At 38.7% G+C, this 144,179-nt stretch overlaps 1 protein-coding gene across 1 annotated transcript; it reads left to right on the top strand.

Annotated features, from left to right (window-relative positions):
* The first annotated feature begins 36,098 nt into the window (after positions 1-36,098).
* Positions 36,099-114,884, top strand: LOC134639959 (contactin-associated protein-like 4). The gene is made up of 24 exons (XM_063491488.1): positions 36,099-36,379; positions 54,314-54,424; positions 63,396-63,589; positions 68,570-68,717; positions 70,219-70,422; positions 80,333-80,508; positions 80,644-80,769; positions 82,532-82,799; positions 83,445-83,594; positions 83,831-84,002; positions 88,117-88,223; positions 90,174-90,293; positions 90,483-90,683; positions 91,512-91,674; positions 91,942-92,069; positions 92,208-92,378; positions 96,284-96,502; positions 98,315-98,554; positions 100,774-101,013; positions 107,058-107,191; positions 107,431-107,518; positions 108,915-109,133; positions 111,157-111,228; positions 112,746-114,884. Exons 1-24 carry the CDS (start codon positions 36,145-36,147, stop codon positions 112,940-112,942), a joined length of 4,083 nt encoding a protein of 1,360 aa, XP_063347558.1. The 5' UTR covers positions 36,099-36,144; the 3' UTR covers positions 112,943-114,884.
* Positions 114,885-144,179: the final 29,295 nt, after the last annotated feature.

A 144,179-nucleotide genomic window follows, 5' to 3' on the forward strand; every position in this document is an offset into this window, starting at 1 on the left:
TATGTGGCCATAATACTCCATTGTAGGCTTTCATTACTGGGAGCAAGTTTTTTATTTACGCTTTATTAGTGTCATGGGTTTCAGGCTAATTAATTGATCCCAGTTTTCCTTTTCAGTTTAACTTATTAACTACAGTAAATAATATGCACATGTTTACACCCACTCTTATAAAAGACACTGTTTCCAGCCAATTTGGACAGGGTGGTTTTCCACGCTGAAACCAGTGAGGCGAGGGACCGCTGTCTGATACAGTAGAGAAAGTCAGTTTCAAGGAGCTTCTCACAGCAGGAACAGCCACACTTGGACAAGCCAATTGTGCAGCAAACCCCAGAGACCCTTTTAAAAAACTGCTGTTTAAGTTGAAATTTTATATTTAACTCCTAAAGATTTTATGTCATTCAGGATTCGGTCCTGTGCAAGGTGAATCCTGCCTTTTACCCTGTGAGAAGATGAAGCTCTAGCCACCTCATCATCCTGAATTGGATATATGGTTAATAAAATGGAAGGACAGTAGGATGTTTTGGGGATTTTATTTTAATTGTGATTAAATACTTCTGGACCCTCTGTATTTATTGGTTCACATTCTTTGTTGTCATCGTCCAAATCATTTTTAAACTCATTGCACTTTAAGCTCTTTTCCCCCCACCTTAGTTATACAAGGAGAAAAACAATGAAAAAAGGGAAAGAAATATTCAAGAAATATTCAAAGAATATCATTCACAGATCACATTCTGACAGGGAAAACAATCACAAAATAAGAGCAAGAAGTGGAGGATCTAAACAAGAATAACTGAATAAAACAGGAATGGTAAGAAATATTAGAGAGCATAGAGAAGAGGATGGGACCATACAGGTTTGCAGCAAAGTCTGCAGTTTACAGAAAAATATGTGTCCAAAAAATAACTGTCAGCTTTGGATACTGACTCAGTTAAAAGTATTTTGTTTAGAGTCCAGTCTGAGTTTTGAGAGATCTGAGGATTTGCATTGCTTGGTACACTCACAGACATACACATTTGTAGGCTACTCGACTTGTGCATTCAAATTTTAACTTAACAGTATCCCAAAGAGCTAATATTTGATATTGCAGCCCATAAATACTTTGAAAATTTCCTCCCAAACTCAGTTTTTTTGAAGAACGGACAAAGTGTTAACAATGTGTCTATTTTTTTGACGCATTTTTTAGTTCATCAGTACTGTGACTTGAAATGCACATGCTACCTTACATTATTTGATTTTTATGTCTGCATGGAGATTAGCCGTATATATTCTCTGCTATCTGTGTGCAATCAAGGAAATCTGATTAACAGTTCCAAAGCATTTTTTTCAATTTAAGATAAGGTAGAGCCTTGTTTGAGGGCTGCAAGTCATCTGTGCCTTTAATTTACATTACCAGGCTTTTAAATTACTCTGATTACAGATCGTGCAACTTATTCAATAAACACCACTGATATTTTGGGGTATTGGTGGATTTTGGAAACCTCAGCCTACGCTGCTGAGCATTAATCATTATCTGATCAGCAGCACATGTTTTTCCCCTTCAGCCTACAGGTAGTAACTCTTAAGCATCTTTTGTTTTCAGGTGGCATTCACTGCCAGATTGATGAGATTCCATGGGTTCAGTCTGAGAGGGGAGATCTCTATTAAGATAGGCTGAGACTGCAGGCTTTAGGAGATGAGGAGCCTCTCTCTGTCCTCAATTATGGAAAGCAATTCAAACCAGGCTGAAGCAGGGCAGAGAGGAAGACGAGCACAACACCAGCTGAATATAACCCCTGAGAGACTGTTCTGCTTCACAGAGCACTGTTCTGTATTTATGGCCTCTTTTGTCCTATTTATGGACTCTATTAGAACAAAGGGCCGGCTGTTTTGTTTTATTTATTTTGTCTGTGTTTACGAGGGAGGTTTGCCATGCTTGCATCCTTCTTTTCAAGACCAGCAATTTAAAATCCCACAGCATAGAAATAATATTGTGATAACAATGTGTGTAAACTGATATACATTTGCTGTGTTGTTTGGCATTGCTTGTATGTCTCAGAACAACAACAGATGCTTTTGGAATTAGAGTTTAGCTTAAATTCTGAAGTGTAAACACTCCTCTTCCTGTCATACCTATTCAACTGCTTGTTAACACAAATATGTAATCATCAATTCACATGGCAGCAACTCTGTACATTTAATCATGTAGATAACCTGCTGAAGTTCAAACCGAGCATCAGAATGGATAAGGTAGTTCTGAGTATTATTAAAACTTCTGATTTACTTGGATTGTTCCACAAAGCTTTTTCTAGATTTTACAGAGAATGGTCCTATAAACAGAAATTTCCCAATCCAGTTCTCTGGCTCAAATTGCCATGTTTATGTCAGAAGTCAGAGGAGAATGGCCACACTGCTTTAAACTGATGGAAGGCAACAGTGACTCAAATAATCACTCCTCACAACCAAGGAATGCAGAAGAGCATCTCTGAATGCACAACATCAAAGCAGATCGGCTAGAGCAGCAGAAGGCCACACTAGGTACATACTAGCCGTACATACAGTTAGGTCCATACATTTTTATAATTTTGGTTCTGTATGTATGAATTTTAAATGAGACAACTCAAATGCAGTTGAAGTGTAGACTTTCAGCTTTAATTCAGTGGGTTGAACAAAAAGATTGCAAAAAAACACGAGAAACCAAAGCATTTTTTAACACAATCCCTTCATTTCGCGGCCTCAAAAGTGGTCGGACAAATTAAATTACGGAAAATAAATTGTTAATTTCAAATACTTTCTGGCAATGAAGTCTTGTTCTGTTTTTCTTCTTTTTTTTTTTTTTTGCAGCTTAAGGATAAGCATAATCAAACTCTGAGTACTTTAAATAATAAAAAATAGCTGCTGGTTAAGTTTCACAGTGATGTCTGTTAGTTACAATTTCTACCTGTTGTATGTTGCAACTTTTTCCACTCAACCAGAGGGTAGGGATGCTCTTTTCATAGAAAACCTTTGAAGTGCATTGTACGCACAGCTGTGGTGAATTCATAAAGATAGAATAGATTTGCACGTTTGTGGCAAGAAGTCACAAACAAGAACTGTTGAGAATTGTTCTCTTTTTTTCTACTCAAAAGAGCATATGATCATTTCGTTAGTCAGAGTAATAAAACATGTTAAACTGACGTATTCACAGTCTAACCAGGATGGATGTATCTGGTCTAAACAGTCAGTCTCACTCCATCATCATGGCCCTGATGGTGTAATAGTTCTGGGAGTGATGCAGGTTTGAGCTTACATAGTTGTTAGTCAAAGAAAACCATTTTTGAGCAGCAGTGTCATTCTTATCCCACTATACCACACACACACACACACACACACACACACACACACACACACACACACACACACACACACACACACACACACACACACACTCTCTCTTACTATCCACTATCCCATACACTTAGAAATGATCAATGTTGTTTTTGGCCTTGTTCTGGAAATTTTCAAAACTTTTGTGTAAAACATTTCTTCCTTGGCTAAAAGACAAAAACATAAAAATACTGGGATCTTACTGTCATGTTTGTTTTATCTCTCTTTTTTTTTTTTAATTAATAATATAACCAATTTTTTTTCCAACTGACTGAAACAGGCTATTTAAAGGGCCTTTACTCTGCCAACTCTTTAGCTAAAAAGGTAATTTTCCAGAGTTCAGAGTGAATGAGTGTGCTTCAATGAACAGAGTACTTCCAATCGTGGGAAAACATCCAGGCATTTCCTGTTGTGTGTGAGACAGCTGCTCCAGACCTGATCCTTGCAACATTATCCAGAGTTCACGGGACTGACCTTTTCATGAGTTTTGGCCAATGAAGAGAGAATTCTCTTTGGTTGCAGAGAGAATTTTTTTTTTTTTTTTTAGTTTTAAACTTGAACAAAAAAGCAGACCTGCTTTCATTATCTTTGCAAATCTTTAGAGCAGGGGTGGGGAACTCCAGGCCTCAAGGGCCAGTGTCCTGCAGGTTATAGATTTCACCCCAGGTCAACACACCTGAATCAAATGATTAGCTCATTACCACGCCTCTGGAGATCTTCAAGACATGTTGAAGAGGTCATTTAGATCAAGGACATGTCTAAAACTTGCAGGACACCGGCCGTTAAGGCCTGGAGTCCCCTGCTTTAGATCATGTGCCCAGCATTTTTCATTCCTTGATCAGTTCTTCACTTCATTTTGCGATTATGACAGTTTAGTTGGAATTAACAAGATATCATTCACCAATTATTCATAACACAGAGATAAATTGTATATAATGCCATCCACAATATGGTGAAGCAGTAATTTACTTCAGACATCATTTATACAAAGGGTGAAAAGACAATTTGTAACACATCAATGTGAAACCTGGGTTGCATATAATGTTATGTAAGTGTTAAGTGTTTCATACTGAAGCTCTGCAATAACCTATGCACGGATGTTCTGGATATTCAGGATTGAAAATAAGAGCTTGATTTAGGAACTGTCAAGGCCGAGTGGCAGGTGAGTTTGTGGAGCAGACCCAAAAGCAGACACACGAGAGGCTGAACTGGGTTAAACTAAAAGTGAGCCGTTTATTCAAGCTGTTAGGAAAAACTACAAACAAAAGGCAAGGGTGAAACTACCAGTAACCTAGACTGGGAGAACTAAACTAGATATGAAAAACCATAACAAATAAATGAACAGGAGCATGACAAAACTGAGACTCAAGAAACCTGAAATCTATGGACATGTGACGAGGACAACAGACAACATGAACAAAGGAAGACAGAGGCCTTAGATACACAGAAGGGTACAAGGGAAGTGGAAACACATAGGGAACACAGGTGATACAAATGAACATGATGCCAAAGGGGAAGCAAAATAAACACACTGAACATGGAACACGAGGCTACCAAAATAAAACAGGAAACACGTAACTAAGACACAGAAAATAGAAAACCCAAATATTACAACACAAAAAAACACCATAAACTCAAAAGGCTTGGTCAAATGACCCAGCACCATGACAGGAACCGTATTTTTTGAGAAAAAAAAAATACTTAAAAAAAAAAAAAAACCCCAATTAGATGACTTTTTTTTCTATTTTTGTGAATCAACTGAAACCTCTGGTATAGCAAAATAATTCCCAGGAAATAAACAAGTAACTTTTATTTTTTGTACACAGAAGCTGATGCAAGAACAAATCCAATAATGCCTTAAAAATAACAGATCACCATGAAGATAGATAGTCAGGGGTAGTGGAAACAAAACTAGACACAGGTGAAGGCAATAAAGATAATCATACAGGGGAAGAAGTATAATTAAACACAAGACACAAGAAACACTTGACTACTAAGTAAAGCATGAAATGACTAACAATAATTTAAAATAAATAGAAAAATTAACTTAAACTCTATAAATACAGGAAAGAAACTAGAACTACAATACAACCATGGGAAAAAAAAACTCATGACACTGAGTAAAACTACACAATTAGGAAAACTAAGACAAAAAAATCACAAAGCAACAGAACCTGAAAATAAACAAGAACTTCTCTAGTCTTGATTAGACTTTCCATGTCTGTGAATCTGCTCAGGTTCACTTGAATCTGAGTGACATACATTTCATCAGACATGCATGAGGGTCCACGTTGTGCGGAGAATTTGCATTACAATACACCAACCATACATGTGCCAAATGCGATGGACTTCCAGCAGACTAAGTGGACCAAAAGAAGTATAGCAATAATCACTATCCTGCCATTGGGTCTCCAAATACTCTGTCTCAGCGACAGAGTATAATCAAGGCTTAAAAAGAACATGGCAGCACACCTTAGGTTTGCACTATTGTATCTGAAAAAACTACAAGACCTCTGGAACAGAATAGATAAAATTGAGTGGGGTGCTAAAGGTGAGTCTACAAGCTGCTGAACACAGGGTGTACTTTGTCACAGGACTGCATAGAGTTATGTGAAAACTTTGTTGAGACAGTTTCTCAACTTTTTGCAGATGTTCATGCAACTGCAACATCATATTTATGTTGGATAGTAAAAAGTGCAGTGACTTACACAGGTGCACACACCTACTGTCCTCATCTGCAAATTCAGCAAACCACATGTGTGGAACAAAGAAGTCAAGCGTACAAAACAGCCACCATGCATGTGAGAGCCTCTGCTTTCTGAGGGCTGTAGGGCATACACACACTCTCACAGGCAACTGCACTCTTGGAGTTTTATTCTATTCACACAAATTGAAGTGATGTCTCCTTTGGTTTCGGAGCAAGTTGGCCCTCACTTAAACAGTAATGAATCAAGTAGTCACAAACTTTTTAGTTTACTCTTCAGTTAACAGTACTGGATTAGGTTTAAATAACATGCCTTACAGTGTAAGTATAAATATTTATTTCGTTTTTGCTTTGATGTTGCAAAATCATCAGTGAATCAACTTTGTAAACAAATATTTCCTTTACTGTATACCAAAGGAACCCCTGACCACTATCACTGGTTTATTTTAAAACTGAAAACAAAAGGCTCCCAGAGAATGTCTGAAGTGTCCACAACCCATTATTATATTATCCAGGAAAATCACTGTAACCAAGTAAGCATTATGCAGAGGAAAGTTGATAATATGCTTCACAATTGCACACACATAGTACAGTGCAATGCTCCAACAAAATGCACGTTCACGTTCAGTGTTTATTTGTGATCTTTTTAATCATGCTCAGAAAATATAAAATGTCAAATATATAGCAAGTTAAAAGTCTTTCAGGCACATTTCCAAGCTCTTCCTGTCTTATTCACTTAAAAGCATGTGTGCTATATAACGATACTTTTCTTCAGTATTCAAATGGGAAATTGATCCAGAACACTTTGTTGAACCAGTTAAAGCTGAGAAGAGTGTTCAGTGGAAAAAAAGAAGACCCAGACGTGCAAAGCGGTGCAGTGGAGGCTGAACATTTCATGGGGTCATATGAATTCTCTGTGCACCCGGAGCAAAGGTGCCAATTTTCTGTGACATTTTGGCTTGACGAGTGACGAGGGAATGGCATGTTCCTGAGTTAATGAGATTTATCCAGAAAGGCCAATCTGCTGATCGAATGGCATTTCATCCCCTTTTAGACTGATCATTTAGTGGCCAGAACAGCAGACTTTCCCCACAGGCTAAACAAGAGGACAAAACTCTAACTTCACACCATTAAATCCATTACTGGGGTCCTTAAAGAATGAGGGTTATTCATTTGAAAGCCACAGTAAACAGCTGGTTCCTCCGAGTAGTGAAAAGAGGCATGGTTAGATATGCATCACTTTACCTCGGGTAAATATGATAAAAAGTACAGACAACAACAGATAAAAACAGCATAACCAATTAAAAGACAGAGATCCAACAGCAACATCTTGTGCCACAGGAAATCTACTTATTCAATCTGGTTCTGTAATAGGAATTATAAATAATTATAATATAAATGGCACTAAAAACATCCACTCAAAGTTGAGGATGTTGATGTCCATGTAGGTGTTCAACATATTGTATGAAATGTAATGAATAGTTTTCAAATATGCCGACTAACTAAATATGCACCATCATTCATTTCCAACTGAAGAAGGAAAATAGGAAAAAAACAAACTGCTAAACGAGGAAACTTTACAAAAAAAATAAAACAAGGAAGTATCTGAACGATGAACGTCAGTGTTCTCTGGTCTTTTAGAAATGGATGTGTTAAACCTACAAAACATGCCAGTCAATAAATATCACAAAACTCTACAGTGTGCCATCTGTAACTATTTGTACCCTTTAATGTTTCTGAGGTTAAGGGCTGATGATTTTGCACCCTCAGAAGATCATTCACACTCCCATACCATCACAGACTTTCTGCCACATCTGGTGGTCAAGTTCACTTTCATCAGTCTCAGCAAGGTTCACCACAAGTAAGTGACACGTCCTCTTCATTGCGATGATTATTTCTTTTATTCCTTCTCTTTCTTTGAATTTCAATTAGGTTACAGTAAATGTAATTCTTTTCTGTAAGTTTAAACATGTGAAAGTTTACATACAATGTGACAGAGTCACGCATTTTGATTCCATGTGTGGGTGCTACGGCGAGGTTTCTGTAAGAGTTCACTAACCATCAGTTACTGGCTGACTTTTGACATAATAAAAAACAAAGAACACAATACACCAAAGTGGAGAGAAGGTTTTTTTTTTAAGAAGATTGAAAACCTTTTCTTTGAAGGTAAAGATTCCATGCTCCCTTCTACTAATCTGTGTTTAAATGAAGTGTCTGCCAACACAACAAGCCGAGCAATCACAGCCTCCAGAATCAGTCTGGGAAATCACTGTCAGTCAACAGCACCAATCACAGGGAGGGCAAGTTTAATCAGGCCAGAAAAATCAATTTGCTCCATGTAAGGCATGTTAACGGCTTCAAGGATAGGCAGCTCTGCTAACGTGAAAGTCTTTCAGCGTGGATTACTTTAGGACTGATTAGTTGGTTCTGCTTTACCACACTGCTGCTGCCATGCAGAAATCACCCAGCTGCTGGTGGTGATTTAAATGCGGTTTGGGTGTTTCAGGTGAAACTCGTTTTATTTTTCCGAGCCAAGGGTGAAACTATGATTTTGGAAAAAAAGAAGGGAAAAAGATCAGGTTTTAGAAATATATAGTTTTTCTTGTCTTTCATTTTCCCTTCACTTCCCTTTTCACTTCCCGCTTTTAATTTGCAATTATTCTTGACAAAACCCACTGGATTAAATAGGGAAACTGTGTCTTCCATCAACAGCAACAACAGCAGAATGAAGATTTCTGATGTGTCGACACAAAGGACAAGAAACTTGATCAATTAAATGAAACGTATTAGGTATTTGTAATCAAAGGCTGCAAAAGACAAACATAACTACTGTGATGTGTCACCTGCTGGTTTGTAGATTACTGTTCTGAAGCCCCAAGTTAAACGTTTTCATCATATTTTTTTATGACCCACAAGTCACAAGAGGACACTACACGCTCAAGTAGTAAACATAAATCATTAACCCTAAAGCAAATACTGATTAATTGAAACTAGCAGTGTTTTCTTCTGCAGAAAATAAACAAATTTTTAAATGCACTGAATGAGGATGTAAATTGAGGGATGTATATACAATCTGAGTTAACCTCTGCTGGCTCCAAAATCTATTTATGTGCAGTCCATGCTTGGCAAAAAAATCTAGGTAATGCATGCATATATATAATTTATTTATTTTTTGAGTTCCAATGTCAGCATTCAGATTTACTCCATGATTCTACCTTAACTTAGCTCAGGGGTGCCCAACTACAGTCCCCAAGGTTACCATCGTGCAGCTTTTAGACGCATCCTTGTTCCGACACACCTTAATCAAATTAATCGCTTGTTATCAGGCCTTTGCCAAACTTGACGGCATGCTGATTCAGCCGTGTTGGAGTAGGGATGCATCTAAAAGCTGCAGGACAGTAGCTCTTGAGGACTGGAGTTGGAAACCCCTGACTTAGATTTTTGCTGTGAGGTCTTTAGAAAAGAGTTTTCTTGAATCTGGTTACAGAGAAGACACTCTATATAATGCTAATCTTTTTAAATCACCACTTGCTTTGCAACTACTGAAAAAGTGAAATCTGTGCTGGCTTTACCCACACATGGTTGCATCCAGAATTCTGATCTTTCTGTCTTGAGGATCCAGACAGTAAGAGCTCATTAAGAATTGGAAAAAATGTAATTACTCTCATGGATGTCAAATGGTGACACTTAACAAGTTCTGATGCTTGGTCAGGGCATTCTCATTCTGAGAGCACAAAATACAGTTGTTTCCAAAGCTTCTGGTGTCTCACTTACACACCACAGATGTCCTGTGGTGGCTGTGCCTGAAAATCCACCTTATGGGATTAGTATAACAGGCCTGTGTTTCCCAACCCATCATTTATCAGTGCAAAGAATTTAAAGGCCAGGTTATCAGCCAATCTTTTTCTTTACCTAAGTGCTTTAAAGCAAGCACCCTTTAATGCTTAAAACTAAAAAGCAGGAAAAAGCTAAATTTAAAAAGGCAGTTAAAAAAAATAAATAAACAGAAGCACCCTTTTGTAGGTGCATCTTTGCAGGTGGTGTCTTGATGCTCCTGCAAAGATGCACCTACAATTCCACTGATGAAAAACGGGCAACATCAGACCAAACAGCACCGTGTGGCACCGTGTAAACGGTAGATTAACAATCCCCCAGACCACTAGAAAGTCCAATATCACAAAATTGCTTAGAGAGAGAGGGAGACAAAGAGTTTTAAACATGCAACAAACGTCTCAGTCTGGATTCAGTCCTTGGACTTTGTAGTTATTTAGCCACCAACATGCCCTTAGATGTTCTGTTTAAATTAAAAAGACTAGTTTTGGAAAATGTGCGCACTTATATCAATAACATTCGCTGATGATCAAAATTGCAAACTCACCTCATGGTCCTCGTGATTGACTCCTCTTGACTAAATTATTACAAAATATAGCTTCTTCCTAAGGATTTAAAGGGGGAGACACTGTTCTGGGTAGCTTCCATTCTGAATATTTGGGCCTGTTGTGGAAGACAGAGTTGTTGGTTCGTGGCTTTTTTGAATGTAAGCAGCTCAGAAAAAAAAGGGAAAAAAAATCATAATTACCTGTGAAAGGTTTTCAATGACCCAAAGCACAATAACCTTTTATGGAGTTACTGTTCAAGCCGAGGGCAAGATGATTAGATAAAACCTGGCACTTCTGCAAAACACAGGGTGCTATAATGGAGAGCCTGTTAAAACTACAATTAGGGAAATAAATGGCAGCTAATGAAGCCACAGTGGTACTCAAATACTGAGTAATATACACAGAATTTTAAAGGTTATCCAAGAGGAAATTATGGAGTTACCAGGGCAGAACAAAGTGCTCTATTAAATTATGTACATTAAACAGCAAATGCTTCTACCAACCAATTTTTTTAACATCATTTTTAGTAAAATGCCTCTGGAATTCAGATGGACAGGACTATTTGAAAGCTGCTGTGCTCCAGTTTCAGTTAAGTAACATGGATCACAGACGCTAAGATTTAGATTCTGCTCATTAACTTCACTTGCTATAAAAGCCAGTTGTTTTCAGTTGAGTTTCAGTTCAGTTCAGATTATAAGTATGAAAATAAACCAAAGACTCTTAGCAATGGGAGGTTAATATAAACATTTTCAGCAGAATCTCTCTCATTTGCCTCCACTCAACGTGGCTTGTAGCTCTGCATCAGCTGCATGCAGGCTCAAGAAGCTAGCTCTAGATTACTCGGATGCATTGAGGGAAATTAGCAGAATGATCACCTTACATGAGATCATATTGGCCTGGTCTTCTGGGATTATGACCGAGCTTGACTCTGTGGCCTGTCTAAGCTGAAGAGTTTGGAAAAAAGGGAAGTAAAATCCTTGTCATGACATGTTAAAAGTTTCCTTCTTGCACCAGCGGTTGGTTCTAACACGAGCTGCATCTCAGATTTGTCAAACACAGCAGTTTCTGCAAAACTTTGTGGTCAGTTTACTTTCATCAGAAAGATGTGACAGTCTGTCACCTTCTGTATATAAAATAAAAATATCAACATATGCTGCTTTATCTGGATAATTTGTTTTTAACTTAATGTGCTTTCATAGCACTTTAATGCAAGTTTATATTTATAGTGATTCTTTGACAGCAAGCAATGCCAAAATGTGCTCATGCAGTAAACAGCAGGCAAAGCGCTGTCACATGTTGGTATTTCTGTAAACAAACTCAGTATTGTTCCATCCAGGTCTCTCTGTATCCAGGTATCTCTCTCTAAGTTTATGCACCGTTAACTTAATTAAATAATGAGATCATCTAGGAGAAATCAGTGCTTGTGCCAAAGCATCATTTTAATGAGGTATGGTACTCTTTATTTTACATATACAGCAGGTTTCTTAATTCCCTCCTGAGACTCAGAGATGGTGGCCCACCAGTGGAGTCTGTCTAAATAAAGATGGTGTGATTCTTTGATCATATTGGAGTTTGGAAACTGGACATCCAGTTTTTGCTGATGTTGTTAAATAAGCAATATATACCAACTCACTGTCAAGTGGTGTTTTGCTGGTGCAACTATTGCTAACAAATAGGACTGTGTCTGGGCATAAATATACTCTATGTCATTTTCCCCACATAAAAAAAAAAAAGAAAAGAATGTGACTTTAAAAGCATACTTTTGTCTTCTTATATATATATTTTTTGGTGGTCGTTAAAATGTCTGAGAGCAAAAAGAGTTTTGTTTTCTAGCTAATAGGATGAGGAGATTGAAGTAGCCTTCATCAGAGTCATTTTCTTTGGACTAGCAACAAAACTATTTTACAGTGAGTGTCTAAGTTTTCAGGCTTCTGCTTTTCTACCATTTTCTGATGAATGTTCTTTTTGTCATTTGTTAAGCCACTTAAGACCAAGTGATTAATTATTCAAGTTTTAAAAAATACACCTAACTCAAGGGATGATCCAGCGTCTATATGTAATAGAAATCCAGCAAAGACCTGACACACGCAAAACACCTGACAGATTCATCTGGTCCTTCAGTTGATCAACTAGTGTTTGCTAAAGTCGGAAATGGTATTTGTGGGAGGGTGGCTGGCATGAAGGAGGGGAAGGGAAACAAAGGTTTAAGGCTAAAGTATGCACATTACACAACCACTGGAAGTGGCAATAGGTTTAATGGAGTGTTGAATCCAAATTGGAAATGTTTGGTTTAAATCATCATTAATTTGTACGGGGAGAGGTCAGGAAAGAGGAACAACAATGACATCTGCAGACATCTGTAAAACATGGTCGAGGCTCTGTCGAAATTGATGGAATTCTGAAAACAGAAAAGTGCACCATGCAAAAAAATCTGAAAAGTTGTCTGATTAGTTATCTTCAGTTTTCAGCATTTAAATGATTTAAACCACAACGCCAATTTAGTAAAAGCATACCTGAACTTAAGTAACAGTGTTCCACACAATGGACTGGCCTCCTCATAGCCTGGACCTTAAGATTAGTGAAGTAGTGTTGTGACATGGTGACAGAAAACAGAAAAAAAGGCAGCCAACATCCAGACAACCTTGAAACCTCAAGTATCATTGAGAGCTTTTCCTAAAGACTTCTTCAAGAAATTATAAGAAAGCTTTCCTAAGAGAATTCAGCCTGTTAAATAATAAAGGTGGCCATACCAAATATTGATTATCAAGCTCATTAGAATTGTACAAACTCTGCTTTTGCCTTATATACTGTATTTCCATACATATTCAACAAATCTAACCTGAAAATCTGGGCAAGCAATGATTGTGAAACATGTGGCGCTTTCAGATTTCAAAGATCAGAAAAAAAAGCATAAGCACAGGGGATGTTTTATTTCTAACAACAAAGAGACAGCCAAAGGATGAGCTTTCCTCCCAAACAGATGGCTCCTCTTTGCACACTGCCAACCACAGAGAAAAAAGACACAGATGAGGGCAAAGTGGAGAGAATGCCAAGCCAAAATGTCCAGCATCTAGACTGACACTTGCGATGAGGATGTTTGTGGTTTTATGGGTTTTTTTTTTTAACTTTATGGAAGTAATTCCATATGTGTCATCCTCTTACTCTCTGAAATATAAACTCAGAACCTGTTTCGCAGCTGACTAGATGGTGTGATGGAAACATGTACCAGTGAACCCTTTTCTGTGCATATATAATCAAACAGAATATGAAATATTGAACATAATGAGGAAGCCAAGCCAGAACTGAAGCAAGTGCCTCTCTATTGGCAGTCCAGTTAGTTCAAGCAGGCAGAGTACAACACTACACAATGCAAATTCAGGAATTTTAATAACTAATCATCCTAAGCTGGAGAGTTTTCTCTTTTTCTTTTGTTATTGTGCAGCTGCCACCTCTACATTTCTGGCATGCAGGTTTTTGCATACAGAATTTGTTCTTGTTTTTGCCAAATAGTTTATTCTAAATAACCCTTGCTATGAAGTGCATTTAAAGTGGTTTATACTGACATGATACATACCATAATGTACAGCTGTAACTAATGTAATGATTAGCATTGCAATTCACTGAGAATAGGTGTAATTCATTTCATGTACAATTAGGGCCTTAATTTGTTTGGCCTCTTCACAGTACGACAGAGGATTTTAAGGGGATGGAGATAATATGAAGTGCAGACTTTCAGCTTTAATTCTATGAGTATTTTATTGTTGAAACCTTAGCACACCAAAAGCAGCCTCAGTGTGTCCTACTCTGTCCAAGTTCCATCCCTTTCCTGATATATTCTAGTTTGGATTGTGGTTTGGTTTGGAATTTTTGTGCCTTGTTTGGAAATCCATCCATCAATCCATCAGTCAGTTCATCCATACATCCCTTATGTATGGATCAGGCATCCCCTCGAATCCACTGGTAAAAACTGATGCCAACATACCACCAACATGCCGCTTTTTCTGAATGCAACGCAGACTGGAATAAAGATCACCTCCTCTCCAGGAGACTGGTTCCAGAGCCCAAGCACAGCATTGAGGTGAGCTTGACTATGTCTAGCCTCACGCACTAGTTTAGGCTCCATCCTCACCAGACAGGTGATGTTCCATCTCCCGGTAGTTTGGGAAGTAATGAAAAGGAAGGGTGCATTTAAAGTATTGATTCCTCAAAGTTCCTGTGTAGACACCGGCAATTTGGTTACAAGAAGTAATTTACAATAAATAGGCTTCTAAGTATTTTTTCTTTAAAATTTGTCATTGGTTTCATACAATTCAATATTTAGATTGTTTAATAATAAAAGAAGAAATTGAACTAATGAAAAAACTTTTGAACCTCAAGTCATACATGATCAGTTGCAGGAAACAAATAAAATGAAGCACTGCCTTTCAGATTTACCTGGTGGAAATGAATCTATTAATGAATAATCGACGTTAACAAGCAAATCTCAAGAAGGTCAGCATTAATTTTTCAAGAAGGAAAAAAAAGCTTAAGCTGGCATGATGATCCCAGTTGGGATTTCTGTATTTCAAAATCTGAAGTTGGGGAGTAAGTTGGGAACGACTGACTTAACAAATGGGCCCATCTACAGTTAAACTGTAAACAATAATACATACACATTTATTTATCACAGGTGTTCAGAAGATTTCATTTTAATTCAAGGTCTAAATATGAATCAGCCCTGTTAATTAAGCTTTAAAGTTATTCAGTTATGTGACAATTTTACCATTTATAGAGTTAGATTTGAACTGTGCTCAGAATATATAATGTTACACTTATATATGCATTCCCAGCTAATACACTGTTATCACCTCCAACGGTGAAAAACACACATTCCTCCTTTTACTGTTGCACACACTAGCACACTGATAAGGTCCGATAGAACAGATACAGCCCCACAGTTGGTAATCATGTGTTACTCTCACTGTGCAGAGCTGTTTATTCATCCAAGTTGACTCCCAGATAGTATCACTGATGCACTGTTGACACTGTCCTGATACAAGTGGAACCACGGCTGTTTTTTAATGAGACAAAATAACACACTCTTCTCACTGCATCCTTTTAGCTCCGACACCAAAGTGTCTGCAAGGCTCTTCGCAGATTTCCTACACAGTTTCATACCTCCTGCTGCTTGAGGCGTGTGTCTGTGAGTGTGTTAAAAACAGAGCGATAAACTGGCTAGCAGGAGGTACATTGAATGAAACAGTGAGACAGATGGAAAACAGAGAAGGCAGGACAGCGACAGAGAGGGTAAACACAACAAGATGCAGAGCATATGGAGAAGCAGGTGGAAAGAAATCCCGCTTAGCCATGCTCCCACTCCTCAGTGGTATTTCATGCCTTCATCCTTCTTAATGCCTCGATAGTTATCAAATCATTAATTAAACTTCATCAGATCTCCATGGCTCAGTGTGGAATGGGAGGCAGAAGATATCAAAAACAATAAACCACCTGCTCCCCACGCATAGTTAGCATGGTTTCAGAAGTGGGATGTGATGCACCAAACGTGGGCAAAAAACATCTAGGTGATAGGGGTTCTCTTACTTTACTAATCATCACATGTCTTTAGTTTTGGTGTTGTAATTTGGGTTAGTAAAGCAATCTGTGAATTAATTCATCATTAAAGTCCATAATAACCAAATCAGCAGTCATCACAAGTCACTGGTGGAACTTATCCAGGTTTTGTGGCTAGGATGTTCTTGGAGGACCATGACCTTCTCAAAGGCAAGTCATAATATCAATATAATATTACAGCAAGACAAAGACACTTGCCTGTGCAAGTGTGGGCAACAAACTATCTCATCTGACAGCAGGTGTGGTCCCTTGAAAACCTTTTGTAAGTACAAGTATCATCCATTTACAATCAAGCTTGGTATTTAAGCTCAAACTTCTCCACTACTCATTTGCAGTTTGTTAACCTCATCTAATTGTATTGTGTTGCTCAGGTTATAACATCTGCTGGTGCCAAGTAATCTATGAAACACTCGTGCTCCTTTCTTCTCCTTTGCACAGGATCGTCTTTGGAAAACCATCCCATTATCAATGTGTCTGTTTGTTTTTCCCACTCTTTTCTGTGTGCAGGAAAATAAGTTGCTTCACGAGGGCCAAACACTGTCACTGGTATCCAGCAAGGAGAAGGGAGGTTGGTCGTTACTGTGGAATTTACCTACCTTCTCAAGAAACAGATCCCAGGTTGCAGAGTGCAGATTATGAGTCTTTTTGCATAACTAACCATTTCAGCACTTAGTGGCGTTCCTGCTTGCTCGTAAACCTGAGAATACTTGTCTAAGTGCATATGTTACTGGTCTGCTTGCACACCTTAAAATCCACCTGTACCCTGCTGAATTAACTCCTGATTTATTTATATTAAAGTATTAAAACTTTTTATCATGTCCTGGGCCAAAATCAATATAAGTACCATTGCTAAATCAAGTCTCTTAAAACAAAAGGCAATGTTTCCGGTTATGCTTGCACTTTCCTAACCAAGCAGACAAAACAAATAAAGTTATTTAATTTATGCTTTTATCACAGATGTTTTGTGTCTCCAATAATGTAACTTGCATAGTTTACATAGTTTACATAGCTTACATAGTTAAACATAATGCATTTTTATTTCAGCCCTGAAGGCTGAAGTCCCCCGAAACCGTCAGACTTTTATGTCTATTTTACATTTGAAAACGCTTTCAGTATAGATCTAAAGGATGATGAAAGTTCTGCAATATACACTTGGGGAAAATCCAGTTATTTATTCAGCAGCAAGGACTCAAACCTTAAAGTCAACCAGATTCAGCTGGAGGCCAGTAGAGGACAGCCAGTGCAACGAAGATGTTTGCTGATCAGGGGGTCTGGGCTTTTTTGGAAAGCATATCCACTGCTCGAGTGTCCTTGACTGTGAATTTCTTGCAGTTGTGCTGCTGTAACTGCCCTTGACCTTTACACTCCCTGAAGGAGGACAAATATAAAGATAAATTCACCACAGAAAGAAATCAAAGCACATTATTATGATTAAAACTACTTTATGCAGCTTTTTTGCCTTGCACCATTGAAAGCGTGACTCCCATTACACTTGACCTCAGTGGCTCACATCCCCTCATGTCACTCAACATGATGAGCTGTCTGCCTTGAAACGGCATCAGACTGAAGCTAAAATGACAAGTGTCTAGGAGCTGAAGAAAGCAGGCAGCGAACATAGACTCTGTAATTTCTTGCTGATGGTAAGACTATATCTGAACACCTCATGCCTGCAGTGAATGTGTGCTTGTGTAAGATGCATATACTTGTTGGTACCGTGTAATTTATGACATTTTATTACCTTTAAAGTAAAACAGATTCTGGTGGGACTAGAGCTGGTTCACAAGCTTTAGGATGACATTATTTAACCTTCTATACAGGAACAGGATTGAATTTCAGATGTGGCTCATCAGCATCCTCGTAGAAGTTAGGTAAAGTTAGGCTGACAGTAGTTGTGATTCTGCAGTCCAACCACAGTTGGCTTCTTCGGGCAATATTTCACTGAGCCGGTGTCTCAACTTCCATTTCATTCTGTTAATGGAGCAATGCAGAGGCTGTTCCAACTGCTGATTACTCTAAGATTATATATGTATGAGGCGGTGATGACAGGTAAACCTCACAATCCCAGATTTATCTGGACAAACAAAGAACCCAAATCACAATAAGGCAGGCAGACCCCACTGCCGGTTTGACAGAAAACTGTAATGTTTGTTTTTAAGATGTAATCACAGCTTTCGGATTGGCTTTGATTGTGCAGAGCAGTGAAAATGACACAGTTTCTGATTCCACAGTCATAAACAGAATACTAAATGGCAGCGTTGGAGCAGCTGCACTCTAAAAGTGAAAAGGCTTTGAAGAACATTTAGAGGATTTTTTTTCTGACTGCAACGCAGAGGAAATCGCAGAAGCTTTCTTTAGAGGTTTTACTCTGACTGTGATGACATGATTATATTTGAGTTCGTGTACATTTAAGCTCTGCTCCTTTTGAAAAAATGCATTGATCAGTCATGTTGTGGTATGTAAGCTTGCATCACTGCTGATATATTTCAAAAGGAGTCTTCACTGCACACATTCTGCTTTATATGTTTTCTACCTTTTTACAAATATTTTCACCAGGTGAGCAAGTCTAGGGAGAAGGGAAATTCAGTCTATATTTAGCTTCCTGACAAAGTAGCTTCCACTGATAAACCCTTTGTTGGAGCTGTGTTGGAGCTTCTTTGATTGCTCTAGAAAGTGAAAGTGTAGCCATCAGTTGCTTGGATATTATTCAAAATTTTTGTATGATTTACAAAGGCTCAGCAGTAATACAAATAATTCATGACATGTACTGGACCTTCAAAGAATCTCAGATAAAGTACATTTTTTAGAGCATGCAAGACCTTCTCAAATGAAGAACAACGAAAGGGAAAAATAATTTTTAAAAACTGGGAGGAGATCCAAGCCTCCTTTTTCCATTTCCCTTATCAGTGCATGCACACAACAAAATGAAATGCAAGAAGTGACAAATTTACAAAGGGACAAGAATGCATTAAACAGGCTGTTCACTGTGTGTCCCAAAGTGAATACAGTCCTTTCATCTGGCTGGGTTTTGTCACCACTTCTTGATAATCATTTAATGCACATGAAGGACCCAATTTCAGCTTTTTGTTGCAATTTAACACGTTAATGTCGCCCCTGTTTGGAAGCAATTTTCAGTGATTTGAGTTTGTCTCTTCCTACATCTTTCAAGTACATGTTGGCTTTTTGCAGGGACTAAATTTACTAAAAATCCTGCTGCCTAAAACAAGTACAAGAATATCACAACACAGAAAACCCACAGTGGACTGTATTTGCACTGAATTACATAATTTCCTGTACATTTAACCATAATTCCAGAGGTGGGAATTAACGAAGTACAAATACTTTGTTACTGTACTTAAGTACAATTTTCAGGTATCTATACTTTACTTTGGTAGGTTTTTTTTTTCTGAATACTTTTTATTATTACTGCTTACATTTTTAAACAAATATTTGTACATTTACATTTAAAAAAAGGCTCGTTGCTTTTGCTTTAACGCATTTGGGAGGAGTTATTATTTCGTCACTTCAAGCCTTTGAACATCAAGCGATTTGAGCCCAAACAGAAACACGTGAATGGCACTCGTGTTCGTTTATTAATCACCAGAAGATGTCGCATAAAGAGAGATGATGTGTGTCAAAGTCAGGGGTTATAGTGGGATGGTGTTTTTTGTTTTGTTTTTCCTGTTTTTTTTGCCACAGCACCTGAACAACTCAGCATCTAGCTAGCTCTATAAAAGAAGAGCAAACATAAAGGGAGTGACTTTTTCAAAGTGTCAGGTAATTTAAAATGCAACATTTCTATCAGCTCAACAAAGAGTTTGTCTCACACTGTGTTGCTAGCTAAAGATCCAATTGCTGTATTTCACAGGGAGAGAAAAGAAAGAGAGCTAGCTTCACTTAGAGATGGAGAAATTTAGAAAGACAGGACAGGAGACCAAGAAGAGAGGTTAGATTTAACGGTAAGGACTGCTCAGTGGTGTTTAATAAACTGGAAATTTAAAGTCCTCATGTTTTTAAATCAGATACTGGGTTTGTACATGTGACATTGTGTTTTTTCATAGGGTGAAACATGCAAAACAAACTGAAGTAGACTAAATGTTATTTAAAGACAGCATGAAAATACTCTGTTCTTTACTTTAAGTCCATCACAGTAGACTAAACTAATCTAATCTGTTTATCCTGCACTAAGCTGCAGTGTGTGACTGGTGCATTGGTTTCATGGTTGGAGGTAGATTACATCAAGTGTAGCAGAGATTCATATGAATTTTAGCTGATGATGCTTAGATTCATCAACTGAATTCCACCTTTATACCATCTAGAAAAAAGACAGCATAAACAGTTTACTGTCAGTGTAGAGGATGGAAATCAGCCAGGACAGCTCATGAAACATCTGCTGACATCTGGTTAAATTCAGTTGTGTACATCCACAAAGAGCAGCAGGTCAGCTGATCACAGCCTGTGCACTAAGAAAATCTACTCGAGCTCTCAATAGAAATTATTGTGAGTTGTGATTCTTTTCCTCAAACTGAGCCATTACAACCAATTTTAGGGTTCCCCCATCTGCTGAATCCCACTCACCGCTGTTCAGAGGCAAAGTCACCCTCTACAGTGTAAGCAACATAAAATAGATATTTTTTATTTTTCTTCTTTTTCTTCAGATTCAAGCTGATTATAAATAGAATAAAAAAAAGTTAGACTGAAGTTTGTATTCTTATCTACTGATATTTTCTTATTATAATGTTTTAATGGCAAAAGGTTCTGTTAGCTTTGCACAAAGATAGAAACATCCTCCAAAGAGCTACCCTTTAGTTTGTTACTTTGAGTATATTTCAGAGACGGTACATTTTTACTTTTACTTGAGTAAAGAAGTTAAATCAGTACTTTTACTGGAGTATTTATTAACAGTAGTGCTTGTACTTCTACTTAAAGTATAGAATGTCTATACTTTCGCCAAGTGTGAATAATTCCCACCAATCCTAACCTTCCCACCATGATATCCTTTATCTATTGTACCACCCTCTGTTACACCATGAGTAATAACTTGACAATACACACACATGAACACCAGTATGAACGATGTATGTAGTCACAGTTATGTTCTGTAGATTTATTCATAAACCATATGTGTAAAATGCACAGGCACACATTGACTCATTAGTGCTTTGTGGACCATTAAAATGCTCCAAAGGGCACCATCAGCAGGTTTAATGACTCAAAGTAGTGAATGAGGCCTAAAAGACTGGCTCCAGCTGCCTGTGTTAGGAGAGAGTATTAGTGTGGTAATACTCCTTATTCAATTATAGAGATTGATTTTTTTTTTTTTTAGATCAGTTGTTATAATGGGCGAAACTATCAATAGAGGCCAAAACTATAACAGGCTGTCAGTTTTTTTTATAATAGTAATAATTTTTTATGCTATAAAGTTGGGCATTTTAGCTTGGGAGTCTGTGGTGATTGATTGGAACCAGCCTTTAGTGTTTGCCACTTTGTTGGCTTCATTTTTCAGATACGGAGGTGGCCTTGTGATACACAGACCGAACCGTGCAGGGAATGCAAGTTTAACAAGTCTCTCTTACACGTAAGCCCAGTTTGTTCTTGTTGTTGTCACTCTCATGGACCGTGGCCAAAAGTCCTGGTGCACACCAGGCTTTGGTATCATTTTGGCTTTCATGAACTGCAGATTGCGACAGCTTGATAGGCGATGCTCTGGAACAGATGTTCAAGAGCAAATTGGGAAAAAAAACCCCAACTTGATATCTTTTCTTTCTGTTTCTACTTCTCCTACTTCTATACCACTGCTGATGAACTGCACTGTAAGAAAAAGTCCTAATATAAAAGTATTTTACTGTGTATTTTACAGTTTTGTTCTGTTCTTCTAGAATATCATTAAATTTACATAAATAGACTGTGATTTCACATTTCAAATGTATATTAAATCACTGTTATGTAATAAAACATAATTTTCTTGTTTTTTAAATGTATTTGTCTGTACATATGCATATTTAGATTGTTAAAATACATTCACAAATGTATCATGATTTCACAAATATTTGTCCGTTATTTGAAAGATTGAACTGTTAAATTCAAATGTAATGCTATGGAAAAATATATGAAATGATTCTTATAAACTTTTTTAACATCAAATAATTATTACTATTATTGCTATTTAGGGCGATCGTGGCTCAAGAGTTGGCAGTTTGCCTTGTAATCAGAAGGTTGCCGGTTCGAGACCCGGCTCGGACACTCTCGGTCGTTGTGTCCTTGGTCAAGACTCTTCACCTACCGCCTACTGGTGATGGCCAGAGGGGCCAATGGTGCGATATGGCAGCCTCGACTCTGTCAGTCTGTCTGTCCCAGGGCATGCAATCCATTATTATTTAAACCAACTGTTAACTGTATATTTCTGTACATTTAAGTATTATTATTCATATTGCCACATTCATTGACCTTGTTTATAGGTAATTTCATTGTTTAATCACATTAAAATGTTCCTAATTTAATGTTTAAAAGCACTTGAAAAAGGCAAAATCCCATGTGAAATTAGGGCAACAAACTGTATTGTCATTACTGAAAATAACCGTATTTTTATGAGAAAGTTATTTTCTGTTATTTGATGGTATTATTTTGGCGCCCCAGCTGCCGGAATATTACTGTTTTTCTAGTTGTTTTTTTTTAACAGTGTGCCTTTTTTGTGGTGTTGTCGCAGCCAATATGACCATAAATTTATCTTCACTCTTGAAACCCTGTCTATGTATAAAATTGCTCTCTAGCAGACAGCTGGCCTCTATTTAACATTCCATGCTGTCATTGCTCAGGTAACATATTTTCAATTAACAGTATCCTTCGCTCCCATTGCTGGCCTCAAACCTGAAGCTCACAGTTCAGATTAATTTAACCTATTACCGATCCACTTTACTCCAGTATTAATTTGCTTCCCGTCACTTCAAGTTGCCGAATTTCATTGACGTTCAGTGATCTCTGTTTATCATGTAGCTTCTTGTCTCTTCCGTGTGCACATCTCTCACATGTCCTCAGCAGTTTATTAGCGTTTCAGGTTAATCCTTTTCAAAGAAAATCAAAAAGCGCCAACCTCAAAATGCCTTTATTCCATTTTTATAATGGTAAAATAGTTTTAAAAACATTTATCATCACTCATCACTGATGGGGACGACAAGGAGTACAGAGGACTGACTCAGGACTTTGTGGACTGGTGCCAGCTGAACTACCTCCAGATCAATGCCAGTAAAACAAAGGAGCTGGTGGTAGACTTCCGCAGGCACAAACATCCTCCACTGCAACCACTGAACATCCAAGGTATGGGCATTGAGGCTGTGGACAGCTACAGGTACCTTGGTGTTCATCTGAACAACAAACTGGACTGGACTCATAACTCAGACGCCCTCTACAGGAAAGGGCAGAGCAGACTGTACCTGCTGCGGAGACTCAGGTCGTTTGGAGTGGAGGGCCCACTCCTGAAGACCTTCTATGACTCTGTGGTGGCCTCAGCCATCTTTTATGGTGTGGTCTGCTGGGGCGGCAGCATCTCTGCTGGGGACAGGAAGAGACTGAACAGGCTGATCCGAAGGGCCAGCTCTGTTCTAGGATGCCCTCTGGACCCAGTGGAGGTGGTGAGTGACAGGAGAATGGTGGCTAAGCTGTCATCCCTGTTAGACAACATCTCCCACCCCATGCATGAGACTGTGACAGCACTGAGCAGCTCCTTCAGTGGGAGACTGCGGCACCCACGGTGTGGGACGGAGAGATTTCGCAGGTCTTTCCTCCCCACTGCTGTCAGACTGCACAACAAAGACTCCAACTGATCAACACACACATTCACACATGTGCAATAACACTAATGTGCAATAATCTTTTCTGGCATCGTTGTATTTTTACTGAGTTGTATATAGCACTTGTATTCTATTTTTATCTTATTGTATATTTTATTCTATTTTATTCTACTGTATATAGTATTTTATTCTATTCTATTCTGTACAGCTGTGTACTGTATTTATTCTTATTTTATTTTATTCTAATTTTTGCTTCATAACTTTTGCACTGTCCACTTCCTGCTGTGACAAAACAAATTTCCCACGTGTGGGACTAATAAAGGTTATCTTATCTTATCTTATCTTATTTAACATTGGAGGTCTCAGTCTTAACTAACCCTAACTCTATGTTTTTGAAAAAAAAAAGCATTTATTTAGAATAAATAAAAAATGCTTTTTTTCTTGTTTGTGTGTTGCCAAGATTTGGTAGAACAATTCTAAAATAATAAAATAAAATGATATGTTCCGATAGCAGACTTTGTCATAGTTGTGAAACATTGCCTATGCTAAGACTGTCAACCAAAGTGCTAACTCCAGAGCTATTAACAAAACAATCCAACCTGCAAAAACTAAACAACAATTCAGCGTAACTGATGACACAGCACTAAAATAAGTTACAGTCTTACTTCAGCAAAAATGAAGTTTTTTGTTTATTTATTTAATTTTTTTTATTATTACCACTGCAAGTGTCTTTGCCCCCACAGACAAAAGGAAAAGTTTAGTTATCTGATTTATCATCCTCTTCCTCCAAACAGACAGAGAGAGACAGAGGTAGAGGCAGGCGGCTAAAATTAATTTTAGCACAGATGAAAAATTGCCCACATGACGACCTTCAGTGCAACAGTGAGCAGAAACACAACAAAAAGACAATGCAAAGTACAAAACTGCCACACAAGTAAAACAACTGAAGAGTGTATAGTGTAATCAAATGGTAGCAGTACCTAAATTGTGGTTAAAACAAACAGGTTAAGGCTCTGCCTAAGTTACGAGGTGCTTTTATGGTAAGGGATTCTTTACTCTAATATCCACGCTGATATTCGGAGTGTGACACTGAATAACACGTATTTTAATATTGAAACTTGAAATATATGAATATCTACAGAAAATGAAAATGTCTGAAATATTTTGTCTTTGACATTACGCAGAACATATTAATTTTGTGTGTAATTTGTCTCAGACCAGAACCAAGATGAACAAAATAGATTTTTGTAACTGAGCAATCATTCCTGTCATTTGGCCCTCCAGTCTAACAGCTACTACAGTCTAATAGTGAGATATTTATAATTAGAGCTATTTTGTTACATTTGGTAACTTTTGAATGTGTTGTATTGTTTAATATAGTTTAGTTTAGAATACCTGTGAGCCTTTCTGAAATGATATATAGGTGCATTTCCACTAGTGAGAATCAATAAAATCTGTCTTATATATGAAGCAAGGGAGCAAGAAGCAGGACACACACACAGCTTTTGGCCACTAGAAAGGTCTTTGAGTCTTTTCCATAGCAGTTCATTCTTCTCAGTATAAATGATAGACAGGCTGCTGACATGTGAATACCTGACTTTTCTTTGCTCCTCTGGATACACACCACAAGAACTCAACATTGTGCACTTTGTAAAGAGCATGGATACACTTGACCTATCAGGAAGGTTTAGCAAAGTCTCTTTTGGACGGTTCACAGCTTTCTAGGTCTGTTCTGTGTGCCATGCACAGGCTGCAAAGTCACCTGCTCTCCGAGTCATTCTGCCCCACCTTTCTTCCTGGTGCTGAACTAGAAACCAAACCTCTGTCTCTTACAATTGCTTTTTGCTTTTGTTTTCACTCAAAGTACGACATTAAAAAATGTCAGAAAGCTTTATCCTCTGCATTTTCAAGGTTTCAGGTTTCACCCCGTCTAAAGGGGCTAGATTCATTTTCTGAAGTAGAATAGTCACCCCCAACCCACTCACTGTGTAACTAAACATGTAGGTAAACAAATATAAAGACAGAAGGTCTGGCGGTCACCACCTTGCATCATCCTGCCAGACCACAGAGTATGTTCAGTTTGAAAGTAGTGTGGAGCATTTGGTTTTGTTTCCATGAAGGTCATCACACTATTTCACTCATTTAGTTTAATATTCCACACAACCAGATCCTTAACCTTCTACTTTGGGTTTATATTGCAATGGATCAACGGCAATGAGTAGCTGACTGCAATTAAAACCAAACATCAGTGTCATCAAAAGTTATCTATACTTATGAGAAGTGAGAACAGAAACAGTATCCAGATAATGCTTCAGTCTCATTTCCTCTGTTTTCCCTTCTTACTTCTGCATTTCTTCACCCTCCTATTGTCTCCTACATGCTTCATCCTGTCCTTCTCACATCTCTCTATAGCGCATTACTTGTCATCACTGTCTTAAACAAGTAATACCCCATTAGCCTGGTGAACCTGGAACCACTGATGCACAAAAAAGCTCCATTACCATCCTGTAATGCCGTTAGGCTCTCCATTAATTCGTCACCTCCATACACTGCTGGTTTACCACAATAAACTGCCAGCAGCAGGCAGTTCAATCAGCCAAGTGATTAAATGTGCACAGATTCAGTGACTGATATGGATTTGAGATGAAAATGTATTCATAACACTCCACAAAGCTATGTAAATTTTAGAAGATGAAGATGCAGAGTTACCTACTGAGATTATGTCATTTGTTGGCTGACAAGAAGAAGCTTAAAGTTCATTTAATTAAAAGAAGAGCTACTTTAGGAAGCTGTGTATGTAATAAGACACAGTTACATTTGCCTTACTGCTTAAGAATTACTTATGAGCAGCTCTCATTTAATGACATTACTGTAGCAAAATACATGATTAATTGCAAACTTTCACTGAGGAAAGGAATATAAATCACAAATCAGTATCTCTCCTAGATTCATATTGTTATTTTCAGTATTATTTGATCAATCATTCCTTTTTGGCAATGATGTTGAAAACAATAGCTGAATATAATTTAGAATGTATGAAAATATAAAGTAGGATGGACTAATAGGATCTTTGCAGGTAATATAAAAAAGTAAAATAAGAGAAACTGCAATCGGAATTTATGGTGCACTGCACAAACAATTGCAAATCAAGACACGTGGAAAGGCAATGAATTCAAAGTTTCATTCTTCAAATGACGAAAACGTCCTATCCTAAATATGAGATCACTGAAGGTCCTTCTAAATTTAAAAATGTGTTTTTATTGTCAAGTTTGAATGAAAAATTAAGGATTTCACTTGTCTTTAATGACACTGAAATAATGTAAACAGCAAAAATAAAACCCAGAACTTAACCATCCAGTCATCCATATATAGAAACATTGGATCGGCATATCTTGACTTGAAAAGTAATGTAGCTAACCCAAGTGATGGAGCTGTTTCCTCAAGTAAAAGTTAGGAGATTATCACTGTGAGCACGACTGAACCTGAACAGAGAAACCCCATTGAAATAGTTGGTTTTAAAAGAAAGAAATGAATAAATATATGTTACTCTACACTTCAGAGTTACTTGCAACTTGCAGAGTTACAAAAATAACAAAAAGGAAGCCATGCTGTACCTTACCTCCTGTAAGAGTGAAAATCAGTTTACTCAGATTAACACAGCTCTTGTCAGCAGGAGATTGTCTGAGAGGAAATTGGTGTTGGCAGTGACAGACAAAAAGGACGTCAGAGACACAAATGAAGAGACGACAAAGAGCTGAGGTAGACAGAGAGAGAATTGTTAGCTTGGATGTGGATGGTGAGTGGGTAGGAAACCAGAGGTTATCGTTGTCCCTGGTCTTGATCACAGCATCATAAACCAGGATTGAGAAATCTGCCGAGCCGTTTCAGAGAGATTTTTGTCGCCTACATAAATTTTAGTGGAGCACTCGCTGAGAAATGAAATGGCAGCCTCATATGTGGGATATTTACTTTATAGTGCTCCTGTGCCTAACGGTGGGGGAAGAAAGAATTCAACTTTATGAACAGATTATACACTAAACAAACCCACTATAAGGGTCAGAGGTCACCACAGTGACAGATTCACTGACTGAATGCTCTTAACAGCAATGCAGGTCAGACAGAGTGAGAAATCCTTAAACCAATTTTGCTGGTTATTGGTGAGATTTATCCACATTTGTTCGAGTATATTTTTGCCTTGCTGGAAACTTCCTTTTATAAACGATGAAGGTAAAGCTAAAGCTGATGTGCATTTTCTCCCCAGAGTTGCACATTGAACTGAGGTCTTTCCTATCATCAAACCCTCTGACTCAACTCCATATCATCTCAGCACCAGTTCTGGCTGCAAGATCCTCATCTCGCTGGATAATGACAGAGTAAATAAAGGGTGAATGTAGCCTCAGCAGGTACAGGCACATCTTATTTGCAAGAAATGTGCTTGTTCTAAAGTGGTTTGCATACAACAAAAGGAACCGTATGCTGAATTGATTTAAATTCATGTTATAATAAATGTTGCATGGTTTAGTACGTCCTCTCTGTCCCAAGCAAATTTACCCTCTGGCACTTATCCTGTTCTCTAGCTAGTAAAAGTCACACCCCCAAAGTGGTGTTTTCTTCCAGCTGAGCGGCTCCTGTCAGTCACTGCAGATGGGTAAGCATTGCTCCGAAATCGTTAAGGCTCTGAGGCATCTTGGCTCAAAGACTTGCAGCTAATATCACGCTTCACAAACCAGTCAATACCCAGCAGCTCCGTGAAAAAGCCCAGCCTGAGCCTAAATGCCCCCAGAACACCAGAGGACATGCTTTCATTCACCCCACTGCTCACTGAGGTCGGAGCCACCAAGAACAAATCAGCTGTCATATGTCTGGGAAGTGTAAGAGCAGTCACTCAATCAGCAAGACAGCCAGACATTAAATATGAAAGTAAGTTTTTCAGCTAAAGATCACAGCTCGCATGATTGACTGCAGATTTTTGTTTGTTTGTTTGATGTCACAAGATTTAAAATCATTAATCAGTAGTGACTGGCTGATTCTGCTTATAATCTTATCCAATTGAAAGTTAACATATTAACGTAATAGGGACTTTTTTGCAAAAAGCCCAGCTTAGACATTCTTGCCAAATGAACACGCAGGGACACATTAGTGAGATTTATAGAGAATATTTTGTGTGGCCTGAAGCATGCGAAGTAAAGATTATTTTAATGCTTTTGAACCTTCATTCACTAAGGACAGAAATCAGCAATTGTGGGAGACTATCAATCCATTTTCTTCTGCTTATCCAACTAAAGGACACAGGAGCCTATCCCAGCTGTTTTAGGACACACTCTGAACAGGTGCCCAGTCTGTCATTGGATTAACACAGACACACATGCAAAAGCACATACACACATGTGCACAGGGACACACAAACACACACAAAACCACTCTAAAACCATCAATTGTCTTTGGATTGTGGGAAGATTTGGACTGTGGGTAACAGAAACGCACCCCATAAACCGAAACAAAGTGGTGGAAAAATATTGTTTCAAATCTCATAAAAACTTAAATGTGTCTAAAAATTTAATTTAAAGTGAAGAAGACAAAAAAATGCTAACAGGAGGTGAAATGGTCTGCTTCCAGGTGTTTGTAGCAGTTTTTCTTCTGAATGTATTAAATCTCTGCAGGATCAGTGTGAGCATCTCTGAAGTAAGAGAGCTGTGCTGATTTATGCATATGTCTCTGCAGAGACGCAGCTTGGGTTTTATCCACAGCTGTCTAACATTGTGACAGGTAAGCTGTCAAACATGGAGGTTTCAAATAGCTTTTTGTTGTTACACAGTGACCGTCCTCAGGATGAGCCCTGGGTTTCATCACAGGCATTTTATCTTATATCTGAATATTTTTTTATCACGCCAAATTATTATTATTTTTTTTTATTATCCAGTCTCACAGTGGGCTGTGTGTTTGTAGCAGTTATTATATTATTATGCATACTTTGACATTAAAGCGTACACCAAAATATGGCCATACGTAGACTAGTAACAAGGAGTGCACAATGCTGATTGGATAAATTTCTATAACATAGAGAGTATCCAGAATTTTCATCAGCTTCACAGACAGATACGCTGTTTATTTGGACTGATATGGAACTATCCTCTTTCTTATGCATGCTCCATTGTGGTCTCATAATCAGCTTTTGACTTGTGTTTGGTGCTGTGACAGTCATTAAATTAATCTGCTGTCATGAGTGATTGCTGGGGCATTATTATATGGAAATTTAGAGTGGCTGATATTTTGGTAGGTTGAGCAGTGCAGTAGCTCTGTCATGCAAGTGAATGGGGGGAAGGGATTGCCTTGAAAAAGTCAGAGCCCTGAGGCCCTGTTGTACTTTAATTTGCCCTTGTATTACAACCTCTGTTTTCTCCACACTCTTAGGGTTGACTGAAAGCTAAGCTACCAAATCTTACATTATGCATGTACACAGTTTTCATGGATGACATTGATTTTTCAAAACAAGAAAGACAAGCGCTGTATGAATCAGTCTCTTTCATCGATGTTTATTAAAATTATTCATGCATTAGCTGTTTTGGAGGTCAGCTGAAATACAAAGAAACCAAGCATTTCTCATGGCCAGTAATGAAAGTGAAAAAAGTGAAGTCAATAGTGGAAACAGCCACTTCTGTGAAATTAGCCATAGCAGGCAGTTGCATTCCATGTAGAGGAATTCTACCTAAAGCGCTCTTAGTCATATTATTTAAAAATTAGCTGCACATTCAATTGAAACAAATAATCAACTAGGCAAACACTGCTGCTACCAAAGTGAAGATGCACTTTTCTGCAAGAAAGTGCTCCAGGCTGCCAAATAAACAATGCATGTCAGTGGTTTGCAGATACCCCTCATAAATAAGTCAGTTTCTGTGTTGCAGGATAAATTTTCATTAATATTCAAGGTGACCAAAGACTGAACATTAACAACTAACACTATTCCCCTTTTTAAGGTGTTAACAAAGAAATCTGTGAATTTCTTTTTATTTCCAGTGCAGTGAATGAAGAGAAAAAGAGCAACATCACCAGTTTAAATGCTTACCATTTGATGGCTATCACTAGACCTTGACTAAAAGATCATGCTTTTATTTATGTATAAATAACATTTTCTGCTCAGGACAAAAATCTAACTCAAAGCAAATCCAAAAAATAGCTCTGCATTTGCTAAATACTTCAAAACTAACAGCATTTTTCTCAGTGGAAGTTACACTTAACATCTCTTGCTAATATTTATGATAAACACTTGTAACTGTAATTAGGAAAACAACCCATACATCTCTGTTACCCTGTAACCACTCATACCCACTTCATAATGAACCCCAAAAAAGCAAAAAGCAAAATCAAAACAGTGACAACCATTAAAAACTGTCCTTGGTCTTCATTACAAGGGGTAAAATCAGCAGTAATTCCTCGATCAGATTGTTCTGCAGTGGTCATGGGTATTTATTGGCTCCAGCTCTCATTGTCAGTGATGGAAATGTGGTGGACATACAATTTTTTTCCCCCTTTTTTATTTCATGTCCAAGTACTTAAACCAATAACAGTGCATATGAGAGAAATGTTAAGAGATGCCTGACAACAACATGATAAAAGTGTCAATAACCCATACGATTGTACCATTAACAGGATACATTTGTAACCTCACAAAATTCATATTTAAATTAGACTGTGAGAAAAGTCTTGGATTTCCCTTTTCTGACATTTGGCAAGTTAATAATAAATATAAAAAAAAGAGGATGAATTTTAGCTTTCCCCAAAGACAAAATCTTTACACAGACAGTGTAGTGAAGCAGAGTGCGAGTACATCAGTCGTTGGTGGGCTTCATTTGGTATGCAACAATAAAAACGATTTAAATAAATGATCCCTGACAGGTGGCTTCAGAGGGCCTCAAATACAGCTGCAAAGCAGAGGGACAAAGTCAAGGCAAAATAAGCACTAATGCACCAAAAACACAATGTCAAAGTAATCTCAGTTATTTTCACTTTGACACAATTCATAGGAATTCATTAGCTGTTTGAGTTGCTACCAGGCAGATTTGGGAACAACATCCAGCCAACTACTATGGGAAAATGCATAATTTATACCATTTTTCTTTCTAAGAGAGCAAAAATGGCATCGTTTGGACGAAAAATATTTTTCACATTATAACCCAGATGGTAGATTTGTTGATTCAAAAAATAATTCTGCATCCAGGATGAAACAGCAGGAAACAGAAACTAGCATAGATCTACTTAAAGGAACACTATGAATATGTGACTTAAGTAAATTAGGTTGGAAAAGGCTGTACTCAGTTGTACTACAAGAAACTGAATGGATGATACGTTTGTTGTATAATGTACAAAATACTGTATTTGTTAGTTTTGATCAAAAAAGATTCTCAGCTCTCAATCTGAATAAAAAATATGAATTAATTAAGTGAATGTATTAACCAGATGTTTTAGTTGCTTCATAGGTGCAGCATATTTAGACAAACTGCTCTCAGTAAAGGGAACTAAATATTGGAATAGCATACGAATGGCAATGAAAGAAACCTCTACACATCCTTCTTCTAAGGCATATCGCAAACAATGCATGATGGCAAACTAGATCTGTGGTCACATTTAGCTCATCTTTGTAAGATACTGAATTTGCTTTTGTTTTTGTTGTGTATCTTGGTTATTGTAAAGTTTCATTTGCCCAGGGACCACATATGTCTTTGTGCATGGCATTTGCCTGTTCTACCTGTGCCTGCATGGGTCCTCTCTGGGTTATCCAGCTTCCTTCCACAGTACAAAGGCCCACAGATGTCTGCTGAGCCCAGGACCTTCTTGCTGTGAGATGACTGCATCACTGGGTAGCCTAAAAAAGAGGCAAATCATCATATTTTTCTTTGAAAATTGATGGATGATCACTAGATGGTTTTTACATCAGTATTTACACAGTGAATCTGCTGATGACACACAGAAATATTTGAAAATGCTGAGTAAATGTTATCCATGGAAATATTTACAGTCAGCTTGGTCATTACCCTACAGGGGCACTGAGAGTCATCCTGTCACTTTATAAAGTCTATGCAGAGTAGAAACTTTTTGGAAATGTCATGCTTTTTAGAAATGAAGTAATGATAAGCTTAATGCATGGTAATTATTGCTTGCACACCTCCGGGATACTGAGATAAGAAAGCATGCTCTCCCACCCATCCCCCTGGAGATTGCAGTTAGGGTTCATCAGGATAGAATCCTCATGGCACATGAGCACTTTCCTTCCTCATGCAGTTGGACTTCTTAACATACCCTACACCCCACTCGCAACCCTACCATTGGTCAGGACATAGCTGATGTGTTACAATAACACACTTATTTGCGCAGGCTGTAACATTTTACACACTGGTTTCATTAGAAACTTTGCAGATCATGCCGTCACTTACATTTTGCACATCTCACTGCTGCTGTCAAAAACATGCATCCAGGCTCGAAAACTTCCTTAAATCTTATCCTTATCTGTCCCTTTGCAAGTTGTACCTCAATCAGATGTTTTTAGTGTTTTACTGAAAAGTGTATAAATATTTGCCAGATGTTTTAGTCAGTAAGCTTCTGTCATAATAAAGGCTGGAGATTTAACCACTCTTCCTAGCAAAATTGGTAGAATTTATTTAAGATGGTTTGTTAGATTATAGATCATGATGCTACCATCACCATGCTTGACATGAAGGTTACCATTATTGACTGCAGGTTGTTAAGATTATGAAGCTTCACCCTTACTCCTGTGTCTTGTCTTCTTGTCAATCTTCCTCCCGTCTCACCATTAAACTTTTCTCCAGACTTGGGAAGCTTGGTTTCCACCCTCTTAGTCCATCTACAACTTGCTTCATTGTGGACAGTGATGCTCGTGTTACAACAATTTCCAGTGCATGGCAGGCTTGAGACTTGGATTATTTCTGATCAGCCTAACCAGTTTCCTAACTTTCCTCTTATCCTCTCAATTTTATCCCAACTTAAATCTCTTCTCTGTCTTCTGTCTCTGTCTGTTCACTGAGTTTGTTGGACTTTCTCCGTTCTGATTGTATTGGTCAATCAGAATGAATGCTTTTGTTTTTTTTCCTGGCAAAGAGAAACTATCAGTTTTACTTTATCATAATCACTAGTGTGGCATTAATAGGCCTTGGTCTTGGTCTTGTGAACTTAAAAGATACTTTGGACTCTTCAGTACCATTTATTCAAATATTTTAACGAGTGTATGTATATATTTGAGGCTATACATAGAGTTTTAAGCCTGTGTGGATTAGAGAAAATCCAAACTAAATTCAAACTTGTTAACCTAATTCTTTTCTTTAAAAGTCATTTTAAAGTCATTAAAGGTGCATGCTGTACAATCATTCCACCCTGAAAGAACAGAAATCATCAAAACCCCAAATTACCATGACATTCATGTTCATGATGGTTTTATGTAAACATCTGACCACATCTGGATATTCCATTTCTGTACCACTCTTTGCACGGCACCAAGCCAACTTCTCTTTGTGTAAAAGCTTGCCAATAAATGTAATTCTGACTCTGAATGACCTTTTTGCTGACGTATAAATACTCAAAATACTCAATGCATGTTCTTTGTGCACGATATGATGAGAGTGGTTTTCAGCTTCTCACTTTCAGAAACGTTTAAAACTAAAATTACACTTCAATAAGATGCAGGCAGCTTCAGTCCATATCTCTAGTTTCTCTATCACAGTGCTTACTCATTCATATGCAGCCTGCCTCCCTGCTCCTGAAAAGCCTCTCTCACATTCCTGAGTGGCTGCATGGTAAGTCATCATGGCAGATAAAACAAGCACAGCGACGTGATCCAGGAATAGTTATATTAACTGTGATAATGCCACAAAGACCGCCGTATTATCTACTTCTTCATTCAGAAGAAGTGAGATATTTACACAGTATTCACATCAACGTGTGAAAACCCAATTTAGACAGAGAAATTACTTCTCTCACCTCCTCATTATGTGTTGGTTTCAAATGACAGATGACTGCGCAGCAATGTCGGACTTTTCAAGTGGACAATAAAGAGTATTTTTTAGACAGGTGGTGTTTTATCAGCCCTGTTTTTCTTGTCTTTTTGTTTGAGTACAAAGACTGGAGGTGGCGAGAAGAAAAAAAAACAATACCTGAGGCTTTCTGTCATAAACCAAGATCATTGTTTCGATTTGGCAGTTTTTTTTATTAGTGTTTTAAAGGTGTTGCCATATTGCCATATACATTTTAGAAGCAATAAATATTTATATCTGTTTATAATTGGTTGGAGTTTAGATGTTCCCATGCTTGGACTCGAATGTATCAAATGAATATAGAGATGAAGAAAATTTTAAGCCTAGAGTTTGATTTCTAGCTTCCATGAGCAGAGAATAAATTGTTCTGGACGCTGGAGGAGTTCGGACTAGTGTATATAAATACTTGCAAATTACAACTTCAGACCTAATTAAAAGGACTTATGTTTTCATGCTATGAAGCACTATTGCCAGCAGGAATTTATGCTGTCAAACCAAAGCCAGTGTAGTGCTAAAATCTTTAGATGTGATTACAAGAGGGCGTAAACTCATTATAATTATAATTCTTCATTGATTAAAGCTGATTGACTAAAATACTTGGAAAATAATACAGATGGTGATTAGCTTGTATGTTTAAAGTGCTTATAGTTTTGTGCATTGACCTTATTTTAACCAGTTTATGGTGCATATGTTGCATTTATTGCCATAAAAATATTTTCATGTATTTTTGGGACAGTTTCTGGATCTAGATTTCGCTCAGAGTAAAGATTAAAGTAACAGCGCTGAGAATCAGACCTTTAATTTGAAGTCATCCTTTAAATTCCTGTATCATCCCTCACTGTGCTGCTTTAGCTGATTTGCAGTGACTGAGTAACTGTGCTGGGGATCCCGTCACTGACCACTGGACCTGAACTGTTGGATTACACGATGACAAACAGACCGTGAGCAGGAGCCCCGAGCCTAATGGGACCTAAGATGACTCTTTTTCTCAAATGTTGCTGGAACACAATAGCCCAGCCTGCAGTGGGTTTTCCACAGTTTTCCACCAAATGATTCGAGCACACTAGAATTTCTTTAAGTCCTCTTAATGACTAAAGTACCTTGCTTTGGCGCTGTGACATAATGAAAGCTTTCTCACTCCTCTCTCCCTCTCTTTTTCTCTTTCGCTCTCTCTCTCTGACTGTGTGTGCCTCTCTCCCTCATTTACTTCTTTCCCCTCACTCTGCAGAGTGCAGCCAAACAGAGAGCAGCCTTGCTTCTGGTGCTATCTCTTTGGAGCCAGGCGGATGTTGGTAAGCACGTTGGACGCAGAAGCAAAAAAATTCATCAGGGATCTGGGGAGTGAGAGAGTCTGGAGGACTGAAGTAAAGAGGAGTGGAGAGGCAGACTGTCTCCCTCCTTCCCCGTGCTTTTCTTCAGCATCGTTTCACTTCGTCATGGATCTCTGGAGTAAAACAGTCCTGGGAATTAATGCACATGTCGCCCTTATATTATTCAGCTTGTATGGGGCAGTGAAAGCTGGTGAGTAGAATGAGATGTCATGTAAAGTTGTTTTTCAGTTTGCATTAATACAAGTAGCTCATTTGCCTTGGAGTTGGAGTTTTTGAGCTCTCAGATATTTTGCATTCTGTGTGTCATCCATAAAAACTAACTTTGCTGTTCTACATGCTTTTTACAAAAACAATATCTGGATTTGGGAAAATGCACTCAAATCTTTTCATTGATTTTGTTTCGGTTAAAAGGAGGCACTGGGAACCAGTGCATGAAGCATGGGGGTGGGAAAAGCGAACAAGAAACAATTTCTTCTCCCAAACCTTATTAAGCAGTTGCCCTTGAGCAAGGCACCTGCTCCAGTGAAGCTGTATACTTTAGAAGCATGCACATTGTGAACCAGGGAAAAAAGATGAAATAAGTTGTTGTTTTTTACTTTAATAATTCTTCATTTATTTCCTCTTAGTAGCATATAGATATCAAAATGCTCAGAGTGTGAGAAAAAAATGCCTGTTTGTTTCTGAAAACTTAAACTTCAGACTAAATTCATTAAGTTTTACTATTTTCATCTTTTTCTCCCTGTTTGTGTTTTGCAAATTCTTTTGCAGTAACACGTTTCTTTTGATTTATTTCTCCCTTTTTTGTTTTGAATCACTTGCCACATGTTTCTTCTGATTTGGAACTTTTGAAGCATAATTGCTGATGATTTAGCAAAGCATAAATGATCAACTGTACGCATGAATCAAAGTATCCTGCCCTCACAAAGTGAAATATATCCTAAAATGCTTGTGTCACATAATCCCACTACACCACTGGGATCCAGATCACACACTGTTTTGATGGAAATATTAACAGAGGGATCACTTTACATCTGAGTTGTTTGCATGTGCCACACACTGGTGTATCAGTGACAAAGCTGCTAACACAGTGGAATGAAGTGGGCAAATTTCTCCTCTCCTAGAGGTGATGCCGTATTAAACTGTATTTTGAGTCAACATGCCTGAACAAATACGATTTATTAAGCTTTTCAGAAAGCACCACAGGCTTCATTCAGTGGAGGCAGCATTGGACAGGCAGATAAATGGTAGATATTACTACGTCAGGCTTATATTCCCCTTGACAGACAACAGCCGCTGGACACGGAGATGTGCTGATATTATGGGCTTTGAAAGAGTGAAAAAAAGAGATAAAGAGATTTCTCTGCCTTGGAGGAAATGGTTTGGGCTGAGCAAAGTGCCTATCAGAAACTATAACTAAAACAAAAGAAAATGCAGCGGTCTCTCTCAAATCAATAAGGCGTACTTGTAACCCATTTCTGCACTCTCAGAAAGCAAACATACAGTACATCATCCACTTAATAATCTCCAGTGCCCAGACCTCTCTCCACATTTTATTTGACTTTGTGTTAGTGCTGAGCCAGTGCCATAGGCAAGGTCTGACTCAAGCTATTTGTCAGAGTGAACAAAGGAGGTAAAACCGTCACAAGAGGGCAGATGCTTCTGTTTCTGCAGCTGGTCACAGTGACCCTGCCGTCCACCCGCTGCTTCTCCCAAAAGTACTGAAGCAGCAATGTTCTTTTGGGAGAAGCAGCAGGTGGATGGCTGGACAAACATTTCTGTGACATGACAATTCAGGCTTCAGACAGGTCTGTGATGGGCAGCCTGTATGCCCTATGAAGACTTCTAACGAATGAAAAGGCTCAACATCAACAACAGCAGGTGTTCTGATTAGTGGGTGCCAGCAAAGATTTCAAGAGAATACATAAATTATCTCAGGTTATAATCAGCTCATTAACGTTGTAGGAAGTACTTTGATATTAGCCATATCCCATCTTATGAATTCCAGATGATACCAGTAAAAAAAAAAAAAGTGGGTATTAAAGTGTACCCACATGGGAAGTGTTGTGTGAACTGGCGTGATGACCAAACACGGATGAAAATCAGTGACATTCTATGCCCAACTCTGAGGTAAGCAATTAAAGTAACTAAACTAAGAGCACAAGATACGAGTGATTGACACATGACAGAAGAGCATTAGAGGGTTACCTAGGCAACTGGAACCTGGAATGTGCGTTAGTAACCAATTGTCAGCTTCATAGTGATGCGAAAAAAATGTAATCGCTACCTGTGTGGAAGCGACTTTGTGATGGTCTGCACACATGGAAGCTTTGCTTCAATCAGTCATGTCCTACAGAATAATTTGGAAGATGCTAACAATGGACATACACACACTGGTAATTTAATGTATTAAGAATTAGCATAAGTGTCCAGTTTTAACATTCTTAGGGTTTTAGGGCTGTGTACACTGATGCACATTGATTGAGGAATAGTTTACAATTTTAAGTCATCCCTCTGGACCAAAGAACCACAAAGAAGAACTTTTTTTCCCTCCAGTGTGTTTCAATCAATTTGTGTTCACAATCTGTTTGTAATTTGCTCCTGATGAACTAAAACAGCTGCTCAGTTGAGGCCTTTGACTGTTTGTACAGTTATTTTCTGCAGATCATAGAAAGCGCAGATGCAATTTAGTGGTGGGATTTGTCCAGGATCACCAAGCTCCCTAATGAAGTCGTGGCTGTAGGAACAGCAAAGTAAAGACAGCTGATAACGAAAGCTCTGAGGAAGAAGGAAAGATGAAGCTGATATAGCTAATATCTCACTAACACTGCACCCAACTGTTAACATCTTATCAGAATCATTCACAGCCCAGCGTGACTAGATATCCTGCTCCAAGTCTCCTCAGTCTCACCTGAAGAAAGACAACAGTGGTTGATACAGATAAAACGACATCTTGTTTGGATGATAAAAGGCCACTTGACTAAATATCTGAAAAATTACTCACCTAAACACATTTTCCGTGTCTCCAGAGGCCATTGTAAAATAAAAATGACTCTTCTCATTAAATATGAGGCATTCATTAAATTCACGTCCAACTTTCAATAACCGTTTGTTTCTCATTTCAAACCAACAGTCAAAGTGGTTCTTTTTACTCACTGGTTACAAGTCTGCCGTAACCAACGAGAGTGAATTTTTTAACGATGACAGCAAAAAACCTTAGAGTGCTTAAGAAAGCCAACCCACGTTCCTTCCCTACAGTATATATAAGAAAATTTTAAGCAAAACTTTCCCATTATATTGCTGCATAATGATGTGGTTATTACTATAGCTATGATCCTACCACGAGTATGCTTTATTTATTTATTTCTCTGTCATCCATAAAATTAAAAGCTTAGGTTCTTTTCAACCACAGCCTTCCTCTGTAACACCGTGCTTCAAAGACATGTTTTTCCACTCCAAAATTGTCCCGCATAGGTTGTGTGAACCTGGCACATCCAGCTGAATGCACAGAACTACTTATCTCCTCCAATTATCTACACAACGTTCCTCCAAATACACATGCTGACAAACCATACCGCTAATGATTAGACAAAGTGCGCGTCCAGACTGCTGTGTCTGTTCACACAAGACTTTAGACACCTAAAAGAGGTGCGAGGGATGTTTTTTTTCTCTCTCTCTTCGTCTACTTGTCTCTAAAGTCCAACGTGGGATCATTAGCTCTTCACTCAGCTGATTTTGGACTCTGTGAAATGTGTGTTTCACCCGGGGCCTAATGACAGATAATACCACTTCTCTTCCAGCCTGTGTGTCTGTGCGTAGGAGCATGCATGCGCTGATGTGTGAAACGTGTGCATCCTCCGACAAGAGGATGTGTGAACATGATGAAAGCAGAGCAAAGGAATGCTAATAAGAGATGTGCCTGTGAATGCACACATGATGGCTAAAAAATGTTTACATAATGCATGAATCACCAGTCTTTCACACATACTAATAACCAAGAAGAGAGGTTTCCAAACTGAAACATATATACGGTACTTAAGTGGCAGTAGGTGCTGCATCTCGTAAAAAAAAAAAAAAAAAAAGCACGAGGAAGTGTTGTCTTCTTTAAGTTCAGTTTCCTTTTATAGTTGATGTCATGCAGGCACTTGTGGAGATTCCGGGGAAAACACAATAGAACAAGGAAAGTTTACAGTGACCTTAAATAGATCACCTTATTTTCAGACAGGGTAAAAAACAAAAATCTGAGGATATTTCAGCCTAATAAACTTAAACATGATCAAAGGCACGGGGGCTAAAGCTTATAGAAGACTGACATTAATCTCAAGCACGGATATTTATACCAGGAGAAGAAATTAGGACAATATATGTACATAATTAAAAAAAAACAAATGCAAAATGAACTTAAATTGCAGGAACTGAAACAGTCATATTAACGTGAAACTGCTATGTGAACCTTCCATGAAGAGTAGAAGTATTTCAGCCACCTTCTATTTTAACACAATAAATTAGCTGCCATACAGGACACAAGGTTCTTGCAGCACTTGTGTCACAAATGACACATTTAATGACACAAATTTGCAAGAAACATCTTAAATCGAGGATTTAACATATTTCTTGTTTACTGTGATTCACTTGCTTTGTGTAATCCATGGGGGGGGGGGGGATTAATACAGCATAGTATTGAGATATTTTTGCTTGGCAATATTGTATCGATACAGGAAAACCAAATATTGCTTTTCTATTAAATAAATTAAAATAATCTGGGAATAATATGAACAAGAGGATTCATCTCATGGATCACCATCTAATCTGCAATCATTCTCAGAGTGAGCTCAGCCAATCAGGAAGCTCTGTTAAGGTATGTCATTTCCTTGTTACCTGGAAGCAGGAGGTGAAAGTTTACCATCAATGCTTGAGCTAAGCTACCGGTGCTAAAGCTGCTGGTCATGAAAGAATAAACTTTTGAGTACTCTCTGCGGGGTTTTAAAAATATATTTACCAGCATAGCAGCAATGTATTCATGTTTAATATACATTATTAGCTCACTGATACAGTCACTACCCAATTTACATAATTTATGGAGTTTCCTGATTTTCTAATGGCTAACTTGAAATTTTGAGTTATTTTCTCAAAATATCGCCTTGTTTCAAGTTGCACTGATAGTTAGTGTATGAGGATTGACTCACTTTTGAAGCCAGCCTCAAGTGGCCACAAGAGGAAGTACAGTTTGGTCAAGCCGACATTCTTTTGGTCACAAACAGACTGAAGATACATTTTCTGACACAGCACATTTATGTGCTCATAACATAGTCTAATGTTCAAATATGAAAAACTGATTTTAACAGAAAACCTTCGAGCACTATAGAGTGTGTGTCTGTTTTTTAAACACATTTTGGAAAATAAAATCTATTCAGTACTCTCAAGATGATTAAATTTGGTTGAAAAATGCATGAGCTGGGTAAATTAGCACCTGCCACAAGCCAAATTCCAGTAAAATATATAAGTGGTTAGTATATTCCATTCATAAAATGAAAATCAGAAGTAATTATTTTGTCACTGGATGTTACATTTTCACATTTTATGATGTTAATTTCCCACCCTAGTCCTCAGAAAGATGTAGGCTGATGAGTTCCCAGAATGGGCATCAAATAACACCCTGGGCAGATGACCAGTACATCATAGGTCCAACACATCAAGACAGTGATTAGCAATGTGGCATCACAGCCAAAAGGTCCTGGGTTTGAATCTAAAGCCCGGCTGTCCCCCATCACTGTGAATGTTGATGTTCTCCCTGTCCCTGTGTGGGTTCTGTCTAGATACCATGACTTCTTCCCACAGTACAAAGACACGCACATTACATTAACTGGTGATGCCAAATTGGCTGTAGGTGTGAATATGAGTGTGAAAGTTTAGCTCAAATTCAAAACTAGGGATTTTTGTCGAATGAGCTTTAAAGAGATTTACACTAGACAAAGTGGGTAATTAATGAAATGCTGGATATGTGATTTTCCTTCAAGATTTGATTTGATTTCAGACTGTCCATTTCACATAGAATATCCAGATTAAATTTTTACTTTTCACTGTTTTGATATAAACAAACCTGCAAATTTCATTAGTGAGGAAAGTGTTGTGCATTTCTTTACGCCTTTGATGTGATGGTGATGAATGATTCATGAGACACTGGTTTGTGACAGCAGAGATGAGAAAAGTGAGAGGAAGCTAAGGAGAACCCCTTGTCATATTTCTTCTTTAGTGTCATTTATGAAAATGTGTGTTCAGAGAAGGCGAGTCATGAATGTGAGTTGATGAAGTCAAGGCCACGTTACGGCGGCGGCACCCATCAGAGTAAACTTGGAGCTGTCAGTCAAGAATCAGGATTTATTAACCCAGAGACAAGTAGTTAAGTGATAAAACTGACAGTGCTGTGCGGTCCATCCATCTGAGTTTGTGACACACTGATATTTGCTCAAGGCCAATGCCCCTGAATCTCTGGCTCCCTAAACACACACTCATTTATCACAGGGTCCTGTCATCACTGTAGATCATGTGTAGCTGGTCCAAGAATCTGTCAAACTCTGCTAAGATCATTGTGTTCGGTCACCGCATTGTTGTGGGTCCTAGTTTGTATAAGAAGAGAACTTCAATTTACTGGTTGAAGATTTAAACCTTGCTGTAAAGAATCACTTGAACAAAGTGTGAGAATCCCAACATACTAGAAGAATAAAGTGATGTTAAATCTAACTCAGGGCCAGATGCATTCTTTTCAGATTTCTAAAACTCTCAAGGATCTCAAAAGTTCGATTAGCCAGATTTAAAATCCCATCATTAGCTATGAGCAGAGTGGCTCCATAGTGTCATGGTTAATACATTCAGCTTACAAGCAAATATTCTTGTGAGCACTTCCAGTGGGGGAGGGATGTGTGTCTGGAAGGCCATCTTCCATCAAATTTGTGTGAAATCAAATATGCAGACTCATCATGTCACATTTAGAACAAGAAAAGGAAATTCAGTGCATTCTTATTTAATTTGGACGTAAAATCAATCTTTGCACAAAAGGTTATTAGACATGGTAATGAAGACAGCAGGAAACAGAAAAGTTCTTATAAGAAGATTGGAAGATTGTTCGTGAGTAAAAATCCTTTCTCCAAGGACACTGGCTTTGTTTGTTGGACCATGATGGTTTTGTGATAATTTTATATTATGAAGCCTCTCTGAAAACATCGTTGAAGGGTAAATATGTGGTCCTCCACAGTATATTTAAAAAACAAACAAACAAAAATCAGCCTCTCTTTTTGTTTTAACTTGCTCTTTGTTAAGCTTGTGGTTGGGTTTAGGAAAAAAAAAAATTGGGTTAACCCCAAATAATAACCCCATGTTACAAAGCTCTATTTCTATTTTGCTACACTGCCAAGTCACACCCTGACAACATGACCCCAAAAACAAGATTTTCACAGTTTTTGAGCTTATTCTGTAAAAATACTACCCTTGTACCAACGCAGCTGTGACATTTTGCTCCAAGGCTGAGCTCATGCACTGTATCTCTCTCATTAGCTGATAGACATGTTGTACCTACATGCATTTCTTCGTAAAAAAAATAGAATGTGGAACTCTTCAGTTACATAAAAGCCTTTCTACAGTACTTCTGGGTCATAGTTTATTATTTATAATGTACTGTTATAATACTTCTACTTGTTAGTTTTAATTAGTAAGCATGCAGTATTCCTTCTGTGTTTGGTGTTGTACGTATTTATTCTGCACGTACCGTACATTGTTTACCGGTCATTTATTACACCTGCCCTGACTGTAATGCATAAACTTTGGGTTGATTTAATGGATGTCGCTGACAGCTGAATGTCATCTCTAACATGCATATTTTACGAAGTACAGGGACAACGTAATGTATTCATAATTCAGAAATAATTTAGCTTGCCACATGTATGCTTCGTCATCCTCACATTCCTTTAGACTGCAAATCATCTTCTGCAACCTACCACACTCAGAGCTGCCACTGTAATTAGATTAGATGCAGCATCGTGGCAAATGTGAGAGCGGTTGAAATGCCAAGACATAATCTGATATTGAACACCTCGGGATAAAGCTGAGTCAAAGCTAAAACTTTGAGATGTAAGAGAAATATATATCTGACAAGCAGTTTAACGATTCAGTAAATGAGGCTGAAGAAACAGCAGAGAAAGATGAGCGTGCACCTGCAGAGTACTTTTTTCTGAAACTTTCAGTTCCATTCATTTTATGTTACTTCAGTATATGATCAGTTTGAGAATAGCATCCCAGCAGCTGGCAAAGATTCAAAGACAAAAAACAGCTGAGAAAACTCCTACTGTAACTAATGTGACCCCAAATTATGAATAGGCTAAAACTTGTGCATTTTACATAATAATAATTAGCTGGTGACATAAATATTTCTCACTGATTAAAATCTAGCATCATCTCATTTGAATTGTTTTCATCCTTCCCTCTCATGCATACTAATCCCACTTCCAGAAGCAAGCAGAGAATTGTTTGTAATAATCATAAAATCTGTCAGAGGCGCAGGCAGCCATGGTTATAAATGCATCTCTCTGAGATGAGATAATGAGTAGCAAACATTGTTTCATTTAGGGAAAATCATATAAGAATATGATCAGTAACCTAATTCAGTTCAAGTTTAATGTATAGAAAATAAGATTTTCCAGCAACACTTAAATAATTACAAATACGTGCAAAATTTATTTTTTCTTCATAAATAAAAGACAATATAACAATTATTGTTGCATTAACGTTGCATCCTGTCATGTTGTTGGGTTTTTGGTGTATTTGTTGGCTTCTGGTTTCCATGCTTACCTTTTCCTCGTCTCCCTTTTGTTTTTGTTTGTTTTACTGTATCTCCCTGTGTTTGTGTACTCTGTGTGTGCTTATAGTGTCAGTTGTATTATTAATTCTAGTTCTAGGGTCACTGCTTGTTACAGCCCATTTAATTTTAATGATATAGGTACACTAACCGCTCCCTTTGTCTGGTTCACCTGTTCAGCTGCTGGTGAACGTTCAAACCGAGCATCAAGATGGTTGAAGAAATATGATTTAAGTGACTTTGAATGTGAAATTGTTGCTGATGCCAGACAGACTTGGTTTGAGTATTTCAGAAATTGCTAATGACGCTCCAGAAATGAAAAAATATCCAGTGAGCAGCAGTTCTCTGAGCCAAAATGCCATGCTGATGCCAAAGATCAGAGCAGAATAGCCAGACTGACAAGCTGATAGGAGGCCAACATCAACTCAAATACCCACTGTTACAAAGGTGTGCAGAAGATTATCTGTAAATGCACAACATGTCGAACCCTGAAGGGCTACAGCAGCCACAGAAGACCACAGCGAGTGCCACTCTTGTCAGCTAAGAAAAGGAAACTAAATAATGCTATAATGTGCACAGGCTCACTAAATTTGGACAGTTGCCACATCTGAATCCAATAGAGCACCTTTGCGCTATGGGGATGTGGTAGAACGGGAGATTTGCATCATGGATGTTCAGCCAAGAATTCTGCAGCAAATGTGCGATGCTATCATGTCAATATGAACCAAACTCTCAGAGTAATGTTTCCAGTACCTTGTTGAATCAATACCATGAAAAGTTAAAGTAGTTCTGAAGGCAAAGTGGGGTCCAAACTGGTACTAGCAGTGATTGGTGAGTGTATATTCCAAAGATTTTCCTTGCGCTTGTTCCTTTTGTTGTTGTTGTACTTCCTTTGTCTATCCACATGTTTACATTGTGTTCACATGCTCAAAAAATTAAGTGAACCTTCAGACATTGAATCTTATTGAATGAAATTTTAAAGTTTTAAATCTCTACTAACATATATTGTGCACTTTGTTAAGAAAACCAGGAAAAGGTCAGTGGAAACCAAAATAAGTATTAACCCTTTGAGGATTGGTTTAAAAAAGGGGGATATACTTAATTTATCCCAAATTTAGGAAATTACTAATATTATCAAGTTTTGAAGTATGTCCTCCCAACAGGAAGTCTTATATCCTCTCCTGCGTCAACAGACCTTACTAAAAATGTGTTTGTGTGTAACGATGAATCCCTGCCAACTATAAAAGTGCTGATCATTAGTATACCTATGGACTAATCTACTTGTGCATTACTAGTTCAGGAACCAATACAATGAGACACAAGAAAGAAAGGCTGATGAACGCTGTAAAATAAAATCTTTTGTTGATAGTTCTATAAACTCCTCGGGGTAGAGGCAGTAGCATGAAGCCATAATGAAGTATGGAGTTAAATATGGAGGTTAAGGCAGTTGGTGTAACTGACATATAAGTTATGCACTCAATCTGTCTTTAACGCACAAATGTACAAAGATCAAATGGCTTCAGGTGTATAGCAACAGCTTAAGAGAAGTCCACGCTGTCCTGTCTTTGCACTGTTGTAAATTTAGTGTAAATTTATCTGCTGGTAAAATCCAGTTTTTGGAATTTGCCTCTTGGTTATTTTCTCAGATGGGAAATACTAAAAACTTGCAAAACGATAATAAAAATGTCATGCTGTGACAAAAAAAGGGTTCCCGTTCACGCATATATCATTAACTAGTAGCTCCCAGTTATTCCAACAAATGATAGACTTAATGTGATGAGCTGAATATTCAGTATTTCAAAAATGCTAAACAGGAACCATCAACAAGCTCTGCCAGCAATGTACTAATGAAATGTTTTTGTTCTTTTAGTATGTTCCTTTTGAATTCTGTGCTGCACTACATGAGCAGTTGGGAGTCCAATATTTCATCAGTAACTAAAGTCTGTGATGTTTTGCATTGTTTTTGCCATATTCTGTAACCTTTTCAGCACTGCAGAACCAGGGGTTTCAGTTTTTTGTCACTGCAGATGGGATGAAAGTTAAACGTGTATGCTCCTCTGGTACTCAAAGGATTACAGTCACCTGCACATCTCAAGTAAAGGTCTGTTTCTCACTTGAAAACATTTTCGTAATGTAGACAGCTCTCTTGATATGCTGCCAAAATCTTATTGAATCTAAATTTGGTCAGAAAATATGCCTCACCGAGCGGCCACTTTTTTCTTTGCCCTTGGCCTAAATTATATGCGAATGTGGCAAGTATTGTACCTAGGACATGCATGAGCGAACACAAGGTTTTGCAGCAGCATGAAAGACTTCTACCTGTCTTGTTCCCTAAATATTCCTGCAATGAGCACAAAGATACTTCGATGTTGTTAGAATTCTGCACCATACATAGGGGTCAGGCCCTCCCACCAGGGGAGGAAGCCACAGTTTCTGCTCAGTGCAGCAGCCCACTGGAGATTTAATGCGTAGCACATTTCTAGAGAGGACATGAACTACATATTTCTTTTCCTTTTTCCTTCTTTGATTTCTCTCTGGTCTCTGTTTTATTTTATTTGTAACCAGGAATTTCCAGAACCTCATATTTGCATACTAAAGAAAAACATTGTCTCTGTGAACTTATTTTTATCTGTTACTCTTAAAGAATGCACTGCGAAAATTCCTCAGTGATTGTGGTTCATATTTTTTTTAGAATTGAAGACGTGTCTAGGATGAGGTGGAACATCTTCCCTAACTCAAAGAACTCTGGTTGGCTTTATTGTACACGTCAACATGTGCACGTTATTATGTCCATATTGACATGACACATCCCACAGCTGCCACAGATTTGTCAGCGACACAACTATAATGCAATTATCGCAGTCCAGCACATTCTAAAATTGCTCTACTGGACTGAAATCTGGTGACAGTGAAAACCATTTCAGTACAGTGAACTCACTCTCATGTTCAAAAAGACAGTTTAAAACAGTCTGAGTTAGATTAAGTGTTATTCTGCTGGAAGCAGCCATCAGAAGATGGGTATATGGTCATAAAGGGATGGACATGGTTAAGCAACAGTACTCATTAAAATGATACCCGACTGGTACTAAAGTATACCAAGAAAATATTCCCCCCACCATTTTACCATTACGGTGATACATGGATCCATGTTGTTTACACTAAATTCTGTGTGTAGCCTCAGTTTCCCGTCAGGAATGCAACCCAGTGTGGTCTTCTGCTGCTGTAGCCCATCTGCTTCAGTGTTTGATGTGTTTTACATTCAAACATGCTTTTTTGCATACCTTGGATATAACAACTGATTACATTTCATTCTCTGTTGGATTTCTGTCAGTTTGAAGCAGTCTGGGCATTCTCCTCTCACACAACAAGTCATTTTCATCTAGAGTAAGGCCTCTGACGGGATTCTTTGTAAACTCAAGAGATGGTTGTGTAGGAAAATCACAGCAGTTTCTGAAATACTTGGAGCACATCTGTCACAAAAATCACCTTTCTTTCCTATTCAGATGCTTGGTTTGAACTTCAGTAGGTGGTCTTGAGCATGTCTACATGCCTACATGCTTTGAGCCATATGATTGGCTAAACTGAAATTTGTGTCAGCGAGCAGTGATTGCATTTCTGAAGGTGTTACACGATCAACAGCAACAGCAATGTAACACAGTCTAACACAATATGCAGCCTCAAATATAGCTCTACTTAACATCAGCATTAAGACATTATGTTTCATTGTTATGTATTTGAAAATAAATCTACTCATGTTGCCTATTTAAAAAAAAAAAAAAAATGTAATATGCTTCCATTAACATTTTGCAAGATATGACTTGCACTGGATACTGTGTTTGACAGTGAACTGAGCTACTGACCGGCAGTTTTTGAGTGGATAAGCATCTGTTTCAAACAATACCAGCATGCCAGGGGTGTTTATGACAGGCAGGACTGGAAACATTTTTTTTTAGCATTCAGTCACATCTCAGGAGCTATTCGATAGGCAGGCTACTGTCTCGAGCCAGAGATACATGCTGGAATGAAGGCAGGCAAGTCAGAGCAGAAGAGAGATCTCCCCGATGAAATGCCCCATTCTGCTACCTATATACACTAGCAAAAACGTGACATTACGAAGCTTATTTTAAATTAAAACACAACTGAAGACGCACTTACTTAATTGGGTCTGTGTATGCGTGCCATCATGAAAAATGCGGTCCTGAGATCCCAACTGTAGTGGGAAGTACCACAAGGATGGAGTTAAGTACTTCAACAGGTGTTTAGAAGTCTGTCTCTCTCTCTTTGGACAGATTTGTCAATACAAGTAGTCCCTAGGTGCTCACAAATAGAAATATAAACATCGTAATAGGCATTGCTGCCAGTGTGATGTCACTGCAAAATGGTCTCTGGTGCACATAATCACAGTGATCCAGAGACTCCACTATTATCTGTATAATAATTTATCATCTAGTAATTTTTCAAAATCTGCCCCTAAGCAATGCAAGACAGCCTGGCATTGCAAAATCCGAAATAAATAATATGCCAAATGATTAAATGTTATCCCCAGAAATATTTTGCTTTTTCCTTGTACACTTTTGGTATCTTGTGATTAAAGAAAGTGTAAAGGTGAGTGGACAGCTCTTTCTCTGGATGTCCGTATGTTACACCAAAACTTTAATAACTCCAATGGCAGTAAAAAAGCACAGGTGTTATTGTTTGTGGTCATGCTACGGAACTCTTACCCTGCTAATGGAAACAACTTCCTGGCGTGTATTACTGAAACACAAACTGTTGTATTTGCAATAAGTGCTTACAATTTTTGTTGGAGGATTTATTTAAAAACCTATTTTTCGCCTTTTTACAGCTTTATTTGAAAGGGTACAGTGAAGAGTGACAGGAAAGCAGAGGGAATGACATGGGGCAAAGGGCCACAGGTCAGACTCGAACCCGCCTGCTCATCCCAGTGAGCTTAACCGGCACCTTCTTGTTGGAGGATTGAGGAAGATTTGAGTTTGAGGCTCTAATATTTTTTTGCTGGGCATTACTGGCTAGAAAATAAAGTCAGTTAGACATTAAGCACCACTGTATTGAGAGTCCAGTATCATTAAGGAGCTCCATACCAATAAATCTCCTGACAGCTCTTGTTCATTTAGGTGAAGACACTCATGAATGCTTCTGCTATTTCACTGACAGAGTCAAGTTGACTCTATTTGGTGAGACAACACGATGGCAGGATGCATGAGAGAATGTGTGTAAAGTTCATTCTTTTGGATATATATTTATTTCATACATGCCATGGGCGTGCAGAGCACTGGGAGGGGTTCTCTTTTTATAGCACTCTCAAAGTCACAGGAGTTTTGAATATAAGAGCTGTCAGGGCTAATGATTCACAATATCACTATTTAGGCTGAGGGCTGTCAAGCTAGCACTCCATTAGTAGCCCTAACACCCAGTCCTCTGAGAGCCTACACTGTCTGCTTCTACATGGTCTTAAAAATACGCTAAGGCTGGAAACATAAATCTGGAAAAAGATAACCAAAAAAAGCAACATGGAGCAAACAGAATGAGTACCAGAGAATTGAATTGTACTGTGTGGTCTCTGTTTTATGTCTTAATTCTTCAACGAGAAACTGAGCTCCAGTTGAGTAAGCAGTAAATGTTCAGGCACGATCTGATATCGTCGTGTTGGTGTTGTTCCCACATCATCATACTAAATGTTGTGATGTCATACTTTTGCGACTTTGGGAAAAACCGCCGTAAAACAAAAAACTGTACTTAAGCTGCGAGAAACTGCCTCTGTCTGCCGATCAACGGACCCTGACCCTAACCCTGACCCTAACCCTTTAATAAACGGTAAGCAGAATTGATATTGTCCTTGCAACATTGGAATTTCATAAATCCACGAATGGCTTGGCGCGCAAAAGAATAACGTCACAACAATGTGATTGGTCACTTGCAATGTTGAACCTGGAACAACATTTTCATGATGATCTGGGAACAACACCAACACGACGATACCAGCTCATCCAAGTGTTCAGAGCCAGCTTAATTCATTATGCACAATTCTGTGATTGTCTATGCAGCTTCACAGCTAACACACCAGCTACTGGACCTATAAAATGTTGTGATTGAGTGAGTGCAGACCTAATAGTTAAAGTTAAACTTAAGTTTTCTTAAGAGAAGCCCTTAAAAGGTATTACAACCATTAGAATCCAATTTGGAAAAATTACAACTTCTATCAATCCACAGGAGTATACATGAGCGTGAAACAAGCAGAAGGAGTTCTATTGAGCTTAGTTAGGTTGTGACACTCTGGAGGCAGCTGACAAGTACAAAAAGGACAGTTGGAGTGAGGTCCTTGCAGTACGTGAAGCAAAAACGTGGATGTAAGAGGAGGAGTTTGGCTAGGCCATCAAGCAAGACTTTCAGCCAACATCAAGGCACTTCTGAGAAACCGTCAGGTAACTGCAGAAGGGCAAGCAACCTCCTTTTCAAAGTGTATACAGTGGGGACAGAGTGTTGCTGACCTTAACTGAGGTTAAAGTCAGTCGTTGGAAAGAATACTTTAAAGAGTGTGAGAGGAATTGAGGAGATCCTCAGTGGAAGCAGAGCAGGGGACGATGGGGATGACTCGTTTATCAGGGTGGCCGAGGTCACTGAAGTAGTCAAAAAGTGACAAAGCTTTGCTTTGGGTTTCTTAAAGCTGACTGACACACCTCTGCAGCGTCAGATAGACGTTAGGGATAGTGCCTCTGTATTGACACCGGACAGTGGTCACCCTTTTCAAGAAGTGGAACCAGGAAATGTGGTCCAGTTTCAGAAGCATCGCACTCCTCAGCCTATGGCTTTATCCTGTGCTTTCTGTTGCTAAATGTGCATAGGTGAACTCAGTGAAGGTCTTTAATTTCAACACACAAAAAGCTGCGTTTCAAATATGTAAATGAATGAATAACTGGACACTGAACAAAATAAATAAGAACAAGGTCTCAAAGTTCTCTTTAAATGGACACGAGAAATTTCAAATATATTTTAAATCATTAAAATGACATTCAAGAATGCCTTGTATTATAATGTTTCATAGGAGTTCGAACAATATATTCAAAGATACTGTTTATTATTATTGCAGTTTTGAATTAATATATCTTTATCACGTATGTTTGCTGGAAATACAACCAACACCCAGTCATCCTGCATCATCACATTCTGCCTATTTGTGAAATACCTGACTCACTATGTAGAATGTCACCTTTGCTTATAGTCCTTGATGCACTTATTGCAGCAATATTTTTCCTGAGAAATTGAAACAGTTGTGTTTTAAGGCACAAAGTCTGCATTTGGAAGTTAGCAGGGTGGTGTGGTTAATGTCCTGTTTGGACGTTTGTTTTGCAAGTTTCTTTTTTTACCTAAAACTAGCTAAAACTACTTGGTCAGGTTTAACTTAAATGTTTGAAAAAAAAAAAAATCAGGAAAGCATGACGTATGCGCAGCCATATGTGACTAGTTGGAAATGAGCTATCCATCTCACTACTGCCGCTAAAGGACACCTTGTATTCAAAATTAGCTTTGACAGCAACACAGAAATGGGAACCGACTACGTAATAACTTCTTTGCTTAAAGAATCAAATGATCTCTTACTCATGAAAACTTTATTTCTTATCTTTGCATAATTTTAGACACACAGTCACAAATAGTACACATTATACCTGTCTTTCATATTCATTTCCAACCTTGGCATTCTTGGAAATCTATATAGGTATTTTGTTTTGTGTCAAATTTGTTGTGTTACATAATGTAGGCAATGGCACAAACACCATGGTATGCCTAAACATGTATAAGGTTTTAATCTTCGGTGTTTCACCGAAAGAAAATCTGTTTACACCTTCGTTTTCAAGTCCAGACTATAAGTGTCTTTTTCATATACATTGAAAGGGGATGAAAAATGCAGCTGTCAGCTTCACCTCTCTCAGTTGATAATTGAAAAGATAGACTAGATGGCACTTTCATTCAGGAAGGGGTGGGGTGCAAAACTAAAAATATATTGCAAGACATCAATTGTCATAGGAACAGGAACCGATCATTTATTGTTCTAAACCAGCAATCCAACTTCAAAAGATTCATTTGTATACAGCTGACTGTAGACAATTGTGGAAGTCCTTTCAAGTATCAAGGAGACATTAGTAGATTTTTATAATTATGCATTCTCTTTAAGTTGCTCCCCTTTATCAGCTGCCAGAAACAGGTGCTTTTGTTTGGAGATGAAGTGCACAGATGCTGATGTGGATCTTTCAGAGTAGAATCTTAAAAAAAAAAATAAATAAATAAAAATAATATACATTTTATGCAAATAATCTTTAAAAACGGTATAAACACACAAATGTCTATTACGCTTTATCAAAAAGTTCAATTGTATTTAGCTTCTGGTCATTTTTATCCTTTGCATGCCAGTACCTTTGTTTATAATCCAGAGTAATTTGTACCTATTTTTTAATGCTTTACTTTTTACATTGCAAAACTCTCTGTACCGTGTTGTTTAAGCACAATTAAAATGATGAAAGAGAAAGCAAAGTCAAACTTTCTGTGTAACTTCCCAGAACAGGCAGAAATCCAATATCAAAGCAGGAAGGCCAAGTCTGATTAAATCTTGACTAAACAAAGCTTAAGATGCTTCATTTATATAATCTCACCAAGAGATATCTCTCTCCAAGCTCTCTAAGATATTTGGCTCCCAGCCACAAAGATCATCTAGCAGAAGGAGGATTTAGCTGAAGTCCAATCCTCAAGTCACTTCAGTGGATTACTGAACATTTTAGTTTGTTAAATAACTGTTTATCAGACATGAATGCACAAAAATCTGCATATTTCTTTTCTTTATTGCTTATAACTGACAAAATGTTGCCTTGAACTTATGCTTGCAGTGGTTTTTTTAAATGAATGTAAAAATGTAATTATTTATATTCATGTAATCCTTGGAGTCACTGGTAAAGCTCAAAGATGCTGCTGAGTCTGTAAATTGAAAGAAAGGCTAAATGTTGTATTGTATCACACTCAGCATCAATCTAATATAGTCAATAAGAATTAGACAGTATGAGTAGCCTCACCCTGACATCACTGATCCACTCCACCGCTGGCCATTATGTTAAATGAATGTGTTTTGTCAGATGGCGAGAACACTACACAGCTAATTTAAAGCCCAATAATCATGAACATTAGGCTTTATTGTTGTTTAACATTTGCAACAATGACGAGGTGTATGCCCACCTATTGTTTTAAATTATGCGTTCTGTGTCCTGTGATTCTCAGAGCTGTGTCACAGTCCGCTAGTATCCAACCTGCCACCATCATCGTTCAGGAGCTCATCACAGTTATCCAGCAGCCATGGACCCGGCTTTGCCAAGCTGAACCGGAGAGAAGGTGAGTAACAGTAATTACTGCATTTGTCTTGGCTGAAATGTTTTTTGATCAATAAATCAAACTCCATTAGCTTTCCACAGTGATTCCCCTAAGTGTTGTACTTAGGGCACAAGGTAGGCATTACTTTTCATATTAACACTTAATCAAACGAAAGTGTGAAACTGTGTGATATGAACGACTCTGCAGATTTTAGCGACTCCATCCACTGCTGTGTTTCAGCAACCCATGTACAGCTCTCAATATGAAATTGGAGGGCGTAACTCTAAAAGGAGCTGTTGTTAAGAAGCTAGCTAAACTAAAGTTTCGTTTTTCTATATAGCACAGATTCACAAACACTTATATTATGGTAAAAAGCCCCTTAACACCTACAATATTAGAGAGTTAATGCCAATGATTTAACAGTCCTTTGTGCACAAGGACAGCATGATGCTTGGGAGCAAGATAGCTGTGAAATAACCAAGGCTCAAGGGGCAGCAGTCATCTCCCTCCCACACACTGGAGGCTTAGGGGTAAAGAAAAGAAAGAAAAGCAATACCTCTGTACAGGACAGAGTAGACAAAAGGTAATGGCATGCAGTTGTGGCAGAGACTGCAGAGTTAAGAAAAAATTCAGAGTCATTGAGAGTCCCTCTGAAGTTTCAGTCTATCGCAGCCTGACCCAGCCCTAACTATAAACTTCATCAAGAAGTTTTAAGCCTAATTTCCTGAACTCAAACTAGGAATGGTTTTCACAGCAGAGTAGACCAATAGCTAAAAGTTCAGCCTCCCATTTTACTTTTGGAAACTCCTGCAAGTAAGCCTGCAGTTTGAGAATGAAGTGTTCCATTATAATGTACTATGACTATATATTATGGGCTGATCATTCAAGAGTTTGAATCCCTTCTACTCACAAATTAAATTTGGCATTGACATTTAGGAGAAATATGATCTCTCTCCTTCATCCCTGTTAGTACTCTCAGTGTGGTTTTTAAACTCAGCTGAATAACTTCACTGGGAGCTTTGAGAATAAGCTAATAACAAGAAATTATTATGTATAGGCTAGAAGTTAGAAAGGCATGGACTAGAATATAACCAATGTTGTAAGTGGTGGAAAAGGGACAAAAATTAAGAGGTTTCAAGGCAAAACTTAATTAACAACCTGAACCTAATTTAGTTGGATTATAGAAGTCCGTCACAAATCCAAAAAACAAATATAAACAGCAGAATCAAAAGCCATCCAGCACACATGAGGGACAACAAACAAGCAAGGAACACAAAAAATCTAACAGAGGTCAGAGGAAGAATATGGCTATTTATACACTAAGTTAATTAGGACAGAGTGGAAACACCAGGGGAACAAGACACAGCTGAACCAAGTCTGAAAATGAGACATGGGAAAGTAAAAGTAAGGAACAAAACACAAATGACTATCAAAATAAGACAGGAAGTAACATAACATATAAACATGTAACACAGAGACAACCAATTGATAAGATACAAACATATACAAGCTTGGAATAAACTAAAGCACAAAGGCTTAAATATAACTGAACACTAACAGAAAATAAAATACAAAAGTAGTGAGAACTAAAAACTACAAATCCTAAAGACTAAACACAGAATGATGATGGACTTGATGCAAAATAAAAGGAATTCAAAAACCCAAGAATACTAAAGAAATCCTATAAAACAAAGCAAAACAATAACATAAACTGAACATAAAACTACATGAGACAGAGTTACAGAGGTATAGGAAACTTCATATATTAGGAATTTAGTATATTCCTCCCCTCTTTTTCAAGAAGTATTTTTTAAGTGACATTTTTCAATGCTCATATTTCAGTCTGTGCTTTCACCGGTGCCTTCTAGTATAAAAGGAATCCTGGACTTGCAAGACTTTTAAAATAGAAGGTGCGGTCCTCCAAAATAGATTCATAGAGCGTTCTCCTATTATGTCAAAGATATTATATATTTCTTAAGGCTAATAAAAATCAAATAATGGATTTGAATGCTTCTGAAACCTTTTTATATTTCTGTGACTCACCACTGAACCTCATGATGAAAAATAGAGTGGATGCAATAATTTATTTATTTATCTGCTTATTCAAATCAATAACTTTTTCAGCTTATTAAATACTGTTATTTGACCAGAATTGGGACATGGATGCAAAATGTAACCAGCTATGGGAATCCTTTCCACTCTGATCAAGTCTCATAACTTTTTAAGATGTATAGATTTTATTGTAGAGAAACATTCTCATTTTGTGCTTCTTTAATTCCACTGGTGGGTTGAGCGAATTTCCTGAACACGCCTCAGAGGTAGCTGTCTTTAAACCAGACGTATGCACTTCAGAACCCCAGGATCCTGACATCTCATTGGCATTTACCAACATTTCGTTGTTTTAGATTAAAGTTTTTCATGACATCTACTCGTCATCTCAGGAAACAGGCTCAAAGGTAACAGGCAAGGTTGGTGATGTAGTTAAGCCAAAGAGTGTTACAATAGTTTAACTATTCTATCCCTCCCTCTGCTATATTCACAAGTATTCACATATAAAATTTAGAAGTTTAACATTAATAAATTATTGCTGCATCATTGTCATTTTTTTCACTCTCCAGTGTTTTCCTTGAGCAGATGTAAAGGGAAGCTCTCCTTTGTTTCTGCTCTGATGGTGCAGCACGCAACATTAAAGACACATTTCAGCTGGATTCACATCAACTGACACCTTGTGATTTGACTAATCGGCAAAGAGAATATTTTGCAAACACATTAGAAGATAGAGGTCAACAACTGAATGTGTGGCTACGTGGTCACTGGGAAAACTTTTTGGTGCATCAGTCACCATCATTTGGCTGCTTTACACTCAAACCAGAGACATAAATCAAAAAGGAAATTTGATGTCTTTGTCTTTGACACAACTCAGGATGTGAATGATTTTCACCACCTAAAAGACAGCAGGAAGCGCAGCCTGCAGGTTGCTGTTTCCTTCGGTGTGTTTGATGGCAAAAGCTGTGAGCAAACACACCCACTGTGTTTCTCCACTTCTGTCAACCTGTTCCGTTTGTTTACAGATCCGAGTTTGATCTGCATAACAGAAGATGTGTTGCTTCTGAGGAAGATTAAGTACATCTGAACAACATCAGTTAGTTTTTCTTTTTTTTCCACACGGCTGAAAAAATATCACCAAGGAGATGAAGATAGAATAAAACTTGGAATAAAAACGAAACTGAAGCTAATGATGTGCGTCAGATTTTGTGCAAACAAGAAACTACCATTTCTAAATCAGAGCACTCATTTTGCCTGTACACGTGTACTGTGTCACTCTATGGTACTTAATATGGCTCCACATATTTGTTCTGGCAGATTTTTACACTGGATATCCTTCGTGATGCAACCCGCAAGTCAGTGAACTTTCACTTGTTAGGGAAATATGTTACCCACCATAGGGCCTTACTCATATTGATTGGTATATACACATGCACAGCAAGATACAGCTGTTTTGCATGCAAGGTGTACAATATGTTTTAAACATGAGACAGTATGGAGCCTCTGAGCTGAGAGGTTTAACTGTTTGCTAATACAACATCTTGCAGGCTCTACTGTTTAGTATCAGTGAGGATTTAAATTATTGCTAATAATAAGAAATGCTTCATTTACTTATCTCTTGCACTAACAGCTGGGATCATTAAGGTTACAAAGCCTTATTAGTTTTCTGTTTTAGCTTTTATGTGGGTAAGAATCTAAAGCTGAATTACTATGGATTCCTTAACAGATTGCATTTCGTTTTGAATATATTCACACAAAAACTAGAAAGAATCCAAAATTTGTCCATGTTAATAGATTAAATAACCAGAGCTGCTTTTATTTTAAAATCCCAACTGTTCTCCAAAGAAATCAGTGAATAAATCAGCAGCTTCTGTTCATTTACGTCTCCTCCAGCTGCTGCTAACACTCCTCATACTCTATAGTTATTCTCTAAGGAGCCACCTTATTCAGAGTTAATTTACCAGCACATTTAGCAGACTCATATGGAACAACACAGATGTTTAAGAGACATGCATTGCTAATTTTGCTTCGAATCACTGCACATCAGTCTTGTTGCACTGTTAACCCCAGCATTAGCCTGTGAGCAGCCATGATTAGGTATGCAAATTTTGCCTAAACCTCTAACTGGCCTTCTTCATATCCTAAATCAGTTATTGTTTCCTTATTTTATTTTATTTTTTTTTAATTATTATTTTGCAAATTTAATTTAAACATTTGGGAACAAATTATTGGAAAAATAAAATGGAGCTACCATTTGTTTGTTATTTATATATTTTCTAAAAAATAAATAAATAAAAATGAGCTGAAGGAAACAAACTGTTTAAACATTAACTGATTTCCCACCAAAATCAAATCAGAAAAACTGTTTTAACATTTAGAAATGTGCATAACCTATTCAGCCATGTAATTCTGTGTGAACTGCAGGCTAATCAGGAGTACTTAAATTAGATGAGAGTAAATGCAGGGGTGCACTGAAAACAGATCTCATCCAAGAAGAAGAAAAGTTTATCCTACTGTAGCTTGCCATGTCATCATATACTGTGAAATCTCAGAAGTAATGAAATAATGATTACTGTTGTTTTTACTGTAATAGTAACAATAGTCATAAGAATGCTAAACTTGTCAAATCACCTACCTTCATGATATCATTTTTTTTTTCTCCAGTGTCCAGCATGGACACCAGCAAACGCTGCAACCAGTGAAACTGTCACAAATATCAAACCAAACCTTCACAGTCCCGGGTTCTTGTTTACTTTTTATTCTTGTTTAGATTTTACTGTTTGTTTTTATATTTTTCTAAATTCTTATTGTTTCATTCTCCCCCTTATCATTTCCCAAGTAGCATATCCTCTATTCCTGCCTTTATTCCTCCCATTAGAGATGTGAACAGAGGAAGCGAGGAAAAGATGCAAAGGGAGAGGAGTCAAAGCAAACAAAATGTAACAAAATGAGACCTGTTTGACTTGGATCAAATATTTTAAAGTGATGTCAATTAATTATGATGTTTGATGCAATCGGATCATAAATGGACATATAATAGTATTAATGACATTGTTTACATTTATGACTACTTTTAATTCATTTCACAACATGTGATAAGATATTATACCTTCTTTTGAATATACATGGAAACAATGAAGGGCTGTCAAAGTCTCACTGGTTTTATTCATATGATATGAATCATATGAATAAAACCAGTGAGTTGCTAAAAGAGCACTCGTGGTTTGTTTACAGTAGCGCTCGTGTCTTTGGGTTTGTCTGTCCTGACTTAATTTTTTCCACGTGCCCCATGTACGTCCCCATGTATGTCCTCCATGTGTGCATGCATTCTCTTTGTCAGATCATGTTGGACTTTTGTAGAGCCAAAAACTCATCAATTCACTTTTCTTTTTAAAACCTGCTTATGTGTCCTGTGTTTGGGTCCTCTCTCTCTCAATCAATACGTTAATTCTGATCTGTTCAACCTGAAAGCTTCAATTGCTACACACAGAAATTGCTGCAACATTCAAGTACAGACAAGATAACTTGCCATTTTTGGATAGGTTTGGTGAGCTGCAGTATACAAGATTTGGACAGATGAGCACATCTTGGAAAAAAATCAATCAAGCAACTGATCAGACAGCCCAATTTTTTCTTTTTTTTCCATTTCTGTTAACTTATGATCGATCAAATGTCCACAAAGAACAGTACTTTTTAATCTTTAATTAGATCTGTCCAGTTTTTCTCAGCCTGACATAATTTATGCAGTGAGACTGACATGCTTGATGTCTTTTGTCCGTTCCTTGCTTTTCCCCGTTTCAATCTTTTCCCTTTTTTCCTCACATAGCAGCAATAATGGGAAAACAGACTTTTGTTAGCTACATGCTGCTAATTGTGAAGCTGTCACTATTGAGGCGATCTGGACATGGCATTGAACACATCTGAACTACCAGATGAGGGTATTCAATCATCTGTCTCTTAGGACAAACATACAGGGTCCAACTTTGAGGTCAACTTCAAAATCCTAATGTGTAATCGCACTGTAATTAAGTATAAAAGCTGGAAATCAAAATGATAATATCTCTTTTGGAGGGAAATTGATTCCTCGAAGAGCTATCAGATTCTGGTTCCAAAAGGGTTGGCTGTGTGAAAGTAATATCACTGGCTATGCAAAAACATTTAACTTTTTCTACATTAAATTGGATTTGGGAGGCCTTTAATGTTCTCGGAGAAAATTCTGAAACTTCCTACTCCTTGAGAAGATACGAAGGATTAAGTGAGCAGAGCAGAAGTGATTTTTCTTTAATTTTTACTTAAGTCTCAAACTCAAACTTTTAATTCTACTAATACCAAGTGGCTCAGCGGGCTTTAATCACAGACTCAAAAGTTTTTCCACAAAAAAGCAGACATTACGTTCATATATTTCTATTATCATTGTCTTGGTGATATCTGTATGCATTCTCCTAAATCCACATTTAAGCCTTTCAATTATGTGTATCACAGTACCTTACAACTCATCACAGATGATTCTTCGTCAGCTATGAAAAAATGTGATAACCATGTATGTACGATGTTTATTTAGGAGGCTCTATACTGCAAAGATTGCCTGCTTACCTCTGCTTTCTGACTCAATTTAAACACAGCACTTACAATATCAGATCACAGGACACTTTAACATTAGCTATACCTTTTATTCAAACTGAGCTTGGAAAAACTGGATTTAAATACTTTGCTGCCTATAAATGGAATGAGCTACAAAAAACCCAAAACAAAACACAACAAAAAATAAAGAACTATGGCGTAACATTCTCTAATCTCTCTAACAACAACAACAAAAACAACAATAACAATAATGCACAATAGATTTGTCAGCCAAAAACACACGTATAATTGAGCACAAGCTGCTTTAACATCAGCATGAATTATAGCTGTTTTTGGTATAATCACACTTTCTCTATAAGGACCATTTCCTTTAACCTTCACAAAGTTATTTAGTGTGTTGAATAATATTTTTTATGCTTTGATTATAATTTCAGCTTGGCCTGGGATATAAAAAGTGACTGATGCTGCACAATTGACTGAGAGAGTTACAGAACCCCTGAAGTCCAAAAAGACATTTTTAAAAAAAAAATATTATGTGTCCAAATTGTTATCTCGATAGGATAGTTGTCTTATGAGAACAAATCATCTTATTCAAACTGGGGTTGCTGATTCATCAAGTAGGAAATTGATAAATATTGTTTTTTTCTTACTAACAAAATATGTTTGAACACTTGTGTACTGTTTATATCCATAGTTATGTTAGATATTTTGTTTTTTACCTTGATGACAGATTTTACTTTTTTATATTATTTTATTTATTTATTATTTAATTGCTTTACCCATTATCCTTAGCGTACAAGGACAGGTGTAGGCTACAGAAGACATTAGTGCAAAATATATAAATAGACATCTGTGAACAGATCCTCTCATAGGTTGTCCCCTGTGTCCACATATGGTCTAAAGAGCAGTCATTACAGGGCAGAATAAAACAGCTGTCTATAAAGGACATGATCCTCCCATAGTTTTACTGCTGTTCTGACAGGTTTCAGTGGAAACAACTTGTATTCACAGTGACAGTCACATCTATTAGTGCGGCAGATATATATATATAACAAGGTGTCTGCGAACATGGGAAACAACTCTAGTGTTGTTTGTCTCTTGCGTCTAATTGTGTTAGGTTTTAAATATCTCTTTGCGTTCATCTAGCGCTCTGTTAAGGACTCTAAATTACCTTTATTCTGAATAGTGCAATACAAATAAGTTTGACTTGACTTGCCTATGATTATACTTACACTATATGGTCAAAAGTACTGGGCCAGGACTCTTAGTCCTTAAATTATCCTGTAGTCAAAACCTGCAGGATATATTTGAGATAAAGTGTTAATGACTAATTTGCAAACAAATTAAAAGAAAAATAGGAAAAAGAGTTATGAACTCTATAAGAAAGGCAGTTAAGTTATGAGCCAAAAAAATCAGATCTCCTAATGAGGGAGAAGCAGGACTTAGACGAGTAGTAACAATTTATCTCATTTAACAAAAGCATTTGTTTATAGTTTGTATACAAAAAAATTTTTTTTTGTAACATCCATTGTTATTATCTAATTTCAGCTGAACGTGACCCAGTACTACAAACATAAAAATCACCTTTTGGTATTTTAATTATTCGCCTGTCAAGCTGTTTGTTTTTGTTTTTGCTTGTTTGTCAGTAAAATTATGCAAACACGTCTTTTGTTTTTCCAAAGGAAACATAATGAGGTAGAGGCCAAATAGAAAAATGCTGGTGCAGTGCCTTATAGCTTTCTTTAACATTTCTGACAGGGAGAAATCATCCTGGGAGGAAGAATTCTTTGATTTTATCTTGTCTTCACCTTATTATGAGCCTCTGCCATGTACGGAGGTAATATGGAGCCCATGAGCTGGGCGCATAATTATTGTGTACTTGAATTGAAATGTCTTAGTTGCAGCTTTTATTATGCACAGAAAATATTTTAAGCCAGAGATTAAACTCTTTTGACTACTCCAAATTAAACATTAAAGAAAGAAGCTGATAAAGCATTTGCATTTAAGGTGCTTGTACTACAAAAAAAAGTTTGTGTGGTGAAATGAGTTTAGGAAGAACTTGCTCAAATTTGCCTGAATGCTTTTTTGTTCTTCTTAATTATGAAATAGTATTTAAAGCATTCAGCAGATATTTTTGTATAGCTTAGTGCTTCTTGATACTATTTAATTGATTGTATTCCCCTTTGGTGTTCTTTTAGTCTTAACTTTCTTGAGAAAAGTTTAAAGGTATTGTACTGTCAAGGTTTAACCATTTTTTTTGAAGCTCCAAAAAATATATAATGAGATAGAAGAGTCAACTCTCAATTCTTCTGGTTATTAAGGGTGTTTTTCTTTCCCTCCCCTCTCTCTTTTTCCCTCTGCCCAGGAGCTGGAGGTTGGTCTCCTCTGAGTTCAGACAGATATCAGTGGTTGGAAGTCGACCTGGGTGGGCGGACACGAATCACTGCTGTTGCAACACAAGGCCGCTATGGCAGTTCTGACTGGCAGACAGCCTACCTGCTGATGTTCAGCGACACAGGGCACAACTGGAAACAGTATCGACAGGAAGGCAGTATAGAGGTGAGTTTGTTGTAATAGCTCAGAGTCATCAGAGTTGGAGGAAAGTGAGCCTGAAGCGTGACTAAAGAAAACAAGATTTTCTGGAAAAATCAAGGAAAGGTGGAAATGTATTAAGGTTTCCATCATCTACACTTATGTGAACATTTTGAGCTGTGGAAATAGAGAAAAAATCTAAGTCTTCAGGTGTTTGCCATTAATTTACTGCAGAGGGAGAGCATCAAGAGAGATTTAAAATGTGGAAGTCAAACCTCTAGTGTTAAAAAAAAGAAAAAAACAATAAAAAATCAGGATGGTGTTTCGTTTATTTAGTGTATTGGTTAAGTCAGGTTTTTTCTAAAGCTAATCAGGAGAAGTTGTTTCATCCATCCACTGGTTATATGAAGTGGGAACAGCAGGCTAAGCAGGTTATTCCAGACGTCCTGCTTTCTAGGAATGCTTTCCAGTTCCTCCTGAGGGATCCCAAGGTATTCCTCAGCCAGATATATAATCTCTAGAGCAGGTTCTGGGTCTACCTCAGGGTCTGACGGAGCCCTAGGTAAATATCCACAGAAAGACCCTCAAACTACTATAGTGTTCATGACCATTATGTTATTATTTACTGGTTATGAAGTGTTAATACTGTAACTATGAGCTTTATGATCTTTCGCCCTGCTAGCTATACTAACAAGTTGACTGCTAGTGTCACAACTCTAACTCCACGTGTTCAACTCAGTAGTGAATCCGAATGCAGGACGCAGGGCGCAGGATCTAGTGATTAATATTTGATTATTATTGGCTCCACTCACCACTGTCTTACTTTTTTTCTCTCTTCTTCTTTTTTCTGTCAGTCCCAGAAGGATAACTCCTCTTTGTTGTCATTACATTTGCTTAAACAGAATCATGTACACAACTTCGACGGCAGTGAGTGTAGTCAGATGGAGCCCCTTGAGGGAGGTCAAGTCTCTTGTACACGGCCACTGTTGTAGTTTAAAGTTTGTCAGCCCTTGGGGGTCTCCCCACTGACCTGGGGCCCTAACAGTTTCTAGTTTTAACTAGTGGCAAATGGCGCCTCTGGGCACATATGAGTCACCATAATTAAATGCCTGAACCATCTCAGCTGGCTTCTTTTGACCTCTGACTTATCTGCACTGGAGATGTTGCCCTGAAGCGGGAAAATAGCATCAATTTGCTGCCCTGTGGGTTAACCACACGCCAGGCACTAAGGTCAGGTGCAATGTGAGCCAAGTGGGGTGCAGAGGCAGGGGCCTGGGGAGACTGACCCGCTGAATTGCAGACTGATTTTGGGGGATTTCGATGTGAAGGGAGTTACTGTTGAAAAGTATAAAACATAAATTATTCATTTTATTGTAAAATATACTTTTTAATTTTGTATTATTTAAGTATGTGTATTTAGTAAGGTGCCAAGCTTGCATTGCCTCTTCTGACCTGACCAAATTTAGGGGAACCAATTCTAAAAAATCCCCTGCAGTGTTAATTTAGGTGACGCTGCTTTCTCGTCATTGGTGGCAAAGATCCAATGTTGTTTTATCTGCTAATATAACATCAGTCTTCAACACTAATTGGTAGAGTTAAAGGTTGGGTGGCATTTAAAAGTTTTATATATAAATATATCAATTTTTCCCTTGAGAATGTTCCATGTTATTTTGTAGAATTGATAAACCAATTTTTCCAGTTGTGTCAAGGACAGGAAAAAATTACAAAGATTTTTATATTTCCAGTTTTTCTTTTAAAGGTTTAAAAAAAATACTGAAATTAAAAAAGGAGTCTAGAACCACGTGGAAAGAAACAGTGCAATGTCATGGCAATGAAATTGAAGGAGCTAAATGAAATTCATCTATTGTTACTTTCTTTCTTAAACCTCTGTGTTTTTTCTCCTCTGTGTTCTGATGTCTTCTTTGGTGGAAGCAAGACTGAAAAAATTATGTTATTATAACAGCATTAATAATTTAGAAACTGTTAAAAATATATGACCGAGAGTGTGTTCTTAGGTGATCTTGGGCTTACATCCAAATGCATTGTCTTGACTAAAATGCTGGAGCTAAAACAGAAATCTGTAGAAAGTAAGCAGCAAAAATATAAAATATCAGAAGTCAGTAAAGCAGATAGCTTTTCAGTCAACTAAATAAAAAGATCACCTTTCCAGGAGTCTGCATTTCATTACTAGTGATAATTTTGCTTGGCCAGAAACTGAGTATTAACAACTACCTTCCAGTTTATTCAAATGTACAAAATCCAAAGTAATTAGCATTGCATTTTCTGATCACTTTCTAAGATCTAACAACTTTTTGCTTAAACCACACCTAGCGGGTAATGAAGCCATATTTGCCTTGCAGCAGCTGATTTAGAAAGAAAAGAATCCCAGTCATGCTGATGCTGTGGCAAATAGCTTTATTTTAAAGATTAGGAGAGTTAAGACTTTCACAGCAAGAGTAAAACTAATGTCAGTTTAATACTCCTTCTGAGGGAGAACAAAAAAGACTTCTCACAGCTTAAGAGCTTGTTGATTTCACACACAGCATAAGTCGGTATAAATCTGTGGCATGTCTCAGAAGTCCTTCCAAAGCTCTGCATATTAGTCAGCCTAGTTTATCACGGCTTTCAGGGTACAGAGTCGACTGCTGAGCAGCTTCATCAGTCACAATTCCTCCAGGACCTCTTTTTCCTTTAAGCTTAGAGGACAGAGTTTGTGAGGCTGAGTGAAGCGCTCATTCTCTAATTTTCGCTCTCATCGTCTCCTCTTTCATGCTTCGCATCAGCTGTTATGGTATAAAAGAGCAGATTGTGTTGGGGATATATACTGTTCTAATTAAGAAATACAAATTCTTTAAGTGTCAATAGAGGTAAATTTACTAGATTTGCATAACATATTTTCATTTCCTTCTGATGCTGCATGAATAGATTCTGAAATAAAGGCTTTTTATGCTTTAGGCCATTTTTTTCTGTTTCAAAAGAACATTTAGAAATAGTACAGGACAAAAGTTAAGAAAAACAGTGTTTTTAAGATATGGGGTTATATTGTCTCTTAAATATTTTTCTGTTAATGTTAGTGGAGCAGATTTGTCCTGGTCTATGTTATGGCTCCTGGATGTTCATTGACTTTGTAGGTTTAGTAGTGGTTAAAGTGTTCTGAAACAGCATTCTGGCACCTTCAGTTCACAAGCAATTAAACCTTATACACAGAATAATACATATTATGAGTTAATTAGTTAGTGTTTTTGTGTGCTGCAGATTGACAGCATGGAGATTTCTTGCCCAGTAATAAGAAAATAATTACATCCCACAGCCCACTTACACCTTCAACACATCCCTTCTGTTTTCTCTTCCCTTGAATTTGTTCATAGTCAAAATGTAAATAAAGTTTTGGCCACAATTTAAATGAAAAAACGTTTCTTTTTAAGAGGCCGGTCATTTCAAATGCAATTATTCAACAGCTCACATATCATCATATGTAAACATGCATGCATTTAGCATTTCTGTGCAGTTTGTCACAAAATGTGTCCTCTATCAAATTCACATTTGTCCTACATATTTGACACTTTGAGTGTCATCAGTGACGTTTAAAAAAATGGAAACTTAAACTATGCATATATTGGCTTGTTCATTTTAAACTACTGTTTGTAAAGCAAGTGTTATCTAAACGTGTGTTGCTGAATTATGTTTGGTGCACAGAGGCTGTGGCATTCATGGTCAAATGTTAGGATGTAGATCAAGGGTATTAGATATGAGTCTATATTTAAGGTGATGATGCTCGTTAGAGCCCCTCACTGAATTCTGCCTTTTATACCAACTTTATAGTGTCAAGGAGTAAAAACTCCTTTCGTTTCATTGAATTCAGTTGGCTGGACCTCAAAAAAACAGTGAATATGAGCTGATCACAACCAGCTGAAAAATCTACTGCAGCTCACAAAACAAGTTATTATGAAATAAGTATTTGCTCCCTTTGGATCATTATACATATGTTAATGTAAGATAAAGGTAACCTGAGTAATAGTTTACTATTATTATTATCTAACCAAACCTACCTGGCACTTCAAACAAGGTCAAGAAGTCCAATGCAGTGATTTGAATTAGCGGCTAACCTCACGCTCCACACCCTCCTGTCAGAGCCTCGAGCTAGTGGGGACTGAATGGTTTGTTTAAGGGCTTTCCAGCTGGGCAGATGTCCTCCATGTGAAGGACGTTGCTCGCTGAGCCATCCTTTATTTTCTCGCAGACCTACAATTCTGCTGTTTAGGTTGAGTTTAAAGTATTTGCATATTAATTAAAAATAATGATCAGAATAGGTACACAAAGTAACCTTTCAAGTGAAACATTTTAATTGAAAAGCACCAAGAGAGGAAATATTAAGAAAAAGCATAAGCACTTGTATTTTAGGAAAAACAGACTAGGTTCTGCAATTTATAATGGAAGTCATTTACTTATTAAAAGTCTTTTACTTATGTCCCTGTTGGGTTCTGGGAGGGAGAAGAAAAGAAAAACAGTCAGCTAAAGGTTTAAAACGTACATAGAGGAATTTTAATGCATCACGTTAAGTCCAAGTTGAAGCTGAAAAGCTAAAACAAAATGCAGACAGGCTGTTGTAGGATTGCAGAGGTTAATAAATGTTATTCTCCACGGACCACGTGTTTACCAAAGCATTTAACACACATAAAACTACAACTACTGCTTCACAAATCTAATTTTCTACCTGATTGAGAAACCATTCACCAGAAACGTGGCCCTATCTCAACAATATTCCCTCCATTAGGAGAAAAATCAAACACATCACTTCTCACAGATACCTTGGGGATAGTAGTTCAGCTTCAGTGAAGAGATGAAATGTTCATTTTCTGTAAGAATCCTACTACAATAAATGTCCACAGATGGAAATTTTAGTTATCTTTGTAGTGTCTCACAACCAAAAGATGAGTCGACTGATGCCTGAATGCAAAGCCACAAAACCAGCTAACTGTGATTTTATGTTTGTTTTTTTTCTTTAAGGCATTTGCAGGTAACAGTAATGCAGACAGTGTGGTTCAGCATAAGCTACAGCACCAAGTGATCACTCGCTACGTCCGCCTGATTCCTCTCAACTGGAATCCAAATGGTCGGATTGGACTCAGACTGGAAACCTATGGATGTCCTTACAGTCAGTTTTTGTTTTTCAGTACTTGTTTCTCTACACTTACAGACATTAACTGAAAGCATGACAGTAGATTAGACACTTAATTTTGTTTTTGCATCATGGAAAAATTATATAACACTTTATATTTACTGTATATTCCCATTTGAGTGACTTTGAAGCATATTTTGGGGGTAAAATACCGAAAAAAAAAAATTTTTCAGTGTCTCTTTTCATTTTTTTTTGTTATGCTTAGCATCTAATAGGGACAGGTTTGCATCATCTAGCCTTGTGAAAGGGTTGGACATCAATGCATTTGCTAACCAATTCTTAGAATTAAACAATAAATTTCATTGCTTTTACCTTTGGAACCTTACCAAAGATTTTTTTCCTCAAAAGGCATAAATAAAACAATGTGTACATAAAACAGGGAATGTAAATGTACCTTGGGGGTTGGTGAAGAGGCGGCAGATCAATGCTGATTACAGTAGAAATGAGCCACAGCTGAAACAGACAGTAGTAGCTCACCAGACACCTGCTGAGAGGAAGTGTGGATGGAGAGGGTTAGGGAGGAGCTATGGCCATGCCTGGTTCAGCATGGTGTGAAAATATAACCTTGCAGCTTTACTGTTAATGGTGTTAATGCTAATGGGTTTAATTAGACTTTGACATGTTGCTGGCAGCGCACAGACGTTTTGTGACGTTTCCGCACTATGTACCTCACAACTCTGTAACTCTGTAACTGTATGTGATCTCCCACTTTGTAAATAAAAAAACAAAAGTCTTTCAGATTTCAAGCCCCAAAGATTTACCCCACATAAGGGCATCTTATATGAGTTCATTTTATTTACTTATTAAAATCTTATATGATTAAGGAATTTAAATTCATTTTTCAGTTGATTTTTTTTACCTGCACTGACTTCAGGGTACACACTTTGGTAACAGTGGTAGAAAAGAAGATTTATGTAAAGCATATAATATACCAGCCCTGACAGAACAATTTCAAGGTATATTTTTTTTCTGGTGCTTTCAGCCTTTCTGTCACTTGTAGAAGTTCACATGCACTGGATCCAATAACTGATGTGTCTGAGTTGGCGTTTCTAATTTGACGCTTCAATAGAGACACTGTAGGCTAGAGATTTGTGTTCTTAAGCAACACTTTCACCATTAGTGTATAATTTTCTTCAGAGTGACATGAAAGCTGTACAGTGGTCATTAATCTGCTTTCTATAGTCAGACATCATTTGAATATTAGCTTCTCTTCTTCTTTTATTGATGCTTAAATATTAATTTGCCTTTGGGAAGTGTTTACTTTAATATTTTATATGTATATGAACACTGCAGGTAGAAGATGAAGAATCCAGAATGTATGTTTTGCAACAGAAAATTGCAAAATGTGCAGCATATCAGATGGGATTTCTGGAAAGCAGGGTTGCATAATTAAATATTTAATGAGTGTAATGAATTATAACAATAACAAGCATCTGAATCCAGGGTAATGATTTTGTGTGTGTGTGTCTTTTTAAAGATTCTGACGTGTTGAGTTTCAATGGCCAAAGCAGCCTCCTCTACAGGTTGACTCCCAGGCCGAGGCAGATGTCCAGTGAGAGCATCAGCCTGAAGTTTAAAACCCTGAAGAACTCTGGGATACTGCTTCACGCAGAGGGACAGAATGAGCACAGCCTCACCTTGGAGTTAGAAAAAGGAAAACTTCAGTTGCTCATCAGAAAAGGTAAAACTCTGAGGTTTTTATTTATGCAGTGTGGAAACTGCCTGTGCTGCTGTTTTTATTGAACAAACTAAAACAACTTACAAACATTTTGGTGGTGAATTACCAGTAGCTATAAAATGAAAGTTGTGTTGATGTTGCAGCATTTTCTGGTGGATGTATTTCTTGAACGTTGCTTGGTCATCATTGTTATTAGACAGGGGGGGTTTGTGTATATGCATAATCTTGCACCTGTTAACTCTTAGATGAAAAGAGCAAAGACTTCCCAATAATAATAATATAAAAACATGAAAACAAATTTCACTACAAGGGAAACCTCACTTTCAAGGTCAGGGCTTATCATTCAAGGTCTAGAATTTTGGCCCACTCAAATTTACAGCACTCCTTGAAGTTTGTGGATTTTCATTTATGCATAGCTCTCTTAAGTTCTCATCACAGCATTTGAGTTGGATTGATGTCTGACTTTGACTAGACCATTGCAACACCTTGATTCATTTTCTGGGAGATCCCTTCCCAGACGCCTTAACGCCCACTCAATTCCTGGGCCAATTGATCTTAGTAAATCACATGATAGGGTAGTTGATAGGGTAGGCTAGTTTTCACAGTGGGTTCACCCAAAACTAGGGATGGGTATCGTTTAGGTTTTATCCGATACCGGTGCCAAACCGGTACTTTTGAAACGGTGCCGGTGCTTAAACGGTGCTCAAACTGGTGCTTAAAGAATGGAAAAGACAAACTTTGTCCAAAAACCTCTCATGTTTAGCTGTTTTTTTGTAAAAAGATAACAATGTTAGCCTTTTCTGCAGCTATAGGGCATATATGGTATCACTCTTGGCTGGAAGCAGTGCTTAAACAATGGAAAAAGCACAAACTTTGTCCAAAAACCTCTCATGTTTAGCTGTTTTCCACTTTTTCTTTGGTCATTTTAGCCTTTTTGGCCAGGGTGAAGGGAGTATCTGCCATCAAACAAGAAGACAGCTGCATGTAACTATGATGGTGTTTGCTAGTTCACCTTACATGCATTAATTTAATAACGTGGTTAGCCTACTCAACGTAAATTACACAAGAACAACATTAAGCCACTCACCCAGAGAAGAACGGCTACTGCTACCGTCATCATTTCTGCTACACTGGCAGGGCAAGGGGCCAGGACTCTCCTCCTGTTGCTAACTCCAGGTCCGATAACAGGCACCACACCCGCAGTAGATGTGCTCGGTGTGAGGTCTTGCAGCAAGCTATCAATTACGGTGCATTTCTCGGCTTTTAAAAAACGCTATGCGTCGCCAGGTGTGTCATCAGATTCGAGGTGTTATCTCCTTTGCACAGTATCACCTTAAAGCACTTGTTGCAGGCTGCTGAGTTTGCATCTTTTGTTGTGAAGTACAGCCAGACTTTTGACTGCTTCGCCTTGGGCATTTTTAATCTGTAGCTCTGCTCTAAAAGAACGTACGTACCTGGGCCCGCCTATTATCCTTGGAAAGGTAAAATGATTGGCTCAAATCCAAAGTGTATGACATCTCAGGGAAAAAACAGCACCGAAATAAAGCACTGAAATGTGTGCTGCTTTTCGGTCTGGTTACTACCGTGTATGTCAGAACACGGGATACCAGTACCCGTCCCTACCCAAAACCTTGGCTGATTGTGACCCACACCCGTTTTCACACCTTGGCTCATGTGATTAGGTAGAGGATCAACGAGGGGTCCATGACCCACTTGGGGGGACACTCCCATAGGGCTTAAAATCTGGGACTCTCCACCAGTCTCTCTTAGAACTGAAGAAGCTTCTCGGATGAGAGGTGAAACGTCTTCAAGAAACTTTAAGAAGTCCAGATGTTTTTCTTTCCAAGCTCCTTTAGACTACAATGACCTGGATGACCAAGAACCTTCAAAGACATACTTGGTTCGTTTTATTTTTCAGCCATTCTGTTATAGATTTGCTAATGTGCTTGGGCTATTGTCCTGTTTCATGACCCAGTATCATTCAAGCTTTGTCTGGCAAATGAGAGATGGAATCATGTTTGAGTCTAGAGTACTTTGATACTCAGAAGAGTTCATGGTCGACTCAATGACGGAAAGAAGCCCAGATCCTGTGACTGTGAAACAAGCCCAAATCATCAACCCTCCACTACCATGTTTGACAGTTGGTATAAGGTGCTGATATGCTGTGTTTGGTTTTCACCAAACCATATTTGTTCAGTCTTTTTCTAATTGCAGTGTTATGATAACTTTAGAGTCTGAGATGTAGTTTGTCTTGCGGTTTATCTGAAGCATTGTATTTTCTGACTTTGAGGTGAATTTGCTAGGACATCCACTCCTGGGAAGATTTTGGCATTGTGTAGTAACACACACCTGAATGCCAAAACCTCTGCTTTTATGGAGGTGATCACATTTGATGATGATCACTTAGGTGGGCTAGATTAGTAGCACCTGGCTGCTACCTACCCTCCTAATTCCTCTGGAAGCAATAAGGTTGTTTTTTCCATTATTGCGCAGAGTCATGAGAAAACTTTCTTTTCACAATATTTTATTCCATCACACTGCTATTTCAAAGAAGTTTGCTATGTTAGATAATATTAAAATAACTGTAAAATATATATATAGTTTTTAAAGAAAAAATCAAGTAAGAACCAGCTGCCACAAGATAACCTTTCAATGGTTTATTTTATTGGTTTTTCATTTGGTTGGCAAACTTGCCAGCTTTATTAATGTTATCCCAGAGATTTTATGGTGGAGAAGAACACATTTATCTATGGTTTATGCTTCTTCAGTTCATCACTACAGGATATGCTGAATTTACATTTACCACGTGTAGTACAGTAATATTTCATAAAAGATCTTCCTCCAAGTACTTCTCTGGTTTTAATTAAACGTCTAACCTTTATACTTCTGCTGCGCTTCGTTGAATTTATTTCACTAAACAGGATATTCATTTTGCTTTTATGTGGATAAAATGAAAATATCCTAGATCCTATCTGGGTTCAGTGTGTCATCGTAGGGACTTATTATCATTATTGTCACTCCCCAATCTCGGTTATGCCTCAATTAAAAACAAAAATCCACTCTGTCCATATTTGATTGGCTAGCTGACTTTTTGGGCATGTTTTCTCTCTGGTATTTTACTTTTTGTCATTCCACTCCCTATTTCATTGGCTGCTGTGGTTGGGTTTATCTCTGCCCCTCTGCCCTCTGCACTCAGTCTCTTCTTCTGCCTTAACACTTCTGAATTAGTAATTTATCACCATCCTTTGAATATGTCATTCCAGTTCTCTGCTTGCCTTTCTTTTTATGTTTTGTTTTGAAATTGAGTCATTTACCTTCCATTAACTGTGGGACTGTGCTTATTTGTCCTATTCTCTTTCATTATTTTCCCACCTACTTGCCCCCTTCTTCCTATATATGTGCAACCTGAAAGCAATACTTTCAGGTTGTATATACAACTAACAACTTAAAAATATGCATTTCTGTGAAATTCATAGTTAAGTTCCAAAACATAGGTGGTGCAGAGGCAACATGTTCTTCCACTTGAATTACACTGGTTTCAAAGTTATGCTGACCCATGAGACCTGACTGAAATGTCTAATTTACAACTGTAGTTCCTGATTGTACTGCAGCGAAAACAAATTCCTCAGCTTGAACATGATCAACACAGATTGCTTAAATTTGTTGAAGGTTTTTAAAGAACTGTGTGAAAATAGATTTATGTTTTTTCACTTTTTGGACATCTTGAATGAGGTCATTCAAAAACATTTTTGGCCATGACAAAAATGTCACTATTGGAATGGTGACAGTAAGGTTAATTGTGTAACACGATCTTTTCCCTTTTTTTCCTTTTAGCTGCTACACAGATATGAGACTTTGTCGTGAGTTTCTGGTGGGAGTTGTTGTCAGAAGCAGCTCTCTGTGATTTGTGTTTGAATTTTGGCCTAAAGCAAATTTTGTTGCTGAATGTGTTTTTCTTTAAAGAGCATATGAATAAACATCAGTTCATCCAGAATCCATCCTCGATCTGTGGGTTTGTTCCAAGATGCTGAAAAGAATAAATGCAAAAGGCATGCAGCCCACTGAGATAATCACTATGAAACCATTCGAAAATCAGGTTAAAGTTGACTGAGATGACAGAGCTTTTTGAACGCTGACCTCTTGATCATGACAGCCTTTGAAAAGCAGTTTTTTTTTTACGCCAGCCAAAGATCAACCTTGGATCAAACCTTGAGTTAATGTAAAAAACTGACAGGAGATTCTTCAAAACACTTCGCAGGTAAAGAGACGAAAGGACAGTGTAGCTTAACTTTCACACATGGATGAAACATGCATTTTTGGATGTCCCTCTTTTTCTGCACATATTCACAGAACTGCATGGAGAGAGTTGGCCGTGCTATGTCTGATAAGTTTTGTTGGCTCAGTGAATCACTCTGTGATAATTCAGCCCTTTATCATTCTGTGCACTTCTTTAAAAGTTTAGCTTTCCAAATTACAGCAAAGGTAATAACTGACTGATTTGCACCTGTACCAGCATTAGATTGAGAGTTTTATTTGCCCACGTTCACAATGCAGCCTTCAGCAGTATTTAACAGACGATGCTTAGCTCTCGAGCCATCCGCACAGTTTGAATAAATACGCTGGCTCATTAAAATTCATGTGTTCTTTCCAGAAGCAACCCATTTCATGGTTACTATACATTCATCAAATTCTTGGATTATAGTTCTCAGGGTCATACCTATTTAGGCTTGTAATTAAGCTGAGTTCTCTTTTATTTTGGCTTTTGATTATTTAGTGAAAGCAAATCTGCCAGCAGTCATTGTTCACTGATCTTGTGCCCTCTGGTCAAGTTTTTTTTGTTAGGTAAAGAATGAAGACAGTGCTGCTTAAAAAATGTAGCACTTTTCTCTTATAAAATAAAGAAGCTGCCTATCAGGTATAAAATATAAATATATACATATATATCATGGAAATATTGGAGGTTTTCTACATGTAAAAATAATCCCTTAGGAGACAGGTATAAAATATAAATGCCTTTTTTGCAGAAATATGTAATGTCAAGAAAATGACAGATGAGCAGACAACATCCCAAGAGTTTTCCCTATACCTCCTACAAATACACTGTAGATATTTGCAGTAATAACAAGTAAAGCTGTACTTAAGGCCCTTTTTTCAGGCATCACAGGAGAGGGGAAAAAAACTCCAAAAGGGATTCCTTCAGGCTTCCCCAAAATAGTGAGGTTCCACTAAACAGAGGGGTCATGTCCCAAGGCCAGTAACTGTACACAACAGTATGCATTTAGAGTTGTTGATAAAGTGTGTCTCCTTTACTCAGGCTCATTTGCACAGAGTACAGTTCATTTACTGTCCATGTAGGCACACATGACAAATTAAAATGACAAAATGAGGAGTCTTAGGCGGCACATCAGAATGCCGAACATGTCAAAAGTGACTGGTCGTATTTTACTCCCAACGGGCAGCTGGGAATCGCCTGCATTATTATGAGCACTCAGAGCTTTTTATAGCACATGATGAATTATTACAGGTATAAAATATTTAAATATTTCCTGTCATTTAGTGGCTGTTCTTCTCGACCCTGCTGTTGGATGCAGGTGATGACTCATTCTGCCAGCTCAGCTGTCACAGTGAATGGTGGGCTGCATGTCATGTTCAATACCGTCTTACAATATTGACTTACCTTGTTATTCTGCTCTGCCTGTATTGACTGATGCGAAGGTGTTGCAGGTTTACTCAGTCTTACGGGGTTGTAAATAAGCTGCTTAGCTTTCATCCAAGAAGCAACATGCTCATGTCAGAAGGAGCCGACTGTGTTTAATTTTACAGCCCACAGCTGAATCATTTCAGTGACACAGAGGCTATGTTTGACTCACAACTGTAAACTGATTAGCTTTAAGCCCTGTGAGACTTGGATGGTCTTGAGTTTGGAGCAGGCCCAAATGTTTTTGGATTTGCTTGCTATGTTTAGAAACTACTGAATATGTTCATTGATCTTCTGGATATTCCATATTGCTTATGCTCCAAAGGAGCCAATTCTTTAACAATGTGACAACTCGGGCACATGTCCATTTACTTTACTTTTTGATGCATCTCAGAAACAATCCAGCAGTAGAGTATTTGTACTGTAAATTCTTCATATCGTCTTGATTTGCTATGTTTCTTTTCTTTTTAAACTGTAATTCCTTCTTTTTTGCTTACTTTTTTTGCTTGCTTGAGAAACTTTTGCTCCTGGAGCAGCAGCTTGTGTTGTGAGCACATTTAGAGGTTGTTCATTATGCTTGTGTTGACTGATTGTGCACACCGTCTCAATCATTTACTCTAAATAGAATAAAATGAAAATACTGAAACAATTATATCAGTCTGTCATCTATCAGTGCCTTCTAACAAAATTAGATTTAGAGCTGCAGCGAAGTGCTGAAATGCAGAAGTAGACAGCAGATTATGAGGCGGTATTGCCCTGGGTAGCTGTCTGAAATGATTTAAAACAAGGACCTATGTGAAAATTAAAACAGCTTTGAGGAACTTTTCAAAGTAAAAATAACATTGGAAAAAATCTTTTTTATTCTGAGGGCATACTCTAAATTAAGATGATGTCATACTGGGAAATTTCCAAAAGTCCATCAGATACTTATACAACAAATATTCCAGAGAAGGATTTTCTGGACAGGAAAATGCTTTTACGGTGGGATAAAAAATTCAAGAGTTTCAAATTTTTTTGCTTATCTTCATGGACTGTTCGAATAATTTAAAGATGTCATGTGAACTTTTCTGGTAAATAAAAATTATGTATACATTCAACAAATGTGCTGAATGCATTTCCTTCCTCATAAAACATTTTTAAAGTTGACTTCTTGCACAATTTGAACTTGTATTGAATTGTTTACCTCCATGTTCTTTTTTTTCCCAAACCATCTGCCTCTCTCTTGCTTTCGGTGCCATATTGATGTAATAATTATAATAAATGTATTTGTCTCTTTGGCACCTGTTGCCAGCTGTTTAACACTGGAATATTGTGAAACCATTGGTATGAAGGTGTATTGCATCACTGGTATGTGTGTGCATGAGAGAAGAATAATGTGGACTCAGCTGGCACGAGAGATGGTGTTTGTTTTATTAATATTTAACTGAAAGCAGGATTCAGGATTCAAACTCTGGATTTAACGAGGTGGTGGAAACATTCTTCAGAGGTTTTGGTCCATATTAAGATGATCCCATTATGCAAAGGTCCTTTAATAAATTGAGATCTGGTGACTGTGGAGGCTAGTTGAGTCTGCAGAACTCACGATCATGTTCAAGAAACCAGTTTGAGATGATCTGAGCTTTGTGACAAGGGACAGTATCTTACTGGAAGCAGCCATCAGTAGATGGGTACACTTTGGTCATTAAGGATGTACATGATCAGCAACAATATACTCATATAGGCTGTATACTTTAAACAATGCTCAATTGGAACCACCAGTATAAACCTTTGATACAAGGCAGGACAAGTGAATGCTTTCATATGTCTTCTACCAGATTCTGAAACCTTGGCAACATTTTTCCAGTCATCTGTTGTCAGGTTTTGGTGAGCACGTGTGGATTGTAGCCTCAGTTTTATGTTCTTAACTGACTAGAGTGGCATCCAGTGTGGTCTTTTTCTGCTGAAGCCAATCTGCTTCAAGGATTTATGTGTTGTGTGTTCAGAGATGCTCTTCTGCATTCCCTGGTTTTAGAATAATCCTTTAATTGTCCCACAAGGGGAAATTTGGATGTAACAGCAGCAAGAAAGACACATATACAAACAAACAGTACACAAGACACAGAACAGAAACATGCACAATTTTTACATATTTACATCAAGGACAATGGTTACCAAAAACAGAGTACTGTACCGTTATTAAATTAAATAAAATTAAATACAGATAAGAGGCAAACCCTGGTTACAGTGTGAATTGGTTGATAAAATAGTGCAAGTTACAGCGCTGATGTAAACATCTATGTTTGTTGGGAGCAGTTTTGATTGTACAGTCTCACAGCTGCAGGGAGGAAGGACCTGCGGAAACGCTCCTTCATGCATCGAGGATGCAGCAGTCTGTCACTGAAGGAGCTCTGCAGTTCAGCAACATTTACATGCATGGGGTGGGAGACTCTGTCCATCAGAGATGTTATTTTGGCCAGAGTCCTTCTGTCTCCCACCACCTGCACTGGTTCCAGGGTGCATCCCAGAACAGAGCTGGCCTTCCTGATGAGTTTATCCAACCTCTTCCTCTCAGCTGCCGATAAACCGCTGCTCCAACATACCACACTGTAAAAAATGACAGATGCCACCACAGAGTCATAGAAGGTCTTTAAAAGCCTCAGCCGCCTCAGCAGGTAGAGTCTGTTCTGACCCTTCCTGTAAAGAGCATCAGTGTTGTGGCTCCAGTCTAGCTTATTATTCAGGTGAACACCCAGGTACCTATACGAGTCCACTATCTCAATGTCCACTCCCTGGATGTTCACCGGTGTCAGTGTGGTGGGTCTGCGTCTCTGGAAATCCACCACCAGCTCCTTGGTTTTCCCGGCATTGATCAGCAGGTGGTTCTGCTGGCACCAGTCCACAGAGTCCAATCCACTGTCTGTACTCTGAGTCATCCTCACCTGTGATGAAGCCGACTGTCCTGTTTTGGTTATTTGAGTTGCCTTCCTATGAGCTCGAAGCGGTTTAGCCATTCTCCCGTGACCTCTGGCATCAACAAGGCATTTGTTGTTGATTCTTTGTAAACCCTAGAGATGGTTCTGCAGACAAATCCCAGTAGATCAGCAGTTTCTGAAATACTCAAACCAGCCTGCATGGGATAGTGTGACAATACCACATTCAAACTCACCTAAATCATCTTCCCCACTGTGATACTCATTGTGAGCTTGACCAGGTTGTTTTAACTATGTCTACATGATTACATGCATAGAGTTACTGCCATGTGATTTGGCGTAATGAGCAGCTGAACCAGGTATAAAGTGGCTTGTGAGTGAATATTGTACCCAAAACATAGAAGTTATTAGTATAGTAAAAAAAACAGTTGTCATTAGACTACACCTTTGCTCAGTTTCCCTGTTTCTCTTCTTCCTTGTCCAGTGCAGACATCAGTCTGCTGATCAGTGATGAGTACTCCCATCTTTCTCAGGTCTCTCCCTCTTTTCTGCCAACTATCTGTTTGACAGATCAATTATGATTGATGACTGAACACAGTGAACTTGGCCCCAGTCTGTCTCCCTCTCTCATTCACTCATTCTTTCTTTCCCCACACAGACAAAGTAGTCTCCTTTCAAACAATATCTAATTCATATTTAATGACAGAGTGCATTTAGCTCCCCCATCACTCAGTGAAAGTGCTTCACTCTGCTGACACTTTGGGGAGTAGAAAGAATCAGAAGCATTTCACTGGTCATTTTTTATACCCATCTACCTCTCTTTCTCTTTTTCTCTACCCCATTTAGTGTTAATTACTGAATGTTTCGCCATCTGCGTTTTCTGGTTCTTTCTGAAATGTAGACCTAGCCTTGGTTTTGTTTCCAAGATATGAACCCCGGCAGAAAACTGTGACACCGTGGCACCACTTCAGAGACCTAGAACACAGCGGGGAGTTCAAGTTGATGAGAAATTTGAAACTTCATTTCCAGAGAGGAGGAGGAGGAGAAGCGATAGCTCCTGCTGTGCGGTTAGAAATAAATATGTCAGAGTCAAATTCTTTCACTGCAGAAATCATTTGGAGGAAAAAAGAATTAAAATAAACAGTTTCTACATGGAAAACATCTTGTCAGCCTGCAGAAAGAAAAGTCAGTGATGTAATACTTATCGCCATTGGTAAAGAAAAAGGCTTTAAGATTCAAGCGTTCTCTCTTTTAACCACTGTTACTATATGATTGTGTCATTCTTCGTCTTCTTCCCACGCTCCAGGAAAGAGTTTGTCTCCTGACAGCCGGTATCTTGTGACTCTGGGAAGCCTGCTAGACGACCAGCACTGGCATCACGTTGCAGTGGAGCATCACAGCAATCACCTCAAGCTCACAGTGGACAAAAGCACAGAGTGGGTGCACATCTCACCAACATTTGCACATTGGGACCATGATCAGGTATGTATTTGAGGATAGGATGACAACTCATGAAAAGACAGATGGCAGAAAGACACCCACCTCGCAGCTGCAGACATTTTAGTTTTACTGTATTTTATTGTATCTGCTTGTTTGTGTACTCTGTCTCCTGTACAGATGATACTGGGAGCACAGCAGGGCTTCAGCTATACGTCATTCTATGGCTGTTTGGAAAACCCAGTTTACAACGGCCTGAACCTGGTAGACCTCGCTAAACAAAAAGACCAGCGGGTTACAGTGAAGGTAAACTTGCTCATAGTGTGCTGCTGAAAAAGCTATTTTGTGTATGTTTCACACTGTGTAGCAATGAGTCAAAGTATAACTACCTAGTTATAAGTAAAAGTACTTGATTTAAACTTTAGAAGAATAGTTACTGGCAACCAAATAATGCATGTAAAAATGTGATTAGGAATTAATTTAGTTTTAAAAAGTTCAATATAGTTCAATGTATCTCTCTGCATATTAAATATTTTCTGTCAGGCGTCTATTATAATAAAAATGGCACCTCAGACCAACATCTAGTCAATCTAAACTCCAGGTAAGTTCTGTCCTCTTGATGTCTGCCTGGAGGTCTATGTCCAGGTGTTTCTTGACTCTCCTTTCTTTCTCTTCCCTTCATTGCATGTTAGAGCTTCTCTGGTGATGCTTGGTGATGGTTTTATGATGACCTTACCTGGCCAGTGGATCTGTAGGATGTTTTTATGCAGCTGCTTTTGAATCTCACACCGTGAGATTTAAACTTAAGTTTGATGCAGCAGCACTGTGGAGTTCCAGATGTTGATACACTGATAGCTCTTGAGTCTCTCTCCTTCTGTGAGGGGAGTATCATCTTCCAACTTGCCAGTCCTGTTTGTCTGGATGGCATCCACCTCCTAGACTCATTACTAGCAGAGTGATCTTACATTTATGTCTATGCTTTATACATATTGACAGCATGGGCACATAGTGTATCTCATTTTTCTTGTCCTGTTTTTTAGAGGAAAGTTTGACTTTCTTTTTTTAATAAGATGTTCTCATTAATTCTGGAAGCCCTTCTGCTATCTACACAAATCTCTAACTATTCATAATGTGGAATATTTGTTTATAATGAGCATGGATGCTGAAACTGACTACAAACACACTTTGTAGAGACAATTTTAATGGATGTTGAAATGATGAAGTCAGGTAAAAAACAAATATTTTAGTAAAAACGGTGGAAAACTACAAATGCAACACATAAGAGAACACACTGGCATTTATATAGTGCCGTTCAAGTCTTTAGTGACCACTCAAAGTACTTATGCCTGCAGGTCACAATGTGCCTCATCACATATATTTATGCAGCACTTTACTTGTTTTATTTACCTTGCGTCCACATCTGCAGTCAATTTAAATTCACCAATTAACCTTGTTTGCTTGTGTGTGTGTGTGTTTGTGCACATGAAAATGTATGCGTGGCTTTTAAATCTCGTCAAGCTACAGCAATGTGTACAAGAAAACTGACCATCTTTAGCTTTCACCTCTTCAGTCTGCATTACTCTATATTGCTTTAACTACCCCACAAAGAGCTTTTAGATTTGATCAAGTGTCAGTGTGCTCTGTGCTGAACTGAAAATAGAAACCCAGTATTCCCATTGGAGGACACGGAATGGAACGTATCACTGTTGCTGCCCCAGCGGTGGATTTACTGCAATTACCACTTCTCGAAACTATAAGCCTGCTTCTCACTCTCTCTCTATCTGTTTTCGCCTCTCCAAACTTCTGCTCGCTGGTGTGACCTTAGAACTCTTTTGGCTGACATTGGTCTTCACTAAGATCTGCCTGTGCTTATATTAAGCCTGGCTATAATCATCATGGTAATGCTCCTATGCTTTTTTAAGGAGACTTGCTGATGACATCTTTGTGTATTTGGGTAGCACCAGACAGCCTTGGAACTAATTTATATTCAGACATGATTATTTCCTATACTCATTTCTCTCTATTCATATCTTTTCCTGTCTCCTCTTCTCTTCTCCATCTGTCTCAGGGCAATGTGACCTTTTCATGTTCTGAACCCGTTTTTGTTGCCATGACGTTCACCGGCCCCCAGAGTTTCCTTCGGTTACCAAGAAGGATAGATCAATCTTCACTGGGTATCTCAGTGGGGCTTCAGTTTCGGACATGGAACAAGGCCGGGCTGCTCCTGACCTTTGAACTCCCAAATCAAGAAGGCAGAGTCTGGCTTTACCTGAGCAAAGCCAAAACACATTTACAGATCCACAAGTCTGGCAGGGCACCCCTGGAGCTCAACGCAGGTCAGTCTGCCTGCCTCCATCCTGCCTGCACTTACTAACTGGACTAATTTAAAGCCGGATGTAAAAAAGGAGCTTAACGTTAGAAATTCAGTATCAAAAATCGTGATATAAAATTTCTGTTTTGAGCCCAAAACACTGGAAGGCAGCAAGCTGATATCATCCAAAGTTCCAAATTTACTGATCAAGATACAAAATCCTGACCAGCTCCAGAAAGACATTTTTGTAGTTAAAACTGACTCAAAACATCAGATGTCCAAACTGAACCATAATTAGTCTGTAGTATGAAGTCTGTTTGATGGCTGAGTGTTCAAATGTGAGAATTACACAGGTATTTTTGAGGTATTCTTCTTTTTGTATGCTTGCATGGTTTTTCCAAGTGTCACCATTTCCTAATAGAAACTACTTCCAGGAGTGATAATAGAACTGAATGAAACTATGTTCTGTTATAGGCTGTGTGACATTTGAGAAAGTGCAAATTATTCTTCTAGCATTGTTGGGAGTTCTTATGTTAAAATAGTTGTAATATCATAAACTTAAAGATTCCTGAGTAAGAACCATCTTCTGTTTTTTTCCATTTTCAATGAATTAGAATTGAAACATGATATCAAAATAAAAACAGTTAGACATATATGTGTGGCTCTTCAGGTTCAGCTCTGAATGATGGTCAGTGGCACTCTGTGGACTTGATATCAGGAGGAGGACGTCTGACCATCACAGTGGATGGTGATGAAGGAGCCAGTGCTCACGCGAGCCCCTCATTTTTAATTACCACAGGAGGTCATATATTCTTTGGTGGTAAGCGAGAAATGAACGATAAAACACATGCATCATCATTCATCTTTGTCTATATAATCTCATCTTGCATCGCAATGCATTCAGTTTAGTTTTATTTATATAGCGCCAAATCACAGCAACTTTATAGCTTTATATTGCAAGTTAGAGACCCTACAATAATACAGTGGTATGGTAGAATTGATGGCTTGATTTCTCCTGTGTTTGATTTACTGATTGATGTTTTCTCTTCTGTCCAGGTTGTCCTGCTGAAGAAAATAGCCAGGAGTGTTTGAACCCCTTCAAAGCTTTCCAGGGCTGCATGCGTCTACTGACTGTGGACAACCAGCCATTGGACCTGATCAAGGTGCAGCAGAGGCTGATCGGAAACTACAGTCACCTGCAAATCGATATGTGCGGCATTATTGACAGGTAAGACCTAAAGGGGCCATTTGCGACACTGATTTACATAAATGCCATGTATTGGGTATTGCTTATGTCTGTCTCTCCATTTGTCCAGGAAAAGAAACACATTATTCTATGTAATGCATTTGTTGTATTAACGAGGATTGTCAGAAAAGAGGATTCACTGGCATTAAAATGTTTGATTTTGTTTTCATGCTTCCTTTGTAAACCTTCTTAATCTCCCTCTGAAGCCTTTTTGTGAAATGGGGTCGCATGTGGATTATTAGGCAACAGTGAATATGATACAAACGCAATATGGCGTCAATGTTTCCCAAAATGTGTTCTGGCTAAGAAAACGTCATAATTTTTCATGTAGCTTGTCTCTGTTTCAACTGGTATGAGGAAAATAAACCAGGAGGCGTTCACGTACACACACCGAAGCAGTTAGTGTTCAGCAGCGGCTGATTAAACTTTTTTTCAAGTTTCCTGATTGCTGCCTCTTCATTCCTGCTCTTCCAGTGGTTATCTGCGTGGCTGTGCTCTGCATCTGGTGCTGTGCTTTGCATTGATAGTATAACATTTTATAAGGACACCAGCACCATGTATGCATACATGCTGGGGACTAAAATGCTGTAGCTGAAAAATCCTTTTTTACCGTCTGACAGAATCGATATTTCTGGGATTTCCATATCATAAAATAGTCGAGCAACTGCAGCCACTAATATGTCTATTTTCTCTTTCCATACTGCAGAAAATGTCAAGTTAAGCTCCACTGCGTGAGTTTAATGTTGTGCTGTGTGTGAGCAATAACACATTGCTCTCAGAACATGACATTAGACCTTTTTCCAAATCATTAGAGCCCACTAGTAAATGGCACACATATTACCCACAGAGCAGCTTTTGTTTCAATAAAATGTCAACTTGAAAAATTGATTTACACTTCTCCAACCCCTCACCTCCAACCCACAGCACACTTTGTTGTAATAAGTGGTGCTTGCTTGATCATATGTATACCAAATGTATCAGTGGACTCTCTGGCTTGATTGAAAAATGTATAAAAAAGAATGATAAATGCAAATATTTAAAGTGGTGGAGGAAATACGGAGTGCTGCACCTGGCTTCATGCCAACTTACTTTGAGAAGAAAAGAAGCAAAGAAATTGGGTGTTAAAAAAACAAACTTTACCATCTGACAGGGCTGCTGAGTAAGTCTTTTTCTAACAGCAAATTTCCCCCTGACTAAAAGATTAAAAATACATGCTGCTCTCCCTCCCCTTCTTTTTCACTCTCCGCAGTCACAATTTGCTGACCTCATTTCCCCTTCCAAATATATTTACGTACTCATTCACTGCTCTACTCATCCAACCTTCGTTCCCTTTGTTGCTCATTCCTCTTCTTCAACACATCCCAAACTTTAGTTCCCCTTTCCTTTCTCTCCATGTTCTTTTTTTCCTCTCGCTGTTTCTGATGTTCCGCTTCTTTTCCTCTAGTCATCCGCTTTGCTGTTTTCCGTGTTTTACACAGGAAGACTGAGGAGGAAAAAGTTAACAGCAGCACAGTTTTCTCAGACTTGTTCTATGGTGTGTAATTTTGACACGAATTGCTGTGAAAATTCAGGTACTTTTGTCCAGTGATGTATTATTCTTCACACATACAACTGTGTACTGTAAATCTGCAAGTTTCCTTTCAATCTTATAATTCTTTATTTTCCACTTAGGTCAGGCTTGAGTCTCATGCTTGAAGCTGCCTATGTCTCATCCAAGTAAAATCACGATGCATTAGGTGCAATTACTTTATTTAACACACACTCACATTAAAAGCCGTGAAATATTTTAGCAACTTGAGGTGGCATTTGCTCAGCATACTGATGGTTCTGTTTGCATCCATAAATAGGAGGTTTTGTGATGGCTGTGCTGAATTTAAACATCACTTCTTGTGGATGATTAATCTGGTTTTGCAGCATTTAATATGTGAGGCCCATACAGCACAAGCAGGGCCTGTAGTGATTTATCCTGTATGAGGGTGTCTTACTCGCCCTCTGGCCTTAAGTGCCCCCCTCCTGTGCAGCTGATTTTACTCAGCAATTAGGCCACAGTATTAAAGACCGGGGGGGGGGGGGGGGGGGGGGGTTAGACACTCCAGCCCTTACAGTCAATAAAACTTACAGCTTTATTGTCTTCTCCTCTATTTTGATGGAACTTTTTTAGTTTAAATACCCCCATGGACTTTTTAAGGAAACATAACAGTGGTTAAGAACAAGGTTTAACCAGCAGTGGGCTTTCATAGACTCTTAGTGAATAATGACTTGCGTCCAGTGTGGTTATTTTTAAAAAGGTAATATTTATGTAAAGAAAATTGTCTCAGAAGCTGAGATATTGGCATAGGCGTGTTATGTGTATCATACACACACCTGCACATACAAATAGCAAACCCAACCTTCTAATTTAGTGGTCTATTTCAGTACAACTGGCACCAGTCTGCTTTGCTGCCTAATGTTTCAACCCCTCCACCTGTCACTGGGTTTTGTAATATATTTGTTGTTTTAGATTTTTATATAAGTTGGGTTTTTTGTGTTTCTATGTGTGTATAGTTTTGTTTTTTCCACTGTCTTTATTGACCATCTTTTTATGCGAGGAAAGGAAATCATTCCATCCCAGATGTCAAAATGAGGCGCCATCCAACCATTTATTAAAAATATCAACTTAATAAGCAAAGTGGCACACATCATGTAAATATTAATAATAAATCTGTTTTCCATGTGCATAACCTGCTGGTATGTTTTGAATTTTTAACAACAGGCTGTCAAACTCACAGCTGGTGCAGCTGCTGTAATAAAATCTGCTTCTTGTCCAGATGTTCCCCTGCATGAAGAGCGTAGAACTATATGAGCTCTCTAAATCAAGTTTATGTGCTAATTGATCAAAGTGTGTTTAAAGTTCACTATAGTTAAGTTGTCTTGACTAATGCCTTGGAAATGATGATGAATTAATTTTCACTTTGACTCAGCTGTGGTAAGTGACCAAAAGTGAATTTAACTTTGGTCACAAAACTCCAAACCAAGGAGGAGTAATTGAGTTGGACTACTTTCCAGCAGGAAAGTCTATATGTTATCTTTAAAGTTCCAACTTTTGTAATGGCATTATTTTTATGTTGTGGTAAAAAGTTTAAAATAACAGAGTAACGGTAAGATACTCATTTTGTAGTCCATCTTACAAACAGATATTAACATTCTTAATGCAAGTCCTTTGTAGTCCTCTGTCACATCTTTCCTTGACTGCATGACCATTTCCATCTAGGCCTAGGAAAAAAGATTAGGAAAAGAGGTCGGAAAGTAATTATGTGGACTATTTAGTCACACCCCTTGTGTCGCCTGCTAGTCTTCATCATCCATCTGTTCCCCTATTTTGGATTCTTGTTTGGCTGCCCATTAGACTTTGTTTTGAGTGAGTGGGGTTGTTACTCAAAATAAGTGATGTATTACACATTACTTCTTACTGGAGATAAATTTCAGGAGCGGGTCCACCCCTCCTAACACGCTCCTTCCGGTTCTCATCTATATATGTTCCCCCAGTTCACCAAGCTGTTCATTCTCGTTTACTTGTCCCACCTTCCCTCTCCTTTTCAATTCTTTAACTTCTTCACTTCTATTTAGTACATGGGGATCTGCCAGGCCCGGGAGCCATCGCCAGTCCCCTTTGAGGCCTTCCCCAAACCGCAGCTCAATTCATGTCCAAGCCATTCACCTTTACCTACTGAAGCGCTGTCAAACCTAAAATGAGGACGTGGGCCCAGCTAGTGAAGTTTTATAAATAGATTTATGAAATCCTTTGCTGTGAAATCCTTTGTCTTCAGTTTGTCTTTATTGTCTTTGAGACTGAGCAAACGAGTTTTAATAAGACCCCAGAACTGATGCATTCTCTCCTCTCCCTTTCTCCACCAAACTGGGCATCGAGAGCTACTTGCACTGTTCTCTCATGATGATGGGGTATTTTAAAGCAATTGCCTCACTGAATAACTGACGCATTAAGCTGAAGACCAATAACACAGAATGATGTGTGTCATAAAGCAGTTCATTAAGTTTCCCCTGCAACAATGTTAAATAGATATGGAGATGTGTGCTTTCTTTCCTGTCTCTCTCTCAGATGTTCCCCCAGCCACTGTGAACATGGAGGCAGCTGCAGTCAGTCATGGAGCACCTTCCACTGTAACTGCTCTGGGACCGGGTACAGCGGAGCCACCTGTCACAGCTGTAAGGCCATGACGCTTTTTTGAGTGGTGTCGTTCAAAGGTCACAGATCTGTATTTCAACTCATGTTTGGGAGTTTCCGTTAATTAGACAGCCTGCTGCTTTAACTTCATTTCCCTTCAGACATTTTAGTGGCAGAAGGTCAAGCAGAGATCTAACTTCTTTCCAGCAGTCATGATTGTAAGCACTCATGGGATAACTCTTAGCACAAAGACAGAGTGATTTAGAGGTCACACAAGAAATAATGAAAGAAATGATACACAACTCTATTGGAAAATACATCCTTTATAAGCACTTCAGTTTAAACCATGAAGCAGTTTCTAAGACGAACATGTAACATGTGCTTCTTTTGAGCAAATTAATGAATTTCCTTTGCAAAAGCGTTGCTATATTTTTCTTCTTTTCAGGGCTTTGTAAAGTGCTCTTTTTCAACCATCTAACAAAACTGAAAATCACTGGACATTTTACAGGACTTCAAGCATGGCTATGCAGTCTTTGTTCAGCAGTGGCAACAGCAGCCTCTGTAAACCATAAGTGGTAATTACAAGATTCTAGTGCATTAAATTAAATGGTAAATGGACAGGTGCTTGTATAGAGCTTTATGTAGCACTCTTGTAACTGGGCACTCAAATTGCTCTTTACACCCATTCACTACATTCACCCATTCACAGTGTGCTTTATTCCATGCTTTTAAGTGGTTTCAAGCAAGCACAAGAACACAAGATATCATATCCACATCTATTCATCTGCTGCTGAATAATTTTTGTTAATCAAGGTGCACCAACCTGTGGACATAGATTTGGGTTTAGAGAATGTATCTTCAGCTTTTATTGAGGTTTCCATTTTTTCATTAATTTGACCAGTATAAACAGAGTAAAGTACAATTATAATTCATATTAATATAATAATTACAATTATTAGGCAATAATTCATTTTTTGTTGCTTTGCACTAATATAAGAGTTTAAAAAAAGGCCAGGAAAATTAAATCAGATATATGGCATAAACTTTATTCAATAAACCTTGAAGATATATAGATAGATACACTTGTAACCATTAGGTGCACCTTTTTTGTACCTGGTTGGACTTGAAAAAATGTTCTCTAGTCTGATGATTCTCAATCTTCTATTGTCCAGTCTTGGTGAGCTGTGAATTGTAGCCTCAGTTTCCTGTTCTTCCTCAGTGGCACCCAGTGTGGTCTTCTGCTGCTGTAGCCCATCTGCGTCAAGATGTGACATGCATCTCTGAATGCCTTAGCTCTACTGGTAACTTCCTATCAGCTTAAAGCAGCCTGGCCTTTCTTCTCTGACCTCTGGAATCACCAAGTCATTTTCACCCAGAGAACTACTGCTCACTGGATATTTTCTCATTTTCAGTCCATTCTCTCTAAAACCTAGAGAAGGTTGTGTGGGAAAATCATCAGTTTCTGAAATACTCAGATCAGCCCTCTATCGCCAACAATCATGCCATGTTCAAAGTCAGTTAAATCACACTTATTATCAGTTATAATGTTCTCCATAAATTAAAAAATACTAGTGCATTAAATTAAATGGTGAGTTGGCTGGTGATCCATAGAGTTCTATATAGTATATATATAACTTTATGAGATCGTTTTGACCATGTCTACACATGGATTGAGTTGGAACCATATGATGAATTAATTTAACATATGCATTAACCAGCAGTTGCACGGATGCATCTATTAAAGTGATGAGTGTATTAAATGGTAATAATAATAATATACTCACTAAAATGTAGCTAAACAGATAATCCAGTGGAGAAGAGTTGGCCCCTCTGCATCTACATTGTAAAATAAAATCTTAAGTTACTTGCAATATGTTGAACAAGACCAGATGCTGAAAAACGAAATGAGCAACCACTGTGCAGTTGCATAGACAGAAAAACAAACTTAAATGGCTGCAGTGATGATGACGAGGATGTCTCTCTCTCCTCAGCAATATACGAGCAGTCCTGCGAGGCTTACAAACACAAAGGCAACATTTCGGGGTATTATTACATTGATGTGGACAGCAGCGGACCCATCAAGCCACAGCTGTTATACTGCAACATGACAGGTAGCTGATACACACATCAAAACACACACGCGTCAACATGCCTGGCGCACAATCTCTTCCTCTCTCTCCTTCATCCTGCCTTATTCTCCATCTTTCAGTCCTGCACAACATAACATACAAATACAGATACAGGTGAAAATGAAAAATTAAAAATGCATGCTTTCCCTTATTCTTCTTTCATTGCACCAGAGGACAACACATGGATGGTGATCCACCACAACAACACAGACCTAACGAGAGTCCAGCCGTCACCAGAAGTGAATCAACATGTAGTGCATTTTGAATATGCATCTGATGAGGAGCAGCTAGCAGCAATCATAAGCCTATCAGAGCACTGTGAACAGGAAATTACTTACCACTGCAGGAAGTCACGCCTACTCACCTCACCAGGTAAAGACCTTGGATGGTCTTTAACGCCACATTTATGTATTGTTGTGATGCAGTTTAAAAAGGCAGTTGAAGTTATTTTGGACCAAGCATGGGTACTTCAAGACAATAGTTAAGACTCTTGCATAGTGTGTATTGTGTAAACCGGTTTCTGTTTTTTAATAATAAGTAATTGTTTTTTATAATTAGAGATATGATCAACAGAATGTCTGTTTTACCTTTGGCCACCAGCAGTAATAAAAAAGTAGGACCTTTTGATTTAAGGCAGCACGGGTCACTGTGGTTAGCACTGTTGCCGCACAGCAAGAAGGTCCTGAATTCAATTCCACCATCAGGCCGGGGTCGTTCTGTGTGGAGTTTGCATGTTCTCCCCGTGTTTGCGTGGGTTCTCCCCAGGTACTCCGGCTTCCTCCCACAGTCCAAAAACATGCACTTAGTGGGGATAGGTTAATTGATCATTCTAAATTGCCTATAGGTCTGAATGCGGGAGTGAATGTGAGTGCGAATGGTTGACTGTCTCTGTGTGTTAGCAACAGACTGGCGACCTGTCCAGAGTGTACCCCGCCTCTCGCCCTATGACAGCTGGAATAGGCTCCAGCGACCCTGAAGAAGGATAAGTGGAAGCGAATGGATGGATGGACCTTTTGATTTAATTTACTACCATATAGTTGTTAAGTGGTATAAAATCATTCAGCATAGCCATGTCTTTTTCTTTTTGTGTTTCTTTTTTTATTGATTAAAATAGTCTACAAAAATGTGTCCCATTATAGAAACATAGCTACCATCTGGGGATCGGTCACTTGATATAAGTGATATGTCTGTATGTTTCAGAGGGCTCTCCACTTAGCTGGTGGGTAGGAGGCCCAGGTGTGGGACAAATGCACACTCACTGGGGCGGAGCTCCGCCAGGCAGCCAGCAATGTGCCTGCAGTCTGCAGGATAACTGTGTGGACTCCAGATATCACTGCAACTGTGATGCTGACCACAATGAATGGTACTGTATTCGCTCATGTCAAAAAAATTATAGTGTGACGTGTTCCGCTATAAAAATAGCTCATAGCCTCACTGCATTCATAAGTTACCAAATTTGCTGCCGGTGCAGCAGATTTTTGCAAATAGGTGTGGCAGCTGCAAGAGCATAAATCAACAACATGTATTATCCTTTACAGTGAATCACATTTTGTGCTAAAGATAGATATGTCTTTCCTTCCTCTAGTTTGGAGTTTGTTTTTAATAAAAAATTCTGCTCCTTATTTTTTAGGACTAATGACTCAGGCCTGCTGACCCATAAGGAGACACTCCCGGTTAGATCTCTGGTGCTGGGTGATATCCAGAGACCTGGCTCCGAAAGCACCTACAAGGTGGGACCTCTCCGTTGTCATGGAGACAGTAAGTCGACATCAGAGTGCCAGTGTCAGTTTGTCACTTTGTACATGTTTTTAAAATGATGCTCGTGTGTCATGTCAGAGTTGTAAACTCATTCCTGAACCCTGCTTCATGTTAAAAATGCTTTCATGCATTTTGCAGAAAATGTTTGGAATGCTGCATTTTTTGACAAGGAGACATCATACCTCCACTTTCCTACATTACATGGAGAGCTGAGTGCCGACATCTCCTTCCTGTTTAAAACCACTTCATCATCTGGTGTCTTCCTGGAAAACCTGGGCATCAAAGACTTCATTCGGATTGAACTCAACTGTGAGTAAAACCTCTCTGGTGAGATGTCTAATCTAGACTTCACTTAGATGTGAGTACAAACTGAGCAGGAAGGAGCGTCCTCCGAGTTAAAGTTTCATGTGGTTTTAACTCAGCCGGAGGTGATGGTGTCCATCAACCCTTCAAAAGAAATACTTTACAGCAGCACTGCCATTTATTTCTCCTCCTCTGGGAAATCACAGCATTGTTGTTTTTGATGTTGTTGTTGCAGCCAGCTGCAGTGCATTTCTTTTATAACCACCAGAGCGTGTAGCTCTCTATCACTCTACTTAAAACACTTCATAGCAGTGCTGACCTGAACTACCATGTAAAAGAAACATTTGACCCACCTGCAGTCATTTATATCTGCTGGTGGAAGTCCCCACACACATCCCTGCAGAGCAGACATTATGACAACAGACATGACATTGATCAAGTTTAGCATAGTATTGAAAAAGAGATGCTGGCATGGTCTGTGTGTCAGTTTATGTGAACTTGCACTGAGATCATATGATGTGCCGCTGTAGATCAGGAGGTAGTGCAGCCTGTCCAGTAATCAGAAAGCGTATGGTTTGATCATGGGTCTCATGATCGAAGTATCCCCGGGCTAACTACTGAACCCCCAGCGTATCGATTGTGTGTGTAGTGTTATTGATAAAGTATGCAGAATAAAGTGGTGTATGCAATGTATGCTTGAATTGCCTTGTATAGTAAAAAGTGCTTTGAGTGGTGAGTAAGACTACAAAGGAGCTGTATAAATGCAAGTCTATATACTTACAAGTCTATTTACTATTGTAGTTCAGCTTGACTGAATTGCTCCAGTTCAAACACTGACGTGTGTGCTATTGTTGCTTTCCTCTTTGTTCCTCTCTTGTTGAGGTGCTTCACTTCATGTGATTGCAAAAGAAAACGAATCTACCGCTGTAGCTGGTTTTACCTTAAAAAGAAGTCCATGTGTTTAAGGCTAGCTATCAGATCTGACACTCGATTCAGTGCTTTCACAGTATTTTGCCGTAAAGCTACAATTGTTGCACTGTAAGCAAGACAGTATCTGCAGTGTGGAGGTACTGTTACTTTCTTTCCTTTTTTATATTCTCTTATATTATTCGTTTCATTTTTTTTTCCCAGACTAAGCAGCTAGTTCAACATGCAACATATTTCAGTTAGGATAATTAGAGCTTGAGTAATAAAAATGATGAAGGCAACAAAGCAATAAAGGAGAGCCGGTCCTGCTGAAGATAGAAAACAGGAAGAGGGAGAGCTAGCATTGAACTGAGATGTGGAATGCTGCTCTCTGAACATCCAGAAAAGGGATTAGAGACTAACGGGCTAATAGTAGGTGGATGAGGAGGTTATTTGGCCAGGGGAATGATGACAGAATTAAGAACAAACTGAGTTTGGTAGCATGGGAACTCAGAAGTGAGGAAAAGAAGAGAAAGAATAAGGATCTTTTCAAATATCCTCTTTCCTACTTTCCTACCTGCCTGACGTTCCTTAAAAGCAAACCCTGAAAAGAATTTTAAAATGGCAAACATTTAGAGCATATATATTTTTGACATAATTTCTACTTGTGTGAACACTATGAATTGCTTGTACAAGACTGATTCTTTTACTACTTATATTTCTTTATATTACTTAAGTAGTAAAAGAACTTCCCCAGGATGAGGCTCGTCCTGAGTTCCTAAAGGCTCTGGATGTTATAGGGCTGTCTTGGTTGACACAGCTCCACAATGCTGCATCGAGATCAGGGGTGGTACCTTTTGGATTGGCAGACCGGGATGGTGGAGACCGAAGGGTGTGTTCCAATTATATGGGAATCACAGGCTCAACCTCCCCAGGAAAGTCTGTGCCAGGGTGCTGAGTCCATCTGTTTATCGAACATAAGATTCAGGAGTTGTCGTCCAAGGTTGCAGAACACTGGACCAGCTCTTTACCCTCTCCGGGAAATTTGAGGGTGCATGGGACGTACTTCTGGAGTATGGGGTGTCTGCCCCATTCTTTGCAAGAGCTTGGTCCACATAACTAACAATAAGTCAGACTCATTCTGGTGGGTGTGGACTCCACCAGGGCTGCCCTGGGTGCTGGCCTCTCCCCTAGAGATAGGGTGAGGAGTTCAGTCATCCTGGAGGGGCTCAGAGTAGCCGCTCCACATTGAAAGGAGCCAGTTGAGGTGGTTTGGGCATCTGACAAGGATGCCTCCTGGGCGCCTCCCGGGTGAGGCATTTCCCACCTGGAGGAGGCCCCGAGGCAGACCCAGGACATGCTGGAGAGATTATATCTCTTGGCTGGCCTGGAAACACCTTGGTGTTTCCCCAGACAAGCTGGAGGAGGTGGTCAGGGAGAGTGAGGTCTGGGCTTCTCCGTTTAGGCTGCTGCCCTTGTGAAGCAGAAGAAGATGGATGGACATTGACTCCACATCAATAACTTTAGCTTGTTTCTGTGAAAACAAACTAGTGCTTTAACTTCGTAGCTGGTTGTCACAACTACAGTACTTCATTTTTATCTTCCAAAGTTGTCAGCAGTTTTATGTGACATGCTTACGAGCTGCTTGGTGTCAGGTTGTGTTTGCATCACTTAGGTGATACATTACTTCAGCCTGAAAGTGTTTTTTCTCGTCACAGTTCCAGTGGTGCTCGTGTGTCAGCTGCCTCTGTTCCTCATCTTTCTTCCACAGATGGTGTACTGTAGTTCTTACAGAGAATGAGGACTTCAGAGTGAGCATGCTGACAAGTAAAAGGGGAAAACAAGAAAGAGTTTAGCAAGATAAAAGATCCTTTGTGGTTCTACTATAAAACAACACAAAGTTTCTGGTGTTCAAAACAAAGGAACATGCTCTACTGGTAATAATTCCTGGCATGCAAACAGATTGATGTTATCAGATTTGGCTATGAAAATGTTGCTCTGTGTCCTTTCTTTCTATTTTCTAGGGAAAAATAAATAAATATGACAGACAGATGACAAATTAACTTCCGACCCTGCAGTGAGTGGATGCAGTGGCTCTGTTTAGCTGTGGATAGTGTTTTACTTGCATGGTTTGTGTCTACCTGTCTCTTCAGTTTGAAAGGTTATTGTAAATCAATGCAAAATGGCTTTGAGTTGATCACCTTTAACCTACCTGAGTCAGAGACACCCCCTGCCACCAGACAAGGCAGGAAACTGCTTGGGGCCCCAAGCCAGTTTGGGCCCCCAGTGGGCTGCCAAACTTTAAGGTTTAGCAGTGGCAATGCTCAAAATTTGCAGTGACAGTGGGAGAGACCTGACTTGACCTGGCCCCGCCTGACTCAACTCATTCTGCTTACCGACTGAATGCAATCTTTGAGCCTGAGGGACATACTGTAATAAACAGCATTTACACAAATCATGACCCCCAACCAATATTCACAATGTTTTTAGATGGTGTCAAAATAGTTATAACATAACTATGATGAATGCTGGTTGTAGAGGCCTCCTGTGAATTGCTGCCTGGGGCCTCAACCGACTCTAGAATTACCACTGAACAAAGCGGTCTCCTCCAAGGTGAAAATGCTCCCATCCATATGATGTTAGAAAATGATTTGAATCATATGCTATGGTCTTTGCAGTCATCAGAACTCAAGCCACCTGAAAGTCTATTTGAGTTTCTGCAGAGAATCAATACCAAGATGCAGTGAAGGTCTTCTTTTGGCAAGGTAATACCTCAATACATTAATAGGATAATATTTTTTCCTTTACACTTGTTACCCACTATTAATTAGTTAGAGGGTTAGACAAACAAAAGCTCAGTCAGTTAAATCATGCAAATAATGAGCACATCTTAGTGTGTACAGGGCAACAAGTACCAAACAAACTGCAGGAAGGTACAGGAGACACAAAAGGGGCTTCTTACGTGTTCTAAAATAAGTCTTATTTTTCTTTCCTCTCTGATGCAGCCTCCAATGAGGTCCTCTTCTCCTTTGACGTGGGTAATGGTCCATTGGAGGTTTCGGTGAAAGCTGGATCACCGCTGAATGACAACAGGTGGCATCGCATTCAAGCCGAGCGAAATGTTAAAGAGGCGTCGCTTCACCTCGATGAGCTTCCTGCTGTCACGCAGGAGGCGCCGGCTGATGGGCACATCCACCTGCAGCTGAACAGCCAGTTATTTATAGGTGTGCAATCAATTCAAAGCTGCTTTTTTTTTTAGGTCCCAACAAAAACAATACGACATTTGGTTTGTACTCATGTAATTATGATTAGAGATTAAGATTTCTTTCATTTCAGCCCAGGCTTGTTGTTGAAGCTGTCAGATTTCTCCTTTTATTTCTTAAACTTTTTCAAATAGTCTGTTTTCTGCTCGCTCTTTGTTTCGTTTTTTCACTGTGTCCCTTATTTTTACACACAAAACCGCTCTGTGCTCATAGGGTACATTTTCATTGACCCCCTGGGAGGTTGGTGGATTTGCATTCTCGTCACAGAATATATAATCTTCCACATGACTCCACACTTCCCTCATAGTGCACAAAGAACATATTGCATTGTCTGCTTATTGATCCACGTTGATGCTGACAGGTTTAAACAAGTCTACAGTAAAGCAGTTCTTGTTTCTAAACCTTACTTCGATATAAGCTTAATAGACTTAAGAGAAAATCCCCACAAAGTGATAGAAATTCCCTGGGGATGTGTAGAAAAAAGTCACATTTTTGTGGTCAGTGTCCTTGCAGTAACCTTGGTAGAGTGTTTGAACTCAGTCCATTAGTTAAGGTAGTCATTTCCTGACAGGTCCTGATGAAACTTTTGGCCCTGATACGAACCTCATCAACTCTGCAGCCATGGGAAACTGTTTATCTCATCATAACAGTCTTGAGATTGCCAGTTTGGCAGTCTGAGACAATTATAATGTTGCAGAGCGTGAACTCTGAGGACAGCTGGAGGTTGTGATGCGAGAACTTAGAAAACAATAACTTTTTGAGTTTAAATTCTGACCTGGAAGGAAAAAAAATATTTTCCTGTCACTGTCAGCCAACCAGACAGGACAAGCAGACTGTCAGAGCGATTGGCAGCTCACTAACTTTCTAGATAACAACAATCAGCTTGGTGCTGGGTGAGCAGAGTCACAGCCAGTGAAATGTCAATTTCTTGAATTTTTCACCTGCCAGTTTGGGTTTCACTGTGCTTCATTTTAAAAATTCAGTATGAAACCGATGACAGGTCTTTTTTTCTTGGAAGTGCAGAGTATTTTCTGCCATTAATTATAGAATCAGATCAGTCAGTTTTGCTTAAGAATTTGATAACACAGATTGTTTGTCATTCATGCGTGTCTGCACAGTATGAATACATAAAAATCATATGGGTAGTGTTTTATATTAAGATAAATTACATCTAGAAAGATAAAGCACTGCAAACATTTCAAATATGTCTCCTAAGTTGCATTGTCCTGCAGCACTTTTATTTCACTGTGAATGATAAATATAGAAAATAAACTTGTTAAAATAGAGTTACATTCAGTTGCATTCATGACTTTGGTAGTTCCAAATATCAAAATGTTTCATCTCTTTTTCACCTATTCATCGGGTAAATCCTAGACAACATAAGACCAGTTGGCTAAAAAATGTTCCCACAGTTAGAAAAAGTGTTTTCTTTTTTAAATTAGCAATAGATACACGAGCTTTCAAGAAGGGAACCTTTCGGCATGTGCAAGAACAATATTTGCTAGATTAGTTTTATGGCAACTGTTTCTCAAACGTAAGGATTTGTGATTCATGCCACTGTGTTTTAAATATATTTTGAGTCTTGGACAAACCTGCAATTTTTAACTTGTTCTCCAGGCAACTGTTAAATGTTTAAACATCACTGGGATTATATTATCTCACGTTGTATCCATTTTGGTGGTTTGCACAGAAACATAAGTAGAATAAAATAGAGAACAGACAAAATTCATTACAGTGTATGTGTATTTTTCTGTGTGTCTCCTGTGTGTTCAGGAGGCACAGCTTCAAGGCAGAAAGGCTTTCGAGGTTGCATCCGCTCTCTGCAGTTGAATGGTGTCACTCTGGACCTGGAGGAGAGAGCAAAGATCACCCCTGGGGTTCAGGCAGGATGCCCAGGCCATTGTAGCAGCTACGGCTCACTGTGCCAGAATCAGGGTCGCTGTGTGGAGAGACCCACCAGCTTCTCCTGCGACTGCAGCTCATCGGCTTACACTGGACCTTTTTGCAACAAAGGTACAGAGACTTGGTCTTCAAGCTCAAATATGCACAATGTCAAATTGAAACTTACATTAAAAATCACTTAAAAGCTTAAATTTAGGGTTTAATAATATGTAGCCTTGGGTCACTTTAGCAGTAGTGCAGTTCTTGTTCTTGTTCTTCCTCTATCAAAAGTCACATAATCCAAATTAAAACAGGAACCTGAGTGTTTATATCTTTTGAAATTTTTAAAAACCCAGTCAGCATCTCTTGAGCAACTGTAGTTGCTGACCTCCAACACAGCCACCTTCATATGCGCTACAGTGCAGCACCTGGATGGCCTATAAATAAAACACATATACAGTAATGTCATATATAAGTGAGGTCACACACAGCCGTGCTGGGGCACACTCCACACAACACATTCCTAATCCTGTGGAGAACCTTTGGCGATATACTCTACTGTATATACTCAAGGATTAGCTGAGAGGTTTGGTTTGTACATGTAGATGTACGGCGACCAGTGTTGGACACCAAAGAACAACCAAAAGTATTGCTATAATGTACAATAAACGTGTGCTGTTTTTGCCTTTGAAATAGTAGTTTTAAAGATAAAGATTAAGAGATGCATCACACACGAGTTGCACTTATCGACACTACTGTAATTGATTGTGACATGTTGGCCTTTCTGTTTGTATTTATGAATTAGACAGGAATTATTTGCTAACCTTTACGAATCTGTTTGAGAGTGATTGCAATCAGTCCAAGCTGGACAGCAATAGGAGACAGGTTGCCTCCCAATCAAAAGGCAATCAAAAGTGGTCGCCCAGAGGCTGTGTCACATGCCCAACTTCTGATTAACTGTTTGCAACTACTTGTAATCAGTCGGCAAATGTGAAAAAACTCAAGTAAAACTTATTTATAAAACACAAACAAGGTCATAAAGTGTCTAAAATCAAGAGAAAATATAAATAAATAAAATGAATAAATGAACAACACTGTTAGAACATACAAGATACAAGCTTACCAGCTACCTTTTCTATCACCTAAAAGCTACCGGGTTTTCCTAGTCTTTAGCAGGTTGCTGTCCTATTTTTGGTTTAGTGTGACTGAGACATAGTGTACTATCACTTGTGTCTTCATTCTGAAAGGCAAAACTAAGTTTTAAAATCTACTCAAATCCTTTTTAAACTATGATGGAAAAGGATCAGTACCACTGCTGACCAACACTGCTGCATGCAGGTGTATTTGATGTGGCATCTGCCGTCAAATCTAAGCCAAAATGCTTCGCATTAATTTTGGCTTGGTACCGGCACTGAGAGTGCAAAAGCTTGCAACCTTAATGGCAGGACTAAAGCCAGCCCAGGCAGGAGGAAAAGATAAGAGCCAAAGGGGAGACGTATTGATGTGGTGAGAGAGGAAGATCAGTTATGCTGACTCCTTAAAAGAAGCCAAAAGAAGAGGAGGATTTTAAAATGGAAACCAGAAGCTTTGTGCAGATTTTCAACGGAACTTTTCTGACAAATGTTTCATTTTCCAAAAACTGTCAGTAAAGGAACCCCTGCTGGGTATCCTGATGGAGAGATTCTGTCATAACACTAGTGCATACCCATACTTCTTTTTATTTAAGTTATCAGAGAAATATTGAGTCATCACATCGGCACAGTAACACAGCTTTATGTATATTCATTTATTAACAATCCCAGCTGCGTTGCTTGTTGGAACTCTGTATTTTTATCTACAGTGGAAATCATAACTCTGACATCCGACTCTGTTATAATTAGAGAGCCAGATTTGTTATTGTTTTTTTTTTCACCTGTCAGCTGGTTTCCTGTGGATGCCTTTTCACCAGCTCACTAATTAGGTGTTGTCAATGAAACTGAGGCACAGCATATTTAAATATATGAATCATTGATATTGTCTCTTGTGAGATTAGTTGTCAGTATGAAGACATGTTATTTATAGCCATGTAAATCACACTATACAGTATTTGCAGAATGATGTGGTTCAGTGAAATGACACGACTGGGATAAAATGTTTCTGGGGCTTATTTATCAGGTATAATGTGTATGAAATGGTAAAGAAATGCTTGATGTGAGGAAGAAGAACTAGCTAAAATCTAAAAGTTCAAGTAAAATCTTTCACAGCTTGTAAATTAATCATCTACATATTAAAATATAACGCCGGCCACAACTACTGCATAACTGCTGTAACTTCTATGTTTGTAATTCAATTTATCGACTTACTTCCTACAGAGGTTTCAGCCAGCTTCAAGTCAGAAACATCAGTCACCTATGCCTTAAAGGAGCAGATGGTGAACGAGCTGAACAGAAGCAGCAGCGGCAGCAGCTCCTTCCCCTCCTCCATCTACTCTGACATAACCCTAAAAGCAGAAAATGTGTCCCTGAGCTTCAGGACCAGCCAGAGTCCTGCTCTGCTCCTGTACGTCAGCTCCTACCACAGAGAGTACTTTGCTGTGCTGCTCAGCAAGCCAGGTGAGCACTGAGATCCTCTCTGTATTTTTAATAAGGAAAGTGTTCTTGCATCAAATACTTTGACTTGGCCTTTATAAAATAACCATGACCTTTTGTTGCTTATATTTATAAGCTGTAACAGTGGTGTAGTAGCGTAAGGCAAAAATTGTAGCATCAGTTTCCTGTTCTTAGCTCACAGGAGTGGCACCCAGTATGGTCGTCTGCTGCTGTAGCCCATATGATTCAGGGTTTGAGTTGTTATTTGCGTTACAGTTGCCTTACTATCAGCTCAATCAGTCTGTCCATTCTCCTCAGACGTCAACCAGATATTTTCAGTATTTACTCTTTTTTAGACCGTCTCTGTAAATCCTAGAGATGATTATATGGGGAAAATCCCAGTAAATCACCTGCTTCTAAACCAGTAAGCTTCAGAACCAGCCCGGACAGTCTCATTCAAAGTCATTTAAATCTCTTCCTTCCCTGTTTTAATGCTCAGTTTCATCAAAATGTAGACATGGTCATGGTCAATGGGCCTCCATGTTGATACCATGTGATTGGCTGATTGCGTATTTGCCTTAGTGAGCAGTTGAACAGGTGTACCTAAAAAAGTGTTTTCAGTCTTATCAAAATAACAGATTTAAATGGATTTCTAAAGCTATTTATTGGTGTTTCTGTAATAGGCATGTAATAGTGAATGACATCAAAATCAAGAATTCAGGCAATGAAGGCCTCATCCATAACTTCAGCTCTTCTCCGTTTGTCATCCTTCTTATTTTCTAATACAACGAGTCTTCCTGCCCTCACTCACCTTCTTTTTCCTATCATCAAGTTCTCCTCTTCTCTATTCCTGTTCACTTCTGTGTTTAATCAACACGCCGTGAGTTCAGCCAGAAAAGAGACAAGAGGGGCCGATCTGAGTTGGAAAGGACAAAGAAGGCTGATAGACCTATTGAAAGTGGGATACCACCTAAATTAGCTGTAAATAGACTGCGAATCGGCTGCTTTAATAACCCAGGAGGAAGCTGATGACCAGCAGGTCACACAGTTGCCATGGTGATCAGGTAGTCAACATGACACGACAATAGACTGAAGCACCCCATTAAAACTCTTGAGACAAGCCTTTTCTGGTGAAAAGACTCTGTGCCAAGACTGCAAGCAGCTTGGTTGATGTGTCGCTGCTGCTGCTGCTGCTGTGCTGTTACTGCACCTGTGTAACATTTTTATCTTTGCTGTAGTTTTAAACAGGAAGATTATATTTCATCGCATGTCTAAATAAAGGATACGTCTGCTGAAATTCAGCACTTTTGTGATCGCCAATAAAAAAGATGATCAAGTCAATGATTAACCAATCTACCACCATGTTTTGGTCTTTGTAACCAAAGCCTAACACTGGGGCACTCGGGCTCAGAAGGTAAAGTTGGTCCCTGTCTTCTCTTGTCTGCATGTTGAAATGTTCTAGAAAAAAGTAAGATATAAAGGTTTGTAAAATGGCATTTTAGTGTGAAAGTGCTTTAAATGGTCAGTAAGGGTAAAAAGTACTACATGAACACCAGTCTATGCACCATTACAATTTACACCAATCAATATTTTCGGGTCTTGTTCACGAAGGATGGAAGAGTGTACGGTGCATTACTCTGCTGTCGTAAAGAGAGGCGAGTGTGAAGTCAAAGCTGATAATTTACTGGTCGATCTATGTTTCTTCCCTCAGCTATGGCCATGAGCTGTGAGTAGAGATGGAAAGAATAAAATCACAGATACAAGTAGCAGAAATGAGCTTTCTCCACAGGGTGCTGGGACTCAGCTTTAGAGCTAAAATGAGGAGCTTGGTCATCCAGGAGTGTTTAAAGTAGAAGCACTAATCCTTGAGGAGTTAGTTCGGGTGATTCGAGTATCTGACTTTGGTGCCTCCTAGGCACATCCTAGGAGAGATGTTTGGAGCGTGAGCTAACAGGTGGAGACCTCATAGGCTGACCCAGGACACACTGTCATAGTCCCTGGGTCTTGGACCTAGGGTTTTGAGTTTCTAGGATTTGGGGGTTTTCTGGTTTTGTATTGTTGATAATCTTGTATTTTGGTTCTATATTCTGAATTTAAAAAAATCAGTTAAAACTATCCAAAAAGAGTTGTAAATGAGGAGCTAAAAATCTGGCCATCAGTTAAATGGTTTACTAACAGTATAGATTAACACTTTAAATAACAATAGAAAACACAGACAAGCATGTTAACAGTGGGAACAAAAAAAGTGACAAAAAATTATGGTCAATAGCCACGTAGCTGTTAAAGTAGTGGGTAACAGCGAGCAAGCAGTATGGACACTAGAGACTGGATTTGAGAATTAAAATGAGTTTGAACACAATGTGGTTTGGGTCCATTTCAAAGGGCTTATGTGAGTACACCAGATTGAAAAGTTTAAAAGCGCTGCTTTGAAGAGTTGGATTAAACTATCCTTGGATCTGTTCTTTGACAGAAAATGTCATCAGCTTCATTCTTTTGGCAGGTTTAGCCCACACACATTGAGATGATTCTGGGACTGTTAACATGGTTTGCACTGTATTTGAATTTTAGTGGAAAAGTCAGCTCGTGAAATTTACCTTACTAATATTCAGTGTTCTGTTATGAGGCTAATGTTGTCTTGTAGGCTAACAGCTGTGAGTGAACACAGGTTTTGAAAATCCTGCAGGCTTTTCTGTCGCTGATGCTGAAGATTTTAGAGCTTAAAGCATTGCATTCAGAAGCTGCAATAGTGAAAATTATACTGAATACAGCTTGAATGCGGTGGTATCATTATGTAATTTATCATAATTATACTTTTTTCTTGTATTAAAAAGGTTAGAAGGAAGGGACTTGTCTTCGGTAGCTGACTGAAATTCCATTTATAAGCCGTGTTTCCACCTTTACGCTTATAATTCGTGAAACCAGTTGTTAAATCAGTGAGGCTCTGCCTAACAGAATTAATACCAGTTATTTCATCTTGTTTATCTAATAACTGCACCGCTGAGCACATGTGGTTAATAAGTATAAGAGGTCACAGGTGCACTGAAATTTGTGATTCATTCATGGGATATTTTAGCTACCTGAAAGCTGTAAAAGTGAAAGAGTGATTTGATTGTTTGTAAACAGACTTATTCTAGTTTAGACCTATCGAGTAAAAGCATGGAAATGCCTTTTCCCACTCTTGAACTGGTATTTCTACAGGAAAATGTGTTTTAGACAGCATTTTATAGGCTTTTTTTAGGGAGTCTCTACATCTATTCGTGGATGATGATAAGGGCGGAAATTAGCCTCGGGCACATACAGATAATATATTTCTAATAGACTGAACAAAAACAATGTTCATGCAAATTTCTGCTTTTTTCCACACAGTTTTAGTTGGGAATCTCTAGAGTTTTATACTTCTGGCACCTGGTGTTGTTAGTGATGGCTGAACCTTTCAACTTCAGTGTTTGCTAACTTTTTACCACCTACAAGCTTAAAGCTTGCTGACAAACTCTGTCTGTGGAGTAATTTCAGTCTGTCAGCTCGGCAATCACCTCCCCTGACTTGTTAATCGTGGTCATTACAGTGTGAACACACTTTATAACTGCCTTTGGCTCACTGCTGTTTCTTCACCTTTAATAAGCATGGTTCAAAAGCCAAACGGGTGTTAAAAGTATTAAATTGTTTAAAAAAAATATTAGCAGAGCTGAAAATATGAATAATGCATGATTTGAAACTTGGAACAGGTTTCTTTCTCGCCCCCATTTTATTCCTGCTGCTCTCGCTTTGTCTCCTTTAGCTCTGAGTAAAACTCATGAACCTCTCCCGTCAATGTTCTCATAACCAAATTATTATTAAAGATATGCCGATATGAATAGGAGTAAACTAAAAATAATGTGTTTAAATTTGCAGTGGATGACGGAACATTTGCTTTTGAGAAAGGCCTGATCAGCAACACATCTTCCTACAACCAGTGGTGATCAGTCATTATTTATTTAAAAAAGGTGTGAGAAAATTCGAAATACTTCATGCTGTAGAGAGCCTGGCTTTTCCAAATACTGAATTATTTCGGGATATTTTTTGGATCATTGTTCAGTTGCTAATACCCTTGAAAAGCTAGATCTTTTGAATTAATATATTCTTTAATATATTCATGATTACATAATGAGGCATGTATATGGAGAAAATTTGATTGGGTCTATTTTTAATATAAATAGGAAGATGACTTTTAAAATGCTACAAATGTAAAAGGTTTATGTTTGGAATTAAGTCATGAAGGTTTGAAATTAGGAATTGTGCACTCACTGGCTGCTTAGTTACAGTTTTTATAGTATTGGTTAGGATTATGTTTTGTCTATAGAACTCTCTTAATTCTTCGTGACACCTTTATATTCCATTTTCATGCTAGGTTTGAACTCCAGCAGCAGAACTTCTGAAGTCCCCCTTATTTTAAGCACAGGCTGGAGGATCCAGAACAAGGACCTCTGGAGCATTTAAAAAGGTTTAATAGAGTGAATAACACCAATATATAGAGCTGTCAAAATGTCAAAAGAGGAAGCACATCAAGTAAATGTGATGAAAATGACAACAGAGAGTGGACAAGGAGGGAAGTGGAAAAACCTGTGCAGAAGAGCAAAAAATCACTCAAATGTTATCAGAATCAGAATCAGAATACTTTATTAATCCCTAGGGAAATTATGTGGGTTACAGTTGCTCCAGTACAGTAGCATTAACGATATCAAACTAGACTATTTATCAATACAATATGTTAATATATGAGGAATAGCACAATATATACAAGAAATACAAGTCACCAAGTAATAAATATTCAGGGTTGACAGATGTGATTATAAATAAATATCAATAAATTGACAGCAACATTACAGAGTAAGAAAGAGTATGTGCAAAAAGGATGTAACCATTGCTTAATACCACACTGATAGCAAAATCAAGGGAAGAGTAAGTGACACGACCACATTATATATGCAACAGGTCGATGAGTGGATGAGATCAGGCATAAACATAACATAAACAGTTTTGAGACATGACGAAAACTGTTTACTGGATGAAGACACTCCTCCACTTCATAATTTGCATCTAAATTTGCCATTTCCACCTCAAGTTATTAGACACTGCAAATGAGACTTTTCTAGGGAAGAAGTGCAATTTTCAAAGCTTTCAAAGCAAACTTTCAAAGCAAAAAAGCAACAGAGGACCAAATAAATAATCCTACAATGAAAGCACACCATTATATAAATGAAGCTACTAATAACATCCACAGTAAAGTTGAAAAGGTAAACTGTACATATTGGCAGAGGTGTGTGAGTTTGACGACAGAAAACAGAATATGTAAATCTTGGCTGTTTTTGTTTCATATTAACCTCCGAAGACCCGAACTCTTTCATGACATGCATTTTTAATTTCTCTTTGCTATTTGGGCTGATTGGCACCTGATGAATGTGAAAACAAAGAATTACCTGATTTTTATTTTTTACCTGATTTTTGTTTCTGACAAAAATGATCCATGTATGAGGACATTCGTTTTAAATTTCAATAGAACAGTGGCAGTATAATGTCCTCGTAAGTGGATATCAGGCCCTTGTAGAGCAAAATTTAGTATTTTGGCCTTGACAACCCAAAATGTGATGTCCACATATGTGGACGCCAGGTCCTGGGAGGTTAAGCATTATTTTTTTATTTCCTCTTCACCTTATAAAGTTCAGCATGCTCTTGAAAATGAGCATCACATAGTCTAGAATATGCATGAGATCCACACCTGCGGCCTACACAAAAATCAATTGGTATGAAAGAATTCCAATATTAATTTGGTATTTTAATATATAACACCAGCTTATTAAGAGAAAGGCAGGGACAATGAATCCACACAATGGACAGAGATGGCAAAGGGGAAGGATGCATGGCGGCAATGGAAGCTTTATTTTTTTAATATAATCAGAGAAAAATGTCTTTAGTTATGTAAGGTAATTTTAGACAATATTTTCTTCATCTACAGGAGCTTTAGAAACTTCCCATTTAAACATGTAGTCAATGTTGTTCAGTCCTGTCTTTTGTGCTGTTGTTAACCACAGATAAGCTAGAGGTGAGGTACAGACTGGACAGCAGCAAAGATGCAGAGATACTGAGGAGCAAAGTGAAGAACCTCGCTGACCGACAGCTGCATGTTGTTACCATCAGTCGACTGGCACAAGTTGTCTCTATGCAGGTAATACACAAGTGCAAACAAAAAGCACTCAACCCGTCTTCTTAGTCAATAATAAACAATAAGTCAGCCTCTGTCAGCAGGAAAAGCAACAGACAGGAGGTTTTTCAGGTAAAACCTCTCTGAAAATCAGTATTTACATTATATAATTTGTTGTATATACCAAAGTACTTACTAACTATTCAAGTGTTGGCGTTTATTTGAAAGCCCGTTTTGAAGGGAAACCTTTTATTTTCTGTCAGATTGACCAGAATCCCAAAGAGGACTTCAACCTGACATCTGGTGTAGAATTCAATGGCATAAGGTCGCTGGTTCTTGGCAGAGTGCACGGTAAGTGAGACAGCAAGGCCTTTCAGGCTGAAGAGCACTCAGACAGAATTATTTTTTCTGCTATATCAGACAATAAGGCTTTCAAAACTTTCCACACTGGTTCCCTCACTGGAGGCGGTGTTGTCTAGACTCTATAGGGTGTATAAGACATAAGGTTTGCTTTCAGTTTTACTGCACAAAATGACAAGAACAAAATGGTAGATTGCAAACTCCATCCAGGCCAGAAACACCTATTCCCTGCTGTTAACATAACACCAGCTTTACTACAACTTTACAACTTCATTACATGCTAACCATAGACAGTATACAATATGAAAGCTACTGTGATATCACCCACGGGTTCCTGAAAGACTGAAACAAATGTTTCTGCCATTGCAATCTTGGTTGCATACAGTTTTCTGTTTTTCAGACTTCTGCATTGTCAGTGTGATTTTTTCCCCTCCTGAAAAACCTAAATAAATGGCTTAATACTATATATTTTTAAGCAATTTAGAAAAAAAATGCCAGACACAGCAAAATACATTGCAAATGAAATAATTTTTATACAAATTCATCAGATGGTTCAATAAAACTTCTATTTTATGAACATTTGAATTTTCTGGCAACTATTTAATCGTTCAGGCTTTAAAGGGTTAAAGCTGTGTGTCCCGACTCCAGCCAAGCAGCTAAAGCTTGACTTTCAACAAAGTAACAAAATCAGTGATCTCAAATGCACTGAGATTTTTTTCAGGGTCACGTCACGGGCAGAAAGTACAGAGGAGACAATGAGCCAAAGAACAGAACAGCTTCATATGTGTCTTGATGCTTTCTTGAGTATTTTTGGACTTTTTTTGTTTTGTTTTTGTTGTTGCTGTTTTGTTGGATTCTCCAGTAACCTTGTTTTTGCTCCCAGCCATTTGTCACCATTATTTGTACTTTTTTTGTTTTTGTATTAAAACATTTGATCATTCGTAACAACTAAATGTACAACATTAGCATCTTTAATGGAAGGCTCACTGATGCCAGTTTTCACCTCATAGCGAAACTGCATCAGTAACCTCATCATTGTCATCTTCTCCTAGTAATTATGAGTGCATTGCAGTGGAGTTAATAGACCTCAGACTATTTGGAAGAGAGAAAACCAGACACTGATTATTTGGTCAATACTCTAAATCAACCGCTGCAGCTACCACTTTGAAGCAATATTCTTTCAGCGGCTCTTGTTTTCTTATTATCTGTTGGCAGCACTTTAATTTAATTTGTTATGAACAAAGTATTGTTTTTCCTTTCTGTTCTTTAGCAGAGTTCCAGTAGCAAAAAAAAAGAAAAATACCTTTTGAACAAAGTAACGTAATCACCATCCTTACTGTACATTTGATAAAACATCATAATCTGTGTGCTTGTCTTTTCTCTATAGATTCCAAAGGGTTGGATCCGGACTTGGCTCATATTGCTTCTCTGGGTTTCACTGGCTGTCTATCTGCTGTCCTCTTTAACTCCATCAGCCCTTTGAAAGCTGCTTTGCTCCACCCAAAAACTAGTCCCGTTACGGTAACTGGTCAGCTGATCCAGTCCATTTGTGGCTTCACTTCAGCCAACCTCTCTCATGCAACAGAAACCACACACCATCTATCAGGTAAGAGGGTTATTCCTTGCTTTCTTTATTGGTATTGCTACCATCATCATCATCTACAGTGCATTCTCATCCAAAGCCATCAAATTCTGCCATTCTGTCAGATGTTGCTGGCAGGCAGATCGGTTGAAGGCATCCTTTGGCCTTGTGCAGTATTGTTGGGTGCTAAGAGATAGTGGTCCTCTTCAAATATGAGGTTTGACTTAGGAGATTGATGTGGTGGCAATGATGGTCAAACCCCAGTGTCTCCAACACAGTTTTGTTCTGTCCGTCGCATGGCTTCAGATCACACAGAGAGCATTTCAGAAACAGAGCATGTTGTCTGCATGGGGTCATCTGTTTTGAGAGTTGACTGGATTTTCTCTGCTGTTCCTGTATCTGACTTCCTGCTCTCCTTATCTGATTTGTTCAGCTTGAAATGGCTTACATAAAAAATAGAGCTGGTGCTATTTTAAGTGACGCAGAGTGGTTTGCTTTGAAATCACTGGCTGATTTCTTTTCTTTTCAGATGCTTTTTATTTTCATTTCCTCGGACACCTCAGTTTAGGCATCTGATTCAGGCCTCTTCACATTAACACTGCATGTTGCAAAGTGTCACTTAGCTTGTGCATGTGTATGTGGCATCAGAAGGTCATTTAAAAGCATCCATATGGCACAAGTTAAGAGTGACACCACTGCTACTGCCACAGCACAAATGCCAAAGGACACCTTGTGCATTTCTCTGAGACAGCAGCAGTTTTGCCAAATGAGAATGAAAATTAGAAAGGACTGGTGTCTCATAGGCAGAAAAAGTATAATTTACTTTAACTTTAGACCATATATGTGTTTAAAAGACTGTTAATACGTTTTGAAAATATAATACTGTGTCTCTACCAATGACCAAGATATTTGAATTTCTAAAGCCCCCTATTTAACGAGCCATTGCTTCCTCAGTTGTGTTATATGCAGATCTGGAATCACGCATAACGACTAGGTGAAGACAATCTCGACATTTCATGGAGCAATTTCTGCTGGATGATGGTTTTTCTGCATTATTCCTGCTACCAGGACAGTGTCAAACATCAGGGTTTTTTTTATGTCAGCCTCTGCAGATGTTCTTTTTACAATTGCAAATGCATGTGTCAGGGAAAGGAATTAATTGTAATGACATTATTCTGGTGGTTTGCATAATTAGAACATCATCCAAATAGCTTTGAATATCATCATAAATGCAGTGTCTGGTCTCCCCTTGCAGATTTTCAAATAAACACTGCTACATCTTAGGAAGAAAAGAAAGATGCTAAACTGCTTACCACTCAGACTTAGCATGTCTCAGGTTTCTGCACAGCAGCGCAATAACGGTCATAAATGTCATGTGCTATGCTTGTAAAAGTCAGTCTTAATGTATGACAGGAAATTAAAGCATACGTTAAAACACACAGATTTATGGTTAGGAGACAATGCTTGGACATGTCTCATCTGTGAAAGGTGCAGCATCCTCCACACAGGTCAGATAGTGAGTAGTAAACACATCCTCCAATATTTATAATGTTCCTTTACCACACAGCCGCGGGATTATGTTTCCCATCAGACTCAAATAATTAATATTACTGAAATTCATATCATAGGCACTTCTGTGTGGGTGATACCTCTCCAACTTCATGATGAGACCTTTGGGACTCTAATGCTGTTGTGCACTGCAGTAATGGCTAGAAAATGAGGCAATTAATTTGAACCAGGGGTGAGAGTTTGCATTGTCATATCCTTCCCCTGTGGTCACTCATCTAATCCGCTCTGAGTCCCACCGTAGATGATTCCTGTTTCCCCCTCTCTGCATTCTCTTTTGAGCATGTCTCAATATCTATTTTTCGCCTCACTAATGGCCATCCTTTGCTTCCTTATTTTTCTTTTTCTCTTATCTATTCTCTGTACTTTATTTCATCATCTTCTTTCTGTTCCCCTGTGATCCTTTTGCTGCAAATTTCCTCTTTTCTCTTTCATATTTTCATTCTCCCTGCACCTTTTCTTCTATGTCTCTGTTCTGCAGGCCAGTCTGGATCAGTGGGAACAGGTCAGCCTTTAGTGAATGCCATCAGGAGTGACTCAGCTCTCATCGGAGGTACTGTGGCAGCAACCTGTTTCAGTGTGGCCCTGCCATTATCATCAATCATGAGACACAAACTGTGTACAAAGCCAATGGGGATAATGTGATGTCAAGTCAGTTAATAGACAGTTTCAAACTTGTTCTCCTATCACATCTTTTTTCCTTTATTGGAATTCATTTATACCTTTTTTGATACACCTCAGTGCAGAGGAACTGGCAGTGAAATGATGATTAAAACTGAACTGCATGTTGTGCAAATGAAAGCCCACAGCTGCCTCTCAAACAGCTTGACTGTGTCTGAATACACAAAGGAAAACATGGCTAATTAGAATACAAATTACGTTCGACTCCAAGCACAATTCCTGTCAGTTTTTGTTATTGCTAACATCAGTGTAGATACCTTCTAATAGCTCAAATTGCCCAGGGAGCCTGGAGAAAATGTGGACCCTGCAGTACTAATGATGGAGCAAAGCAATTTTGTTTTCTGTGTCTGTTGGGCCACTGACCACTCGCCTTCAGATAGGAGTTTTATTTCATAATGTTTTGTTTCCAGTTTGGCTCTCCGGTGATAATTTATCCCAATTGAAAATAAGACAAAAGCACTCAAGTGTAACCAGTTTAGTTTCCTGAATCTGCTTTCATTTTAGAGCAGCAATGAATAGTTTCAGCCTTTTTCAGGAGTTTCCAGAGGTGGTGTGTGTCCTGCATTATGATTTGCATAAAGTAGTCCAGACTGTGGGCACATACCATAAGGCTATAACTGGTTTTATTTCAATATGTAAAGGATTGAGAGAGTTGCAGTTATTTTTACAAGAAGAAATATAAAGATGTATACAAACTTGAAGAAACTTTTAATTTCAACTTTGACAATTAACAGGTGTTAACAATTCATGATGCATAAAACGTTTTTTCTTTTGATTACATATAGTTCTGACATATTTTAAACTGTTGCAGGTATATTTTCAGTGATGTATTATAAAAGAATATCTCACCTCCATGTTACACATATGGCTGGGTGTTTCATTATAGGCTGCTCCTTTTTCTCCCGACTCTCTTTCCTTTATTGACAGCTTGTGTACACCGTACTTCTGATGAATCACGTAAAGCAAACAAAAGAAAATTAAGACATCCTTAGAACAGGGTGATATGTGCTGTGGCTTTCTGTGGAAGTCTTGTGAAAGACAACAAAACTGAAAGTAAAATTTAAACAATGTACCAATAAGGCCAATTGAAATTTCCTGAAATGTTCAAAACTCAGTCCAATCCACAAATTGCAGGTAATTTCACATAGCAACAAGAAGGTCAGGAATTTCTAATTTTTCCCTAGCGATGAGTGTTTGCCATGAAGTCTCCAACAATTCTCTAGGTCTACAGAACTGAGGCCTAAGCTGAGGGATGTTCCTATAGGCTGCTTTAAGGCACTTCAGTATCAGTTTTTCAGACTGAGAAGTTACATCCACTGTTTATGTGAAGTCTACGGTTGATTACATTGCCTCTGCCATACTGTAATAACTTTCTCCATTTATTTGCAGGTGTGATAGCCGTGGTGATCTTTGTGACCGTGTCTGCATTAGCCATAATGGCCCGATTCCTCTACAGGAGGAAATGCACATGTCAGCGCCAGGAAGTAAAAACAGTGAAACCTGAAGACAATCCAGAGTTGCCATTCAGAAGCCGGATCACTTCACAGAACGGTCCCACTGAGAGCCAGAAGGAATATTTTATTTAAGTGACGGTTCAACTTGCTTCTGACCTGGCAGTGTTGGAGCTGAGGGGACAGACAGAGATAGAGATGCCTTGTCAAGCCTCAGTGCTTTACACAACAAGCTGAGCCTGACTACTGGCTCAACAAGACAGGAAGACACAGACAGATCCAGAAACTCATGTTCTTTCATTTTGTTCGCTTTGTTTTTGCTTCTATGGTAGTGTTTTTAAACAGACTCTAAACATGGTCATTTGTCAATATCATCGGTGGAAAAACTGTACATAGAAAATGATGTAAATGTTACAATTCTGACTTTATATCAACCACTCTTGTGATTATAGAAAGAACAGGACAAGAGCAGGAATGATGTTGATAATGAATGTCTGCTGTTTTGTCAGTGAGCTCAGTTCATTTATTTTAATGTTATATTTCATGGTGGGAAAGAAACAATGAACATGTCCGTGTTCTCTTTTCTTTAACATGATCTGTTTTTCCTGCTTCTTTCATTGTTACACAAAGCACAGCATTGCTTGAATATATTTTCTGAAATCTGTTATCTGAACAGAGGTGGAAAAACCACAGATTGGTAGAAGTTGAGGTACTGATTTAACTTCTTTACTCAAGTAAGTAAAAACCAAAAGGCTTTGGTTATGTAAGGACATTGCTGACTATTTTGGTTCAACGATAGCGGACTAATGTCTTCATTTTCTCTCACGATGTCACTTTTCTCTATCGCAGGCATGTCTTTGCTTTCCACTCGTATTCCCTGCATATATGTTTTTCTTCTTTCATCTCTATCACATCTTTTTATATCACGCATGATAAGAACCAGTAATGGATACACCACACTTCATTACTTCCTGCCTCGGGTTGTGAGTAGTAAAGTTACTATGAAGGCATTCCACTTTTTGTCCCAATATCATTTTTTTCCTTTTATCTGAAAGTCAGTTAAGAATGAACATGTTTTTTTTTTTTTAATTTATCAACTGGTGCAGACCAAAGGAATATATGAAAAATGGCTCAAAATATAATATTTATGTTATACAAGTACCTCCAACCCACTCTCTGGCCAAATAAAACCCCCAAAATTACTCCTATAAGTTTCACCTTAATTGAAAACAACTTGTTTAGGTTTATCAAGGTTTGGGTTAACAACACAAGAAATACATTGCTGTCTTATGTAAAATATTTTGTCAACCCATCACTCCACCCCAATCTCCTCTCTGTGGAAGGTTAGTGAGATTTGAATAACCTCATCTAAATTCTTCCATTCCTCTCATTATATTTATTGCTCTTAGCCGGGAATGGTGTGAAAATTAAATGTAGTGAACCGCTTGCATACACAGTATATGGTCATATTTTTGCTGAGAACATTGTAAGTTGTCTTTTTCTACGGTGTATTTTAAGCTGGATTTCAGTTTTATTGTATTTTAGATTTTATTAGCTTATTCAGCAGCATCTTCGAGCGCAAGTTTCGTGTTCAATCTAAGTGTGCAAGAGAGTAAATGACCCCTACGATAAACCCGACCTTTGAACTGAGGAGAAGTCGTGGAAGTGTGTTTCAGTGATGGCACCAAATGCTTGAAGACGATGCAGGGCATGCTGGGAAAAACAACATAGCTTTATCACTCCACTACATGCAGAAACATGCAGACGGGCCTGGAGGATGTGGATGTAATGAGGAAACACTGAACAGAAGACCAAATAATAATGTTAATTAAATGCAAAACCACAGACTAAAGAGAGACTCTTTAGCGAATGTCGTGTTGAGTTGTTTTGAAGAGTACTTTTCAAGGTGGCGTTCATAGGTTTGTTTCTCTTCTAGTAGTGCTTCACTTCTGAACTATAGCAGCACAATCCTTTTTAATCGTACTGAAGGTTTACTGTGGTGTTAGTGAGTTAGAGTGACCTGCTGTTAGAGTTTAATTTGTACAGCTATTTTAGTAACAAACACAGTTTTTTGTTCGGTGAATTGAAAATAAATGATCTTTTTCTGAAGTGGCTTTATCTTTTCTTTCACCTGAATTATAACCCTGCATTTTTATTGCATTATTAACCTTTTTGTTCTGTTACTGAAGCTGTAATTTTTCCATCACTGACTCCATTAACATGAGCACAGTCTCTGCGAAATGGTACAGAGTAGAATTGAATCAATGAACATGAGCTTTAGAGCTTGATCAATGAGCGGCTTTTAGTACTTGCAAGACGCTCCATCAATTGAGATTTAGACAGCTAATGTCTGAATCAATTATTTCTCTGTTAAATTAAGTCGAAACAGCAAATTTAATTACCATAAATTTACATCTCTGAATGTTAGGCTCTGTAAAAGTTAGGTGGGACTTTTTCTTCGCCTTGTGACATTTCTAATGGATATGAATATGCATCTGTCTGCAGAGAGGAGATAACTTCACCGTTTGCTGCTTTGTGATGCATTCAGGTGCAGAAGATGTCAGGCTAATTTATGTCGATGTGCACCTAGCCTCTCTCCGAGCTATAACAATAACACATGAACACAAAGCTTTGACATGACTGTGCTTCCCACGATTGCTGTCCACCTACTTTGTATGCACTCACACACATACACACACACGACATGACGATTCAGGTGACAGCAGCTGGGTGGTTGTCAGCAGGTATTATTTACAGGGAGAGACACATCGGTGCCTCTAATAACACCTCATTAGGGAGAACAAGAAGAGGACTTGTTGTAATGACACATGCTGCGGCACTCGGAGGGAAACAAATCAGATCATGAGTCAAGATTATTGTCAGTTATTTGAGGTAAAGCAAGTTTTCAGCAATGTGTGGATGCGTGACAAGGCTGATGTTATTCTGATTGTTAAAATTAGATTTGATGATTACCTAATGAGATACTGACACCAAAACTGTGAGTTTTGTTTGGTTTGAGAAATTGCTATCGTTTTTGTAAGCCAATGAAGCAGTTGGAATCTGATTTTCTAAGAAGGCGAGGAAAGAAAAACAGAATCGACTATTATTGCATGGTGATGGAAAGACTGTCTAAAAGCTTTTTTTAAGCTTTAATTTAATAGGGACAATGTAGTTTAACACTGGTCCAATACAGAGCATGGAACTGATGTACTGCACAGAGTTTATAAGTATTGCTTTTTTCCAACTGTGGTCCCCTATTGGGCTTTTGTATACACAGTACACAGATAGAGAAGATTTACAGTGTTTAATTACATAAAGCCAAAATACACCATATTTACAAGACCATAGTGATACCAATCATCTCTGATTGGGGTTTTAGGTTTTGTCAGGTCAGCAGTAATCTCCTCAGACACACTTGGAAAGTACTTAAACTGTAAAAAACAGTACAGTATATATACAGTCTGGATTATAGACAGCCATGTGTAATTTGTAAATCTCATGGGAGTTTACCAATATAAACTCACTTACTTGTGTAAAAATTCACATCATCATAAATACCATCATCACTGACTTTGTGTTTCTGCATGCATTGTAAACATGAGGGGGGAAAGGGTGTCCACAATGTGCATGCAGGTTTTTGATACTGTAAGAATCTGCTGTTGACAGACTGGAGATCCTGCTGTGACTCGTGTCAGCTGGTCAGCGCTGTTAAAGAAACCTTGCTGACAGCATGCAGACCTCCTGGGCTTGCACACCAACAGTGATGTCATTGGGGTCAGCAGCACGCAGGCCACAGGCGGGACTGCTCAGGCGAGACAAATTTTGTGTGTGATGATTTTGTGGCTGAAGAAGTCAACAGGGACACAATGAGACAGGGACCACGAGAATCATAGGAACAGCTGCTTCTTCTTTTTCTTTTTTTAAACCTCCACCACACTAGTGACCACAGCAGGGTTATTAGTCCATCCTCCCTTCTTTTAACTTCTACTTTTCTGAATTGTGTGATTGCAGCACCCGTGGGACAAATCACACACTGGTTCCCATTGATGTCCAATCTTCATATTAGATACTGACAGAAATACCACCACAATGTGGCCACTTAAAAGTGGATGTAAAATTAGCGCATGCAAAATTATTTCGTGGTTACAACCTGCAGATCAAAACAGCATCATAACTACCTGCCATTTAGTATTTTTGCATTTGCGTCATTTGCGAGCTACTAGTTTATCTTTTTTTTTGCACAATGCTCAGTCTTTGTGCACAACCCACTGTCATTGTTTGTTTTGCACAACTACCATCATTGTTGCACTTTCTATTCCACTGTTATGTCTGCACTGTCTTGTGTGTGTATCGATCTGTTCTGACTGGTGTTGCACTGTTTTTGTTTTTTGCATTTTTTGCACACTTGCACTATATGTAGTCCTGTGCTGATTCTCTGTTATATATTATATGTAGCACCATGGTCTTGGAGGAATGTTATCTCGCTTCATTGTGTACTGTAACAGTGCACATGCTTGAAATGACAATACAGCCACTTGACTTGACTTGATCTCGATAAGAGAGCATGTTAGATGGTCAGCTAACTGGAAGGTAAATGGCTCTTCCAGGCCATATATCATATCATTTGTGTTTAGTGTTGAATAAAAATAAATTGAATTTAATTGTTGGGATTGGAAAATGTGACATATAAATGTGTGTATAATCCGGTATTACAACTGTTTCTTTGTTTTTTTAAACACAATTACACTGAGCGTGAAGTATTCAAGGAGCTGCAGTTTGTGGGACCTCAACACTGGCAGTTCAATTGAATTTGTGGGGACTGACTCACTTTTGGAGCTAGCCTCAAGTGGCTACTATGTAACTGGTGGAATAAGTGTAACCACTTTAGTAGCAGTCCCACACGTGATTCACCATGTTCAGTATTAAATTCAAGAGTTTGTATTTTGGATGTTTTGCTCATTTGGCTCTGTAACATTTTTTTCCTCAGTCAATGACTTGTTTTTATTGAGAGTTAATTTAAATGGCCCTTCTGAAAGTCTAACAGTCTTTTATGGTTTATAGAAATGGCCCCAAACTGCAATGAGTCTTTGGGGAATATCTATGAGATTATTTTATTCGAACATCAGATGCTTAGCTAAACTGAGATAAAACTGAGCTAGGCAGCAATGAAGAATGAATATACCCAGGGGATGTCGCTAATCTGTAACTCCCAAATAACAGCTCTAGAGGACAACTTTTAATCAGAGTGTCTGAAGATGTGACTGAGTCTCTTTGTGAATGAAAAGCACAAGAGATGGGTTTTTTTTTTTTAAACAAAGTGGATTTAGCCACAAAAAATATTACTTAGAAACAGCTGGTTTCACAGGATTTGATATATATATATATATATATATATATATATATATATATATATATATATATATATACATATATTGTAGTTTAATATAAATATTATATTAAGCTACAATTTATATATATATATATAAATTGTAGTTTAATATAATATTTATATTTTTTTCTTCTTTTCTTCTATATATATATATATATATATATATATATATATATATATATATATATATATATATATATATGTGTGTGTGTGTGTGTGTGTGTGTGTGTGTGTGTGTGTGTGTGCGTGTGTATGTATAGATAGATAGATATATAGTAGGGTAGGGTGCACTTAGTCAAGTTTGTGAGGAAGTGGAATCCAATGTTTTGTGAAACACGCCCTTTTGTTTGAACCTGAAAAAGAAACTCTGGGTTAAAGAAAGTTGATGACCACCAATGTGATACCACTTAACCATACTATAACCAGAAATTTAGCCAGTTAACACAAAGAAAGCCCTGCTTTCTTCATCATGGATGAGATCATTTGTCATTTCATGGACATATTATCAACATCATTGTGAACAAAAACAAAACTATTGGTCCTCATCACTGGCTCTGTCCAAATGTTGTAAAATGTTTTGGAGGGGAACTCAAACTACAGTAATCACACATCTTTGCTGGCTTGGGTTCCTGAAATCTCAAATGAATGCATAAAACTTATCTGTGCTTAAACAGATCCAATTGCAAATGCATTATTCATATTCCCAAGGTAACCACAAACATTTTTGAAATAGCTCAGTCTTTGATTTCTTACTTCAAAAAAGCCCCCTTGCTTCTGAGTGGATGAATACATTGGCCTTTTGCAGAGCTGTTGTGCAAGACAGGTCAGGACTAATTAACATTTCTAAAGATCCTGCTCACCTTTGTTTAAAGATGTCTTAAAATACATTTGCAGAGTTAAATCCTGCTCATTTTAAATGTCAGTCTATCAGCCTGGAGCTGGTAAAACACCCTATGCAAGATGTTTAGTCATGACTCTTGACCTCAGCATTTCTTTTTACATTTAAATTTCTTTTAAAATACAAGGTTTAAAACATTTTTTAGTATATTTGCCAAACATTTTCTCAAGCTTCTCCTTGTTTTCTGTTTTTACACAGTACAAACTTAAAGTAAACTCTGATTTGAAGATGTAGCTTCACAACAGCATGTTCAAAGCTCATCCACTTCCACATCACCTGTGGTAGTAACATAGTGAAATAAAAACTTGGCAAGCAGCTGTAATCAGGTCCAAGTATTTGGACCTTCAATAAAGAAGCACAGACTGAATTGTGAAAGCAGTAAAAGTTCAGTTTGAGTTTATACTTTAAAAATGTGGTGCAGTCAGTTCGGAGGTGGTAGACTCAACTTTTGACAAGGAGAATGGAGTTCAGTTCTCATCTGACATCAGTATTAAGTTTTGCGTTCAGTTCCTGTTTAAGATTTCCAAAAGTACTTTGTGTGGTTAGCAAAAGATCTGGTCTGAGTTCAAATACACTCTTTTTACAGAATATAAAACATTCTGTGGCTTTTGTCCCACAGTAAAATGAAAAGCTGATGCACACAAAGATCTATATTGTAGGCGCTGCCATGTGTCTGTGCCTTTTAAAAGTCAGTGCACTGTTGGTCTGTTGGCCCACCCTAAGTGACTTCCTAACTCTGTTGAGTTTAGGACTTTTTTACATCATGTTATGCTTAATTTATGTTACTGCAGTTGTGTCTATTTTCATAGATATTACTCTACACAGTGCCTACTACTTTTCATTTCTTTTAATAATCAGTTTCAGTTTAATTATTCACTTCACTTTAAATAAAACAACCCACTACGTCAAAGCACTTGACACTGGGAAGGAAAAACCCCCTTTTAACAGACAGAAACATCGAGCAGAACCAGGCTCAGAGCGGGTTGAAGAGAAAGATGGAAAGAGTACAGACCAAGACCAAGTTTAATAATTACTAATGATTAAATATAGTAGTAGAGCACAAACACACAGGAAGTCAAAAAGAACTATGTGATGTTTAGGAGCATTTTTTGGACGAACTTGTAATGTTACTAATTATCATTTTATCACTGCCTTCCACAAAAGTAGTCAGGGCACCTCTGCACAAGCTTAATTCACTCATTACAAAACCGTCTCACATGACTTTTTTGTAACACCGACTAATTGTGTTATGTGCGCTCAGTGTGTGTCTACATATCACGTTTTTGGTCATGCACATATTCATTAAACACCAATAGGAGGTTCAGAGTGACGGTATGTTCGCAAGGGGACGTTCCAGCTCCACCATGGTCACCCACACGCAGTGATTTTCACTCTGCATATAATCGTCTTTGCAGCAGCATCTGTGTTCAAGTTACACCTCTTCATACATATTTATAACCACCCAAGAGACAGCCAGGTTATGTGCTAAGTTTCCTCTCCTCTGCTGTGTAATTATTCAGTCTCGGTGGCTATAATACATCAGTAATGCTGTTTATGGCTCAAGGTCAGGGCCAAATGTCCACAGAGATGAGGCGGTGATGGATTACTGCTTTTCAGAGTCTTGAACTCTGTGGGACAGTGACAGATATCAGCAAATCAAAAAAGACATTTTTCTCTGAGTCATTTTATTGATGCCTCAGATTTCTCAAAGTAAAACAACCTAAAAGTTTTCCTGTTTGTGCCCTCATTTGCTGCTAAAAGAAATATTTCACCCTCCCTTGTCTTTTACCCAATCTGCTCCATCTAGATAATCAACAATCTCTTCAATTGTACAGAGAACTTTAGTCTCTGAGCTCACTGTTTTAGTTTACATGTCCACCTGAAAGCAAACTACACTAAGCTTTGGCAAACACAGTCTGTGCAACCTGTTCTGTTTTTAAGCACCACAAAGCACAAAGATAATGTGGATAAATGTGTAAAAGGTTAGCAATAACCCACTCCAGAATAGTGGAGAGCCAAATTAAATCATTCATATATTCACAGCAATCAAAAAAGTGTTGTACACACCATTAGTGCTAATGATCTTGTATGCTGTATGGAAGGGGAAGTATGATTATCAGCCAGTAACACAAAAGACTGTGATGCTAGGTCGCTAGGTTGCTAACAGGAGGAGAGTGTTTTTCAGTGACTGACGGTATATGGTTCATGGTGCAGGGTGCATTGTGGTGGTGATTGGTGTTTGTGTTGGTTTTAGCATGTGTCTCTTTGCAGACTTGAGCATGATAAACACAGTCAGATTCAGCATGGCACACTGTTCATACATTAAATAAAAAAGTAAATTTCTCTTTGGTTTCACTGGGTTTCTAGAGCTCGTTCTTTTCATCTTTTTAATTAGGCTAAGTTCTTTATTCTTGAGTCTTTGGTTTTTCCTTTGACTTCATGATCAGTCTAGTGATAGAATTGTTGAGTTTTGTAATCGCGCTTTTGTTTATGATTTGATTTTTCTTTCTCTAGAAAGAAAAGGAAAAAAGAAAATAGATGGCTGGGTGGATGGATGTTTTGGTTGGATGTTTTACTTCCCTCAGTGTTCCTGTCTGTCTTGTCTCTTTGTTTTCATGTTCTTATGTGAGTCTTCTTGTTTCCATGCTCCAAGCAGTTGTCTTTTCTGTTGCATCTTTTTCATCTATTATTATTATTATTATTGTTATTATTATTAGATAAATGTTTGCTTGTTTTTTAATGTGTGCAGTGGGGATTGACACTTTTAATTCTGTTGTGCTGGTTACAATGTCAATAAAGTTATTCTATTCTATTGTAGTGTATTCTATTTTAAATCCTAATTTAATTAATCCTCCTGTCGTTGTTATTCCTAATTGTCCCCCCGTCTGTTAACTGTGTGCACCTGTGCCTAATCGGCTGTCTCCACTTTCCTAATCCGCCCTCTGTGTGTATATCTAGTCCTGTCTTACCCTCTCTCTTTGTCACAGTGTCGCTTGTGTACAGTTGGTTTCTCACTGCCCTCTGGCTTTCTATGATTCTTATGGTTTTGTTACCTTCACCTGTTTGATTTTGTTTTTCCTGCCTGATAAATAGCTTGCTTTTACTGAAATCTACAATGTCCGGCATTTGTTTCCCTAATCCTGTACTTTATCTTTTTTCTGGCAATAAAAACAAAGTCTGACTAAGCCTGTTGGAATTATTTGAAATTATATTTGCCTGCGATTTTAAATCACCCTCTCAGAATAGTTTACTCTAATCTGACTAACTTAATCACTGCTGAAATAAAAGTAATTGGCCTAATGTGTCATTTATACCTTAATTGTGACTGCAGTGTTTGGATTGCAATGTTGAGGTGAGGCCGAGAGAGAAGGGCGAAGGAGGAGACCAAAACAAAGCAATATTTAATTGATTTTATCGTTGTGTTTTAGGCACTAGGTTAAAACCTGTTTTGTAAAGCACACACGAACAAGCACCTTGTTCATGGTCTTGGCTTAAAAGCTGAAAATCTTTTACACTAGTTTTCAGATTCAGCATCTGAGAGGGAGAACATTTGTCAGTCATCTTTTGTCTCTATATAGTGCCTCATCCAACAAGTAATGTGCAGCATGACAGTCCCTCGTGGGAAAACACCACTCATATGGACACATACCATCAGCTAAATATATTACAGATTTACTTTCCCAATTCTTATTATGACATATTATGTTTAGTTTCCTAACAAAACGTGGTATGTGAATAAAGTGGGCAATGTAACCAAACTCGATAAGCCAAACAGGACCTGTTGATTGTTCTACCATTACTAGTCAGACAGGAAACAACACATGAGTAGGCCTCAGATTGCAGGGAGGATTCATATTTTGGTTGGCTAAGCACTTGTTTGCGGTCTAAAGTAACTGCATTTCATTGTAAGTAATTAGATTGTGTGGTCACATTATAAATAGCTAGGAGTCTCATTTATGCTGCTGTTGCCTCACTTTGAACAGTTTTGCATTGTCGCTGTTTGACGCTACTTGTGCTTTTGTAGAAATTACCTGATTCTTACTTTCTTTGAAGGCTTCCAAGAAACAGGTGACTTCGTCCTGGAAACAGAGAGCACTGTTTGAGTTGGGATGAGTTGGATTTGATCTGTAACTTTAGCTTGTCACAAGCTTGGATTTATTTCTGTGGTTATCCTTTTTAATGTCAACATTGCTTTTAACATCACAGGACATTTGAGCTGTTGGGCAGGTAGCCTTAGAGCAGATCTTCTACTGCTGTGCTTTTTTGCTTTGCATCCTTTTTAATGTTGTTTTGGATGTTGATGGACCTGGGTACGTGTCTTGAAACCTGTCAGGTTTTTTAAAACAACACATATTTACACATACATATTTGTGTGTTATATGAAAGGCTTTTATTGTTTTTAATATATTAATTTTTGTTTATTTTAGAGCAGTTGGTGTGCGGTTAAAAACTTCATAGTACTAATAGTTGCTTTATTTGCTTTAAACAGGACATTAGTTTATTTTTGGTTTTGTTTTGATATTTTTTTTTATTGCTAATATGTCAGACTACTGGATAGAGGCCCTTATTATAGCTGCTGATCACCACTCTGCTCCTGCCATAGAAAGCATGTATTTGATGGTTTTTCTTATGTTTTGGATATACAAAGAACACCTCATTCTCAATCCACACTAGCAAGGTGTACCTAATAGGTGTCTAGTGAGTGTATAAAGTTGTGATGACGTTATAGTCCACACAAGTTATATAACAGCTGGGTAACTTTTCATTGATTATGTGTATGGGCTACAGGTTTGTGTTAAAAAAAATCTCCAAGTGTTAAGGCGTGTTGTGACTCTATTTTTTTCTCTTTTTATGTATATATTTTTTTAATTTAATCGTTGCTTTCCAGAGTTTTTAAAAGCGCAACTCAGGACTCCACAGGACTAACATGAGAACCACATAGATAACACAAACATGAAAGTGGTGCAGATCAGACGTAGAAAGTTGCCGGGTTTCCACAGAGGGTGCTTTTTATTGTGGGTTAGTTGTAAAAATGATGCAGTAAAGTTAGACTCAGAAAATTCTGCTGCATCAGAAACAGTTTTTATCAAATTATTTGAAATGGAAACTCATTTTCTTTGCATGCTGTTCCATACACAAGCGTACCAACACAGAAAATGGCATCTAATAACATCGCTTTATTCTCATTTTGATATCTGCACATTGTATATTAAGCGATAACATCTATTCTCAGTACGCAGTTAACACTTCCAAAGTTAAAATTTTCATGTACTCCACAGATTACACTAATATCCCAGTTGATGGAAAAAAATCAGGCTGCATCATCATTGTTAAACCAAATATTACATTTTCTGTACTGAAAAGAAAATGCAACATCTTCATTTTTGGTCAGAAATGAGATTTGGGCCGTGTTCACTAATGCCTGTGTTAGACACAAGAGGATGAATGATAAACAATAATCTTGCTTGCTCAGTCAACATATTACATTTTCACATTCTCTACTTTTGGCTCAAAGTACAAAAAAAAGTCATTTTCATCTCCACACTGAACTGTTATTATGTCTTCTGTGGAGGTTATATTTTGTTAGCACAACATCTCAAGTGTGAACATTTTAATTAAATTTAGTTGTAAAGTTTATCTGTGGATCCGGAAAGAAGGGATGTTGGTGTATTTGTGCATGAGTGCACACAGGTTCAATAAATATTCATATGATTTCTGCTGAACTTGTTATTGAAATAAAATTATAAACTTTTATAGTGCGTGCGTGTGCGTGCGTGCGTGTGTATTCTGATTCAGAATTATCCAACAAATTTCTACCAGTTTGTTTGCCTTTTTTTAAGCACTGGAATCCAAAACACTTTTTCTTTTTGTTTGTTTGAATTAAGAAGCTTTTCAAGGTTACTGTATTTGTATATATCCTGTGTTTGGTGCCTTAAGGAGCTTTGCTGGTATTAAACTTTATTTTATTTTTAAAGCCATGCCACCTGCATCTTTCTGTGTTTTGTGTAAATGCTATGCTAAGCTATTTTAAGCAAACATTTTTATTCCCAGCATGGCAGACACTGCCATTCATCAAAGTCACTGAAATGTCATACAACTACAAGTTTCACCCTTAGTATCTATGCCATGGCTATATGCAGCCCATTCTTTTGTGAAAGCCACTGGCTTTAAACTAGGAAATTTTTAGTGTCAAAACCTGGTCAAACAGAAGTAAAAAGCATGTGGAAAATAAGAGAAATGCACAGAAAAGCCAGATGCCTAACATAACGGTTTCAGCAAGAATAAGGAAGAAATACAAACACATCTTCACCATATGCAACACTTCCAACCTTCTGATGCAGACTTTGTCTTTAAAATGGCGCTATTATACCTCAGGAAACCTAGACTGTGGTCCCCACTGTGTCACGAAGGCACCAAAGGAGCCTTTTATAACAAGGAGACACAGCATTACTTTGGTCCATGGACAGCTGCAGACACAAAGACAAGTAGGTGTTCTTTGTGTAGTACACTTGGTGTGTTCCCAGAAAAAGGCACACCAGGGTCACTGCCATAAAAGTTTTTAGAGGTTAAAACACGTGACTTGCCATGTCTAAAGATTTTGCATTAATGAAATCTCCATGTGTAAGAAGTCTTTTAACTAAATATCAATAAAAGCATTTCCGAAACAACACAGCCTGTCTTCACTTAAAAGGGTGAAGACTGGAGGTGGTGCAAAGAAACACGACTTACAGCTGACCGACTGAATGGATTTCAAGTCGTTGCTTGAGTTTTGGACCCATTTCAAATGTTATTTTCACTTGTTATTTGCTTTTGTTTTCGCCCTCTCAGTTTTAGGCACAACAACTAATTGGAAAAACTTTACAGGGGATTTTACTTGTACTTTACTCCTGCTACTACTACTGTTACTGCTGTTAGTAAAACTGGTTTGTATTAATAAGCTTTTAGTTAGCTGATAAATGGTGGTTAGTTACAGGTTAACAAGACACGTGCAAGACAAGTGCCTTTTATTTACAGTGTTTTTCCACCCTTGAGCTTGCGCAGCTCTTCAGCTGCCTCTTTCAGCTCAGCACAACACATGCAGCACCTCCCGTCAGGTCCCAGAATCCCATTGAAATAGGGAATACATGATCAGGTGATGAAGAACAGCTGTGTGGGTCAACCTACCCTGACACCACACACTGAACCCACTACCCCACCCCTCCCCTACAGCTGAGCCACAAACCACACCCTACCACAATGTGTTATTGGGTAGATAATTCTATTTAAAAGCGCTTCATAACCACAAACATGATTTTGAGGTCCAGTTTAGTTAGTTGAATTAGTGGAGGTGAGGTGATCGGCTCCAGCCACACACACACACACAACAATCAAAGCAGTAAAAAAAAAAAAAAAACCCATCCACTATACAGAGGTTATGAGAAGAATCCACATACACTAATGCCAAGTTAGCCTAGTTCATACGAGGTTGGAGCTACAGTTTTTAGCACATGCTTCATTCTTCATCCCTCAGAGGTTGCCACTTGTCGGTGTTATGTGACGGCTGTGTGCAGGCAGGAAAAGGACCCAAGGTGCAGACTCCAGAGACAAATGTAAACTCAAACAGCTTTAATGCTGAACTCAAACAGAACAAAAGTAAGAATCCAAATAACTTACACGGGCAGACAAAACACACAGCTAGATGAGGGTAGATCGCAACACGGACAAACTGAAACACAGGGCTTAAATACACAGAGGGAGCAATCAGGGAATGGGTAACAGGAGGGAAACACAGCTGGGGCAAATCAGGCCTAACGAGACAAAAGAAGCACAACCAGACGCATTTACATGAGACAAGGACTTTCAAAGTAAAACAGGAAACATAACACAGACTGAATTTACAGACACAGACTCACAGACAGGCACTACAACAGAGGGAACAGAGACGTGGGACCAGGGCAGACCCAGAGACATAAACCATAAGATAGAACTCTAACAAAGAAACCAAAAACTAAAAATGATAAATAATATAATAAACTCAAACCTCTGGGTCAACGACCCAGGCATCCTAACAGTCGGAGACAGAGTCTCTCTATGTAGACACTGGAAATAAGGCCAGGCTCTTATAGCTCAAACATGGTATCTGACTTATCAGCTAATTCTTCCAAAGAAAGTAAAATATCGAATTATGTGTGTAGTTGATCTCTTCCAACTACACACATGGTTTCTATTAAGGCTTAGCACAAGAACTCAGGGTAAGGTTACCAGTCTTTATTACAAAAGCCCTCCAACAGAACAGATATTCTAAGAATATGCACGGACAGGAGGTGAAGTCCAAAGAGGGGTTTTCAGTGAAAGTGAGCCTTTTTTCCCTGGTGCAAGTCCCTGCTACTAGATTTACTAGCCTGCGCAAATTTGCGTAAATTCCCCCCGACCTTAACACCTCTTGGCACCCCGCTGAGATTTTCACAGGTCTTCAGCTCCATTGTTCTCCTGCTTTTGTTGTGCAAACACACCCTCCCCCAACCATGAGAGATTCAGGTCTTTCCTTCCCTGCAAGGCTACTTTCCTTCCTTACCTGCAGCGTACTATACACCATGGTAGTTTCTATGTGCAATATTTCTCATATGCAATATTAGTTCTTGTCAATCCTTGTCACTACATTGCATGCCTGTCCATAAACATATATACACAGAGTTGTACATATATTTATATAGCCACACCTTATATAATATGCATAAAGTCTAGTTATACACACAGACACATCTATATCATATATATACACACACATAGATGGATAGATAGGTGTGTGTAGACATACACCAATATTTTTGAATACACGTGTCCATATATATGTTTCCAGATTGTTTGTATAGTGCACTTTCTATACCGTGCTCTGTCCACTTTTTTGCAATGACAATGCAGATTTTCCACTTGTGGGACAAATAAATGCAGACTTGCTGTGTGTGTGTGTGTGTGTGTGTGTGTGTGTGTGTGTGTGTGTGTGTGCGCAACATTGGCATTTGTTTACTCAGATCCAAGGCAGGCCAAACCTCTGTGTTACAACCTACATACAAAAGACACATTCACAATATATGGGTACACAAGTCTGTTTTATTTCAAAGTGTTTCAAACTTTACAGCGTTTGCAGACCCAGTGTCCATCATCCCTGCATTTGGCACAGGTGAATTTCTGACATGTTGCACAGGTAAACCTGCTGCAATTCCTGTTGCAGCTCTCGTGCACCTGGCACTGCGTTGTCTTTACAGTCCCTGGCACAGCAGCTGCAGCAGCCTGCCTCTGTGCTAATATTTCCTTGAGCTGCATGAATCGGCAACGAAGTTGCTGAGCTAGAAGACTCAGAAACAATCTTCTTTTGCCTGTCCACCCTGTACATGCCTTGTACAAAATGTAGGCATTCACTGCCGCCAGGTCCAGCATATTGTAGAAAACCGCTACTGGCCACCTGCGTGTTGCTGATCTTACAGAATACATCCATGCCATTTGGTCCAACACGTCTACACCACACTGTAAAGGCAGAGAGAGAGAGTCATGAGTATATGTTTTGTTTTTGTTTTTTTCTATAGGCCTGTATAGCACACATCAGAAAACATTGTAGCACTGGTGTAAAATTGTACACACATTCACATACCTTCATGTGGTTCTAGTCTGTTATCGTGTTGGGTTTCCTCTTTCTGCCGTCACGTCTTGGTGCATGGAACTTAGAACACACACAGTCTTGTTTTTTTTTGGTGCATAAATTGTCAAGGAGACACTGCCACTTCTAAGCACTGAAGTGGAGAATACCTCTCGCTTTGCAGTATCTTTTGCAAGTTGAGGAAGTTCACGCCGGACTTTATTCACTGTGCCCAGTAACGTTGTTTTGCGCTGCAGCAGTCTGTGTGACAGTGCAGTAAAGAAATTGTCCGTTGTGACATTTCTCCCATCATCCAAAAACGGCTCCATCAGTTTCATGACCACGTTCTCTGCCAGCCTTTCTCCCTTCTGACGACTGTGGTCTTTTCCCAAGAAAGGAGATGCACTGCACACATATTTGGTGTCCAAATCCGTGGCCATCCAGAACTTGATCCAAAATTTGTCTGGCTTGGTTGCAATATACTGTGTGAATGGACAACAAACCTTGCAGCTGGCAACAACAGTCGTGCATTCAGTATAGCTGTGACTTCCGCAAGAAATGTGGTCAAAATCTCATGAGTAATTTGAAGCATTTCTACCAGGCATTTCTGAAAGTTGTAACACAGAGGTTTGGCCTGCCTTGGATCTGACAACTCTGAGTGAGCAAATGCAAATGTGTCAGGCCTCAAGGATAATGGGTGGTTTGCACAACAAAAGCTGGAGGAGAAACAAGCTGATGACCTGTGAAAATCTCAGCAGGGGTGCTTAACACCTCGGGACTTGCACCAGAAAATAAAAAAGCCAGTAATTCTAGGGGGTGTTGGGTTTAGGGAAGTTACGCAAATTTGCGCAGGATAGTAAACCTAGTGCTAAAGGGCTGGCTCCCAGACAGCCCAACCCGAAACACCAAAACAAAACCAACCCAACCAGGGTGGGCGGCGGGGGATCAGGACGAGGGACCAAACCAAACTAAACACAAGGAGCTAGAAACCAAAACACAGGGAACAAAAGTCCAAAACAACTGCACTGAGGCCCAGGAACAGTCCAAAAGAAAACAAACAAAAAGGGCCCATGAAAGGCACAGAGGCCCAGGCAAGAGTCTCGGAAAGGTTCAGGGGGCCGGCCCGGAGGTCGACGGCCCAAGAGTCCAGTAAACAATTCAGGAGGCCGGCCGGGCAGGAGGCACCGGCGGCGACGGAGCAGGTCAGGAGGCCGGGGGGTGGGAGGCACCGGCGGCAACGTAGTTCAGGGGGCCGTCCATGACGGCAATGACGTCCAGTCATCGGCCTGGAAAGTGGCCGGACCGGACGAGCAGGACCAGACAGCATGGAGACCTCAGGCGCAGACGAAGCTGAAGCCGTAGCAGAGGCAGGACCAGGCGAAGCTGAAGCCGTAGCAGAAGCTGGACCAGGCGAAGCTGAAGCCGTAGCAGAAGCTGGACCAGGCGAAGCTGAAGCCGTAGCAGAAGCTGGACCAGGCGAAGCTGAAGCCGTAGCAGAAGCTGGACCAGGCGAAGCTGAAGCCGTAGCAGAAGCTGGACCAGGCGAGGATGAAGACTCGGAGGCTGGACCAGACGATGGTGGCGCTGCAGGCGACGGCGTGGGAGCCGCAGATGGTGGCGCTGCAGGCGACAAAGGCTGGACGGGCCCCTCGGACCCTCCAGCGGATGCAGGTGGCGCTGCAGGTGGCGCTGCAGGCGACGGCGTGGGAACCACAGATGGTGGCGCTGCAGGCGACGAAGGCTGGACGGGCCCCTCGGACCCTCCAGCGGAGGCAGGTGGCGCTGCAGGCGACGGCGTGGGAGCCGCAGATGGTGGCGCTGCAGGCGACGAAGGCTGGACGGGCCCCTCGGACCCTCCAGCGGAGGCAGAAGGCTGGTGCGGTTCTCCAGAACCCCCAGCGGGAACAGAAGGCTGGATGGGCCCCTCGGACCCTCCAGCAGGAACAGGCGGTGGAGTAAATGACTGAGGTGAGAAATGAGCAGGTGACTGAGCTGATAGGTGAACTAAAGTCTGAGCTATGGAGAGAAGTTTAATATGTATCGATTGTTGTAAAGATGGTAGCAATGGTGGGTTAGCAGTAAGCTGAGCTAGTTCCCCTGAGCCTCCAGAACCTGAAGAAAACCGCTGGACGGGCTCACCTGAGCCTCCAGCGAGGTCAGAAACAGGTACAGGTACCTGCCGGACACCAGCCACTCCCACCCGAGGAGAAGGTACGGGTGCCGGAGCTAACTGGTTCCCGGTCATCCTCACCCTGGGAGCCGGGACAGGCACCGTCAATGGCTGGGCAGCTGCTGTCCCCACCCGAGGAGCTGGTATGGGTGCAGCGACAGGCAGAGCCTCAGCCAGCCTGGACACTGGGGCAGGGTCCAGCTGGACCTCAGCCTCTCTCACCTGAAGCACTAAAACAGGTGCAGAGGAATGCTGGGCCCGAGCTGCCCTGGGAGCAGGAACACAACGGGGCGAAGGAGCGGGCTCAGCAAACACAGACTCCTCTACAATGTTTTTTAGCTTCCTACCACCACCTCTAACAGTCTTAACAGTTTTCACAGTCTCAGAATTTACAGTGTTCACATGATTGTCTTTTCCCAGCTCAGAGGGAGCAGAATGAAAACAGTCATTATAACTCACCACGGGGAGTGGCTCAGCAGAGACAGAGTGGCGACTGCCATGGCGGTTTGGAGGCTGCAGGGCCCTCCCAAAGCCAAACGTGTCCCATAGAAGGGTGACTGGAGCTCCTGGGCATGCTTAGCCTCCTGCCTCACGCTCTCCTTGAGGAAGGCAGAAACTGCGGGTCGCCGATACCACACGGAGTCTGCTGGGTCCATGTTCTGGTTGCAATCTTCTCTTATGTGACGGCTGTGTGCAGGCAAGAAAAGGACCCAAGGTGCAGACTCCAGAGACAAATGTAAACTCAAACAGCTTTAATGCTGAACTCAAACAGAACAAAAGTAAGAATCCAAATAACTTACACGGGCAGACAAAACACACAGCTAGATGAGGGTAGATCGCAACACAGACAAACTGAAACACAGGGCTTAAATACACAGAGGGAGCAATCAGGGAATGGGTAACAGGAGGGAAACACAGCTGGGGCAAATCAGGCCTAACGAGACAAAAGAAGCACAACCAGACGCATTTACATGAGACAAGGACTTTCAAAGTAAAACAGGAAACATAACACAGACTGAATTTACAGACACAGACTCACAGACAGGCACTACAACAGAGGGAACAGAGACGTGGGACCAGGGCAGACACAGAGACATAAACCATAAGATAGAACTCTAACAAAGAAACCAAAAACTAAAAATGATAAATAATATAATAAACTCAAACCTCTGGGTCAACGACCCAGGCATCCTAACAGTCGGAGACAGAGTCTCTCTATGTAGACACTGGAAATAAGGCCAGGCTCTTATAGCTCAAACATGGTATCTGACTTATCAGCTAATTCTTCCAAAGAAAGTAAAATATCGAATTATGTGTGTAGTTGATCTCTTCCAACTACACACATGGTTTCTATTAAGGCTTAGCACAAGAACTCAGGGTAAGGTTACCAGTCTTTATTACAAAAGCCCTCCAACAGAACAGATATTCTAAGAATATGCACGGACAGGAGGTGAAGTCCAAAGAGGGGTTTTCAGTGAAAGTGAGTAATGTTGGCCATTATCCCATCAATACTTCTGTGGTTTTCATTTGTACTTAATAACTGCACAACCTCTGCTCCTAGAGAGGCAAATTGCATTAAACAAGTAGGAGAAACATAATAATCCTTGCATACTACCTGCATTCAGTTTAATTCTAGTTTTAAAAACTTCATATTCTGCAGCACAGAATGTTCAGTATGAATAATCTGTGGTATTGTTTTTTACTGTGTGTAGGTGGGCAGAGGAAAGTACTGAATCACTGCAATGATGTTAAAGAATGAGCAGCTGTTCAGTCATCGGTATTTGAAGTGTTGAGGTGTCTCTAAAACTTACTCAGCATTCAGTCTGTTGCTGCTCCCTGTGGACTGATGACTGAGAGCTTCCTACTTTGTCAAATCCTCAGACACTGTCAGCATACCACAGTGCAGTCCCAGAGGCTCATGGGTAATCTTCAATCTATTGACTCTGTGTAAACACAAGTGTCATGATCTGACTTTTGATTTGTGGGCCTCACCAGCAAACACTTCAAACTTTGTTCCCGTCTTGTTTCTGCGACAGCTTGACTTCTTCCTAATCTGCTTTGGTATTCTTTTTATTAAATATTTGAATCAAACACAGCCTGGCTGTTTGTAAAGTAATTATGGGGCATACTGATAAAGAAAATGATAACATAGTTAAGGCTTCTGCTTTAGCTTTAACTATCAAATGCTCCTTAGTGTATGTTTGAAAGGTGAGTTGTATGAGTCATTTCATTTATGATGGCATAATTTATTTTCAGTAGGTGTAAATATAGAGATGTACTTCCAAAGCAGAGGGTTTACAAAAATAAAGTGTATCCCTAAAATTAAAAAAAGAGAGAGATGAACTAATAAATGCTAAAATTTAGTGACCAAAGCTGAAGGACGAGACTTCTTGGATTGTCTCTTGGTCCAAATAATCACACACTTGGCCATATTAAGAGAAAACTCAGGCAAATACTATCCACTCCTCAGTTTAGTAACTTAGACTGGCTGAGATGAAGCCTAGCAAGCAGCTAGTAGTTATAGCCACCTGTCAGTAAAATAGTTTTGCCCTGGTGGTACGAACCATAACCTTTAAAATTCAATCAGAAGAATTCTAAAAAAAATAGCATGCAGATATTATGAAGGAAGATATTAATTATAGATACTAAAACTGTTTGGAGAAACTGCAGCTTTTTACACGACTGAATTTTTGTCATTTTTCAACCTGATATATGGCTTAATCTCTTAAGGTTTCAACCTTAAAAAAAAGAGAAATCAAAAATTAAGTCATCAACAACTCCAAACGTGAAGCCAGCTTGGATCACAGACACTTTGAGAAACATGTTGTTTTTAAACGATCCTATCACTAGGCCAGGGCAAATTCTAAAACATGATTCTGTCCGATGAAACTCTTTAACGTTGTAAATAACAGTCTTCTACAAATGAAACCCTGATTTTACTGAACCTGTTCTGAAAGTTCAGCTCTGACAATGGAAATAGAGCACAACCATGCTGCATCTGTTTTAATTACAGTAGCACCAGGTGGCCTCCACTCTAAATGTGCCAGCCCCCTAACCATGGCAGCAGAATGAGGTTTAATAATAGATGCACACATTCACTGCTGTGGGAACCTCCAGTGAGGAAAAGGTTAACAAATACAAAGAATTAGTCATATTGCAACGAGGTCACATTTATAACATCCAAACCAGGCTGAATCAGAGGTTTCAAAAAGGTTTGGTTAGGACTGACTCACAAACCCATGCCACAGGCTAATTCAGGAATTCTCTACTACACAACAAACCATGCACATACAAAGAAACTCATTCAAATATCCATCGGAAATATTTTACATGGATGTCTGTCTTTTGGGGGGTTTTTCACTTCTTTCTAAAAGGGAGGAAACCGTTTACTGAGAAACTCAGTTAGATTCTAAATAATGTCCTGTAAATTCTGGGGAAAGTACAGTACACTTAATGGTATTCCAGTGAAAACACCGATCCTAAAGATCTTCCAAAATTAGAAGATCTTTAATTGATTGGTATGCTATGCAAAGTTGTTTTCACTAGGTGAAAGTGATTTTATTTTTGTATAGGCCATCTTTTAATATGCAGAAAGAGGGTGAGAGGACAGGAGGCATAAGAACAAGAGAGGCAGCAAAACAGAGTGAGCAGAAATCACAGAGGAATGTAAAGAAAGCTGTGACCGGGAAGTCTTAGGCTGTGGAGTTATGCTTGCTATGGACATCCAGCATAGAGGAGAGGCCAGATTCAGCAGTAACACTCAACATGCAGCACGAGACAGAGAGTCAACTCAGCTGCAAAAAGCAAAACTGAGTCTTTCTGTTACTGTTGTGGAAATGGTTTGAGTTTTTTTTTTTACACATTTTTTTACAGCTTTTATATGCTTAAGAGCTTTTAAGTATTTCTATATATTGTATATTTTCTTGTAATTTATTTCCTTAACTATTACACTTGTCTGTTTTTCTTGGTCACTATGCTTTTTGGCTGGTTTCCACCAGTTTCCCCTGTTAAATAGTCTCTGAGCGCTCCTGCTCTTGATCTAAAAGAGAGGTTGGAGCACAGAAATGAGAACAAACAGGAGCATTTATAGACATATGAGAAGGAGGGGAATGTATGAGGCATGGTCCTGCTGCTGAACTTCAGCTAAATTATTTCCAGGGAAAAAGCACAAAGCTATTGTGTTGTTTCTGGGATGATGTGACAACTTAAAAGCAGAAAATGTGCAAAAATCATTTGCACATTTTATTTTTTAAATTCCAACACCTTCATGATACCAAAATTTGAAGAAAACAGTGAACATCCTCCTAGTTGTGCTCATGAGCTGATGTCCACACTTGGACAGCTCTGGAGCTTGTGACAATCCACTCAGACTGTTGTTAAAATGTGAATCTCTTCAATAGCAATGTGTGATTAACTAAATCGCGTGCATGATATCAAGCTGTGGTGAAAAGAAGCATATTGAAAGCAATTAATGACCTCATGCAACTTTAAAACATGATGGCCATTTGTTCTTTTAGCTGCATTTCCCAGACATTAAAACCTTCAGAAAATCAGGAGCCTTTCCATTTTCTTGAGCACGTCTACACCAGCTGCAGGAATACGGATTGTGTCACTTTGCTGTCTGGACTGCAAATGAGTCTGAGCAGCCCAACATGAACCCGTCAAATAATTTAGGACCAAGAACCATCCATACAGAACACAGCAATTAGAATCAAATTAAAGCAAATATGAGTAGCAATGAGCATGGTTATTTCTTGGAGTCAATGGCAATTAAATTGACAACACTAAATTGGAGCTTAAAACAAACCCTGAGGAATAAATGCTAGAGGCATCATGGCTGCTATGTTTGATAATTTTTACAAAAGTTCTAGTGAAAGCCAATTAGTTGTTTTAGCATGCAGGGAGTACAGACTCCCAACAAGATGTGCTCAGAAGCATCTAAAGGCTGCTGTTAGCAGTGCTGCAAAGTCTGTGTGACTCACGTCCAACTCGCAGAATTGATCAAGAAACTAATTTGATTAGCAAATTTGGCAGCTGAGGTCATCCATCAGACGCGGGCACTGTTTCAGCTGGCTGCAGTGTCTTCACATCTTTTCTCCTTTTGGCATTCCTCCTCGTCCTCTGAGAGAACAGCGATCAAACACATAATGAATCCCTGATGATCCACACATGCTCGCCGTGCGCACACACACAGACACATAGGCACATGTGCACACAGACTTTGGATGAGCTCCTAAGTCTCTGTAGCTGTTGTCACTTTGTTTTCACCTTACCACTCACTATAGTGTGTGGTTGTGTGTATGTGTGTGTGTGTGTGGTGAAACATATAACAGATATTTATTTTTAATTATTAAAAAATGAACAATCTCAGTTTGAATTTCATTTATATAGGGCTAAATCACAACAACAGTTACCTCAAGGCACTTAATACTGCAAGGTAAAGACCTTTCAATAGTACAGAGAAAACAGATAACACCACGACAATCATATGACCCCCTTTCTGCCCCCTATGGGCAGGAAGTACTCCCTTTTAACCCCCAGCAGAACCAGGCTCAGGGTGGGGCAGCCATTGCCGTGACAGGTTGGGTGTAAGGTGAGTTGGACAGGACAAAGAAAAAACCTATAGAAACTAACTGATTATGCCAGTTATCCTTCATGTCTTTAGAGCATGGGAGGAAATCAGTGTGTTCAAACCCAGGAACTTCTTGCTGTCAGGAAACAGTGCAGTTTACATGATCGTTTTTGTCCAGATTTATAATAAACATTAGTGTCACCAAATCATGCCACAGGCTCCATTCTGATCCTGAGATGTGACATTGAATAATGGCCAGAAAAGTGTTTTACAGAATATTATTTTTCCTGAGTGAAGTGAAATGGACTGGCATTTATGTAGCACTTTTCTAGTTTTGCTGATCACTCATGATACTTAACACTGCAACACACATTTGGCTTTTTCATACATATTCATTCAGCACTTTCTTAAATTTAAGTGCTTTATTCAACTTAAATTGGAAGCACTGGCACATTTTGAATAGCCTTTTAATTTATCATGCTTTTCTTTGAGCATGATAGGAGGAATCTGGTGGAACATGCAAACCTTAAAGACCCCGAGCAAACCAGGAGCCTTAAACCAAGAATCGCTGTGATTCAGCTGTAGAACAAGTGCACCATGCATAGAATTGATCCTTGACATCTAGCATAAAAATGCTCTTGCTTAAGCATTGTGACATTTTTATTGTTTTTGTTTGTATTTAAATTCAGAAGAAAGTGACCTAACTGAGGTTACAGAGACCTTAACCATCGATTCTAACTTCCAAAATCTAGTCAGTTCTTCCTTGAGGCCAAACACGTCTTTGCCAAATTTGAAAAAAATTCCCAGTCTCATTTAAGAAAGCTCACATTTGTGGGAAAAAAACATGGAAGGCATGGCTGTTGCTCGTGGATATTATTGTCATCAATTGTTTTATTTGTTTGACGCTGTGTTTTTTTCCCAAAATTTTCCCATTGTGTAATGCACATGAACAACATTACTAAGAGACACTCTGTATAATAGTGTCATGCCCTTTGGAAGTCATTAGAAATAGATCAACAGTGTTTGGAAGACAAAGAAATTGCCTAAAGCTGATTTTTCTCAGGAAACATTCTGTGTGCAACACTCACTAATCGACAACAGATGCCAAAATAGGACTACTGGGCTACAAATGCACATTTATTTACAAAATATGCACCAGACTCATAATATCTCAGAGGTCTGATACATAATCCCATAAGTCAGGGAGTAACAAGAGTTTGTTTGTTGTTTAAAATTGCTGCCTTTCTCCACTGTAGCCTTGCTGCTGTTCTCTGCACTATAATCACTTCTTAACCTTCTCTGTGGTGTTGATTCTTGGAACCTTTTTGCTGGATCCTGACAGCATGTTGGCATGTTGATACACCTCTCCTATTTGGAGAGTAGGAGAGTGGGTTTCTTTCTAGTTTGTTTCTTGGGTTTTTTTTGGTTTTAGTGCCAAAAGACGAAGAACGAACGCCAGTTGTATCACAATGTGCAAATAAAGCAGCACCCTTCGTCTTCCTCCTGCTGTTGTTCATTAGGTTGGTCCTGACATAGTGTTTTAAGTGTTATTTGTTTTTTTGTTTGTTCTCTTTTATCAGTTTGGAAACTTTTCCTTTAAATGTTTTTATATCCTGCTGCCATTTGGTTTTACTATGTCTCTTCCTAAATAAGAGTTTCATTAGTGATAGCAGAGATATCTAAACAACCTCTGCATGTTCCATGGGAATTTCTAAGGCTGGACTTATTCCAGTGTTCAATACTCAAGTGTCAATTTAAAATCTTTAATCTCAGGTTTATTTGGGCCAAGTCAACAAACATGCTAACATTTCAGCCTTGTGCTCCTCATAGGGGATGAGAGAAAATGAAGGTCAAGAGGATGGCTTATGTGGTCACATGGTGATTCACTTCCTGATCTCTTACACATCTATTTGATAAACTGACAGCAAAAAAAAACCCAAATCTAACTCTGACTGAGGTTATAAGTCTGTGGTGAATATATCCGTCTATAGAGGAACTATTTTAACTAAAAATTCTCATTCGATTGGGCCAATCGCTGTCAAAGTTGTGATTCACTCTCTGTCACAGTAACATTTATAGATTTCACTATTTACTGGAGAAGTTAGACTGGCTGGGAATCTGTTTGACTTCATGATTGTGTTTGTCTGTGGCATGTTCCCTCTGTGAATTTCTTTTTTTTTTTTATGCTGTAAATTTTTTTGTTTGAGTCCTGCTTTCTAACAGTGTCACAGTCTCTCGTAGACTGGGACAAAACATTGAGTCAGAGGCAAGACAAGGTGGTAACTTAGAAAACAAAGCATGTGTTTACAAGCAGGTCACTTGTATAATGTATGCATGGACGAGTTAATGAATGAATGAAATCATGCTTTAACTGAAATGGTCAAAGTCTGGGAGCCAGTGTTAGTCAGTGCTTGTGTGGCCCAGATCACTGGGCACAGGTGTAGCTCAATGCAGAATAAAGCACAAAAAACAAAACAGCAACAACTCGTCCCCAGGCGGATGCAGACTGATGGATGTGGATCTCTGGCTCTTTCTGTGAGATTATCGTGAATTCATGTGCTTTTATTAAGCATGTTCTTTACAAAACTGAGACTGGTCTACTTTGTTATGATATTTTGCTTAAGTGCTATCTTTTTACCTTTTGGTATTCAACATGAAACTGCAAGATTTTGGTTTAGATTCACAAAGAAGTATGCTCTTTTGACTTTGTTATTAAAACAAGAATGTATTTGTTTACATAACTGCGCTACTTTGGTATATTTGCTATGCTGTATATCAATTTCATATGGCATGTATTTTATTTTTCAGCATTTTGCTCCAACTGTTTATATCAATCAAAATAAACTAAACATAGACAGACATGAGAGAGACATTTCTTAAAGAAATGTGTTGAACTCATTGCTTGTTCTTTCTCTTTGACCGATTCTGATTCTGCAGTTGTTGTCTTTGCTTTGTACAGTAGAAGCTGTGGCATCTTGTTCATCCTGTTATTCAGCTGGGAGCTTTTCCTCCTGTCGGGATATTAGGAAGTGAAAGACTGATTGCTGATTGCAGTAATGTGGTCATAGAAAGTCTCTGAAAAAACAGAGGGTTTCCTTTCTCTGAAGTTTATCTAGAAGGCAAACACAGCACTTTTTATAGTTTCTGTAGCTGCTTACTCAGGTTTATGTGATGTTGTGCTTCACAACTAACGTACACATAAATATTCAAAGAACCATGTTGTGTGAACACAAACAAATTCCTACACATACTGATAACATTTTTTTCATTAGTCTTTTTTGAAACTGAATATTCAAAATACTTGGACTTACCTTCACAATTTTTCCATCTTGTTTCTTTTTCTTTCCTCATTATCTCGTCACCATCTGCAGTATATCTACACAGGCTTCTTTAACTATTAATCTAACCCATTCGATCAGTGTTCCATGTGTTTTTCTTTGTGCTACTCATTATTCTCTTTCGGGCTTAGATCTGGCTCGTGGGCCAGCCTGCCACTCATCGGCTGCTTGGCAGCTATCTCATCACCTCACCAGCCCACTCACCTCTGCCAATCCAGTCTCTCTCCATGCTCTGTCACCAGCCAGCCTCAAGCTTCAGTACTTCCAAGACTCGCTTTTTACAATAAAACATTTAAAACTGACTCCTGGTCTGTTAGAGTCCATTTGATGCCTGTTAACATTTTGCCTGTTATTTTATGTATAACCTTTGGTTTGTACTGGGCCTTGTTCAAAAGTCAGAGTGAGAGATCAAAGGCAGATTAAGAAAAACCTAAACCTTAATCCTTTTTCTAAGGGATTCTGATGGTTTCCTTTTGAGCAGGAGGCTCACTGCAGAAAAACACAAAGTCAATGAATCCTATGCTGAAAAATTATTATGCTGATGCGCGTGGCTCCTCCAGAATCATGATGACCTTCGAGAGGTCATTGAATGTTTTGACGAGTATAAATGATGTGAAAATGGCTGTCATCGTCCTTGGTCTTGAACCCAGAGTTGAGTTTTGGACTTTTAAATTTCAGTTTATTTAGTATTCTCTGTTTGGTTCTTAATCTCTTTACAGGTTGCAATTTCATGTACGTCCATTAATATTTTAAATCTTACTTGTTAATTTTAGTTTTTGGCTATATTAGAGTTTATTTGATCCTGCAGCTGTTGCCCCATTTTAACCCCATGTGTCAAGTTCTCCTGTTACTCATTTTCACTCTTGCATTTGCATTTAGGTTTATTTCCTGTCATTGTCTTTATTTCTTTTACCTGTATCTGGTTTCCCCAGCTGTGTCTTTTGATCCTGTTATCTTGGCATTTGTGTGAACCATTTTCCTACCATTAAAAAGTGCATTTTGACTTTATTTTTCCATGTTTTGGACTCATTTGGTCTTTAATTTTTTTCCTCATTTTCTAAATACCTTGACAATGGCATTCAGTGACACCAGATCTCTCAGCAGATCTCATTAAACACCTGCTGGTTATTTTGGGCACTAAGATGATAAATTATCTTCTCAAAAATATTACACTTTCAGCTGCATAACCTGAGAATTTGGAAAACCAAGACATTTCTTTCATCGTTAAGGTTATGTGATAATTATGCTTGTGCTGAGTGTGTTGTTCAGAGACAATAAAGATATTTAAAACATAAATGGCACAGCAAATGTATTTCAGTTACAATGATGACAAATAACGCTGACGTTTGGCGAATAACCAAACTTTATGAGCAAGTCTCACCAAAGTCTAAAAGAATGACATTATACCCGCAGGCTAATGAGCACTGACTCTTCTGTGTGCATCTGACGCATAAATGAATCATAAACTTTACCGAATATGTTTCTGACAGCTGTGAAAGTCATGTTGGCATTCCCTTTTTTCAGGATTTCTTAAGAAAGGAAGCTGTGATGAGACGGACGGGACAGACAGTAAAGGTCCGTCTTTGTCTACCTTGACAGCTCTCATCTCCCTCTTTCTCTGTCACCCTCTGTCTGCCACTTTTTCTCTGTACTCTTGAATCTCTTTCTTGTTGTTTCAATGCAGAGATTCCCTGCTGATGATTCAGCCTCTTGGTTCACTTTAATTTATCTTTCCTTTGTTCTACAGCTGAGATCAAGCTGCAATCCTCCGTTTGTTCTGTCCTGTCTGTGTGTGCATTCTTTGGAATACTTTTTCCTTCAGATTTCCTTCTTTCAATAAAATTCAAGTTGTAATTGCACATATGATTCAGCCCATTTTCTTCTGATTTTCACCTTAAGACACTGGTGCAGTGGTTATTACTGATACTTCATTTTATTGGACTTGCCAGGTCAGCTTGGGCAATTATGTGTAGAATTCTCCCCGTGCTTGCATGGATTCTCTCCAGGTACTCCCCTTCCTCCCATAGTTAATGTTGATTCTAAATTGTCCATAGATGTGATATTTGCAATGTATCACACTGCCAACCTGTAAAAATGTGCAGACTCCTACTTGCCCCAGGACAGCTAAAATATACTCATGTACCAACATATATCCAGTCTACTCAAATTAATGTTCCTGAGACCTTGTAGGCGTTGTTGTTGTTTTTTTAATCTGTATTCCAGTAATATACTCAAATATCCTAATTTTTATGCCTAGTGGCCTTCATTTGGAGTAATTTCAAAGGGATATGGACAATGACTTTCTAATTCTATAAATGGAACGTCGCTTCTGTTTATGAAAGCTTAAGCAGTGCCAAAGTGCTTTAAACCTGCTGGGTGAGTTGTGAAAGACCTGGGGATTAACCTATTCTACATTCATACAGTAGTGACTTGTCAGACAAATCCACCCCTCCCTGGTGACAAACAAAATGACAAACCTAAAAATTTTAAACTGGATTTCATCCATCAATCAGTGAAATGAAGCTGGCTGGAGGCATGAAAGTACCATGAAACATATTTAATAATTTATCAGTTATGTCCATACAAAAGGCACAAGGTAACAGTCGAAAAACACACCCCATCAACAGGAAGAACAGGGAATTTTCAGGAGAGCTAAACAGAAACAAGATAAACCACAGAAATAAGCCAAAATACAAGGAAAACCCAAGAACCTAAGCTCAACAAAACCATGAACCATGAACCAACCGCACATTGGGTTGCTGGATTCAGGCTTCTCACCTAAACTAGCTCAGGTAAACTAGACTACTCGAAAAACAAAGGCAAAAATACTGCCGGTAACTCCCAACTCAACCTATACTCAATAAACAAAGATTTAAAAGCAACAGAGAGATAAAGTCAGTGGTGATGGAGGCAAGGGAGGAGAAGAGAGGGACCAAGAAGCCAGCTGGCGATCTTAATGCTCTGCAGTCTATGGGTTTGTATTCATACGGCGAGCCTTCGTCAATCAATCAGCACTGAGAATATATCAGAGATGTGAGAGAGAGAGGTTAGGGTGGTCATACAAACACAACAAGATGATGATTGGATCAGTGCATTGAGGTTGCATTTAATAGCGTTAAATAGAATTAAACTCCTGCCACTGTGATAAGGGTGCACACAGCTGAAGTTAGTTGTATTATAGTGTTGATCAATGGAAGTGTCTTTCTGACCTGTAAAATCACTGTATCTGATATATCCTTGTGGCTCCATGGTGCAGTGGTTAACACATTCACATTCACCAAGCTATTGTACTCCTAGTGCTGGTCCCAGACCTCAATAAGTGGGAAGGCTGTGTTAGAAGGAGTGTGGGCCAAATAAAACATGCAGATCCAAGGGAGCAGCCAAAACAGCTTTCGTCACGTCTGATGGCTATTACAGGCAGTATATGTTAGTTATCCCTGGCCCACATATTTATTCTGCAGGATCCATTTGCTATATACAAATTTGACCTTTGGCCTCTCTCAAGCTATCATCATTATTACAAACTATAACTATGAACCTTTCCCTACCATAGAGCTGCCGAAATGACAAATGTGTGGATGTCCAAGCTGACATGTCGTATATACAGATACTCCGAATAACCTTCAGGGCTCCTTATCTGTAAGCACTGGCCATCTGCCTCATCCTGAAGCCTCTCGGTCTGTCAGTCAAATACAAAGTGATGCAAAATGGGAAAAATCCAAACATTAATGCAGATGATCAAAAAATCCTTTCTCTCTTCATAGGTTTTTGTGACTGAAATCATTCCACAAAGTGCTGTGATAGATTGGCCTTAATTACCAGCTTAGTGTTTAAGTAAGAGTTGTGGGGAACTCATGATTAGATGCTCTAGCCACAGACATTAAAAGGCAATGTTTCCTTTTGTTACCATTTGCAGTAGCCAATCTTGTTCTGTCAGCCCAATGCAAAAAACACACCATGATTATTCAGAAGGAAAACAAAAAGCACTTTTTAGATGCAAATACATGTTGATAAAGACATCAGATTCACAAGGCCTATTGTTTGGTTTCATCTTGATAAAGAAGAATGGGGGGAAAAAGAAAGTTTTGCAATGCAAACACACCCAGATTCTAAAGACATGCAGAGTAACTTTAAAATGCACACAGGGATACGAGTAGAGTCTCTTAGAACCACCATCCACAGCTTATTTTTCCACAAAAAGTGAAGCAAAGAAAAGATTATTATATCTTAGCAAATCTCTTCATTCGACCTCCGATGCTTCGGGTCAATGGTGGAAATTGTTTTTGTGGCCACAGAGAGACAGAAATAAAAACTGAGTTTAGAAGTTTGTAGAGAAGGTCTCTGCTTTACTATCAGGCACTAATTGGTTTTGCTGCCTGAGGGGAGGTGATG

This window comes from Pelmatolapia mariae, linkage group LG13 (genome assembly GCF_036321145.2).
Source record: "Pelmatolapia mariae isolate MD_Pm_ZW linkage group LG13, Pm_UMD_F_2, whole genome shotgun sequence".
Lineage (NCBI taxonomy): Eukaryota > Metazoa > Chordata > Actinopteri > Cichliformes > Cichlidae > Pelmatolapia > Pelmatolapia mariae.

Excerpts from the sequence above, each read along its gene's own strand:
- LOC134639959 (XM_063491488.1), top strand. The coding sequence starts at position 36,145 with ATGTTGGTAAGCACGTTGGACGCAGAAGCAAAAAAATTCATCAGGGAT. Across the intron at positions 80,509-80,643 it reads CACATTGGGACCATGATCAG|ATGATACTGGGAGCACAGCA; the intron begins GTATGTATTTGA and ends TCTCCTGTACAG. Across the intron at positions 88,224-90,173 it reads CGGAGCCACCTGTCACAGCT|CAATATACGAGCAGTCCTGC; the intron begins GTAAGGCCATGA and ends CTCTCTCCTCAG.